This window comes from Bubalus bubalis, chromosome 22 (assembly GCF_019923935.1).
Source record: "Bubalus bubalis isolate 160015118507 breed Murrah chromosome 22, NDDB_SH_1, whole genome shotgun sequence".
In the NCBI taxonomy this organism is placed as follows: domain Eukaryota; kingdom Metazoa; phylum Chordata; class Mammalia; order Artiodactyla; family Bovidae; genus Bubalus; species Bubalus bubalis.
Genome location: NC_059178.1, coordinates 53,324,325 through 53,433,536, shown reverse-complemented (window position 1 = coordinate 53,433,536; position 109,212 = coordinate 53,324,325). Strand labels below are relative to the sequence as shown.

Below are 109,212 nucleotides of genomic sequence, written 5' to 3'. Positions count from 1 at the left end.
CTTTCTTCAGAGGATCTTCCCAACCCAGGGATCAAACCTGTGTTTCCTGTGTCTCCTGCAGTACAAGTGGATTCTTTACCTCTGAGCCACCAGGGAAGTCCTTTGTACAGATATGTGATATAAATTATACAGTAACTACTTCCAAACAATTCTGTAGTCTGTTTTATCAGATTAAAAAGTCAATTTTTATTTTAATACACCACAAAAGTGTCATTTTTGGGAATAAAACTTAACATGTAAGTGTTAAACTTAACATGTAACATGTAAGTGTAACAGAAGTGGCTTAAATTTACCCTTTTTGAGAAAATAGGTGAGTACCATCTAAATACATTTTTGCCATACACTAGTTAATGCCAAGAAAAGGGCCCAGAATTTTTACCGCTGTGTTATTTCAAGTTAAATAGAGACAGGATACAGCCAGGAATCAAAACCAGAGCAATAAGAGAGAGTTCCATGGATTGGAATCAGGTTAGGATGTGCATGGAAATAAGGAAGTTGAAAACTGATTTTTTAAAAGGCTGCAAACAGGAATGAGGTCAGATATAAAGAAGGCTGGACACAGTGCAGTTAAGGAAGTAAATGTTTCATATTCACAGGTGAAACTGGACGGGCTATGTGGAACCTTCGTGACCTGTGGGACCTGGTCTTCTTCATCCAACTCAAGCTCAGATGTTAACATTCAACATAACTAGCTTGGCATTTGTCTTGAAGTTATCAATGATTTATACTTATATGTGCCTCTCCAGATGTCTTACTAGAGTTCTTTTTAAAACAAACTGTATTTTTAGACCTGTATTTTAGACACGTATTTTAAACTGTATTTTTAGAACTGTATTTTAGTTTTAGTTTCACAGCAAAACTGAGTGGTGAGTATGGAGATTTCCTGTCCACCCTCTCCGCCTCACCAGAGCACAGTCTCCCCTGTTATCCACGTTCCCAACCAGAGTGGTACATTTGTTACCAAGTATGAACCTACAGTGACAATCATCCAAAGTCCACAGTTCACCTTCAAGTTCATTCTTCATCTGTACATTCTACGGGGTTGGACGAATAGAAATATCCAAGCATTTCTCCATCACTGTGGGATCACACGGAATATTTTCACTGCCAAAATTCTCTGTGCAGCACCTATTTACTCCTCTCTCCCCATAACTCCTAGCAATCACTGGTTACTTTTCCAGATTGGAATCATACAATATTGTAGTGCTTTCAGATTGGGTCCTTTCACTTGGTAATATGCATGCAAGGTTCCTCCATGACTTTTCATGGCTTGACGACTCAGTTCTTTTTAGCTCTGAATAACATTCTGTTCTCTGGGTGTACCACACTTGATTTATCCATTCACCTTCTGAAGTACATCTTGGTTGCCTCCAGGTTTCGGCAATTAATGAACAAAGCTGCTGAACACACTCATGTGCAGGTTTTTTGTACGCAGGTGTAAGCTTTCACCTCCTTTAGGTAAAAACCAAGGAACATAGCTGCCAGATCATAGGGTAGGAAGTATACTTCATAAGAAACTGTCAAACTGTCTTCCCAAGTGGCTACCCATTTACATTCCCAACAGCAGTTGATACTATTAATCCACATCCTCACGAGCATTTGGTGTTGTCAGTGTTTTGGATTCCACAGTCTAATAGGTGTATAGTTTTCATTTTTAATTGTTTTGGTTTGTGTTTCTCTGATGATATATCATGTTGAGTATGTTTTAAATGCTTATTTGCTATCTGTATATCTTCTTTTGTGAGGTGTCTATTCAGATCATTTGCCCATTTTCAAACTGGGTTGTTTGCTTTCCTACTGTTGAGTTTTAAGAGTGTTTGCATATTTTGGAATCCATTCTTTTATCAGCTATGTCTTTTGCAAATATTTTTTCCCAACCTGTAGCTTGTCTTTTCATTCTATTGGCAGTATCTTTAATGAAGCAGAAGTCTTAATTTTAATAATTCTAACTTATCAATTATTTTTTCATTAATCATGCCTTTGTATCTTAAAAGTCATTGTCATTTCCAAGGTCATGTAGACTTTCTCTTATATTATCTTTTAGGAATTCTATACTTTTGCATTTATATCTGTGGTACATTTTGATTTAATTGTGAATGCTATAACCCAATGAATTTTTAATATACATTTTTGTATTTTATTACATGGAATCATTACAGATTACTGAATAATTTGGTATTAGGAAACTGTTTTTTAGAAAACATGTCACATAAGTAAGAGAGAAAGGTTTAGTTTTCAGTTAATCATAAAGAAAAGTCAAGACCTTGGTATTGGCTTAATTATGTAGTTAATTATCTACTCAGATTTGGTCATTCTAGTTCACTCCTCTTAAGACTAATGTTTTAGAGGAAATTTCCAAAGTTAGGGAACCAGTCAGAGAACTTGCTTTTTGATAAAATTAACAGTTGCTTAAACAATATTCCCAACTCTTATGAACAAGATGTTATTATGCCCCAACTTATAGATGAGGAAATGTGAGTAGACGGATTTTAACCTATTTGTGCAAGATCTCAAAGCTAGAATATGATGGTCACCAAAACTCATTTTCCCTACAGCTTCCCAGTTGCTCTCAGTGTAGCAGAAACTTGAAGCTGTCCATTTTCCTCTATTTCCTTTCTTGGCTGATTACTCCTCAGTTGTCGTTTTCTCAGTGTATGTGATCTTCTCGTCAGTGATTTTTGTTACTGCTTTCTCCTAAAACAAGGTTTCATTTCCATCACAAGAGAGTCCCTGCTTTGTTTGTTTATTTACTCCTCCAATATTTTGTTCCAGAGAGAAACTCTCTTAAAGAAATTGCTCAAATGCTTTAATCACTTTTGAAGAAAAGAGGTAATGAAATGTCAAGTGATAGCCATCAAGTTAAACTCATTTGTTAATCTATTTAGTCATCTGGTTGAAAGAATAAGAAAAAGAACCCATCCATCTCTAAGCAGATTTTACTGAAACGGGTATTTGTTTAGCACTGTACTGGAGAAGGCGATGGCACCCCACTCCAGTGCTCTTGCCTGGAAAATCCCATGGACGGAGGAGCCTGGTAGCCTGCAGTCCATGGGGTCGCTACGAGTCGGACACGACTGAGCGACTTCACTTTCACTTTTCACTTTCATGCATTGGAGAAGGAAATGGCAACCCACTCCAGTATTCTTGCCTGGAGAATTCCAGGGACAGAGGAGTCTAATGGGCTGCCGTGTATGGGGTCGCACAGAGTCGGACACGACTGAAGTGACTTAGCAGTACTCACTACATGTTTTGCAGAAGACAATAAAATTTCTGTACAAATTTTTTAGCATCACTAAGTTTGCCATCTATTCTGGAGGGTAAGACAAAAAAAAATACACTGTGTTATTCAACCGCTAGGTCCTATGCCTAGACCCCAAGTATAATAGTAGCATCTAGACATTTAATGTATTCTTGCCTGGAGAATCCCCATGGACAGAGGAGCCTGGAGGGCTACCGTCCATGAGGTCACAAAGAGCGACACAACTGAACGACTAAGCACAGACATTTAAAAACAATTTACATGTTATATAACTTCTGATGATTACTTGTTTTAAATTATTTCATTATAGAATAACTGTATACTTGAGAAATAGGTATAATTACCATTCAGCTTTACAAATGAGGAATCTGAGGCTAAAGTGAAATAACCAATGTGTCCCATGTTATAGGAGTAAACATTTAAGCCAGGACTCAATTGCAAAGCTTTTCATTATGCTTTCATTGCACACTTCTGAAGAATTTCATGGATTACAACAGTTGGGGTAGGTTTTTGAAGTGAATATTGGATAAGAAATGATTGCTGGGATTTAAATGAGCATTGGTAACAAGGAAAGAAATCCAAGATCATAAAATAAAATAAAGCAGGTCATGAATCAATGTGCTGCTAGTAATACGTGAATTACTGTGCAAACCTGAAGGGTTTATGACTGAGAGTAATGGTGAATAATACTGTATTGTACAAATAGCAATCAACACTGGTTGTTGATTTGCAGTTTCAGCGTATAACACTATGTCGTTTACTGCTTCTGAATTCTTGAGATGTATTGATATATAATCTGAGTATATATAAGCAAATGATGCTGAAAATTGCTAAAGGCAACATGATTCATGGCTGATATATTTCTGAAACTGTGTAATTATTGAAATGTACATTCTATTTATTCAGATTTTTATTCTTTCTTTAGCTGAAGGTGAAATATGATTATCTCAAGGGACCCAGAGTGATGTGATATAAACGAAGAAGAAAAAAAAAGTCATAGACTCTGAAAAATCATCAGTGGATTAGTGATTTACTGACAAATCTGTTTGGCAGAAAGTTGGCTTTAGGAGGTTGGGTAGCCAGCAGTTTCACATGAATAATAATAAATCTAAATTATAGGAAAGGAATGATGACTTAATTCACATTATACTATTTGTTCCAAAGTTTTCCACTTGGTTGACATATTAGTACTCTGAATAAAAACTCTGAAACTAATATTGTTCAAGGACATCCCCTCTGATTCCTTATTTCTCCTCCTTAGTGATATATGTGTGTATTAGTCACTCAGTCGTATCTGACTCTTTGTGACCCCATGGACTATAGCCCATCAGGCTCCTCTATCCATGGGATTCTCCAGGCAAGAATACTGGAGTGGGTTCCCATTCCTTTCTCCAGGGGATCTTTCCGACCCAGGGATCGAACCTGGGTCTTGCATATTGCAGGCAGATTCTTTACCATCTGAGCCACCAGGGAAGACTAGAAGCAACTATAACGTAATAAAGTACATTTGAAATATGGTTACTCTTCAAGAATATGATAGCCTAGAGAATAAAAATTATTTTAAAACCCTTGGCAAATCCAAAGCACTGTAAGAATACCAAGTGGTTAGGCAAAGCTTGCTGGTGGGGAGGAGGAGGGCAGTGACTGTAATTTGCGAAGCAATTCAGAATGTATTTCATTCTTTGAAAGCTAAATGGGCATAAGTAGGTGAATTCAAAGTATATCAGAGGGCTATAAAAAGAGGATGTGGGTTGTGTGTTTGTATGTGTTTGGGCCACGTTGATGAAAATGCATAGAAAAAAATAAACAATTTCAGTTATTTTATAAGTCTATATAATGAATAAGTTGGGTAGATTGAATTCAAGTAGACTTTATCATCCCCTACATATTAAATGCTATATTTGGTATTAAAAATTTTTAAAGATTCAGACATTAGGGGCCTCTCTCAGTTTTGAGGGGGAAACATATGTGGGAAAATTATATAATCAAGGTGGTTAAGACTATAAGGCGATTCTTCAGCTATCGAAGCACAGAAATCAATCCAGTTTCCCTGACCTACACCTGTGCCCACTTGCAGGCGCACGAATGGGGGTTGAAAATTGCTTTGGGGTTTGTTGTTGTTTTCGAGGTACTGTTTTTCATGACCTCTTTAAACTGTTTTTGTTCAAACTGTTGAAATTGTACCTTGGTGATAATTTTGAAGGTAAGAAAATACTTATCACAAATATTAGAACAAATTGTGAAAAGCTTACGTTTACAGATAGACCCAGCACCAAGAAAATCTAGAACTATAAATTATTATAAATTGCTATTATTCTGGTTGCTTGTGTGACTTAGAGGAGACAACTTATTAAAAATGTTTATCAACTAAGCATTTTTAGAGTAGAAAGGGCCTCCCCCCGCCCTCTTTGTGTATACAGCACAGAGGATGCGTCTTGCACTATGACATGGTAGTGTTTTTTCCCTGGTTACCCGTTCTGCATGTCACATAGCTTGTTATTAACCTGGCTATTGAAATAAGATAAATAGAATACTCTTGGCCTTCTGAAGAGGGAAGGAAATGCTTCAAGGTAATTCTTTAATATTTAACTAAAAATCTCCTCATTGGTAATAAATGATAAGTAATTTTTAATAGCTTGCCATATTTTATATTTTTCTCTCTACATCCAGGAGCTGGACCTATAATAAAACAGACTGTTGTTATTTTATAATCTAATTAATAAATATATCATTTAATTGTAGCCTTTTGTCAATAAAAATGATCAAAATTTGATTTCTCTGTCATTGGTCTTAAATCATAAAGAAATGCATTCTAATAACTTCCATTCTTTACTCCTTGCAATTATTTTGGTCTTATCATTTGCCGCTCATTTTGATCCTACTTGAAATTTTAGGATCAGCTGCATCTGATTAATTAAAAATCAGAGGTACAGCTTATGTTATTTTCAAGAGGAAAGGAACTCTCTGGGTGCTCAGAATTTCCTCCTGTTGTTTATACTCATTTTTAAAACTGGAATCCTGGCAGCAAATAATACCACAATCTGTAAGTAAAAACCTGTTGGGATGGCTGGAGGGGCAGCAAATTGATGACAATGATGATAATCAATACTGTGGGAGTTGGTAATGTTATATGAATTATTTAGTTTTATATTTCTTTCTTAGGAAAGAAAAAAGCTCAGTGGTTGAGCAAACAAATGTTCTCATTACATCCTGTCAGTCATCTATAACCACACATTGTTGGGTGGTTATTTAGAGAAAGATTATATCTGGAGGAACAAGTACCAACTCAGTGACTTTCCAATAAAACACAGCAAAACTTTGAAAGAGCAGGTTTCCGGGGACAAATCAGCCCCTGTGGCTCCCCAGTAAAGTTTATTATCTCTGAGCCATGCTGAGCAATATTTCTTAAATAAAAGGGTAGCTCTGCACAGATCCTCTTGAAAGAGTAGATAAGATATCAGGCCAGTGTGCTGACCTATGGTGACCAGCTGTATTTTAAATTATGAATTTGGTTATGAGTGAGCAAACTCCGGGTGGGTTCAGCTACCTTCCAATTCCTCTCCAGCTCTCCAGCCAGCTCAGGGTATTCTACTGAGAATCAAAAGGAAACAGACTATTAAGAAAGACAACTCCTGCTAAGAGGCAAGAGATCTCTCTGGAGGACATTCATGAGGACTCTACCCTTGAGACCTGGGCACCTCCTAAAGGCCCCACATCCTAATGCCCATCAGCTCTAGACTTAGGATTTCAACTCTTGAATTGGGGGTGGGGGAAGGGCACAAACATTCAGCGTGTAGGGCATTCAAAGGCAGGTGAAAGCAGTTCTGGCCTACAGCATCAGTCGGCTCCGTCTGAGGAATGGGAATATAGTAATAAGGCTCAGGGAACGGGACCAGTTGATCCCTTTCCTGCCTTTCAATGAGACCAGCTCTCTGGAACGGTAAAATTTATAGATTACCATATTTCTCCAGATGTGACCAAAACGACATTTTTATTAGGCGTGGAATGGCCTTTTCCAATGAAGTCAGTTCCTGCTGACATTCCTTGTAACAGCATAGTTATTCTGTGATCAAATTAGTAGAACACTGTTTGTTTCACCTAAAAATCAGCCTCAGCTATTAAACACAAATTCTTAGTTAAAAAATCACGGTATTTTTATGTTCCAATGTAATATGGTTGATAGCACATGGATAGGCTATTTGTCTATGACAGTCGGTAGAAAGAATTGTAAAAGCCTTAACTAAAATGCTAAGAAAACTACTTGCACTAATTTTCTATAGAAAGAGCAAATTTCAAGGCTTATCCCCTAATGTAACCAGCTGAATCATTTTCACATGTTTTGTGGTTTTATTTCTCTGGGGCGGGTTGCCATTTCCTTCTCCAAGGGATTTTCCCAACCCAGGGATCGAACCAGCGTCTCTTGCATCTCCTGCACTGGCAGGCAGATTCTTTACCAATAGTGCCATCTGGGAAGCATGTAACTGGTCTTATCCTCTTAACAGGGCCTTTCACTGAGCATAAGTTTCAAATCTTAATTAGATACAGCTTTACAGTTTTTCCTTGCTTATTGTGCTTTGGGTGTCAAGTTGGAGATCTTTTTGCCTAGTCCTAAATCGTGAAGTTTTCTCTATTTTTTTTGTTTTTGAAAGTCTTATAATTTTACATTTGTCCCGGATTTATTTTAAATTAGTTTTAAAATAAAATGTGAGGTGTTGGTTTAGGTAATTTTTTTTTTTTTTTGCCTATGGATGTCCAATTGCAGCAGCACCATTTATTGAAAAGACTATTCTTTGTTGAATTGCTGTTGCATCTTTGTCAAAAATCATGTGGGTGCATTTGGTGGATTTGTCTCTCGATTCTCTATTCTGTTTCATTGATTTCTGAATCTGTCAACACTACACTGTCTTGAGTACTGTAGCTAAACTGTAAACCATGACATTGGGAGCAGAGATTCCTCCCACTTCATTCTTCCATTTCAAGATTGCTTTACTTGTTCTAGAATGTGTGATTTTCCACATAGATTTCTGAATAAGTTTCTGTATTTCTACAAAACAGGGTCACTGATTTTTATTTCCAGCCTGTAGTCTATGTGTGAGAGAGGGGAGGGTACTGGTGCTTTCATTCCTTGTAGCTGCTTTAACTAAAGCTAATAAGTTCAGTTATTCTTTGAAACAGTTTCAGTCATTGTTTCTGCCACTTGCCTTGCTTTTGTCTAATGTAATGAAACGTAAACTAATACTGTGGGTGTAGAGGTTAAGTTGTGTATGTCATCTTCATCCCTACAAATGTTATGACCAGCTGAATTTTCTTGTATTCATTTTAGAATTGATTTCCTTATTTAAATGCCATTTCTCCTCTCTTCCCTTATCTTCTTGAGCCCACTTTAAAGGATTACATGAATAAAGAGTTAGCAATAACAATAATGATAATTATAAATCATAAAATTTTAAAAGGACTATGCAGACACTGAGCCTATTGCTTTAAATGTATTAGATATTCACTCAATAATATTGAGGTAAATATCATTATTATAAATATAATATTCAAGATTTTTATTATGTCTCAGTAACAGACTAAAAGGTTAAATACAAGCTCCCACTGGCTTAATATACTGACTTTTATCTCTTGCTTATAGTACATAAGCAGCTTGGGTCAGCAAATGGAAAGCTCTGCTCTCCATAATAGCTCAGGAGCCCAGACTGTGGGAGACTTCGCTGTCTTGTGCTACGCCATCTTAAACAAGAGGACTCCTTGGTTGCCAAAGCAATTTATGCTCATAGACAACTGGTGAGGAACAGTTCTACAGTCCTGATCTATTTTAGGGTTAGAAAAAAATAATCTGACTACACCCCAAAATGAGAAAAGAATTGGTGTGGCTAACCACTAGACATCTCTACACACTCTATTTCACAGTTTATAAATGTGTTTTAGTGACTAGGTGATTCTCCAAAATCTAAATGTCCAGTGTGTGACCTTCAGTTCTGGTAAGCTAACCACTTGAGCAAACTGAGCTACTGGGACTTGAACACGAGCCTGTCTGTACTTAAGATGTGACTACTTATTATGGTTTAGGAACAACTATGGTATTAATAGAAGAATTTGTAACATGATTTCTACTGAAGAATTTAAGATAAACTTTCTAATACTTCTACATATTCTGAGATGGGGTAATGAGAATTACAAAGATCTCTGTCTAGAAAAACACTGTCAAGTCACTGTATCTGTCCAATGTATACTTCCAATGATAGTATAAATTTTGGTTGCTAGATCACATGTCCTGGCACAAATTCTAGTTCTTTGTAGTCATTTCAATATTGAAATCAATTAAAGGCCACAAATTCAGTGTTTTTGCAAGCACTTGCATACAAAAAATTTAAGGTGCATTCTTAAATTTTTAAGCCACATGCTTAATGTAGCTAACATTTGATAACTCCAGGAAAAAATAATACCTTACTTCTAAAATTTATTTTTATGGCAGGTAACATATAACACATGGTTATAACTTGCAGATTCATGCATTCAATTTATTTATTCAACAACTATTTAGTGAGCTCCAAATATGTCATGGGCACATTGCTAGGATCTGGGAGTATAGTAATAAAAATAAAGTCCTTCTGTCATTGAATGTATGTACTGGTGGGGAAGATAGACAATAAATAAGTAAAATATAGAATGTTAGTGAAAGTTAAAGATAAAAAAGGAAACAGGAAAGAGGGCTGAGAAATATGCGCTCTGATATGTCCAGGAATAGTTTGCCCTTCTCAGGGAGCTGTCTACAAGCCAAACCCCTGAGTCAAGGAATTAGCATGTCATGTTTTTCTTTCGAGTTTACAGGAACATCCTCCAGAGTCAAACTGATGACATAGGAATGGTCATGCATAGAGTCCTTTCCCTGGTTAAGAAAATTCCTAGATGCTTATGTTAAATAAAACTATACTGTTATCATCATGGAAATATTTATTAAAGTTCTAGTCTCTGGTAGTAATAGATTAGGAAAAAAACATATCAATTAGTTTCATGCTCAAGAAGGCAATGGCAACCCACTCCAGTACTCTTGCCTGGAAAATCCCATGGACAGAGGAGCCTGGTAGGCTGCAGTCCATGGGGTCGCGAAGAGTCGGATACGACTGAGCAACTTCACTTTCACGCATTGGAGAAGGAAATGGCAACCCACTCCAGTGTTCTTGCCTGGAGAATCCCAGGGACGGGGGAGCCTGGTGGGCTGCTGTCTATGGGATCGCACAGAGTCGGACACGACTGAGTGACCTAGCAGCAGCAGTTTCATGCTCTACCAGATAATTTTATTGTTGAGTAGTAAACAGTAGGTATAAGTGTCACTGAGAGCAGCAAAATGTCAAAGGGATGATGATAAAAAAGGATAGTCGAGAATGAAGTACGTTTATCATCTCAGACCTGGCTGTCAGTAACAGGTCAACACACCATCATGTAGGGGTTAATGCCGCGGATTCCTTTTCTTTCCTAAAACGTAATCCTTTGGTTCAGCAATGATTGCTTTTTCATGAAAATGGACACTGTAAAAACTGAATAGGTTTCTAGAAGCCCTGAGATTCTTCCTTCACCATTATGTGGTTTTCTTTGGGATGAATAACAAATTTAAGGATAAATATTAACTTCTTTAATGCTGGGCTGGAGGAAGCACAAGCTGGAATCAAGATTGCCAGGAGAAATATCAATGGATAACCTCAGGTATGCAGATGACACCACCCTTATGGCAGAAAGTGAAAAAGAACTAAAGAGCCTCTTGATGAAAGTGAAATAGGAGAGTGAAAAGTTGGCTTAAAGCTCAACATTCAGAAAGCTCAGATCATGGCATCCGGTCCTATCACTTCATAGCAAATGGATGGGGAAACAGTGGAAACAGTGTCTGACTATTTTTTGAGCTCCAAAATCACTGTGGATGGTGATTGCAGCCATGAAATTAAAAGACGCTTGTTCCTTGGAAGGAAAGTTATGACCAACCTAAACAGCATATTAAAAAGCAGAGACATTACTTTGTCAACAAAGGTCCATCTAGTCAAGGCTATGGTTTTTCCAGTAGTCATGTATGGATGTGAGAGTTGGACTGTGAAGAAGGCTGAGTGCCGAAGAATTGATGCTTTTGAACTGTGGTGTTGGAGAAGACTCTTGAGAGTCCCTTGGACTACAAGGAGATCCAACCAGTCCATCCTAAAGGAGATCAGTCCTGAGTGTTCATTGGAAGGACTGATGTTGAAGCTGAAACTCCAATATTTTGGTCACCTGATGCGAAGAGCTGACTCATGTGAAAGGACCCTGATGCTGGGAAAGATTGAGGGCAGGAGGAGAAGGGGATGACAGAGGATGAGATGGCTGGATGGCATCACTGACTCGATGGACGTGAGTCTGAGTGAACTCCGGGAGCTGGTGATGGACAGGGAGGCCTGGCATGCTGCGGTTCATGGGGTCACAAAGAGTTGGACACGACTGAGCGACTGAACTGAACTGAACTGATTAACTTCTTTTAAAAAGTTATTTTTAAAAAATGTGATAAGAACTTTCATATATACAGTTTTAAACTGTAAGTACAAAATTATTTCTCCTGAATTTCCATATGGATCTGAAGGAATAGATGAAATTCAGGAAAATGCTTTATGATAGAAGAGATTATTTTCTAAGCAATTCCTCCCAATTTAAGAACAAAGGCTATGCACAAAATTGGAGGAGGTTAGAGTCAATTAATGACTAGAAACATGTCTACTGTCTCATTATGAAAAATGGGGAAATCAATATACTTCTACTTCCTCCCACATTCAGTCTCCTAAACTATTGATTTTGTTGCATTTTACTTTTTAATAAACTTTATAATTTTTACATTCTGTTCTGTAACCATAGTTGCAAGAGTTGTTTAGTTACGGTTTTATATGTAAATCAATTTAATGCTCACCCCCAATCCATTTACCACAGATTTCCTTTCCTGAGTTTTTTGTTTTATATCTGCTCTGGGTTGACTGGATTTCACCTTAAGATAGATCTTTCTTTTCAAGAAGAGCTCATGGGTCCTATGTTCCCTGAGTTATATGTGCTTGAAAATGAATATCTATTTCCTTAATGCATTTAGAGAAAAAATGAATAGGAATAAAACTGTCTTTTCACACTTTCTTTTACTTCAAAACTTTGTTGACACTGGCAGTTCAGAGGAACAGTCTGAGATACTTGATTTTTTTTCCTTTTCATAAAAATTTTTTTCTACCTGCACCCCAATATCAGTTATGTATATGTACTAGAATGTTATTCTTTACCATTTTTTTCCTCTTTTAAGATGAAAATTTGAAAATTTATTTTAGAAAATGTACTTTTAAAAGTTGAAGTATGGTTTATTTACAATATTTTATTAGTTTCTAATATTTTATTAGAAACACAGTGAGTCAACTTTAAAAATATATATTTATTTATTTAGTTGCGTTGGGTGTGAGTTGCAGCACTCACGATCTTTGTTGTGTGATCTTTACTTGTGGCACACGGGCTCAGTGGTTACCATGCAGATGTAGCTGACCAGCGGCATGTGGCTCTCAGTTCCCTGACCAGGAATGGAAACCAGGTCTCCTGCATTGCAAGGTGGATTCTTAACACCTGGACCACCAGGGAAGTCCCTGATTCAGTAATTTTATAGATTATACTCTATTTAAAGCTTTATAAAATATTGATTATATTCCCTGTGCTGTACAATACATCCTTGTAGCTTATTTTATTTATTTTTTAAAGCTTAATTCTTATTTTATTTTTTTAAATATAAATTTATTTATTTTAATTGGAGGCTAATTACTTTACAATATTGTATTGGTTTTGCCATACATCAACATGAATCCACCACGGTTATACATGTGATCCCCATCTTGAACCCCCCTCCCACCTCCCTCCCTGTACCATCCCTCTGGTCATCCCAGTGCACCAGCCCCAAGCATCCTGTATCATGCATCGAACCTGGATTGGTGATTCGTTTCATATATGATATTATATATGTTTCAATGCCATTCTCCCAAATCATCCCACCCTCTCCCTCTCCCACAGAGTCCAAAAGACTGTTCTATACATCTGTGTCTCTTTTGCTGTCACGCATACAGGGTTATCGTTACCATCTTTCTAAATTCCATATATATGTGTTGTATACTGTATTGGTGTTTTTCTTTCTGGCTTGCTTCACTCTGTATAATAGGCTCCAGTTTCATCCACCTCATTAGAACTGATTCAAATGTATTCTTTTTAATGGCTGAGTAATACTCCATTGTGTATCTGTACCACAACTTTCTTATCCATTCATCTGCTGATGGACATCTAGGTTGCTTCCATGTCCTGGCTATTATAAACAGTGCTGTGATGAACATTGGGGTACACATGTCTCTTTCAATTCTGGTTTCCTCGGTGTGTATGCCCAGTAGTGGGATTGCTGAATCATAAGGCAGTTCTATTTCCAGTTTTTTAAGGAATCTCCACACTGTTCTCCATAGTGGCTGTACTAGTTTGCATTCCCACCAACAGTGTAAGAGGGTTCCCTTTTCTCCACACCCTCTCCAGCATTTATTGCTTGTAGACTTTTGGATAGCATCCATTCTGACTGGCGTGAAATGGTACCTTATTGTGGTTTTGATTTGCATTTCTCTGATAATGAGTGATGTTGAGCATCTTTTCATGTGTTTGTTGGCCATCTATATGTCTTCTTTGGAGAAATGTCTGTTTAGTTTTTTGGCCCATTTTTTTATTGTGTCATTTATTTTTCTGGAATTGAGCTGCAGGAATTGCTTGTATATTTTTGAGATTAGTTGTTTGTCAGTTGCTTCATTTGCTATTATTTTCTCCCATTCTGAAGGCTGTCTTTTCACCTTGCTTATAGTTTCCTTTGTTGTGCAGAAGCTTTTAATTTTAATTAGGTCCCATTTGTTTATTTTTGCTTTTATTTCCAATATTCTGGGAGGTGGGTCATAGAGGATCCTGCTGTGATTTATGTCGGAGAGTGTATTGCCTATGTTCTCCTCTGGGAGTTTTATAGTTTCTGGTCTTACATTTAGATATTTATTTTATAAATAGTAGTTTGTATCTCTTAATCCCATACCCCTATATTTCTCCTTTCTGTTTACTTCTCCCTTCTGCTAATCACTAGTTCTCTGTATCTGAGTTTGTATCTGTTTTCTTGTATTCATTCTTTTTTTTTTTTTGTAAAGATTTCACATATAAGTGATAATACATACTATTTGTCTTTCTGTCTTATTTCAGTTAGCATACTGCCCTCCAAGTTCATCGATGTTGTTGTACATGGCAGAATTTTATTCTTTTTTATGGCTGAGTAATAGTCTATTATACACATGTCCCACATATTTTTTTCCTATCAATCTGTTGATGGACACTCAGTTTGCTTTCATATCTTGGCTACTGTAAATAATGCTTCTATGAACACTGGGTGCATGTATCTTTTTGAGTTAGTGACTTCATTTTCTTCAGTACATGCTCAGGAGTGAAATTGTTGGATCATATGGTAGTTCTATTTTTAGCTTTTTGCAGAACCTCCATAGTTTTCCATAGTGGCCACACCAGTATACATTCCCATCAACTCTACATCCTCTCCAAGTAGTCTTTTTGATGATAGCCATCTTGAGAGAGGTGAGGTGATATCTTATTGTGGCTTCAACTTGCCTTTCTCTAATGATTAGAAATATTGAGTATCTTTTTATGTGTTGTTAACCATCTGTATATTTTCTTTGGAAAAATATCTATTCAGGTCTTCTACCCAGTTTTTGACTAGGTTTTTTGATATTGAATTGTATGAACTGTTTATATATTTTGGCTATTAACCTATTATATCATTTGAAAATATTTCCTCCCATTCAATAGGCTGTCTTTTCATTTTGTTGATGGTTTCCTTAGTTGTGCAAAAGCTTTTAAGTTTAATTAGATCCCATTTGTTTAGTTTTTCCTTTATTTCTTTTGCCTTAGGAGATAGATCCAAAAAAATACTGTGAAGATTTATGCTTGTTCAACATGTGAACTGTAAACAGAGTAGAAAACTCCTCTTTTTCTTTAAATTTTATTTTCTTGTTGGTGTTCTTATCTGTTTTTGTGACTTTGGCTTTATTAACTTCTCTTTTACTTGCTGCTTCTCTATTTCTTATACAGCTCTTTGTATGTCCTGTAAGTTATTCAATCACCTTTCAAGATGAGGTGTTTTTCTGGTGCACTTTTGTATAGAATTTCAATCACACAGTCTAATTTGTGCAGACTGTACGGATGGTTGTCTTCATTAGGGAATCTGGTCTGTGGGTGAAATCAGGTAAGAAAGCAAGACGATTCACATGGTGGGACCCCTCACACCTGCCTTCTCCATGGGAACCAGAGATGGGGTGGCTTTAGAGCCTCACGGATCCCACTAAAAGGGTTACTTTATATACCACGTAAACTTCCCTTTGAAATATTTTACAATCAAACCCTTTTAATTTTGGTTTTTAAATGCTTTGTATGTTTTTTTTTTTTTTTTAATTCTATTTCTGTAAAGACCGACAGAGGGCAGCAAACCCTCTTGAGAGAGGAAACCAGCCCCAAATAGTGCTCTGTCTGCAGTTTATGGGTCTTTTATTTTTTGTCTTGACATTTCAGTTCCTTTCCCATTATTTTTTAAAAATAAGGCATGAATCTTTAAAATGATCAACTTTTTTTTTCTTTTCATACATGCTTACTTTGCCTTTGTAATATTAAAATTTGTGTGCCTGTTTTCGACACAAATTTGGATTTGACAGATTTGGACCTTGGAATCTAATCAGGAAGGAAAGAGTTCAAGTATAAGATAACTAGATAATTTTCTGTCAGATGACCTTTATTTTAGAAAGGAGGCTTTGAATCATAGCTACAATTCTTCTGAAATCATAATGCTTGGATAAAATACAGATTCATGATCTAGGTTTCTACAAGAATATTTTAATTCTGAGGTAGAAAAGATATTTTGGTTAACTTTAAAAAAATGAAGTTAATATTTCATTTTTCCATTAGCATAATTTTGCCACAGGTTTTATTATTTTATGAAAAGGATAAAAAACAGAATGAGAGAGTTAGGGAGCAAGGAGGAGAAAGAGAAAAAGAGAGAAGAAAAACTACTCTTAAAATTACTTAGATACTTAAAAATATCAGATTTGGCAATGTTATTTCATAGGGTTGATATTAAAAGCATTTAAAAGTCCAGAGAGATATTTCATATTGACAGAATATAAAATCTAATAAGAGAGTATAAAATCATCGATGTTTATGTGAATTATAAGTTTGAAATGTCTGAAACAGAAAATGATGAAAATATAAGAATAGGAAAACAATGTGATCAGGCTGGGAAACCTTAAGTAGTTTCTGGGCAATGGATAGACTGAGTCGAGAATTAAGGATACTATGGATTTAAATCATGCAATTAAGAAGTTTAATTTAAGCATCCATAAAAATCAACATCTAAGAGAGACTAAATATCATTTTCAAAAATTGATGGAACAATCACAGAAACTGACTCTGTAATATCACCAACCTTAGATATGCAGATGATACCACTTTAATGGCAGAAAGTGAAGAGGAACTAAAAAGCCTCTTGATGATGGTGAAAAAGAAGAGTGAAAAAGCTGGCTTAAAACTCAACATTCAAAAACATAAGATCATGGCATCTAGTCCTATTCACTTCATGGCAAATAGAAGGGGAAAAAGTAGAGACAGTGACAGATTTTATTTTCTGGGGCTCCAAAATCACTGTGGACAGTGACTATAGCCATGTAAATAAAAGACGCTTGCTCCTTGGAAGGAAAGCTATGACAAAGTTAGACAGCATATTGAAAAGCAGAGACATCACTTTGCCAACAAAGCTATGGTTTTTCCATTAGTCATGTACAGATGTGAGAGTTGGACCATAAAGAAGGCTGAGTGCCAAAGAATTGACGCTTTTGATTAAGGTGCTGGAGAAGACTCTTGAGAGTCCTGTGGCCTGCAAGGAGATCAAACCTAGTCAATCCTAAAGGAAATCAACCCTGAATGAATATTCACTGAAAGAACTGATTGGAGCTGAAGCTCCAATACTTAGGGCACCTGATGAAAAGAATCAACTCACTGGAAAAGACGCTGATGCTGGGAAAGATTGAAGGCAGGAGAACAGGGCGACAGAGGATGAGATGTTTAGATGGCATAACTGACTCAGTGAATGTGATTTTGAGCAAACTCCAGGAGGCAGTGAAGAACAGGGGAGCCTGGTGCAAAGGGTTGGACACAACTGAGCAACTAAGCATGATGTGCTATATTTAAATTGTTTTTCTAAAAATACTGTCTTACAGTTTATCAAATTAAAAACTCCAAGCTATTTAATTACAGACAACAGAGATAGGACTAGAAGAAATTATAGAATATGATCAAACTTATACTGAGAAGAAACTGTCCAGTTTTAAATACAGTTTTTGGAAAGGGAGGATAAAAGTATATAAAGTAAGTATTCAATTTAACAAAGTAACAAATGCACAAGAATAAATCCTAAGAAAGTATAATGTCTAAATTAACAGGGAGAGCAGAAATGAATGAAATGGAAAACAGATAATTACAAAATTCAAATAGTGAACAGAGCCAAAAAGAAAAATAAAGACCTCAAAAATAATTGGTGTTAGGAGAGGAAATGTAATGCTTGGTAAGAGAAAGATGTTAATTAAATATATGGTTATTTGGTGGGGGGAAGGATTGGAGAATCTTATCTTGACTATTATATTAATATATTTGGATTTTACAATTTTAGATCGAATGGATAATTTCTAAGAAAATGCAAAGTACCAAAAACAGAATAAAATATGTCAAGCTTAAGCAGCCAAAAATAGGAAGATACTTTAAAAGTATTCTACTTTAATCTAAAATTATGAAAATTGGTTCTTAACTTAAAGAGAAAGCTTTATCAAACTTTCAAGTAAAGTTAATTGCAGTGTTATTTAGTCTTCTTGATGATAGAAAAAGTTAGAAATTTTCTTAGTCTAGTTTGTTTGCTGGCCTATCTCTAATCCCAAAACTGAACCAATGGCAAAATTAATAGTAAAAAATACAGTCCACAATTAATTCTAAAAAAAGATGTAAATTCAGTTACTCATTTAAAGAATTACATAGTGGCAAAGTAAAGGTTATCCCATTAATGGTTTCCTTTTTGCTTCCTGAAATTTCTTAGCCCTTTTCTTAACCTTAATTATTTTTAAAAACAATTTGTCCAGTTTCTGTGCCACCTGCTCAGTGATGTTCACTTTTCATCATGTAACCCATATACAGGGAGAAGGCAATGGCACCCCACTCCAGTACTCTTGCCTGGAAAATCCCATGGATGGAGGAGCCTGGTAGGTTGCAGTCCATGGGGTCGCTAAGAGTCGGACACAACTGGGCGACTTTACTTTCACTTTTCCCTTTCATCCATTGGAGAAGGAAATGGCAACCCACTCCAGTGTTCTTGCCTGGAGAATCCCAGGGATGGGGGAGCCTGGTGGGCTGCCATCTAAGTGGTCGCACAGAGTCGGACAGGACTGAAGCGACTTAGCAGCAACCCATATACATGATTGCTTTCATATCACTTTGTTTTACCACTGAATAGTAAGTGGGGGAACTTACTATTATTTATTATATTTTAGATGATATATGTGTGTGTTTGTCTTCCTGCAATACTGTATTCCACTTGAGAATAAAGATGTAGTTCTATATGCCTTTGTATTACTTATAATACCTAGCATGGGATCTGGTAATATAGTAGCTATTTAAGTAATGCTTGCTGGGTTTAATTAGGTTGAAAATTAGAAAAGGAAAAGAAGGAAAATATTTAATTAAAAAGGTCATAGAAAAGAAGAGGAGAGAGGATAAGAGTTCATAACGATGTTTCCTAAGGATGTGGCGCATAAGTGCCTGAAACTTCATAAAAGTCCAAATGAGTAAGCGAATATTATGCAGGAGTTAAAGTAAAATTATTTTTCTCTTCCCTCAGTGCTCATGAAGATAACCACAGCTAAAAGCATTGTATCCTTATATAAATATTTTATTAGAAGGTTTTTGCCATTGTTTTCTAACAGTATGAAATGAAGAAGCTGAAACATGTGGAAGTGGCTAGAAAACAAGAGACATTCCCTTCTTTCCTGAGTGTCATTATTGCTGAGGCCTCCTAAATAAAAATGCATAGGAATCTAGGCACAAAACCCAGTTGACATCATTTAATTTCCCACAAAGAACACGACGCTTGTTTTCAGTCCCAGTCTTAAAAAGCATTTCATTACACTATCATAGAGATAGTTACATTGCCTTAAAAATCCCATGCTGTACCTGTTCATCCCCCCAGGCCCCAATTTCCTCAAATCCCTGGCAACCCTTTGATTTTATTTGCCTTCATAGTTTTGCCTTTTTTAGAATGTCATATAAATGAAATCATACAGTACATCGCCTTTTCAGATAGGCTTCTTTCACTTCGCAATGTGCATTTAGGCTTCCTCCATATTTTATGGTTTGTTCTTTCATGGCTGGGCAGATCATTTCTTTTTGTTGTTGAATATCCCGTTGTCTGGATATACCCAAGCTTGTTTACCCACTCACCTTCACCACCGAGATTAAGGACATCTCGGTTGCTTTCAAACTTTGGCAATTACAACTAAAGTTGCTGTAAAATTTCAGTACAGGTTTTCGAGTGGACATAAATTTTCAACCAACATGGGTAATATAAGCCAGTTGCTGGAACATATGGTTAAAGTATATTTAGTTCTGCAAGAAACTATCAAATTGTCTTTCAAACTTAACCTGTAGCAATGAGTTAGCATTTCTATTGTTCCACATCCTTGCCAGCATTTGGTGTTGATGTTTTGGATGTGAGCTGCTCTGACAGATGTAAGTAGTAATTCACTGTTGTTTTAATATGCAAATTGCTAATGACATAATACTGAGGATCTTTTCATATACTTTTTTGCCACCTGTATATCGTCTTTGGTGGGGTCTCTGTTCAAATTTGTCGTTCATTTTTAAATTGAGTTGTTCATTTTCTTGTCATTGAGTTTTATGGTTTCTTTGTATATTTTGGATATTGGTCCTTTATTACAAACATGTTTTGAAAACATTTTCTCCCAGTCTGTGGCTTGTCTTTTCATTCTCCTAACAATATCATTTATATAGCAGAATTGTGTTTTAAAAACACAATTTTAAGATAATTTTTAGAGCAGTTTTAGGTTCAGAGTAAAATGAGAGGAGGGTGCAGATTTCTCATTCACCCCCTGAAACTGTCTATTTTTAAACAATATAATTTATAGGCAAATAGGGTCCAGACCCAAGGTCCTATCTCATAGGGAGGTGATGAGGTCCCTCAAGTCACTTGGGGGCTTGCCAACAGAATCAGTGACCCCACACTAATGCCTATACATGTCTGTCTATGTTTCTTTGGGTTTTTCCTTTGTCAGCAAAAGGAACTAAATTAGGGTATTACTCTAAAACTGGCTTCAAGCCCAAATTTGTAAGAGATTTTTGCTTGCAGTTTTACTGTTTCCCTTTTCTTCTTTCCTTTTGAATAAATTCCAGGTGAACTTTTTGTATTCATTAACTCTAGGTGCGACTGGAAGCAGAAAATACCTAACGGGAAAAGACCTATTAATTTTCTTACCAGTCTGCAGTCAGCAGAAAATGTCATGTCATGTGGCAGACTTGAAAACTCACCTAAGGTACGGGAGGACGCTTACTGAGGCGTATGAGCATCAGTGCACCTGCATCCTGCCTGAGAAGCCAAAGATTAAATCATCTGACTCTTAAGTATTAAAAACATGCAAAATAGAGCCAGCAACATAAGCTAGTCCCTTCCAGCTGAATACATTTGATTTGCAAAGTGTATAAAATGTTTTCACACTCTGAAATCATTTTCAGATATTATATTCGACAATTTCCTGAAATCGTTAGCAGTTCCTTTAAAGAGATAATCACCAGCCCTTGAGCGGTGTGGCATGAAAATATGTATATACAAGGACTATTCCAAAGGGCAGAATACAAATAGATCCGGTTGTGTCCCACACATCATCAAACAATTGCTTCCTCCTAATACATATTCTCCTACTGGGGAAAGGCACACAATCCTTGTCTGCTCTATTATATATTTCAGATGGCCCACTCCAGTCTCCTCTTAGAGCTTCTGAAATGAATAATACATTTAAGGGCAATTACAGGAGTAAATATGTATTTGTACCATTTAATTTTAGTTACAGTGTGTTGAGTCTGTTTAGAAATGGCATGAGAGTCCTTCTTTTGATGCATGTAGTAACTAACTCTGCTTTTTTTTTTCTTCTTAATATGAAGAGAGCAAAATGTAGTTTTATCACTAAATGGTTTCTCTCTGTGTTTCTGCATCTACATCTACTTTTTATAATTACATTATTTTCCATACCTCATTGCCCCTACATGAATCTATAGTTTTATCTTTCATGTAGATGCTGTCCCAAGGTTCCAGGCATTAATGCCATTATTCTGGACATCAATCCTGGCTGTGAAGAAATCACCATTTTGGACTAAGATGTGACTCAGCCCTTGTACTGTTTTGCTAAGGCTGCCATAAGTAAGTGCCACAGACTGGGCGGCTTAAACAACCTAAGTTTATTTTCCCACAGTTCTGGAGGCTATAAATCTAAGATCAAGATGTCAGCAGTGTTGATTCCTTCTGAGGGACATGAGAAACAATTTCTCGCAAGTCTCCTTCTTTGCTTTAGAGGTGGTTGTGCTCTCTCTGTGTTTTCATATCAGCTTCCCTCCATCTGTATCTTTATCCAAATAGTCCTATTCTTATAAGGACACAAATCATATTGGATTAAAGCAAACAAACACCAGTGACCTTATCTTAATTACCTCTACGAAAACCCTATCTTCAAATACTGTCACATTCCAAGGTACCTGGGGTTAGTATTTCAACCTATGAATTTCCTGCTAGGCTATTGTTACGGGGCATTGGTGGGGGTGATCTCTGAATAGGGCCTGGCAGCTTTGACACAGTCTTGGAATGGTTTTTCCTTCCTGGTGGAGCACGGCACTAGTAGGTTAACACTTTTGCTCGTAAGCATGTTTGGTATGATCTTTATGTCTTTCTTAAAACACAATTGCATATAGGCCCTGAGAGTGAATAAAATCTGGAAATTGCTTGTTTAAATTTCCCTTTTTTAGGAATCTGTTTTTGGTTTTTGTGTCTTTAATGACAGATGCTTTTTGCTTTATATTCCAAATAACACAAAATAAAATCCTAGTGGGATTTCAGCATGGGTTCCCAGGGTTTTGTTTTCTTCAAGGAATGAACTATAATATGAATAAACTGTCACTTGTCACACAAATAACCTATAGGAAATTGCAATGGGATGCCTTTATTAATCACTAGAGTTAGGATACAGGATCCTGGCAACCTCCAGTAGTGGCTGAATAGTTTATTTACTGTCATTGGTAGTGATAATAATAATAAAAATAGCTCATGTACTTTAGCATCTTTGATATTTTAATCCCTGCCATCATCATTCTTTCTGATGCTCATCTATTCATCTATCTATCTGTCTATCCAGCTTGATTGAGGTATAACTGACAAGTAAAATGGTAATATATTTACGTATATATAATTATGTCTACAACATAATTATCTGGTACAGAGAAATGTTGTAACAGAAGTACTTCCATGGAATTAACTAACACATCATACATCACGTATTTATCTGTCTTTTTTGGGGGGTGGGCATGGCAAGCAGCATGTGACATCTTTAGTTCCCAACCAGGGATCAAACCTGTGCCCCCTGAACTGGAAGTGCAGAGTCTTAACCACTGGATTGCCACAGAGGTCCCTATCTCCTTTTGTTTTTGGTGTGGACTTTTTGTTGTTGTTGTTGTTGGCAAAATAATGTCTCTGCTTTTTATTTTAATTTTATTTATTTATTTTTGCAAATTAATTTATCTATTCGGAGAAGGCAATGGCGACCCACTCCAGTACTCTTGCCTGGAAAATCCCATGGATGGAGGGGCCTGGTAGGCTGCAGTCCATGGGGGTCTCTATGAGTCGGACACGACTCAGCGACTTTACTTTCAGTATTCTTGCCTGGAGAATCCCAGGGATGGGGGAGCCTGATGGGCTGCCGTCTATGCGGTCGCACAGAGTCGGACACAACTGAAGCGACTTGGCAGCAATTTATCTATTTTAATTGGAGGCTAATTACTTTACAATATTTATTGGTTTTGCCATACATTGACATGAATCAGCCATGGGTGTACATGTGTTCCCCATCCTGAACCCCCCCTCCCACCTCCCTCCCCATCCCATCCCTCAGGGTCATCCCAGCGCACCAGCCCTGAGCACCCTGTCTCATGCATCAAACCTGGGCTGGCGATCTATTTCACATATGATAATATACATGTTTCAATGCTATTCTCTCAGATCATCCCACCCTTGCCTTCTCCCACAGAGTCCAAAAGTCTGTTCTTTACATCTGTGTCTCTTTTGCTGTCTTGCATATAGGGTCATTATTACCATCTTTCTAAATTCCATATATATGTGCTATTATACTCTATTGGACCCACTCCAGTATTCTTGCCTGGAGAATCCCAGGGATGGAGGGGCCTGGTGGGCTCCTGTCTATGGGGTCGCACAGAGTTGGACATGACAGAAGCAACTTAGCAGCAGCAACACCAGCATACTGTATTGGTGTTTTTCTTTCTGACTTACTTCACTCTGTATAATAGGCTCCAGTTTCATCCACCACATTAGAACTGATTCAAATGCATTCTTTTTAATAGCTAAGTGATATTCCATTGCATATATGTACCACATCCTTTTTTAAAAATTTATTTATTTATTTATTTATTGGAGGTTAATTACTTTACAATATTGTATTGGTTTTGCAATACATTGACATGAATCAGCCATGGCTGTACATGTGTTCCCCACCCTGAACCCCTCTCCCACCTCCCTCCCCGTCCCATTCTTCTGGGTCATCCCAGTGCACCAGCCCCAAGCACCCTGTATCATGCATCGAACCTAGACTGGCGGTTCGTTTCACATATGATATTATACATGTTTCAATGCCATTCTCCCAAATCATCCCACCCTCTCCCTCTCCCACAGAGTCCAAAAGACTGTTCTATACATCTATGTCTCTTTTGCTGTCACTCATATAGGGTTATCGTTACCATCTTTCTAAATTCCATATATATGCGTTAGTATACTGTATTGGTATTTTTCTTTCTGGCTTACTTCACTCTGTATAATAGGCTCCAGTTTCATCCACCTCATTAGAACTAGTACTACTACTACTACTAAGTTGCTTCAGTCGTGTCCGACTCTGTGCGACCCCATAGACGGCAGCCCACCAGGCTCCCCCATCCCTGGGATTCTCCAGGCAAGAATACTGGAGTGGGTTGCCATTTCCTTCTCCATCATTAGAACTGATTCAAATGTATTCTTTTTAATGGCTGAGTAATATTCCATTGTGTGTATGTACCACGGCTTTCTTATCCATTCGTCTGTTGATGGACATCTAGGTTGCTTCCATGTCCTGGCTATTATAAACAGTGCTGCGATGAACATTGGGGTACACGTGTCTCTTTCAATTCTGGTTTCCTCGGTGTGTATGCCCAGTAGTGGGATTGCTGAGTCATAAGGCAGTTCTATTTCCAGTTTTTTAAGGAATCTCCACACTGTTCTCCATAGTGGCTGTACTAGTCTGCATTCCCACCAACAGTGTAAGAGGGTTCCCTTTTCTCCACACCCTCTCCAGCATGTATTGCTTGTAGACTTTTGGATAGCAGCCATTCTGACTGGCATGAGATGGTACCTCATTGTGGTTTTGATTTGCATTTCTCTGATAATGAGTGAAGTTGAGCATGAGCATCTTTTCATGTGTTTGTTAGCCATCTGTATGTCTTCTTTGGAGAAATGTCTGTTTAGTTCTTTGGCCCATTTTTTGATTGTGTCATTTATTTTTCTGGAATTGAGCTGCAGGAGTTGCTTGTATATTTTTGAGATTATTTGTTTGTCAGTTGCTTCGATTGCTCTTATTTTCTCCCATTCTGAAGGCTGTCTTTTCACCTTGCTTAGAGTTTCCTTTGTTGTGCAGAAGCTTTTAATTTTAATTAGGTCCCATTTGTTTATTTTTGCTTTTATTTCCAATATTCTAGGAGGTGGGTCATAGAGGATCCTGCTGTGATTTATGTCAGAGAGTGTTTTGCCTACGTTCTCCTCTAGGAGGTTTATAGTTTCTGGCCTTACATTTATTTATTTTTTTTTATTTTTTTATTTTTTGCCTTACATTTAGATCTTTAATCCATTTTGAGTTTATTTTTGTGTATGGTGTTAGAAAGTGTTCTAGTTTCATTCTTTTACAAGTGGTTGACCAGTTTTCCCAGCACCACTTGTTAAAGAGATTGTCTTTTCTCCATTGTATATTCTTGCCTCCTTTGCTGAAGATAAGGTGTCCATATGTGCATGGATTTATCTCTGGGCTTTCTATTTTGTTCCATTGATCTATATTTCTGTCTTTGTGCCAGTACCATACTGTCTTGATGACTGTGGCTTTGTAGTAGAGCCTGAAGTCAGGCAGGTTGATTCCTCCAGTTCCATTCTTCTTTCTCAAGATTGCTTTGGCTATTCGAGGTTTTTTGTATTTCCATACAAATTGTGAAATTATTTGATCTAGTTCTGTGAAAAATACTGTTGGTAGCTTGATGGGGATTGCATTGAATCTATAGATTGCTTTGGGTAGTATACTCATTTTCACTATATTGATTCTTCTGATCCATGAACATGGTATATTTCTCCATCTGTTAGTGTCCTCTTTGATTTCTTTCACCAGTGTTTTATAGTTTTCTATATATAGGTCTTTTATTTCTTTAGGTAGATATAGTCCTAAGTATTTTATTCTTTCCGTTGCAATGGTGAATGGAATTGTCTCCTTAATTTCTCTTTCTGTTTTCTCATTGTTAGTGTATAGGAATGCAAGAGATTTATGTGTGTTGATTTTATATTCTGAAACTTTAATATATTCATTAATTAGCTCTAGTAATTTTCTGGTGGAGTCTTTAGGGTTTTCTAGGTAGAGGATCATGTCATCTGCAAACAGTGAGAGTTTTACTTCTTCTTTTCCAATCTGGATTCCTTTTATTTCTTTTTCTGCTCTGATTGCTGTGGCCAAAACTTCCAAAACTATGCTGAATAGTAGTTGTGAGAGTGGGCACCCTTGTCTTGTTCCTGACTTTAGGGGAAATGCTTTCAATTTTTCACCATTGAGGATAATGTTTGCTGAGGGTTTGTCATATATAGCTTTTATTATGTTGAGGTATATTCCTTCTATTCCTGCTTTCTGGAGGGTTTTTATCATATGTGGATGTTGAATTTTCTCAAAGGCTTTTTCTGCATCTATTGGGATAATCATGGTTTTTCTTTTTCAATTTGTTAATGTGGTGTATTACATTGATTTATTTGCAGATATTGAAGAATCCTTGCATCCCTGGGATAAAGCACACTTGGTCATGATGTATGATCTTTTTAATTTGTTGTTGGATTCTGTTTGCTAGAATTTTGTTAAGGATTTTTGCATCTATGTTCATCAGTGATATTGACCTGTAGTTTTCTTTTTTTTGTGTGTGTGGCATCTTTGTCAGGTTTTGGTATTAGGGTGATGGTGGCCTCATAGAATGAGTTTGGAAGTTTACCATCCTCTGTAATTTTCTGGAAGAGTTTGAGTAGAATAGGTGTTAGCTCTTCTCTAAATTTTTGGTAGAATTCAGCTGTGAAGCCATCTGGTCCTGGGCTTTTGTTTTCTGGAAGATTTCTGATTACAGTTTCAATTTCTGTGCTTGTGATGGGTCTGTTAAGATTTTCTATTTTTTCCTGGTTCAGTTTTGGAAAGTTGTACTTTTTTTAAGAATTTGTCCATTTCTTCCAAGTTGTCCATTTTATTTGCATATAGTGCTGATAGCAGTCTTTTATGATCCTTTGTATTTCTGTGTTGTCTGTTGTGATCTCTCCATTTTCATTTTCAATTTTGTTGATTTGATTTTTCTCCCTTTGTTTCTTGATGAGTCTGGCTAATGGTTTGTCAATTTTATTTAACTTCTCAAAGAACCAGCTTTTGGCTTTGTTGATTTTTGCTTTGGTCTCTTTTGTTTCTTTTGCATTTATTTCTGCCCTAATTTTTAAGATTTCTTTCCTTCTACTAACCCTGGGGTTTTTCATTTCTTCCTTTTCTAGTTGCTTTAGGTGTAGAGTTAGGTTATTTATTTGGCTGTTTTCTTGTATCTTGAGGTAAGCCTGTAATGCTATGAACCTTCTGCTTAGCACTGCTTTTACAGTGTCCGGCAGGTTTTGGGTTGTTGTGTTTTCATTTTCATTCATTTCCATGCATATTTTGATTTCTTTTTTGATTTCTTCTGTGATTTGTTGGTTATTCAGCAGTGTGTTGTTCAGCCTCCATATGTTGGAATTTTTAATAGTTTTTCTCCTGTAATTGACATTTAATCTTACTGCATTATGTGTACCACAGCTTTCTTATCCATTCATCTGCCAATGGACATCTAGGTTGCTTCCATGTCCTAGCTATTGTAAATAGTGTTGTGATGAACATTCGGGTACACATGTCTCTTTCAATTCTGGTTTCCTTGGTTTTGTGTGTGAATTTTTAAGGCCTACTCTCTCAGCAAATTTAAGTTAAACAATACCATTTTATCTGCTATAGTCACCATGTTGCACATCAGACGCTCAGAACTTACTCATCTTATAAACAAAAGTCTGTACCCATTTACCAACTTCTTCCTTTACCCATGTCCCCTCACAACCAGTTTTCTAGTCTCTGTTTTTGTGAGTTGACTTTTTTTTAGATTCCAAGATAAGTGATACCATTTAGATTATATTAAAATTTAAGAAATAAATAATAATGCCTTATTCTCAGAAGAGAAAAGACTGGACCACAGAAAAGTTAGTTGACTCAGCCTATTGCACACAGAGTTGAGACTTGAATTTGGTGCACCTCCCTCCAAAGCCCGTGCCCTAACATATTAATATATTGGCTTCCAGAGTTCTGTTTAGTTGGGAGTCAAAAGATATGCATTTAAATAGCAATTATGTAATTATTTCACTATAAACCATAAGCCACAATACAAATGCAATGTATCACAAACCAGACTGTCATATAAGGTTGCCACATGAATTTTTACCAGCTTGTCATCTTTCAACTTTGTCTGTATCACTTGTTGCTATGTGCAGATTTTTTTTTTTAATTATGTGACCATATTAGTCTATCTTTTTTCTCATTGTTTCTGGTATGGTGGTACTGTGATGTGTGCTGACTTCCACATGGAAAAACAAATTTTTCTGAACATGATGTTATAATACTTAAAACCTGAAATCAAATTGAAAACAACATAAATAGGGACTAAAGCTGAGTAGAGTTAGCAAAAACAAGTGCAAAAGCCCACAAAGAGAGTTACTTACTTCTAAGATGAGAACGACATGACGAAAATAGTTTGGGAGTGAAACTTCCTTGTTGTGCTCATGAGGGAAAAATGAAGTGAAAAATACCAGCAACTGTACCTTTGGGGCCCGGTAAAGTTAACTAACTGCAGAATATGTTAAAATGATAAATCACTCTGCAAACACAGGGTGTTATAACTCACAGTGTCAGATGAAAGTGCTATCTTGAGAAATATCTGCTAATGTTTCCACATGGTGCCGATCATTTCCTCTAAAGGGACAGAAAACAGAGATAGAGGTAAGTTGTACTCCTTCTTCGGCATGTTTTCTTTGCATCAGTCAAAATCTATCAAACAGCCGAGTGCAGTGAGAGGCCACGTGCACCGGAACAAAGGAGGACTTGCTAGAACTCTTTTATCTGGACTCCACTTAGAGGGAGAGTTTGTTTTGTGACTTCATGGTAATCCCAAAACAGCTGTACTCAACATGTTTGCATGCTTTCTCTCCAGCTTTGGCCTTGAATAAATTTTCGTCATCTTCAGAAATCACATCCATTTTTAAAAGATGAGAATGCCTCCGTTTCACAAATGCAAAAAAAAAAAAAAGTTACACAGATTGTGAAGAAACTCCACTGAGAGTTTGAAAAATAAACAGCATTGGAATACTTGAAATACACAAAGGACTTTCTGAGACTCCCTTGAATTGAATATTTATCTAGAGACAAAACTTTACTCTTTACTCTTTTATTTATTAAAGATGTATGGAGCTTTCAGTTAAGCACAGAGAATGCAAAAACAATAATTCAGAGTTGCAAATTTGGTGCAGTTTGTTCTGGTATGTTTATGAAAATCCTTGCATGTATATTGAAAAATCTCTTGCTACATTATGGTCAGTACCTGGGCAGTAAAGTGAAGACAAGTGGATCTGACATCAACCCTGTTACTTGCCTTTCTAAGCCTTAAATTTGATCCCTATAAATTTATTCACAGATTGGTTTTGAAAGGTACATAAGGTGATATCAAATTCATCAGCCTAGTGCCAGGCATACAGTGCCCTCAATAAAAAACCAGCATGAGAGCTATTCATTAGTCTTTTTAGATTTTTTAATAACAACATTTTTTATCCACTCATATTTTTGTGTTCTATTTAGTTTTTGGAAGCAACGATTGACATACTTGTTTTAATGAAGTCTCTTGTTTTAATGAAGGTGATATATATACATATATATCACCTTCATAATTTCAAACAGATCAAAAGATTCATTCTTTCAGTAATGTTTAATTCCTTTAGTAATGTTTACTTTCTCAGTGTAAGTAAATTTTGGATATATTACATTAGTTAAGCCTCTCCAGAAACCTCAGAAGTAGATAGTAATGACTTCATTTCACAGGTGAATAAAGTAGCCACAGAGAAGTTAATTGACTTATAGCCTGTTTCACAGAGAGTTGAGACTTGAATTAGGTGCATCCAACTCCAAGATTCATGCTATACTTAGTACAACATCAGTTCAGTCCCTCAGTTGTGTCCAACTCTTTGCAATCCCGTGGACTGCAGCACACCAGGCTTCCCTTTCTGTCATCAACTCCCAGAGTTTGCTCAAACTTATGTCATTGAGTTGGTGATGCCATCCAGCCATCTTATCCTGTGTTGTTCCCTGCTCTTCCTGCCTTCAATCTTTCCCAGCATCAGGGTCTTTTCCAATGAGTCAGTTCTTGACTCAGGTGGCCAAAGTATTGGAGCTTCAGCTTCAGCATCAGTCTTTCCAATGAATATTCAAGACTGATTTCCTTTAGGATTTACTGGTTTGATCTTGCAGCCCAAGGGACTCTCAAGAGTCTTCTCCAACACCACAGTTCAAAAGCATCAATTCTTCAGCATTCAGCTTTCTTTATGGTCCAACTCTCACATCCATACATGACTACTGGAAAAACCATAGCTTTGATTAGATGGACCTTTGTTGGCAAAGTAATGTCTCTGCTTTTTAATATGCTCTCTAGGTTGGTCATAGCTTTTCTTCCAAGGAGCAAGTGTCTTTTCATTTCATGGCTGTAGTCACCATCTGCAGTGATTTTGAAGCCCAAGAAAATAGTCTGTCACTCTTTCCATTGTTTCTCCATCTATTTTCCATAAAGTGATGGGACTGGATGCCATGATCTTCGTTTTCTGAATGTTGAGTTTTAAGCTAACTTTTTCACTCTCCTATTTCACTTTCATCAAGAGGCTCCTTAGTTCCTCTTTGCTTTCTGCCATAAGGGTGAAATACTTAGTATAATATGTTGTTTTCCACATAGTTTCTGTTTAGTTGGAGGAGGTCACATCAAAAGATATGGATTTGAATAGCTATTATATCATTGTTCTTTTATTTTCCATTAAAGCCATAGTTCCAAGAAGGCAAGAATGTTTTATGGACACTATATGGGCCCTAGTAACTCCTCAATACATACATGTTTAATAAATAACTGAAATAGACTAGGAAGTTATATATGATCCCCAACTTTTTGTGAAGTTGATATAAAAATTTGTACTATAAAGAATTAAGAGAAGGTAGGGCTTCCCTTGTAGCTTGGCAAGGTAAAGAATCTGCCTGCAGGAGACTACAGTTGGATTCCTGGTTTGGAAAGATCCCCTGGAGAAGGGATAGGCTAGCCACTGAAACTCCAATACTTTGGCCACTTGATGTGAAGAACCGACTCATTGGAAGAGACCCTGGTGTTGAGAAAGATTGAAGATGGCAGGAGAAGGGGAGGACAGAGAATGAGATGGTTGGATGGCATCACTGACATGAACATGAATTTGAGTAGGCTCTGGGAGTTGGTGATGGACTAGGAAGCCTGGCATGCTGCAGTCCATGGGGTCACAAAGAGTTGGACATGACTGAGCCACTGAACTGAACTGAACCCACTCCAGTATTCTTGGGCTTTCCTGGTGGCTCAGACAGTAAAGAATTTGCCTGCAGTACAGGAGACCTGGGTTCAATCCCTGGTTTGGGAAGATCCCCTGGAGGAGGGCATGGCAACCCACTCTAGCGTTCTTGCTTGGATAATCCCCATGGACAAAGGAACCTGGTGGGCTACAGTCCATGTGGTCACAAAGAGCTGGACATGACTGAGCAACTTAGTATAGCACAGCACAGGGAGGAGAATGATGCTGGATGGAGTGTTAAGAGAAGAGAGTATGAGTTAGCTTGTGGGACCTGTTGGTTTGGGAGGATAGAACAAGGAGAATGGAGGGCACTTTCCATGAATGCATGTTGAAGATAGACCAGATGGCTTGAGTAATTCCTCCACGTGGCTAGAGAAAATAATACCAGATGGTAATCTGCAGCCTGATTTCTTGAACATGAGGCAAAGTGGGTTGACATTACCCTGTAGAGATGGAAGGTGGAACTCAAAAGGGAGTCCATGGAATTCTCCAGGCAAGAATACTGGAATAGGTAGCTGTTTCTTCTCCAGGGTATTTTCCTGATCCAGGGATCAAACCTGGGTCTCCTGCATTGCAGGCAGATTCTTTATCATCTGAGCTACGAGGGAGTGCAGGAATCAAATGCTTATTCAGAACCTTTAGAGCAAGCTTCTTTCTTTGACCTAACGTGCTCTGGTATTGTGTCAGTATAATCTAGGGATGCTCGCTATTAGTTCTATTGATACAGATGCCTAGTACTATCTATAAATACTAAGACATGAAATGATGCAACTGTCTTCAAAGAAAAGGAAAGGCAATGGTTTCCTTACCCCTTGCAGAGCTTTCTTTCTGTCCAAGGAAAGGATTCCTTGTAGTTATTTGTGATGCAGTTTTTCTGAGGAAGGATGGGCTGGGAGATCAAACTGCTCATATTTTGTTGGGCAAAGCACTGCCCACAGGGGCTATGCTGGCCCTCAGGGCTTCTTTCACATTCGCAGAGGTCAGGGCTCTTTGTTTTCAGGAGTGTGGCACTGCTTCTGCAGAAGCACAGCAATGCTCCTTGGCAAGCACCTGTTCTGAGCAGGAAATCTGGATGGAGAAGGAGAATTATCTTTGTGAAAATACAGTCAGTTACACCAGTCATTGCCCTCTCCACATGTGAAAGACAAGGGGTGTAAAATCCTGAACACTAATTCATTCTGATCTGCCTGATTGTATGTTTCTTAGAGTGTGTTTAGTGCCTTGTGGCTAGAGTATTCTGGGCTACTTCGTGATTACAAAATGTGCTGTTATATTTACTGAAGTTATTTGCTTGTCTCTCTTATCTTAATGAAAATATGCATTTGTCCATCTAGACCTCACTCACACCTGCCTTCACCGTCAAGTTCATGGACATGGAGTCTTTTGTAACTCGGGAATGCTCCTTGTTAACACACTGCAGTCACCAGCCACAGGGAGGTTCAGTTAGTTTCCCAGGATGGCTAGCAATCTCTTTTTCTCCGCTCTGCATCCCAAAGATAATTTCCATACCTTTCTTATTGGTCACTTATAGTAGTTTTTGACTTTTTTAAAAAAATTATATTTCTTCCTCACCTTCTCTGCTGCCACATTCTCCATGTGTCCCACATTCTGGCTACTCTTGTCCAGACTCTGCAGCTGCTTTTTTTTTTATCTCTACCCCTTAAATGCTGGTATTCTTTAGGGTTCCCTCTCTGGTTCTCTGACTCCTCATAGGGAACCCCATTTGCCTCTGTATGCTACTAATTTCTAAATCCCTGCTTAGACTTTTGATTTATCTCCTAAAGACCCATAGACAAAGGAGCACAGTATTTCTAATTTTAGCTCACTTTTTTTTCTTTAATCTAATTGATATTTCTATTTCTCTAACTCATGGATATAATTTTCCTAGCTGTACTAAACAGATCCAGAGAATCTTTTTACCCTTTCAATCTCTTCATCCACACACCCATTCCCTCCATATACCATCACGAGCTCAGCTAGGTAGAATACCTTTCCAAGATATTTTTATACTATAGCTATACTTATCTTCCTTTTTTACTATTATCCTTTAGCTTTCAAATCTTTAGTAGCTTCCTTTTGCTTCATGATAAGTCCTGACTTCTTAAAATTCCTTTCTATGCCTATCCTCACACTTATGATCTCACACTCTACATTCTGGCCACACTCAACATCTCTTAACATGTTACTCTTAATTCAGATACCTCCACCTCCCACCATAACCATTCAGGTTTGTGTGAGCAGCCTGTGGTTGACATCATGGTGTTCTCCTTCCTGAAATCTTGCTATCATTCTCCAATGCTATGCAGTTTGGGAAACTGTACCTAACTCTAGGGTTGGACCCTGATAGATCTAAGCTCTTGTAGCTCACTCCTCAGGGAATCCTCCATTGGTCAGTCACAAAACAAATTTAGTTTGTGGTGACCAGAATGTTCTAAAAAGGAGATAGAATTGAAAATATGTGTTCTATTATCACCAATACACTAATTCCCTTATAGTCTTTATTATACTGTGATAAGTATTCTTATGTTTGTCTGTGATGTCCACCAGCTACAATACAGTGGTTGGTACACAAAAGATTCTCAAAAAATACTACCACACACAAAAATGAGGATCCAGTGTGGAAAACAGAGAATAAATAAACTCACTTTAAAAGGCACCAAATATTGATTGTTTAGGGATAAAACGCTGGGTACACAGAAGAGTGCTAAAAGAGAATCTGATAGCTTTAATGTATACATTAAAAAAGAAAGACCTTAAATCAACAAACTAACTTTCAACTCAAGAAACCAGAAAAAGAACAAACTAAACTCAAAGCTAACAGAAAGAAGGAAATAAAGATTATAGCAGAAATAAATCAAATAGAGAATAGAAAAAAATCAATGAAACTGAGTTGATTTGTTGAAAAGTTCAACAAAATTGAAAAACTCTTAGCTAGACTACCTAATAAAACAGGGAGAAGACTCAAGTAACTAAAATCAGAAAATAATTTATATAATGAACAATTGTACGCCAACGAATTGGACAATTGAGAGGAAATGAATAAATTCCTAAGAACACACAATCTATCTAGATACTCATGAAGAAATAGAAAACTGGAATATACCAATAACAAATAAAGAAACTGAATTGGTAATCAAAAACTTCCCAGCACAGTAAAGTTCTGGGTCAGTTTGACCTCCCTAGAGAAGACTATGACATTTAAAGAAGATTTAATACCAATCCTCCTGAAACTCTTCAAAAATAATAGTGGAGAGGAGGGAATAATTCCAAGCTCATTCTGCAAGACCAGCATTACCCTGGTACTAAAGTCAGACAGAGACACAGCAACAAAGGAAAAAAAAAAAAAAACCCCTACAGACTAATAGCCTTGATTATAATGATGCAAAAGTCCTCAACAAAATACTATCAAACTAATTCTGACAGCATGTTAAAAGATTATATACCATAACCAAGTTGGATTAATTCATGTAGCCTGGTGGCAGTTACACATTTTAAAATGCAATTACTGTTGTAGGATAAGTTATAAAGCTATTAGCTACCATTTATTGAATAGTGTGTTCAGATTTAATGGATGGTTAATATATTCTAAATAACATTTTTATGATTGTAAATGTAGAGTATGCTCATAGTTGAAAGCTAAAGAAATGTAGTGAGCTTTAGAGAAGAAAATATGACTTCCCTTCCTCTGAAATGTAGGCTAGATTACAGTGTTGATTTTCCTCAAATGAACAAGAATGCTTTCTATTCCATCAGGCAGAAAAGGTAATGGAAATTAAAACCGAGGGAAGAAAGGTCCCACTCTTCCTCTGGGGGTCAAATTTGATGTTGGTGAAGATTCAAATGCCAGCAGATGCTAGTCGATTCCTGTCAGAAACTGAGACTAGCTTTTGTCCTGCCTTAAGTTATGTAGGGCTTCTTCCTGGATTTGCTCTTTTAAGCCCCCCAAAGTAGTAGCTCCTTATAATGATAGTATTCAGGAAGGGGGGGGGGCTTCCCAGGTGGTGCTAGAGGCAAAGAACCTGCCTACCAATGCAAGAAACATGGGTTTGATCTCTGAGTTGGGATGATCGCCTGGAGGAGGACATGGTGACCCACTCCAATATTCTTGCCCAGAGAATCCCATGGACAAAGAAGCCTGGTGGGCTACAGTCATGGGGTCACAAAGAGTCAGACACGACAGAGTGCATTCACATACCTGAATGTGCTTGCTGGGTTGTCGGTTAAGTTGTGTCCAACTCTTTGTGACCCTATGGACTGTAGCCCGCCAGGCTCCTCTGTCCATGGGATTCTCTGGGCAAGAATACTGGAGTGGGTTGCCATTTCCTTCTCCAGGGGATACTACTGACCCAGGGATTGAACCTGCGTCTATTGCATCTCCTGCAATAGCTCATAGTGGTTAATGTTTATTTTCCAAAACATAAATATAAATCAATAAAATATAATATATAAATATTCATCTACATATGTAGATATGAGGGATACCTGATAGAAAAACAAGCTTCTGAACAGAAGGATGAAAACTTAGCCAGGTTTTGTTTCTCAGTTATCCAAGTAACCAGGTTGTATATGATTATTAATTTTTCACACTTTATGTATGATTGTAACAATCCCAAGTTTAGAAAGAAAAAACTGCAAGAATAGCAAATAGAACTTATTTTAAAGTAGATGGCTATATGTGTGTGTGTGTGTATTACTATCTATATTGTTTTTAGCATAACAATGTATTATCACAATCAATGTTAGAGTGTTGAGCATATCATTAGTATTGATTTTTACCTGTAATTCTCATTTTAAAGCAGGCATGTTTTTAATTTTAATATTTTTGTGTAAAGTGATGTAGTTGCATAAAGACACTAAAATATAATTAATGGATTGTAAAACGAGGCTTCTAAGGATTGTTAAAGGAAGCTTCAAAAGTTATTAGATGTATGAAACACTGTAGATGAATAAAATCAATTTGCCTTCACAGTATATCCTCCAAAATATTAGGAAAATCCAATTAGAAAAAAATAAGGGATACATTATTAGTCTAAAGAAAAAGGTTTTCATGGTCATTATTACAAACGCTTTATTGACATCTTACAGTTATGCCAATGTACGGGAGTTTTGTAGGCTAAGGTTACGTGATGGGGAAATCTCATGTGCAGGCTTGTCATCAGCAGAATCAGAAAGCAATTCTACGCACCCATCGCTCAGCGTTATTGCACTAACTTACAACACTTCTGGGAGCTTTGCATCTCCTCGCTGGGACCACTGCTGAGTTATTAGCTGTTGCCACAGGCCACACACTAAATGAAATGGTTTTATGTCAGAGGGTAACTATAGAAAATTTTAGAAACAACGAGGGTTGCAGAATTTTCTTTATGTAAATCACTGTGCACTTAGAAGTTTTTTGTCTGAAATAACAAAGGAGTACATGAAAATTGGGCATTTCATTAAGAGATGTAAAGGTTTATGTACGAAAATAGCATTCAGTTTATGTTAATAGAGAAACAGTATAAAGGAGAAGAATAATAAGATTACCATTTTTAACCTTTGGAATGTCAATTTTAAATATTAAGTATTCCTTTTATAAATAATACCTTCATACTTTTTTCTTAAAAGTAACATACACATTTTAAAACCAGGGCATTTCTATGTGAAATAATATAGCATGCAATGATTTTTTTGTGTGTAAAAGGAAGAGGTGCAATGAAAGGACCTGTTTAGAGTGTTATCCTTAGTTTGTATTGTATTTTTAAGTATTTGATTATTCAAACTTTCTAAACCAGATATTTATTTTTCCTTATAAATGAAATAAAGATTTTCTAAACTATAATATTAGGGCTTTAATGTTAGATCTTGTTCTGAAATATAGAAACCTGTCTGTTTTAATTGCTGGTTATCACTTTTAGGAGAACTCTACAGTTAAAAATCAAATTAATCTAGATTTGGGTATATCCTGAATTAAACTACAGTTCCCAGCTCACTAAATATATATGTATATATTTTCAATTTATATAATTTTATTATCCTTGTAGGACTTTTGTTAAACTTACAGACTTTTTTTGTGAAATATAAATTTCCTTTTAAAAGGCCATCATTAATTTCAGCTGATCATAAATATTTGAAGTTAATTCAAAGTTATGAGCCATTGGACTATAAATAATACACAGGTCCTAGTCTTCTCTCTGTACTAATTAACACATTTTTGAATAAATAATCTTCTTTTCTCATATCTCTGGTTGATGTAGTGTCTGAAAAGCACAATTAGCAAGAGAAATATACAATTACCATTCAATCTCATTTGCTTGAGGTAAAAATATTTGAGAATTCAGTCTTAAATTTCCTTAACAATGGGAAAGAATAATTGTGGTAGAGAAATTTCTGCTCCTATGTTAATCAAATAGGTGGCTCCTACAACACATTCTTGGTCTTCCCAGGTGCTGCAGCGGTAAAAAAATCTGCCTGCCAATGCAGGAGATGCAAGCGACACCAGTACGAGCCCTGGGTGGGGAAGATCCCCAGGAGGAGGGCAGGGCAACCCACTCCAGTGTTCTTGCTTGGAGAATGCCATGGACAGAGGAGCCTGGTGCCCTATGGTCCATAGTGTTGCAAAGAGTCAGATACAACCGAAGCGGCTTAGCACAGCATAGCACAGTACAGGTAACTGCTCAGGATAGAGACTAATTTCTGCATATGAGATGATATGGTCAGTTTCAGGTCTGGCCTTTTAGGGTATCTCTTACAGCAGCCACAGCCATATCCCAACTAATAATAATATACACAATATGTATCATTCATAAATTAACACTAAATGCCAGAGTAGAGTGTTAGATGCTACACACACTATCTTTAAGCGTCAGAAGATCATAAAGTTTGGTATCATTATTTCCATTTTTCAAACAATCAGATAGGTTTATAGGTGTTGGATAATTTGCTCAAGGTCACTGTATAGAATGAATATATTCCAGGGACTTCCCTGGTGGTTCAGTGGTTAAGATTGCATCCCAACACACAGGGTGCAGGTTCAATCCCTGTCCAGGGGGCTAAGATCCCACATGCCTCACAGCCAAAAATGAAAAACATAAAACAAATTCAATAAAGACTTTTAAAATGGTTCAAAAAATCTTTAAAAAAAGAATAAGCATATTCCAATATGGTATGGGACATCCTTATACTGCTATAGCACTACTCTTTTTTTTTAGCCCTATCTTCTAGTATAATTTTTCCATCTAGTTTTATTGAGATATAATTGACATACAGCACTGGATAAGTTTAAGATGTACAACATAATAATTTGGCAAACCAACATCATGAAATGTTTACCAGAGCAAGCTTAGTGAAATTCATCATCTCATATAGACACATATTTTTTCCTTGCGATGACAGCTCTTAGGATTTACTCTTAACAACTTTCATATATTGCATATAAATAACAGTGTTATTTACAATTATCATGTGCATTATATCCCTAGTACTTACTAATCTTATAACTGGAAGTTTGTACCTTTTAATGACTTTCATTCAATCCTCGCTTCACTCACCCTCCACCACTGGTAGTCACAAATCTGATCTCTTTTTCTATGAATGTTTGTTTATTCACTTTTGAAGCACGATTGACTTTGAACACTATGTTAGTTCCTGGTAAACAAGAAATGTATTTCTATACATCACCAAATGATCACCACATTAAGTCTAGTTACCCTCTGTCACCATACAAAAGTATCATATGATTACTGACTACACTTCCAGACACTACATTTCATACCTGTGACTCAGTGACTTTGTAACTGAAAGTTTGGACCTCTTAGTCCCCCTTTGACCTATTTCTTTCCTCTTCCTACCCCTTACCCTCTGACAACTACCATTTGCTCTCTGTCTCTATGACTGTTTAAAGTTTTGTTAAATTTGTTTTATTTTTCAGAGTTCACATATAAGTGATAACAGAATATGTGTCTTTCTCTCTCTGGTTTATTTCACTTTAGCATAATACCCTCCAGGTCAATCCATGTTGTCATAAATACAGGATTTCATTCTTTGCATGGCTGAATAATATTCCATATATATAATAGATATGTAGACAAACATTTCATGCAAAGATGGGCTCGATAAAGGACAGAAATGGTATGGACCTAACAAAAGCAGAAGATACTAAGACACAGAAGAACTGTACAAAAAAGATCTTCACGACCCAGATAATCAAGATGGTGTGATCACTCACCTAGAGCCAGACATCCTGGAATGTGAAGTCAAGTGGGGCTTAGGAAGCATCACTATGAACAAAGCTAGTGGAGATGACGGAATTCCAGTTGAGCTATTTCAAATCCTAAAAGATGATGCTGTGAAAGTGCTGCACTCAATATGCCAGCAAATTTGGAAAACTCAGCAGTGGCCACAGGACTGGAAAAGGTCCATTTTTATTCCAATCCCAAAGAAAGGCAATGCCAAAAAATGCTCAAACTACTGCACAATTGCACTCATCTCACATGCTAGTAAAGTAATGCTCAAAATTCTCCAAGCCAGGCTTCAGCAATATGTGAACCGTGAACTTCCTGATGTTCAAGCTGGTTTTAGAATAGGCAGAGAGGAACCAGAGATGAAATTGCCAACATCAGCTGGATCATGGAAAAAGCAAGAGAGTTCCAGAAAAAACATCTATTTCTGCTTTCTTGACTATGCCAAAGCCTTTGACTGTGTGGATCACAATAAACTGTAGAAAATTCTTCAAGAGATGGGAATACCAGACCACCTGATCTGTCTCTTGAGAAATTTGTATGCAGGTCAGGAAGCAACAGTTAGAACTGGACATGGAACAACAGACTGGTTCCAAATAGGAAAAGGAGTTCGTCAAGGCTGTATATTGTCACCCTGTTTATTTAACTTCTATGCAGAGTACATCATGAGAATCGCTGGACTGGAAGAAACACAAGCTGGAATCAAGATTGCTGGGAGAAATATCAATAACCTCAGATATGCAGATGACACCACCCTTATGGCAGAAAGTGAAGAGGAACTAAAAAGCCTCTTGATGAAAGTGAAAGTGGAGAGTGAAAAAGTTGGCTTAAAGCTCAACATTCAGAAAACGAAGATCATGGTATCCAGTCCCATCACTTCATGTGAAATAGATGGGGAAACAGTGGAAACAGTGTCAGACTTTATTTTTCTGGGCTCCAAAATCACTGCAGATGGTGACTGCAGCCATAAAATTAAAAGACGCTTACTCCTTGGAAGGAAAGTTATGACCAACCTAGATAGCATATTCAAAAGCAGAGACATTACTTTGCCAACAAAGGTCCGTCTAGTCAAGGCTATGGTTTTTCCTGTGGTCATGTATGGATGTGAGAGTTGGACTGTGAAGAAGGCTGAGTGCTGAAGAATTGATGCTTTTGAAGTGTGGTGTTGGAGAAGACTCTTGAGAGTCCCTTGGACTGCAAGGAGGTCCAACCAGTCCATTCTGAAGGAGGTCAGCCCTGGGATTTCTTTGGAAGGAATGATGCTAAAGCTGAAACTCCAGTAGTTTGGCCACCTGATGTGAAGAGTTGACTCATTGGAAAAGACTCTGATGCTGGGAGCTATTGAGGGCAAGAGGAGAAGGGGACGACAAAGGATGAGATGGCTGAATGGCATCACTGACTCGATGGACGTGAGTCTGAGTGAACTCCTGGAGTTGGTGATGGACAGGGAGGCCTGGCGTGCTGCAATTCATGGGGTCGCACAGAGTCGGACACGACTGAGCAACTGATCTGATCTATCTGATCTGAGACAGACAAATGCCAAATCTTCTTTATTCATTCATCTGTTGATGGACACTCAAGTTGCTTCCTATCTTGGCTGTCGTAAATAATGCTGGAAGAAACATAAGGGTGCATATACACTTTTTTCAAATTAGTGTTTTCCTTTTCTTCAGATAAATACCCAGGAGTGAAGTGCTTGATCATATGGTTGTCCTATTTTTAATTTTTTGAGGATCTATACTCCTTTCCATAGAGGCTGCATCAACTTACACCCCACTCTTTAATCAATTCTTAGGGCTGGTTATTTTATTTTATTTATTTATTTTTTCCAGTCCATCTTTTAATTTTTTTGAAAAATTACTGACATTACAGAACTAAACTGAAATGTATTAATATTCCACTCTTACATTTCCATGACAAACAAAAAAAAATTCATGAGCCAAAAAAAAAAAAAAAAAAGGGAGAAGCTTATAAAACTAAATATGGATCTCAGCATTAACAGCTGAACAGAGAAAGGAATTAAAATGCTTTAATTAAAAAATCATGAGTGGACGATAAAAGTGTGTAGAAACTGAAAATTTACAAACTATTTAAAACCTGGAATCGCTGACTGTTCAGAAACTACACAGATGGATCATGGGTGGTGGTGAACAGCAGAAAGGATTATGGATGAATCTGCATTGTTCTAGCTGCTCCCCATGCCACCCGTCTCCGAGGAAAGCCTGACATTGATTAGATATTGAGCCAGGCTAATGCTGGCAGCACATCCAGTGATGGTAACCTGCCTGTCAGTAGATCCTTCCACTGGGTTCGCAATTTTAATCTGCGCCCCAGACATCTGACGGATCTCATTGATTTTGGCGCCTTGACGCCCGATTATGCAGCCAATCAAATCGTTTGGAATGGTGAGTTCATGAGAAGTAGTCTGAACAGATGCATCCAAACCTGCCCAATAGCCTTTCACCTCTGGAGAGCTGGATTCAATGCCACTGAATCCCGTGTTGCCATGCGTCATGGGAAAAATGAGACTGTTGCATTGCCAACTGGTGCAGCTTGGTCAAATCTGGCTGTGGAATGGCATACTGTCCTTGAATGGTATAGGCCTCTAGAGGTGGTCCCTCCAGGTCAGGGTTGAGGCACATGGACTGGGTGGTGTGGGGAAAGCTCGCACTGTCGCTGCCTGTGCTGTACCTGTCCTGACCACCTGCAAAGATGACCGGAGAACTGGATGGCTTGGGCCGGTGCGGGATGATCACGCCCTTCGGGAGGGACTGGGAGAGAGTCTCCAACATAACCACTCAGATCTGTTTCACACACTCAATGATGGATTGTGGAATGCCAGCAATAGTGATGGGCTGCTCAGTTGAGTTGGGGAGCATATCCCCTGCCACTTGGACCTGAGCCCCTGTACTCTCTCGTATTTCCTTGATCTTGCAACCACCTTTCCCAATGAGAGAGCCACACTGACTAGCAGGGACCACCAGCCTCAGGGTGACTGGGGGTCTACTGACAGATGTGCTATTGGTCATAGAGCTGCTGATGTCCTCTTCCAGTTTATCAGTGATCATAGCAAAGGCTTTGAAAATGGCATTAGTGGGTCCAGCCAAAGTGATAATCCTTTCAGGACAATTCCCTTCTGAGACGTTTATACATGCACCACTCTCCTCGCGCATCTTCTTAACTGATTCTCCTTTCTTTCCGATGATACTGCCAACTTCCTTTCCATGCATAAGTAGCCGGATGGTGAGAGTGACATTTAATCCACCTTCAATCACTCTGGTGTCCATGTCGAGCAGTGTTCTGAGGAGCTGGACTTTGAGTGGTCAAGTCTTTGGTCACTGGTGGGGGTCAAGCCAAAAACTGCAGGCGCGAGGCGACTGAGGGGAAAAGGGGAGCGGGCGGGAAGGGGAAGGGCGGGAGGCCGGGGGCGGAACAATAGGGGCGGGCGGGAAGGCGAGGGGGGCCCCGCGGGCGGGCGGAGGAGGAAGGGGGGGGTGGAGGAGGAGGAGGAGGAAGGGGGAAAGAGACCCCGGGGCGGGTGGAGGGCGGCGGAGGGCCGGCGGGAGAGGACGCAGGCTGCGGCTGCTCCGGCTGCTGCCTCTGCTGGTCTGGAGGGCTGGTTATTTTAGAGGAATTCTTCTTTCAGCTTCTTTCCACTACCCAACCAGTATAAAGTCTTATAAATTCCATCTCTAAAAAAGCACTGGATTCTACACTTCTCTCTCGTAACCAATTGCCACTTCTTGAGTTGTCCTTCTCCCTTTCTTCTACTATTTCTGTTACCAGCATCTTCATCCTCATCGCCCTCAGTGGGGTCTCTGAATGAGCTCTTCTTTCTGCCTGAAATGACTACTTTTCTACCTTGCTAATTCTCTTCTTTTGTTTTTTCATTCTTGTCCCAAATGTTTCCTCCTGGGACACCTCCTTTAACACTGGCTATAGAAGGAAAGTTATGTCCAACCTAGATAGCATATTCAGAAGCAGAGACATTCCTTTGCCAACAAAGGTGCATCTAGTCAAGGCTATGGTTTTTCCTGTGGTCATGTATGGATGTGAGAGTTGGACTGTGAAGAAAGCTGAGCACCGAAGAATTGATGCTTTTGAACTGTGGTGTTGGAGAAGACTCTTGAGAGTCCCTTGGACTGCAAGGAGATCCAAGCAGTCCATTCTGAAGGAGATCAGCCCTGGGATTTCTTTGGAAGGAATGATGCTAAAGCTGAAACTCCAGTACTTTGGCCACCTCATGTGAAGGGTTGACTCATTGGAAAAGACTCTGATGCTGGGAGGGACTGGGGGCAGGAGGAGAAGGGGACGACAGAGGATGAGATGGCTGGATGGCGTCACTGACTCGATGGACGTGAGTCTGAGTGAACTCAGGGAGTTGGTGATGGACAGGGAGGCCTGGCGTGCTGCAATTCATGGGGTCGCAAAGAGTCGGACACGACTGAACGACTGAACTGAACTGAACTAATACCATACAAATTTATACCACAGATCTTTTCTCAGTATCTTTCCAGTTTTGTTTAGTTACTATGAACAAATAAAAATGTGTATGCTTAACGTTTAACATGTGAAATTTTTTATAAGTCTACATTGTGAAATGATTAACTCAATCATATTAACATATCTGTCACCTCACATAGTTACTATTTTTGGTGGTGGTGGTGGTGAAAACACTTAAGATCTACTCTCTTAGTGAATTTCAAGTATACAATACAGTATTATTAACTAGAGTCACCATACTGGACATTAGCTCTCCAGATTCTATTCATTCTGCCTAACTGAAACTTGATACCCTTTGACTAACATCTCCCCATTTCCCCGATCCTCCAGCCCCTAGCCACTGTCGTTCAATTTTCTGCTCTCATGAGTTTGACTGTTAGATCATTCAGTGTTTAAATTTTGGCTTCAGTTTATTCTGCTTACATAATGTCCTTCAGGTTCATAGCTTTATTAACGTTATTGTAAATAACAAGGTTTCCTTCTTTTCTGTCCATTTTTCAATTGGGTTGTTTGTTGTTTGGTTTGATATTGAGTTGTATGAGCTGTTTGTATATTTTGGATGTTAAACTCTTGTCAGTCATATTATTTGCAAATATTTTCTCTCATTCAGTAGGTTTTTATTTTGTTGATGGTTTCTATTGCTGTGCAAAAGCTTAAGTTTAATTAGGATCCATTTACTTATTTTTGCTTTTATTTCTTTTGTCTTAGGAGACAGATTCAAAAAATCATTTCTACAATTTGTATCAAAGAGTGCTCTGCTTATATTCTCTACTAGGAGTTTTATAGTTTCAGCTCTTACATTTACATCTTTAATCCATTTGAGTTTGTTTTTATATATGATGTGAGAAAATGTAATCTCATTTTTTCACATTTAAGTGTCTGATTCTCCCAGAACCACTTATTGAAGAGAATGCTTTTCCCCATTGTATATTTTTGTCTCCTTTGTCATAGATTAATAAGTGTGTGGGTTTATTTCTAGGTTCTCTATTGATTCCATTGATCTGTGTCTCTGTTTTTACACCAGTACCAAACTGTTGATTACTGTAGCTTTATAGTACACTCTGAAGTCAGGGAGTATGAGGTCTTCAGCTTTTTTTTTCCCCCTCAATATTGCTTTGGCAATTCAGGATCAAGTGTTAGCATTTTTAGCAATGTTATTTCTTTATATCCATGAACATAGGATATCTTTCCATTTATTTGCATAGTATTTAATTTCTTTTATCAATGTTTAATAGCTTTCAGCATATAGCTCTTTCATCTCCTTGGTTAAATGTATTCCTGAGTGTTTTATTCTATTTGATTCTGCTGTAAATGGGATGGTTTTCTTAATTTCTTTTTTTGGCCAGTTTGTTGTTGGTGTACAGAAGTGCAACTGATTCATATACGTTGATTTTGTATCCTGCAACTTTATTGAGATCATTTGTTAATTCTAACAAATGAGTGCTGAAAATATCTATTCTGTCGTCTTGCTGACATCATTCTTCTCTGCTTACCCCAAAATAATTTTGAGTTTTATGTCTGTATCTATGTAGACAGTATATTTCTCTAGAGAATGGAGAGTGTGCCTGCTTCTTAACCTTGGGGCTGAGCACAAGTCCTTAAATCATTGTTAAATCAAGATTTCAGAAACTAAAATTCCCTATTTCTGTCCTTATAAATTATGTTGTGAAAAAGACTGCTTTTATAATCTCTAATAACATCTAATTCACTGACCCTAAGAATATATGATTGGTGTGTGTGTGAATGTGTGTGTGTTCAGTTGTGTCTCACTCGTTTGACCCTATGGACCATAGCCAGCCAGGCTCCACTGCCCATGGGATTTTCCCAGCAAGAATACTGGAGTGGGTTGCCATTTACTCTTCCAGGGGATCTTCTCGACCCAGGGGTAGAACCTGTGTCTCCTGCATCTCCTGCTTTGCAGGTGGATACTTTTACTGCTGAGCCACTGGGGAAGCCTGTATAATTGGTACCACTGGATAATTATTTTCAGGAGCAGACAGTAATTTCATAGTGAGATGAATAAAGCTGATGATATACAATTTGGAAGCTTACATTTTACAAGTTAAATTTTTAGGAAGATTTATTTATTTTTAATGGAAAGGGGTGATATTCCCATCTCATTTTGTTAGACTTTCCTGGTTATAGTATCTTTTGAATGGTTTAATCAATTTTTTTCTTTATTTCATGAAAGAGTGAGTTAACATTTTGGTTTTTTAATTCCATGAATGTTCTGTGATTATAAATAGGCTTCTAACATCCTTACATCACAGCAAGTGGATGTGCAAGTAACCTCAAAGTAAGTATGATTTGTGATATCAAAGCAACATTAAATTCAACTGACGTCTACTGACAGTGCTTAAATAGGGCTGAAAAAAAATGTTGGACTAGAATTACCAACCAATAGTTGAGACACCTTTTTTCCCCCTAGATTTGAAGGTACAAAGACATGAAGGAAAGACATCCTTCACTCTAGTTAGTAAAGTATACAGGAACAAACTGGAATGAAGTTTCTTGATTTTTTCTTTTTAACTCCATAGTTGATATTCAAAACACAATGCCTCTAAGTCCAAATCAGGGCAACATTCTCTGGTATTAAATGACTACCACTGCAGTTGCCCCATCCTATACTTATTAATACAAAATATTAAATGAGGAAGTGAAAAAAACCTCAGATCTACACATTTTCATGGAAAACGTTTGCCTCTTGCACTATATGTTTTTTCAAAAATAACTGTGTAACTCATACCTATTTGAGGAAAATACTGTCTTAAAGTACATACTAGAGTGTGAATTAAACTCCCCAAGCAATCCCAAGTTTTTAATTCTCATTCTCCTTTAAGCACAACACTTGGTTGTCTGCAAGTTAATATTTAAATCTTACTTCACTATGTTTAATTAATGCTCCATCTTTAATATTTTAAAGTGACATTGAAATAAAGTTAAAAGCCCCAGGGTTCTTTTGTAATCAAGTGTCTTTACTTCCAGGGGCAACATTTATTTTATTTAATGAAATGCAAGTCTCTGTAGCAACAAAATGTCACAAGAATTCTATTAATTTTGCACAAAATTTTTCCTGTTCTAGATAGAGATTTTATTAACAGGCATGGAATTTTTTTTTTTATCATGTACTGTAAATATTCATTCATATGGTTTTTCTTCTCTAATATGTTGCTATGGTAAAATGTCCTAAACAGTTTCCCAAATTGAAAAAATCCTGCAGACCTGATAAGGCACTGCATATGTATTTTTGTAATTCTTGTATGTTTCCACTAATTTTTTGGTTATAGCTACGTATCTACTCTATATCATATTAGTCTTTGGCATTATTTTTGTCAGGTTTGTGGTATGTTATAATCATAAAATAAATTAGGAGTTTTTAGTTTAGTTTTTCCCATGGTCTGGAATATTGTAAACAATATTGGAATTATCTGTTCTTTAGGAGACAGAAACTCATTTGTGAATCCATTTGTTCCTAGTGCCCTTTTCAATGGAAAAGCTCTAAAAACTCACAATTTTGGTAGTTGTAACTGGCTTATTCAGTTTCTCCTATTTTTTAGACTTGACTCTGGTAACTCGTATTTCGCTAAGATATATTTTTTTCTCAATTTTCAAACTGACTACCATATATAGTGCACAGTATTTGTCTCTAACCCCCTACTTTCTTCTATATGTACTCTTCTGATTCCTAGTTCATTACTGATCTTGCCCTTCAAGCTCACTATCTTTTTGCCTTGTTAAATCTTCATGGAGTTAATCTCTTATTAATCTTTTCAAAGCATCATATTTCAGATTTATTTAGTTTTTTGAATAGTTTTTGTTTTATATTTTGGTTTACATTAGCTTAATCTTTGAAAATTTTCTATTCTTAGTTTCACTTATTTGTTAAAATTAATTTATTTAAAAATTTTTAATTAATTTACTCTTTGGCCACTCCATATAGCATATGGGATCTTAATTCCCCAACCAGAGATTGAACTTTTGCCCCCTGCACTGAGGGCAGAGAGTCTTAACCACTGGACCACTGGGGAAGTCCTTCGTTTTTTCAAAATTGTTCTTCTAATTTATCAAGATAAAAATTAACTTCCTTACTTTTCATCTTTAGGCTTTATAAACTAAAGCATGTGGGATATATAACTTATTTTACATTCATTTTTCTCTGTGTATTATAGGTTATGGTATTAATCATCCTCTTTTATTTTTTCTTAATATGTTCAGTCAGCTATTAGGATTAACTAATATATTTTGAGTCTGCATTAAATATTCAAGGTAGTTGCTAGGCTTATTATTAGTAACTAATTTAGAAAAATGTATAGTTTCATTTCATTCCTACATAGTTTTTCATGTTATTTATACTTTTTCCGACTGTTTTTCAATACAGTTAAGTATTATTGTTGATTGCTGCAGTTGCTGTTTAGTCACCGAGTTGTGTCTGACTCTTTTGTGACCCCATGGACTGTAGCCCACCAGGCTCCTCTGTCCATGGGATTTGCAAGGCAAGAGTGCTGGAGTGGGTTGCCATTTCCTGCCAGGGGATCTTCACAACCTGTGTTTCCTGCACTGCAGGCGGATTCTTTACCACTGAACCATCTGGAAAGCCTAGAGTTAAGCATATGCCTTAGTAAATATTATTGTTACATTTGGCCTCTTTGTTCCCCTCCTTTGACGTATCTATGCTCTAATCACAGATCTATGGTTGTTTGCTCTTGAATCTATCCCATTTGTATATAGTAGAGTTGCTAGCATGTGGTATTTAGGATATTCTGGGTTCTCTTTTAACTCATATCATTGCAGGGAAGTTGTTCTGGAGCCTCAGGTTCAGGGCATACCTGGAACTGTTGCACAGTTTCCATTCAGATCCACACACGTCGCCAGGTCTCTACTATGGGCATTAGGAGCCTTGGTGGCTCAAAAGTGGGACTCTAAATGTTGAGAAGGGGGATGTAGGAAGACGTAGGTCAGACTGAAAACTGGGAACCCTCCCAAATCTTAAATCTTCCTTGCTGGAGAAAACCACCTACCACATCCCTCCACCACTTTCACCCTTGACTTCCATCTAAAAAACAAGAGCTCACCTTGTCAAAATTCTCAATGATTACATTTGAAGACCAATTTCGTAAAAGGATAGATATTGTTTCAGGGCTAAATCCTCTCCACTTCACATTACATTGCTACCATGGATAATTATCCTCATCTATAGGATCTTATAAGAAAGGAGATAGCTTATACACTGAAATGGTTGCAAGACCCTGACAATTTGGACTCTAGAGCACTATCTTAATGAGGGTCGATTCTAAAGGTATTAAGTAATGTGAACTCTCAGACTAAAACAACTGAATTTATTGACATGGGTCTACTTTCCTGGGATGCAAGATTCAGTAGTTTATTTCTGAGAACCTGCCAGTATCTTAACAGTTTTGCATGGATAATTTATTGAAGACATGTCTCAGAAGGATTTCTAATTTCCTTTCTCCTTTATTTAAATGTTGTTCCAGATTCCTTGTATCTCAAGGGGATGCCTACCACTGATAGAGACTTTGGTATGTATACTAAAAGTTAAAGTGAAATACGAGGTACAGTACTAAGTTTTTCTTTATATAGCATAAGTTGTATTTTTTTGAAATATTTTGCCTGTATGTTATTAAGATTACATGATTATTCTCTTGAGAAGAGGGCAGACTATTTCCTAATCAGTTTTGTTTTCTCTTTCTTAATTTTTAAATTATGGAATTATGATAACACATTTACATATGACTTGGGAGATACAGACCAAAGTTAAACATAGTTCCAGAGTATATTACAATTATTTTTTAAGTAGATAAATTAAGATTTTTAGTTGGAGTTTCAATATCAAACTCTCAAAAATTAATAGGATGAATACACAGAAAAGTAGAAGACTATAGTAGACCCAAAAAACACCATGAACCAATTCAACATAATTAAGACATACAATTTTCACACAACAGTATATTTCCTACCCATTAAAAAAATCCCTGCAATCTAACATCTTCCATAAATAAAAGTGTCAAAACTAAATAAATGTCAGTCAGGTAATCGTTTGATTATTTTGAATCGATCTCCAAATTATTTGTATCCTTGCATGAGTCACCTTAATTGTTCTAACAATTGACATAAATTTATTGGGAGTTGTCTCTACCCTTAACAAAGTTATATCTCCAAAGAGAACAATAAATTTCTATAAAAATCTGTATTATGAGATAGCGTTAGTACAAGCCAAACAAGCAAGACAGATGATAAGTGAACAGGGGGTTTGACAACAGAGACATCACTAAACTGCGTGGTCCTAATGTTCATCACAGGCTTCCCTGGTGGCTCAGATGGTAAAGAATCTGCCTGCAATGCAGGAGACCTGGGTTTGATCTCCAGGTCAGGACGATCCCCTGGAAAAGGGGATGGATACTGACTCCAGCATTCTTGCCTAAAGAATTCCATGGACAGAAGAGCCTAGGGGACTACTGTCCATGGGCTCACAGAGTCAGACAGGACTGAGAAACTAACACTTTCACTTTTTCAACCTTCATCACCATGTGGGGATGGTTGGAAGGAAAGGTAGGCGTAGATGAGGAGAATGGTTATTTACGCAAGAAAATCTTGAGGGCCTGGAAAAATATTTTCAATGTTTGCTAAAAGACCAGTTCAGAAGCATGAAGATTTCTTATAGGAGACTAGTAGAAATAGTTTAGCAAACAATTTGTTAACATCTTGTTTTGACAGAGCTGTATTTTATAGATAATAATAAAGCATGAAGTACTAGACCTGAAAATCAGCCTCAATGGAGGGTATTTTAGGAAGACCTCTGTGACAATAGTGTTGAGGATGAGTTGAAGAATGATGAGCTTGGAGACAGAGAGATGAGGAAGCTGCAGAAATGTGGGCAAGAGATGAGAGAGGCCAGGACTAGCCTGGTGAGAATGCACTTTCCCTTCTGGGCTACCTTCTCATCACCTGTGTGATGGTGACAGATATTATTTGTTTGTCTTCAGAATAAAATATATTTTGGCATATATACCACTGTACTTTCAAAGTTTTAGACAGTAAGAGGAATTAAATCTAGATTGACAAATTTAACATCTATGAAATGTCAGAATTGTCAGAACTCCATGTGATCATCAAGAGTTCTCTAATTTTGTGGTTGAAGATGCACATGGCATCAGCTGCAGAAAGGGGCTTACTATTATCATCCAGGTGGCTGGAGGCCCATGAAGAGGGGTTAGTCAGAATGAAGTAGTTAATTAAAGGAAGGATTGAGGAGTTGGAAAGATACAGGGAGCCTTCAACAGATTTGTTCTTGCATGGTAAGTAGGAGAGTATGGGAAGTTTCAAAAAAGTTAAAAATGAGAGACTACAATATAGTGGGAACAGAGGTAGCAGGAAGGAGCGGGTGGAGACTGACAGGCTTCTCTTGGCTTTATGCTGTGAGCTAATCACATCTCAACTGTTGCCATTCAATTTCCTTCAACAAATTTTAATTGGTAAGCAACCCCCTCAGTCCCATTTTCTAAAGCGTTGGTTTTTAGTTATGTTAAATGTCTAATATATGAAATGCTTATCATCTTAAAATAGCCAACTTAATGTGTGTAGCACAAGGTTAAGAATGTATTTTTTAATTTTGTAAAAAACAAAAACAAAACAAAACCAAACAAACCCTTGGAGGTTACAGAGATTAAAAATAGTAGCAGTCTTATTTTTTTTAGAAAAGTAAATGCTTTAGCTTTTTGCTTCTTTCCACTCTTATCTATGATCCACCACCAAATATAATATAGTGGACCAAAATGTCATTTATTTAAGCATTTTCCATTAACTGGAAGAAAAAAAATATTGAATTTCACAATTTGATGAGCAGAACTCATACTGCACAACACTTAGAAGCAAATAAAATTCAATATAATATGTCAGGTTTCAAGTTTAAAGATATGTGGCATTCAGTTTATTCCTTCTGTGTAAATATACCACACATTTCAAAAAACCAAAATGAAAAGAGCAAACCTAAGATAAGAAATTTTAATGCATAGTCTAGCAAGAGACATTTTATTTTGTATTTTTCTTTGTACTTTTCATTATAACATAAGTGAGGGTTCATAATAACTTGTGCTTTCTAACAATCATCTTTTCTCTAATTTCTTTATAATTTTAAAATTAAAAAAATGTGATTTTAAAGCTGTTAGCATAGAATGTTGGAAACAGCACAAGCTTTAGTGTGCTGATCCTATCTCTAACTATATATATGCTACATCATAAATTATATATTATTACAACTATATAAAATATATTGATGTTATATATGATGTACTAATGTCTAAACATGTATTCATATCATTATAATATGTTGTATAATAAACATACAATGTATAATAATTATATTGACTTTAAATTATACTTTGTATATTGTATACATGGAGCAGAGACATCACTTTGCCAACATAGGTCCATCTAGTCAAAGCTATGGTTTTTCTAGGAGTCAAGTATGGATGTGAGAGTTGGAACATAAAGAAGGCTGAGTATCAAAGACCTGATGCTTTCAAATTGTGATGCTGGACATAACTCTCGAGAGTCCCTTGGACAGCATGGAGATCAAACCAGTCAATCCTAAAGGAAATAAATCCTGAATATTCACTGGAAGGACTGATGCTGAAGCTGAATCTCCAATATTTTGGCCACCTGATGCAAAGAGCTGACTCATTGGAAAAGACCCTGATGCTGGGAAAGATTGAGGGCAGGAGGAGAAGGGGACAACAGAGGATGAGATGGTTAGATAGGATCACTGACAGGAGTTTGAGCAACCTCAGGGAGATAGGGAAGGAAAGGGAAGCCTGGCATGCTGCAGCTCATGAGGTTGCAAAGAGTTGGACACAACTTAGTGACTGAACAACAACAATAATTATATATATATATATATTTTAATTTTATTTTTTAATTTTACAATATTGTATTGGTTTTGCCAAATATTGAAATGAATCCACCACAGGTATACATGTGTTCCCCATCCTGAACCCTGCTCCCTCCTCCCTCCCCATACCATCCCTCTGGGTCATCCCAGTGCACCAGCCCCAAGCATCCAGTATCGTGCATCGAACCTGGACTGGCGACTTGTTTCATACATGATATTATACATGTTTCAATGTCATTCTCCCAAATCTTCCCACTCTCTCCCTCTCCCACAGAGTCCAAAAGACTGTTCTATATATCAGTGTCTCTTTTGCTGTCTCGTATACAGGGTTATTGTTACCATCTTTCTAAATTCCATATATATGTGTTAGTATACTGTATTGGTATAATTATTATATATATAAAATCTTGAGAAATTTAATTCCAATACTTTTGAACTTAATCTGTCTCCTTTCCAAATGAAGTCCTCATAGCAATGTGAGAGAATTTTTGTAAAGATACAAGAGTGTAGGAAAGCATCCAAAGCAAAGCACTGGCAAATACTAGGACCATGATGAGTGTAATTTGAAGATACTTTTTTTACTTCTTGTTCTCCTTAAATCTCACAGTGTTGCAAATAATTTCTCCCCACAGTCAACACAGTAGCAAATTAAAATGCCCTCAGGACTCTATTGATAAGGTCAAAGCTTGAAGACATTGCTACAATGAAAACATCATGAATTGGTTGGTACTTGTTTATTCACCTCAAATCCACAGACCCATAGGTGATAATAATTGGGAGCACTGGGAGTCATATTCTATCTACTTTCATTTTTAGGTCTGTAAGATGTGGTCCAGGGTGAAAGTGACTTCTCCAGTTTCACACAACTACATATACTTTAGTTTGCTGTTTGTTTTTAATAGCTATACAGATTTTCAAATATATTTGTACAATAATGCAGTGCAAAGATATTATAGTATTTTCAGAAAATTAGGGTTGCAAATTCAGTCTTAAATTCTCAGAGAGGTGACTACTTAGTCAATTCGTACATACAGACAGGTAATTCTGTTAGTAAAATCTGGCTTTGTTAGAATTATAGAATTTTTATAATTATAATTCAGTATATTAATTATTCTAGTGAATGTGCAGGATGTAGAATACATGGGGTTTACAAAACTAAGTGTATTTCTTCTCATCCAAAAATTTTATCCTAATATCTGTGACAAGATAGCTATAAAAATAGATATAGTGCTCTAGAGTTAGGCAAAAATGAATTCTATATATGGTGCTGGAAGGGATGCAAGTGATATCTCATTTTGGATCAATGTATTAGTCAAGTCAGGTTGCCAAAACAAAATACCATAGAATAGGTGGCTTAAACAACAGAAATGCATTTTCTCACAATTTTGGGGGCTGAAAATCCAAGATGAAGTTTATGTGGAATTGGCTTTCTGATGAGAGTTCTTCTTTTTTGCAGGCCTCCTCTTTGAACTCACATGGCTTTTTCTCTGAGTGCTTGCAGAAATCTCTCTCTCTTCCTTTACTTATAAGCCCAGCATGGATAAGTTTGGATAGGGACCCTGTCTTTATGATCACATTTAACCTTAATAACCTCCTAAAGACCCTATTAGGGGCTTCCCAGAAGGCACTAGCAGTAAAGAATCTGCCTGCCAATGCAGGAGATGTAAGAGATGTGGATTCAATCCCTGGGTTGGGAAGATCCCCTGGAGGAGGGTACGACAACCCACTCCAGTATTCTTGCCTGGAGAATCTCACAGACAGAGGAGCCTGGAGGGCTATGGTCCATAGGTTCGCAAAGAGTCAGATACAACTGAAGTGACCTAGCACGCATGCAAGCAAAGACCCTATTACCTCCAAATACACCAGAGATTAGGGCTTCAACATATGAATTTGGGGGGAACATAGTCTGCAGCAATCAGGAAAGGTTAGATAAAGAATGCACCACTTGGGAAAGAGTGGAAGCATACATAAGAATGTAGAACATGGATGTGGAAGTCTTACTCAAAACTAAGGGGAAGAAAGACCAGGAATGAATAGTAACTTGAAAGTTCGGGGTTATTTGCAGAATAACATATATTACAACTCCGGTGTAGCACAGAATATGTGTTGGGGAGCAGCAGAGAATAAATGGGAAATCATACTATTTATGTTATATGTTGAAGGACCATAAAGCTGAGTGTGAAGAATTTGTATAATTTAAACCACACAATGAAGTTGTCAATATGTTTGAAAAAGGAAGTTACTATTTGATATTCATATTGGAAATAGTCCTAAGATGAGGTGTTTAGGATAGATTCAAATGAGAAGAGTCTTGGGTATAGGAAACAGATTTGGAAAAGTATTGCAATAGACTTTATTGAGATTAAATACATCATGGCTGGGATAATTGTTTTATTTCCTTTTCACTACCAAAATGCCTGACAACATGACTCACACCTTTCTTTACTGTTTAAGCAATTTAATTTCCACCTATACCTCTCCATAGAAATCTCTCCTTTAAATTTCATGGTTGGGTTCTTAGTCCCCAAATGTAAAGGTCTTTTCTAACTTATGCTTGGCTTTTCTTCAGTCTCAGTGAGTTATTTTGTCCCAAACTCACTTTCACTTTCATCAAGAGGCTCTTTAGTTCTTTGCTTTCTGCCATAAGGGTGGTGTCATCTGCGTATCTGAGGTTACTGATATTTCTTCCGGCAATCTTGATTCCAGCTTGTGCTTCAGTGAAAGAGGAGAGTGAAAAAGTTGGCTTAAAACTTGACATTCAGAAAACGAAGATCATGCATCCGGCCCCATCACTTCATGGCAAATAGATGGGGAAACAGTGGAAACACTGACAGACTTTATTTTTGGGGGCTCCAAAACCACTGCAGATGGCGACTGCAACTGTGAAATTAAAAGACGCTTGCTCCTTGGAAGAAAAGTTATGACCAACCTAGACAGCATATTAAAAAGCAGAGATATTACTTTGCCAACAAAGGTCTGTCTAGTCAAAGCTATTTTTTTTCCAGTAGTCATGTATGGATGTGAGAGTTGGACTGTGAAGGAAGCTGAGCACTGAAGAATTGATGCTTTTGAACTGTGGTGTTGGAGAAGACTCTTGATAGTCCTTTGGACTGCAAGTAGTTCCAACCAGTCAATCCTAAAGGAAATCAGTCCTGAATATTCATTGGAAGGACTGATGCTGAAGCTGAAGCTCCAATACTTTGGCCACCTGATTGGAAGAACTGACGCACTGGAAAAGACTCTGATGCTGGGAAAGATTGAAGGTGGGAGGGGAAGGGGACAACAGAGGATGAAATCGTTGGATGGCATCACCAACTCGATGGACATAAGTTTGAGTAAGTTCTGGGAGTTGATGATGGACAGGGAAGACTGGCGTGCTGCAGTCCATGGAATTGCAAAGGGTTGGACACAACTGAGCAAATGAACTGAACTGAAACTCACTTCGGGAGCTTCTCTCTCCTTCCTTGCTCCCTATACCATTGTCACCATCACTTGTTTTTTTTTTTTCAGACTCACAGAATGCCTGTTTGTCTAGGGTTTTCATTTGGGCTTTGTTACCTTCCATCCATTGGTAAAACCACCCGTACTCTACTTTGAGAGTTACCACAAAATTAACTTCATCCATAATTATCTGCCATATGAATTGCACCTGTATCTCAAGCCAGGAGTTTTAGCCAGATATCTGAGTAGAGTAGAATTCAGGATCCAGTTCAATTTGTGGATACATAACAAAACCTCAAAGACAATGAACAGACTAGAATGGACTAGAATCTGGCATCCACAGGTAGTTTTTACAATTTTCTATTGAAACATAGTTTTTTTTTCCTCAGTCTAATCACCCTCATTTTAATCAAATATGATCACAGTAAGACTAATTTGTTTGAAGACCAAATTGAATCTCATTAAACTTGGCCTAATTATTTATATAAGTGCAGCAAGAGTACTGATTGACCATATAAGGCTTTATAAAAATCAACCTTGCAGAACTTCTCACAGTGAATCTTAGATTGAACTTTTAAGACACACATAATATCATACATCCATAATATACATGCATAGACATCAGAAACGTACAGACAGAAAGCAGAGATCTTACAGCTTTCATTTAAAAATTTTAGCCATAAGATGGACACAATAATGCAAAGCTGACTAGTTTATAAAAGAGCAGTGGAATATAGATTGTGTTCTGGCAGATGGCATAACTTGCATATAACTGCTTAGATGCCTTTAATGTTTTACAATATTTGTGGAGCTTTTTAATATTTTCCATTCACATAGTTTTCAAATAGCTTTTCCTTTTTCTCTTTTTCTTCTGATAACGGATGGCTCTCAGTTCCTAAAGAAATTTGGGTAAAACATTTACATCTCAAAAGCACTGGGACGGAATGTGAGTTCCCCCAAGGACCTTTGTTACCTAAATTCAGAATTTTAATAGTACCTACAAGCTTTTTAAGATGACAGGGTTGGGGATTGGTTAAAAAAAGAAGGGCTTTGAACTGTTTCTAAAGCTGCATTTCTGTTCCTGTAAAAACTTGATTCTTTTTTTTTTAAATTTTATTTTATTTAACTTTACAATATTGTATTGGTTTTGCCATATATCAAAATGAATCTGCCACAGGTATACATGTGTTCCCCATCCTGAACCCTCCTCCCTCCTCCCTCCCCATACCATCCCTCTGGGTCATCCCAGTGCACCAGCCCCAAGCATCCAGTATCATGCATCGAACCTGGACTGGCAACTCGTTTCATATATGATATTACACATATTTCAATGCCATTCTCCTAAATCATCCCACCCTCTCCCTCTCCCACAGAGTCCAAAAGACTGTTCTATACATCAGTGTCTCTTTTGCTGTCTCGTATACAGGGTTATTGTTACCATCTTTCTAAATTTCATATATATGCGTTAGTATACTGTATTGGTGTTTTTCTTTCTGGCTTACTTCACTCTGTATAATAGGCTCCAGTTTCATCCACCTCATTAGAACTGATACAAATGTATTCTTTTTAATGGCTGAGTAATACTCCATTGTGTATATGTACCACAACTTTCTTATCCATTCATCTGATGATGAACATCTAGGTTGCTTCCATGTCTAAGAAGAGTGCAGGTGGCGCTAGTGGTAAAGGACTTGCCTGCCAGTGCAGGAGATGTAACAGACTACAGTTCAATCCCTGGGTCAAGGAAAGATCTCCTGGAGGACATGGCAATCCTCTCCAGTATTCTTGCCTGGAGAATTCCATGGACAGAGCAGCCTGGCTGGCTATAATCCATTGGATTGGAATGTGTCCAACACAACTGAAGTGACAGCACCCATGCATGCAAGAACAGTGCAGTTATTATTATTATTATTTTTTAATTTCTCAAGGAATTGAGTTGCAACCTGAAAGCTACCTAGGCTGATCTGCCATTTAGCTACTTACTCTTCAGTTTGCTTCTTTACATCAGGGAGAAAATCTTCAACTATGCTAGAAGTCTAAGCTGGGAAGATTCCTAATTCCTATGTTCTAGATTTAGATATATTTGCCTTCAGAAAGTTTTTCTTTCTCTCTGGGTGCCTAGTTTTATTTTAGCTCAGGGGAGAACGCAAAAAAAAAAAAAAAAAAAAAAAATCCTATCAGGCTGTTGAATATCAGCTTGTAAGTTTGCCAACTTCTGATGTCAGCACTACGATAAATAAATAAATAAATAAATAAATAAATAAATAAATAAATAAAATCTTGTCAAGTGTCAGCCAGGAGAAACAGGAAATATTCCTAGCAATATTAAACAACTCCATGGACACAGGAAGGGTCCCAAAGAGGGTGAAAAGATTCCACCCTCCCAAGATTCAGAAATGCTTTTACAAATTACTGAAAGAAAGAAAAACTCAGACGATTCCCGAGAGCTGATGAAAGTTGGTAGGATTCTAGCTGCAAACGGGGTATAAACCATACTTCTTTCCAGCCATATTCAGGGGGCCCCCAATCTGACAGTTGCTAAAGCCAAGTTCTCAGGACACAAAACAAGTTCGACCAGAAGGTAACAACTGTTTCTGAGAGAGAAAGAAGACAACCAATGGGTACCCAAATGGAAATCCATAAATCACAATTCAAAGATCTAATTCTTAGAAATGCCTTTTGCCAGACAATCTGAATTTGGAAAGGAAGGAACAACATAAAAATTTACCTTCTTCTCTCAATTAGTCACCCAGACAGAGGTTAAGGAGGGCAGGCCTTGGTGAGACTTCTTACCTTTCGTGGGCTTCGCCAGTTTGCCCGGGATGCAGTCTGCAGAGTGAATGAGATGTCCCAGCCACTCTCTTGGGCCCCAGAAATGCAGGGAAGGAAAACTAACCTTCCCTCTACCCTTCACAGAAATGCTTGAACTATCCCTTTTCCTGAGGGGCTGCTCCTAAATGGACACCGTTATGAGTTTTCTCGGTTACAAGGTCTCCGCTGTGACCACTGTGATCCAAGATCATCTTTGGTAGTCACCTACTGTTCAGGCTTAAAATCAAATTTTAGTCCCCTGAGGTCTCACGCGGGCCCAGCCCACTTTTAGTCAGACCTGGTCTGAGGCCGGAACCAGTCTAACCCAGACCCCGTCAGAACCAGAACCCGGACTACTTTCTAAATTGGACCAGGTCCGACCTGGAACTAGTCCGGTTTCTAAGTTAGACCTAAGCCAACTCCAGCCAGTTTCAAGCCCCAGTTTTCAGAAAAAGTTCAGACTTTTGTAGAAGTGTGAATGCTCCCGACACAAAGCTGCTAAACGAGGACAGGAATCCGAAGGGAGGGGAAGTTCCCACGACCTCCGCAAGCCACGAGGAGGCACCAGTTCCGCAGGTAACTCCGCCTAATTGCTCGGGGTTCCTGGGGGCCCTTGGGGTCCCTTTGGCTTGTTTTTCTGGTGATAGAACTTTTAAAATATAAACGGAAGCATATTCAAACTTTTAAGAGTTTATTTGATCAAAAATCCATTCCAGTAAGGTAGCAGCACCTGGAAGAGGTTAGGACCGCTCCACTGAATGAGCGTAGTCACGTCGGCCTCTTTGAGACCCCATGAATTACAGCACTCCAGGCCTCCCTGTCCATAACTAACTCCCGGAGTTCACTCAAACTCATGTCCATCGAATCCGTGATGCCATCCAGCCATCTCATCTCATCCTCTATCGTCCCCTTCTCCTCCTGCCCCCAATCTCTCCCAGCATTAGAGTCTTTTCCAATGAGTCAACTCTTCGCATCAGGTGGCCAAATTAATGGAGTTTCAGCATTAGCATAAGTCCTTCCAAAGAACACCCAGGACTGATCTCCTTTAGAATGGACTGGTTGGATTTCCTTGTAGTCCAAGGGACTCAAGAGTCTTCTCCAACACCACAGTTCAAAAGCATCAATTCTTCGGCGCTCAGCTTTCTTCACAGTCCAACTCTCACATCCATACATGACCACTGAAAAAACCATAGCCTTGACTAGAGGACCTTTGTTGGCAAAGTAATGTCTCTGCTTTTGAATATGCTCTGCAGGTTGGTCATAACTTTCTTTCCAAGGAGTAAGCGTCTTTTAATTTCATGGCTGCAGTCACCATCTACAGTGATTTTGGAGCCCCCCAAAATAAAGTCTGCCAGTGTTTCCACTGTTTCCCCATCTGTTTCCCTCCCATGAAGCAATGGGACCAGATGTCATGATCTTAGTTTTCTGAATGTTGAGCAGGTTCAAAAAGCTGGTACAATTTTGGTGCAGTCTTTAAGGAAAATAATGCATAGTTTTGAATACATAAAGGGCGTGTGTAATGGGTTCCTGGTCTTCATGGAGCTTCAAGGGATTTCTGAAGTATAACATGACTTACAAATGTGGAACAATCTTGGGTAATGGTTCAGCTTATTGAAGTATTCAAACTCGGAGAGCCGCAGACTCTCAGTTTCGGTTAGGGTATACTGAAGTGGGTTGCCATTCCCTTCTCCAGGGCATCTTCCTGACTAGGGATCAAACCATTGCAGGTAGATTCTTTACCGTCTGAGCTACCAGGGAAGCCTTTCCAGTGCAAAGCCTGACTCTTTTTGAGCCTCTGGGAACTTTGAGCAAGTACAGATGAAGCGAGGGTTATGGATAAAGCGAGTGCCGGCCCTGGCAGTTTACTGGGTGGTCGCCACTACTACCCCAGTCCACTTTTCATTGTCTCTTAAAGTATTTCTCAAGTGTTATGATCCTTTAACTTGAAGAAATCCAGTTGTTGCGGTTCCGCAGTATAGATTCCAGAAGACTCTTTTCTTATAACCAATTTACATATAATGACAGTTTGTATTGAAAGGTTTTTATTCTTATGTTTTGCATGAAAAAAAATAGTGTGGTTCAAATTGATAAAGACTTAAGAAATGCTAGCATATTATATCTTACTGGAACTTATCTTGTTATTGATGTCTGGACTTCCTGCTGCTCTGCTTCTTGCTTTGATGATCTGGTATTATTTTGTTTTGATGTTTTCATCCTCCTATTTGGGGCAAGTTTGGCAGTCAAGCTATGATTAAGTAGATGCTTTTCATATGCAAATATCCATGTGGTTATTACATTAAACTATTATATTTATTCTGGAAGGAAGTGAAAAATTCAAAAGTTTGGAGAAAATAGCAAGATTTCAAAATCTTTCTCTCTGTGTAAATGAATTTTTTAATATAAAGATACCAATAGATAAGTCCCTTTTTTTTTTTTTTTTCCAGATGATTCCAGTTCACACTCCCCTGTTGAGGTTCTGTGTTAAAAGTAATAAAAATGCAAGGGACATTCACTATGCAATTATGTTTCTGAGTAAATATGTATTATACTGTTGGTACCCACAAAAGAAAATATTATTCTGTGATATTTTGTGTACCGAATTTATAAACAAGGCTTAGATTAGATGAAAGGTTAAAGAAGAAAGAGTTAAATTAAAACAAATTATTTTAGGGGCTTGATTAATCTTGGAATATGATTCCATCTTTTTCTTTATTTTTGTTTCTGTTCTCCCCCTGGAAAAATGGCATCTTCAGGTGTTAGTATCATTTCAAATGACAGTGAAATATGATCTATTTTCCCTGTTTCCATATTCCTGTTTCTCCTGTCCCATGGCAAACAATTATATAGTGTTTCATCTGTATCCTTATTTTGCATGAGTCCTTGAGAAACATGGTAGCATTCTGGGTGTCTGTTTTTAAAATTTGTTACATTTATTTGTAAAATTTGCAAAGCTATAGAAATGTTGAAAGGTGAATAAAATGAAGAATTTAGATTAGCAGTTGTTAGCATGTCCTCTTTGGTCTATCATCTTCTTAGTCTGTCTCTTGGTAGTTGCAAAGTAATTATTTTCTAACTGTTTTCCTAGCATTCATCTGTAAAGAAGAGTTTTTCATCATTTTTTTTTAAAGTATAGTTGATGTAAAATATTGTGTTAGTTTCAGATGTACAGAAAAGTGGTATATATATATATATATATATATATTCTGTTTCAGATACCCCCCTCCTCTTTTGATCCATTCATTTTTTAAGATTCAATGTGTCAACATCCCTTGCTATGATTTTTCTTCTTAATGTTCAAGTTGACCTAAATTTGGAATGTGGAATCCATTCAGGTGGCTTCTAGGTGATTTTGATATGACCCTGTCATCTCTTTAAGTGTTTTCTGGTTCAACAAGTTACTTATTCATCAAGTACTTATTCATCAGTACCTTCTCTGTCCTGGAGAAATTACTCCAAGGAGCCACGGTTTATTTTGTTGAGAAGTGGGCATAGGCACCAAGATCTGGGTTTGTTAATTGCCATTAAGGTCTTGTTGCTCCTGGGCTATTTCTGTGGACAACACTAAAATATACACATATTTTAGAAAATATGAGTTCATGTTAATACCAGTAATTAAAATTCAATGCTAAATTCTTTCTCACCATTTTCCCTTCTACATTTATATCTCCCATCTTTCCCAATGAAAATGCTCACACCCAACAATATATATTATTCATTTGCTCAATAATATAGTATATAAATGTAATTTGAGAAATACAACCATGGTATCACTAACAGTGCTTAGTAAATTCAGTATTTTTTTGCAATTTGTGTTGTCACATCCAAATATATATATGTGTGTGTGTGTATGTGTGTGCATAGTGTGTGTGTGTGTATATATATATATATATATATATATATATATGTATATAGTTCATGCTTCTTTAGTCTTTATGTGTATAAGTTTTCCTTATGTAAATGTTGATGGGCATGTATTTGTAATTAAAATATGTTATTGTGGTATAGGTCTCATTTTGTTTCTCACTTGTTCCAATCATGTTTATATTAAAATCATATGATCTAGTCATATGGCTGGCTTCATCTAGTCCATTGTCTAACTCTTCCATGGCATCCCAAACCCTGCTCACGTGTCCTTTTGCTTAGCCTTTCCCCCCAGAGATGGGTGAGTAGTTGCCTCAGTCCTTCTGATACTGCATACAAAACTGCAGTCAACAGGCCCAAAGTATCTCCTTATGAACCTTTTGAGGATTTCTCTAGAGTATATATAGCAACAGGTTTAGAAAGTTATTAAATGCAGGTGTATTTACTTTGGCAATCAGATTATTCTCTAGAATTGATGTTATTAGCTTGACTTATTAGGTTGCTACTCTAAAATATTTTAATTTCACTAAAATTTGCAATGGTGTATGAATTTCTAAAATTGTTAAAAATTGGCATTTCAGGGAAAACACAACAAATACTATAATTATATATATATTAGACTTTTAAAATATATTAAAAAATCTGATTCTATGTCAAAATACTTGACAAAGGGAGTCTTTTATTTACATATTTGATGCATCCAAAAAAAGTAATAGAAATCTTTTGTGAATCTTGTTTACTCAATGTCTTTTTCAGTTTCTTTGTTTTTAAAGTGGTTTGTTTTACTGGTTAAATAATAGAGGGCAATAATAGAAAATTGCTGGTAGGACTATATCAGTGGCATTTTTAGAGAGCCTTAGTTCCTAATCCAGTGTTGAGAATAAGATACCTCATAATCCCTAGATATAAGGTATGGTTTCTTCTTCAAACTGGCCTTGGAAAAGAGGAAGATACCTCATATGAGAGAGTATTTACAAAGTCATTCATATAAAGAATGAACGTGGTGATTTTATTGTAAACAAAGTCATATTTAGAGAAGACAAATTAACCTAAAATAATCTCAGTAGTAATATTTGATACCTTATAAAGGTTACCTGAAATAACCAGGAAAAGTGTGTTAAAGAAATTGAGCACAGGTTTAGTGATTATTATTGGGAATTTGTTCTAAGGATAAAAGAGCTTGGACGTGATGTGAATGTGTCTTTAGAAAATGGCTGTGTGTTGTACAGGGGAGATTTTGGCTTTGGGTAAAGCTCCTAGTAGCAGGATCCATGCCTCTGTTCAAAAGGTTGTCCTGACAACTTAGGTGGAAATCGTCGTGCTGTGCTCTGGAAAGCTGGTTAGATAACTCACATATTTATCTTTAGAGGATGATAAAGAGTTGATGTGAAAGCCATGTGGGAGGCCTGTGCTGCTGCCTGGGGTGCTTTGTGGGCTCTGTGGGGCTCTGGGGACCCTGGGGCCCTGTGCCACCCCACGTTGCACAGCTGGCCCTGTTCCTCCTCCCTTTGACCACCGCTTTCAGGTGCCAGGAGCAGGCTCAGACCACTGACTGGAGGGCCACCTTGAAGACCATCTGGAAGAGTATTTGCAAGATAGACACATCCTTGAATGCCACCTTGGATCTCTCTTGGGAAGCGAGATCGGGCTCTGCCAGTAGAAGTGCAGCAACTGAAGTCTTTCCTGTGTTATGGTTATAAACCTCCCCGCCCGCCCTCTCCCCCCTCAAATGGATGTTTCTGTCCACTGTTTGATGTTCATCTTGACATGAGCATCTCTTCCCTGACAAAGTGTTGCAACCACCATAACAGGGGCTACGAGACCTGGAGCAAAAGAGACATGACTGTGGTGAGGAGTTCCATCATTGACTCTCCAAGATCCTCTTAGATGTGTAGAGAACATGAGGACCAGCTCAGGTGTTCAGGCATGTGATACCACTGTGGAGCTTGGTTCTCTAAACCTACCTGGACAACCAACGAGTGGCATGTAGATGTTGGGAGAAAAAAGCTGATCTTTAAAGGAGGGGCTGATGGGTGGTGACTGCAGAAGAGAACAGAAGAATATAACCTTTGACAAAGAACTAATATTATTACAACATCAGTCAGTTTTGTATTTGTGAAAGGATCATTTTAAGACCTTATTTTGATATTAAAACTTCAGATTAAAGGTAAGAATGGGGGAGGTTATCCTTCTGAACATTGCTGCCTCAGTGTGCCAAATTGTCTAGACTGATCTTAGAAAGAGGTACATGGTAAGGGGATAATTGTTAAAAAGGAAGAATCTGTAACTCAATTTTCACAACTGCATTTACTGAAAAAATAAGGTCAGATATAAAGTTCATTCATAAATTATGTTCAGCATTTTCTAGAAATATGGGTAAATCTTCATTTGAGGTATATTTGCTTACTGTAAAATTTTTTGACCATTCTTTTATTGAAGTATAGTTAATTTGTAATGTAAAACTTTAAATATGCACTTACACCTGGGAAAAGCTAACTTTATTTTTTTTCTCTATTTTAATTAACACATGAAAAGAAACAAGTGAAAGTGTTGGTTGCTCAGTAGTGTCTGAGTCTTTGTGGCTGCATGTACTGAAGTCCACTAGGTTCCTCTGTCCATAGAATTCTCCAGGTAAGAATACTGGAGTGGTTAGTCATTCCCTTCTCCAGGGATCTTCCTGACCCAGGAATCGAACCCTGTCTCCTACATTGCAGGCAGATTCTTTACTGTCTGAGCTACCAGGGAAGCCCCATATAATGTAGTGTTTTTTCCCATAACCCACTGAGCCTTTGTATAAGTCAAAGTTCTAGTCATGACACGACTAGTTACAAGGACAACGTTTCCATGTCTGTTTCTTTTGTAAAATTGGAATCATCTGCTTGGAACTCTTAGGAAACAAAACTAGGATGTGTGTTGCTCAGTCATGTCCGACTCTTTATGACCCCATGGACTATAGCCCACCCACCAGTTTCTTCTGTCCATGGAATTTTTCAGGCAAGAATACTGGAGTGGGTGGCCATTTTCTACTCCAGGAGATCTTCCCGACCCAGGGATCGAACCTGAGTCTCCTGCATTGCTAGATGGATTCTTTACTGCTGTGCCACCTGGGAGGCCCCCAAACTAGGATATCTAGGTATTAAGGTAATGTGCCTGGAAGGTGAGGTGAACATAATTCAGAAGCATAGCCACTCCCACTTTATGAGCCACTCATGACAAATGTCATATTTTGCTATAACCTTTAGCCTAAATTGGAGAAATGATAGATTTAACGAGAGAAAAGTTGTTTAACATACACATCAGAGCATTATATACGGTTATGCTTTGGTATTTATTCCCTAGTACTTGCTCCTCATAGTGGTTTCTGGGATATTTTTAAAAGAATGTAAACTGAGTGGTCTTAATAAAAAATTGTTCATGATAAAAAGAGAAATATTCAATTGAAGGGTTTAAGTAAATTATCACACAGATAAAAGTTAACATTTCATATTTCTGTATTGTTTTACACTGTAGGTATATATTACTAAAATAGTGTAGTAAACAGTGTGAGGGGGCATTATACTTCATCTACATCCCTAAAATTTAATCTCTTCAAATTGATCCAAAAATTGCATTAGGAAAAGAACAGATCATATAATATTCAGATTCCCATTATTTTTAGCCATTTAATGGAGGTGAAAATAATAGACTGATTAAAACTTAAAAAAAATTATCTTTATGAGTTTTATATTTGTTGAAAATCACAATTAATTGGAGGTATGATCATATATATATATGTATTTTTTTTTTGTTTCAAATAATTTTTTCAAATAATGTATTCCAGGGGTTCATCTTCTTCTCATCACTTGATATTGTCCAGGGAGTGTGTAATTTCCTTGGTTCTGTCTCACCACAGCAAAGATTTGAAACAGCAGACCAGCGTTACACCTCAGTTACAGCTCAGTTTTATTTGGCAAGCAAAGGAAAATAAATCCTCAAGGTATGAGGATGGGCTGACCAAAAGAAGAGAGGGGCTCAATTTTGGCCCCTCTTTATATATGTTTTTTTCTTCTCTCCCTAAGCCTGCCCTATGCAAATTGGGCTAGCCAGGAAGGCTGTTTGTTTCACCTGAGTTTCTCATTCTCGTCCTCAGATTTTCTTTTGTTCCATTTTCGCAGGCTTTTCTTGCCGGGGTCCAGCCCCAGCTGATCCAGGGTATTCGAAGGAGAGACGGCGTAGGCGAGGGTCAGGAAACAACTGCTTAATTAAACGTTAATTAAGGATATAAAGAGTAATAGAATGAGGATAGCTCAGTAGGAAAATTCAGTGGAGAAAAGAGGCTGAGTAGCTTGGTTTACGCGGGAGACCAATAAAACTTCAAGACAAGAAGTTTGCACCACTTACGAAGGCCACAGGCGTCCTTCCGTTCTCCCGAAGGAGAGGAGACATGGAGGCCTCCCTGGTCGGATCTTAGAAGCCCAGGCATAATTAGTAAGCATGGTGGGTTCTGCGCTCCAGATGGAGACTCAGCCAGAGTGAGAGAGAGACATGGGGAGACCAGTCCTTCGAGGAACTGATCCCAATTCTTTATTTTCCATGGTCTACTTTTATACACTGAGATGTTATGCAAAAGTCACGTGGGGTCAGCAGTCCTGACTTTTATCAAAGTCAGGTGCTTCATACAAATGTATACAGAGGTCTTAGGGATGTTACATCATCTTCTGGCCAGGGGGCCTGCTGACAATTTATGACCCTCTCCTTGTGACAGCGGTCAGTCAACCAGAACACTTATTTCTCCAGGGGTGATTATTCTTAAAACAGATGCCACCCAAATAAAGTTACATTCCTATAGGGAGAGGGTGTAGTGGGTTTTAGTTAAGGAAAGAATTTACTTAGCCTACGGTTTAACGTGATTAATATCAAAGGTTAATACTTATTTCTTCTATATATTCATTAATGTGTGTAAGGGCAGGGGATATGGAGACTTAGCAACAAGCATTGGCTCAACAAATGAAAAACCCTTCACAATACAATTTCTAATCAGCCCATTATACTTATGGTTTTCTAACTTTTCTAAGGAACCTGTTTTTAGAAGGTTTAAAGCATCTCGTGCCTCTCACAGTTGGGAGGCTGTGAGCAATCACATGTGGCCGGACAAGCCTGTCAGGCAGGCTAGAGAACCTTCAGAGGAGTTTGTAGGTTGAAACACTCCTATCACGCCCAGGAATTATTATTAACTGGAGCTCTAAGTTAACTCCTTCTCCGAAAGAGGTGGTGGGGGACAGCCCCCCGTAAAGTCAGAGGTGTAGGGGAGAGCGCAAAGTAGTAAAGTAGGCAGGCTCTGGTTATGGGGGTAGATGCTTGAGGATTTCCAGGGGGACTCCTGAGGCTCGATCCTGCCTTTGCATATGTCGAGCCTCCTTCCTCATGACCTTTGCCATGGGCGGAGTGCCTCACGCCGGCCCCCCAACATTTTCCTTTCTTTGTCTTTTAGCCACTGCCATTTTGGACTCCTTTTTCCTATTCTACCTACCTAGCAATATCATTTTAGGGCAAATTCCAGAATATTCCAGTAATTTTTGCTTGTTTCCAGTCTAGTTTGAAATTTCTGTCTCATACTTTTCCAAGTTCCTTCTCTCTACTATATTAAAGTAGGCTTCAGTTTGAACTCTTGTTTAAGGTTGAAGAGTGTGTTTATGAGAGAGAGCGGAGAGAACATATATGTTTTTCTAAGTGAAAGAAGTTTAGAAGTTCTCTGCATTATCATATCCCACGTGGAATGTTGTTTGTGGCCTGGAGAATAAAAGATGGAATATTCAAATTCAAGGATACTACAGGGTCAAGTAAACAGAAATATACCTGGTAGGGTGAATAATTAAAACAACTGTCAATGTTTTACACCCCCCAAAGATGTCTTTTTCATTATAGGGGACTTGAATGCAAAAGTAGGAAATCAAGCGATACCTGGAGTAACAGGCAAATATGGCCTTGGAGTACAAAAATGAAGCAGGGGAAAGGCTAACAGGGTTTTCCAAGACAACGCACTGGCCATAGCAAACACTCTATTCCAATAAAACAAGAGAAGACTCTACACATGGACATCACCAGATGGTCTGTACTGAAATCGGATTGATAATATTCTTTGCAGACAAAGATGGAGAAGCTCTATACAGTCAGCAAAAACAAGACTTTGAGCTTACTTTGGCTCAGATCATGAACTCCTTATTGCCGAATTCAGACTTAAATTGAAGACAGTAGGGAAAACCACTAGGCCATTCAGATATGACCTAAATCAAATCCCTTAGGATTATACAGTGGAAGTGACAAATAGATTCAAGGGATTAGATCTGATCAACAGAGTGCCTGATGAACAAGAGATAGAGGTTCATGACATTGTATAGGAGGCAGTGATCAAGACCATCCCCAAGAAAAAGAAATGCAAAAAGGCAAAATGATTGTCTGAGGAGGCCTTAATAATAGCTGAGAAAAGAGAAGTGAAAGGCAAAGGAGAAATGGAAAGATATACCCATTTGAATGCAGAGTTCCAAAGAATAGCAAGGAGAGATGAGAAAGCCTTCCCTCAGTGATCAATGCAAAGAAATAGAGGAAAACAATAGAATGGGAAAAACTAGAGATCTCTTCAAGAAAATCAGAGCTACCAAGGGAACATTTCATGCAAAAATGGGCTCAATAAAGGACAGAAATGGCATGGATCTAACAGAAACAGAAGATATTAAGAAGAGATGGCAAGAATACACAGAACTATACAAAAAAGATCTTTATGACCCAGATAATCATGATGATGTGATCACTCACTTAGAGCCAGACATCCTGGAATGTGAAGTCAAGTGGGCCTTAAGAAGCATCACTACCAAGAAAGCTAGTGGAGGTGATGGAATTCCAGTTGAGCCATTTCAAATCCTAAAAGATGATGCTGTGAAAGTGCTGCACTCAATATGCCAGCAAATCTGGAAAACTCAGCAGTGGCCACAGGACTGGAAAAGGTCAGTTTCATTCCAATCCCAAAGAAAGGAAATGCCAAAGAATGTTCAAACTACCACACAGTTGCACTCATCTGTCATGCTAGCAAAGTAATGCTCAAAATTCTCTAAACCAGGCTTCAATAGTACATGAATCGTGAACTTCCAGATGTTCAAGCTGGATTTAGAAAAGGCAGAGGAACCAGAGATCAAATTGCCAACATCTGTTGGATCATTGAAAAAGTGAGAGGGTTCCAGAAAATCATCTACTTCTGCTTTATTGACTATGCCAAAGCCTTTGTGTGGATCACAACAAACTGTGGAAAATTTTTAAAGTGAAGGGAATACCAGACCACCTGACCTACCTCCTGAGAAAGCTGTATGCAGGTCAAGAAACAACAGTTAGAACTGGACATGGAACAACAGACTGGTTCCAAATTGGGAAAGGAGTATGTCAAGGCTGTATATCGTCACCCTGCTTATTTAACTTCTATGCAGAGTGCATCATGCGAAATCCTGGGCTCGATGAAGCACAAGCTGGAATCAAGATTGCTAAGAGAAATATCAATAATGTCAGATATGCAGATGACACCACCCTTATGGCAGAAAGTGAAGCAGAACTAAAGAGCCTCTTGATGAAAGTGAAAGTGGAGAGTGAAAATGTTGGCTTAAACTCAGCATTCAGAAAACTAAGATCATAGCATCCAGTCCCATCACTTCATGGCAAATAGATGGGGAAACAGTGGAAACAGTGACAGACTTTATTTTTGGGGTGCTCCCAAATCACTGCAGATTGTGATTGCAGCCATGAAATTAAAAGCCACTTGCTCCTTGGAAGAAAAGTTATGGCCAACCTAGACAGCATATTAGAAAGCAGAAACATTACTTTACCAACAAAACCCACCTAGTCAAGGCTGTGGTTTCTTCAGTGGTCATGTATGGATGTGAGAGTTGGACTATAAAGAAAGCTGAGCAGTGAAGAATTGATGCTTTTGAACTGTGGTATTGGAGAAGACTCTTGAGAGTCCCTTGGCCAGCAAGGAGATCCAACCAGTCAATCCTAAAAGAAATCTCTCCTGAATACTCATTGGAAACTCAAACTCCAATGCTTTAGCCATGTGGTGCAAAGAACTGTCTTTGGAAAATACCCTGGTGCTGGGAAAGATTGAAGGTGGTAAGCGAAGGGAAAGAGAGAGGATGAGATGTTTGGATGGCATCACTGACTCGATGGACATGAGTTTGCATAAGCTCCATGAGTTGGTGATGGACAGGGAAGCCTGGTGTGCTGCCGTCCATGGGGTCGCAAAGAGTTGGACATGACTGAGCAATGGAAATTAACTGGACAATGTTTTACAGCTCATATTAGGAAAAAGAAGCATCTCAATGTAGATTTTGCTTGTGTTATATTTTTAAGATGTGAAGAACCAGAATTTTAAAACTTAAAAATAATTGCAGACATATTTTTCTAGGCCTGTATTAATAAAAAGTACTCTTCTAATGCATTTTACTTTAATCATCTTTAAAAGTCTTGAGGAGAGACCATCTTATTTTCTTGTATTGTTTCAGATTGGTTTGTCTGTGAAGTTTCTGGATGAGTTTACCATCTGAATCAATAGACTGAGTAGGGCAGGTTGCTCTTCCCAATGTGAGTGTGCCTCCCTGAGGAAGAGAATCTTTCTGCCTGATTGTCTGGAGCTGGGAGACTTGTTGTTTTTCACAGCCTTTGGATGCAAAGGGAAACATCTGCTCCTCTAGGGTCTGAAATCTGCTGGCTTTCATACTGGAGCTTGTATTGTGGGGTTTCTTGCTTCTCAGGCCTTTGAACTTGGCCTAGAACTAAAACATAAACACCCCCGGGTCTCCAGATTGCTGACTGCAGATCTTGGGACTTCTTAACTTCTCTAATTGCCAATTACTTTTAATAAGTTTTCGTTCTATACAATATATACGTCCTGTGGACTCTGTTAGATGCCAGGAATGGGTTCAGTTAGATGCCAGGAAAAGACCAAATGGCCAAATCCTAAGCACTTCCAAGGTAGTGAGCATTATTACCAAATAACTTCATAAATTCAAAAATATTTTAAATTTGTCCCAGATATCTAAAGGAAATTAATTCTTTTTTTTCTAGTTTTTTTTTAAATTTTATTTTATTTTTAAACTTTACATAATTGTATTAGTTTTGCCAGATAGAAGGAGATAATGTTTTAGAGAAAGGCATTTTTCTGACTGATACCGAGATTTCAGTAATACGAGTTCCCAAGTATTCTTTACCATATGCTTTCCATATTAGCTATTTAATCCTGATAATTTAATTTGAACTTCCCCAGGTTTAAATTTGATTAAATTTAAATTTAATCTTTGCATTGATACAATAATTCTCTATCCTAATGAAAATTCAGATTTGATGCTATTTTAAAAATGAAAATATTTTAAATTTACATTTTGGAGAGATATGGCCCTAGAATGAGCAAAACCATAAAAGAGTTGGAAAACATTTCCGGCTTCTGTATAACAAAAAATAAGTCTATAGTTCACATTCTATTGCTGATGTTGGCCAACTCAGTAACCTTTAATGTTTCACTTTGTTTCTGAATTTATAATAATGAGGCTTTACTCTTTTCTGGAACTCTTTTTTTCCTGCCTCAAGAAGGTAGACTTATTTCCTTCTTGGTGTATTTCTGTACCACTATTGGCCTATATACCTGTACTTGCTGTGCTTAGTTTCTCAGTCGTGTCTGACTTTGCAACCCCATGGATTGTGTAGCCTGCCAGGCTCCTCTGTCCATGGGGATTCTCCAGGCAAGAATACTGGAGTGGGTTGCCATTTCCTTCTCCAGGGGATCGTCCCAAACTAGGGATCAAACCCAGGTTTCCCACATTTCAGGCAGATTCTTTACCATCTGAGCGACCAGGGAAGCCCTTTATAGTTAGATGTCTTTAAGTGTTTTGTGTCCTGTGTGCCTCAGAGGAGCTGGGGTTTCTCAAGGCAGCCAGCATTCACGCTTTCTCTGTTTCCTACCTCCAGAGACCAGCAGAGCTGGGCCCACATTAGATGTGCCAGACGTGCTGCTGGCACTAACCTGAATGGGAAAGATCCCTTCAAGTCCTGACCGTGGGGTTAGGACCTACAAGACACTTCAGATTTAGCAGCAGCATCTCCCACTACTCTGGAGCCTGAACTCCTTTGAATTTCTTATGAATGTTGTATGTTCTTTCTGACCCTTTTCTTGTTTTGATTATTTTTTTCATGAAGGTGGAACAGTCAGAATATAATTACCTAGATGCTTTTCATATGTAAATATCACAGTGATTACAATACCAAACTTCCCTGGGTGTCAGAGAGAATGACTCTTTTATACACAGAAATTCAAAGATTAGATAAAGTTGCTGTGACTTTCAGATTTCTTTTATCCTTTCCTTCAGGAAAATCCTGTCTCCTCTCACCCCCCACCCCTACTATTTTTTTTTCTTTTTCCTCTTTTGAACACACATACTACTTTGTAAGGAATCTCTTCCCAGTCTCCTGGCTCTTCACATACTCCCTTCCTCTGCTTTCTGAGGGGCCGTCTGCCAAGCTGGAGTCTGTTCCTGAGGGATCTCATGCTCAAAACAAATATCCTGACACAAAATAATAGTTGGGGAAGGTTCAAGAATAAAGAAGGGTGACAAATTTTATGAGTAGCTGCTGATTCTGTCACCCCCCACCAGGTCAGCTTTTTAGCATAACCAGTGCTGACTTCCTGAAGTAAAATGAACCATGGAAATAGAATTGACCCTGCAAGTGCTCACCACTATTTTAGGTATGCTTCTTGTTGTTGTTGAGTCTCTAAGTAGTGTCCGGTACTTTGTGACCCCGCCAGGCTCCTCTGTCCATGGGATTTTCCAGGCAAGAATACTTGAGTGGGTTGCCGTTTCCTTCTCCAGGAACCAAACCAGGGATCAAACCCCAGTCTCCTGCATTGGCAGGGAGACGCTTTACTGCTGAGCCACATGGGAAGCTCTCTGGGGATGCTCCAGGTATTAACTCATTTCATCTTCAAGGCAAACTTATCTCTAAAAATAATGTCAGTAGCTGCACATTAGGAAATGAAGGCGAAGTGAGCAAGCCTTCCAAGGTGAGACCCCCCCCCACCCCCCCCAGCAAGGAGCCTGACACCTTCAAATCCCGCCTAAGAGGCCATAACTGATCTATACAATCAACGCAAATGCTAAGAAACCCACTTTCTCCATGCCCCCCGTGTTGTAAGCCCGTCGTTCCTTAGCAGCTGCTTTATTCCCCTCAGTCTGGCTGAAGACATGTCCTCAGCTCTCAAGGCAGAGGGAAGAGGGGGTCCTGGCAGAGAGCTGTCTCCCAGAGCTCCTGCTGGAAGTGACACGCAGCACTTCTGTTTACTTGTCATTTTCCACAGCAAGTCACGTGGCCACTCCTAAAGCCAAGGATCTGATCATACATCATTGTCCCTTAGCGTGAGACATTGTCCCTTAGCGTGTCCCTCTTTGTCCCAGCTTCCCATGGCTAAGCCTGACGTCAGGGAGAGACTCATTAAGCCACATATCAGTTCGTGTCACATACCAAGCCCAGCATCAATGGAATAAATATGCTCCTCTGTTAGCAGGAGGGGAGCATATTTTGAGCAGAGTATAATCTATTATTCTTATGACATTCATACCTATGAAATGGTATCTCATTGGGTGTCTTTTTATATGTTTAGTGGCTATTGAAATTTTGTCTTTTGTGAGTGTCATGGGTGTAGCATTTGTCTGTTTTCCTATTGGTTTGGTTGCTTATTGAAGATCTAGATTTTCTTTTTTTGTATTTTATACAAAGTAAAAAGGGCTGTATTTTTAAAATGGGGATAATAGTGAACTTAATTATGTCTGTAGTAAGGAATACATGATAAGTGGAAGAATCTGATCATACCTGGCAAATGGTAAATGAGTTATTTTATTTCTATTGTTAAAACCCATTATTATTCTCAATAAATGAGTTATTTAAAAAAAAATACTGTCCGGTTTCAGGTCACCAAACCACAACCTGTGCCCAATTCTGGCTTTTGTATATTTTTGTAAATAAAGTTTTATTGGAGCACAGTCACACTCATTTGTTCAGGTATTGTCTTTGGCTGCTTTGGGTTACAAAGGCAGAGTTGAATGGTTATGGCAGAGACTGAAGTATTTACTAATCTGTTCCTTTAGAGGAAAACTTTGCCAACTTCTGGTGTACATCAGTGCATTAAATGGAGGAATAATGGAGTGCATCACTTCAGTAAGCCTTAGGTCCTAAAGGTTGGTGTAGATCCCTAACCTAGACCCAGGATGCAATCTAATGTTTGGCTTCTTGGCAGAAGAGGGTGGGAGTGGTTTTGAAAGCTTCCACCTGGTCTTTCCCACTATGAGAAGATAACGCAGCAAACCAAGCTAAGTCCTAATATATCCAGTCCACTAGCAGAGTGCATTGTCCCAGTGGACACAATATGAGTTGGACTTAGGCTCGGTGTCCATTTATTACCTGGCCCACATATTCCTTCTACTGTCTCATAAAGGGACTTGATGATGCTTTGTGTTCCCAAGTCTCAGTGACAATGCAGGTCCTCTGCCCAATTGACCTCACAGTGTATGAGCTTTTCCTTTTAGGAATATGTGGTTACCTGAGTAAGTGGCCGAAGGTCTTCTAGGGATGAACTGGAGGGATTATTACCTTATACACATAACATAAGGGGCTTCCCAGATGGCTCAGTAGTAACAAATCTGTCACCTGCCAATGCAGGAGATGCAGGTTAAATCCCTGGGTCAGGAAGATCCCCTGGAGGAGGAAATGTCAATCTGCTCCAGTATTCTTGCCTGGGAAATCCCATGGACAGAGGAGCGTTGGCGGGCTGCAGTCCATGGGGTTGCCGAGTTGGGCATGACTGAGCACACAGACTTAACCATGGTATTTCAGGGGCCATCCTGCTTGAGACTCCGCCTCTCCTTCAGAAAAGGGGCTCCAGACTTGAAAACTGGCTCATGTCTAACAACTAGGCAAGAGATTGTGGCTTCTCACAGAAGTGGTCAACCACAGCCTCCACAGCATCCTTGCGTTAATAGTTGTCATTGTATAAACTGAGAGTATCCTTTTCTGATGCCCATGTATCTGGAAAAGTCATCTGCTGTTAACGGTTCAAATACTCCTGCAACTCAGGTGGCTGTCACATCATTTTTGTCTGCTCATTATAATAGTCCCACTTGTGGAGGTTGATCTGTCCACCTACTTTGAAATCCTATTATTCCCATTGCTATCAGGGAGCTTAGTACTGTTATTATTCCCATTGCTATCAGGGAGCTTAGTTCTGTAACAGCCTCTTCTACCATCATCCCTACTTTAAGAAGACAGGCACCAGTACTTAGTGATGCTGGTAAGATATCGTATATTCCTCGTTACTCTGATAAACTGAGATAAACATCCTTACTGCCTGGATATGGGGAGCATCAGGCAGGTCCTTCCCATCACAGAGTCATTTGGTAGGTATTTGGGTCTCATTGAGCAGAGCCAGTTCAGCAAGCTTTCTTCAACAAGCCTTTTGATTGCATCCTGCAGAGTTTGCTACTGCAGTTCTACCATTTTAACTCCATTTAATATGAGCTGTCACTTTTTCTAAGCCTCCAATTGTCACTATTAAAAATGTCTCCTGAGACCTCTTCTATGGAGCTAAATTCCATCCCTTGAGAATGCTCCCATATTGAAACATTCCCTTATCTGGCTGTCAATTCTTCTCCTATTGATCCACCATTCTAAGATTTACTCCAGGCACACACAAGTTCCTATGGTTTGTCTTAACCATGTCCTGCAGCTCTTCTGGTAGGTGGCCCTGTCTTAGCAGATCCCACAGTCCCTTTGTTGGTTATTGATCTGGTGTCTAGGAGAGAGAAGGGACTTAACTGAGGATAGAGTTGCTGAAGAAATACAGTGAAAACCAAAATTTCCTTCCAGCCCAGCAAACCTCTCTGCAAAGATAGAGGGGAAAGAAACAATTTTATTACCGAGTAAGCATTGTAACAGAATGTAATGTGCATCAGAGGAAATCCATTAAGAAATTGCCAAGATGGGAAATCACACCCTTTTATAGAGCCAAGCAAATATAAACCATTACACATGTTACTAAGATAAACTATAACTAGATCAAGTCAGAGGACATGACAGACCATTTGTCACACACAGTTCATCTCAGATTCACCTGGTAATTGGAACCATCATCTGGGTTTGCTGGTTGACTTTATCCAAAGGGACAAAGAAGCTCCTTATATCTTTGAAACTAGAGGTAGTTTTGCAGCTTGGAGTGGGGGCCTCTGAAGTTAGATTCCTTCTCTTTTACAGAAACTGGGAGATAAGGGAGGTATATTCCTTGAAGATTACATTTCAAAGAGATGGTTCTGGGGGTTCTTAAAAAAGACATTACTGGGTTGTAAAGCTGACAAGAGGCTTATTTAGTTTTTAAGAAGATTTACATACATTTCAAAGAGATAGAGAAAGAATTTACAAGACTCCTTAAAGTCAATGCTCTAAGAAAAGGAAGTAGAGGAAACTTTCCTATTTTAGCGGGCAGAATGAAGTCTTATTTTTCACCTGTGTTTGTCCCTACATTGCCACCTATTTACCTGCAAGGCAGAGTCCATCTTGTGTTCAAGCAGTGGTCAATGTGGCAGGACTAAAGGGTTCAAGGGCATCTGGAAATTTGTGTTTTTTGAATGCCTCAACGCAGATGCCCTGGCTTTTAACCCATGCTGCCAGTCCTCATTTGGGATTCTGACCTTGGTACAGAAACCTTCCAGAGCTGAGAATCCAAAATTTTCTTCAATTATGCTACTCCTATGATGAAGTCCTGGGATCAGCCTTTTCTGTTTTCAAATGCTGCCATCATTTCTGACTTTCACCATGAACCTTAGTTGCTAACCTCAGGCTTTCTCAAGACATCTATTACTCCCAGCAACAGTTACTCAAGTCCACCATCTTCTGAATTACTCTTTACTCCTCTGACTTCCCAGATGCCTGATAACTTTCTCCACCCTGTGCATCTTCTTACACACGTTTGCCATCTCAGTTTACTACTGGTGAACATATTAACCATTATACAACTACTGTGTGCAGAGGTCTGTCAGTACCCACCTACCACCAGGACATGGCTGTCACCGTCAGTCACCAGAGTGTGATTCTGTTCTGAAATGTCATGTTAGAGTCTGTTGCTCAAACCACACCTGGCACCAACTTTTATAGTCAGATTTTCTTGGACTCTGACTCAGATGGAAATTTACGTGTTCAGGAGCTTTGTTGGAGAATAATGGCATCAGCATAGAGCAGAGGCAGGAGTGTTGGGCTACTGGGAAGTCACATTAAGGATCTCACCTGTGCATGAGCTGGGGCACTGGGTTACTTCTGCATATTGTCTCTAAGAAGATGAAGAATTGAAAGCAGAAGTGTTAGCCACTTCAGTTGTGTCTGACTTTGAAACCCCAGGAACTATAGCTTGCCTGGCTCCTCTGCCCAATGCAACTCTCCAGGCAAGAATACTGGAGTGGGTAGCCATTCTCTTCTCCAGGGGATCTTCCCAACCCAGAGATGGAACCTGGGTTACCCTTAACGCAGGCAGATTCTTTACTGTCTGAGCCACCAGAGAAGCCCAAAATAAGGTGAAGGAGGTGCATTATCAGTTCAGTTCAGTTGCTCAGTTGTGTCCGATTCTGCAACCCCATGGACTGCAGCACACCAGGCTTCCCTGTCCATCACCAACTCCTGGAGCTTACTTAAACTCATGTCCATCAAGTCTGTCACGGTCTTTGGAGACCGGGACCTGGGGACTGGAGTCGATGAGAAGAACCACAGAGGGGACCCAAGTCTCGAGTGAAACAAGGGTACTTTATTTGCAGAAACACATGCTTATATATCTTCAATAAGATGATTACTCAGCCATTAAAAAGAATGAAATTCCACCAGTTCCAACAAACTGGATAGTCCTTTAAGTAAAGGGTCACTGAAGAGAGTCACTGAAGGGAATCCAAGCAGATGCTCTTTCCCATGATCTCAGTCCTGACAGCTGCCTGCAGCTCTGCTCATTCCTATTTTCCAGGAACTGATAAGGAACAGAGTCCTTGAGAAATGGCACACAAAGGAAGAAAACAGATCGAATCCCTTAAAGTTGAATGTCCCCTGACACGAGTCGGTGATGCCGTCCAACCATTTCATCCTCTGTCGTGACCAAAATATTGGAGTTTCAGCTTCAGCATCAGTCCTTCCAATGAACATTTCAGGACTGATTTCCTTTAGGATGGACTGGTTGGATCTCCTTGCAGGCCAAGGGAATCTCAAGAGTCTTCTCCAACACCAGAGTTGAAAAGTATCAATTCTTCTGCACTCAGCTTTCTTTATAGTTCAACTCGCACATCCATACATGACTACTGGGAAAACCATAACTTTAACTAAACAGACCGTTGTTGGCAAAATAACATCTCTGCTTTTAAATATGCTGTCTAGGTTCACCATAGCTTTTCTTTCAAGGAATATGCGGCTTTTAATTTCATGGCTACAGTCACCATCTGCAGTGATTTTGGAGGCCCTAAAAATTTTGGGTGCATGACCAGTTGGATGCAGGATTCTTTTAGAAAGAGGACATGACCTTGACTAAGGTAGTTTGTTAATTATGGGTAGAGGGGCTCAGCTGTGAGCTGTTATGGCTGAACACTCTCAGCTTCAATCCTGAAAGGGAGTGGGTTTCTACTGCTCATCACTTGGCTTTGGGTTGATTTCTTTTCTCTGAAGTTTTTGAATGTGAGTAGACACTGATTTTTTTTTAAAAAATAATACAGTGCAACTAATATTTATATAGCTCTTGTCATGTGCTTCAGTTCAGTTCAGTTCAGTCACTCAATCGTGTCCAACTCTTTGCGATCCCATGAATCATAGCACGCCAGGCCTCCCTGTCCATCACAAACTCCCGGAGTTCACTCAGACTCATGTCCATCGAGTCAGTGATGCCATCCAGACATCTCATCCTCTGTCATCCCCTTCTCATCCTGCCCCCAATCCCTCCCAGCATCAGAGTCTTTTCCAATGAGTCAGCTCTTCGCATGAGGTGGCCAGAGTACTGGAGTTTCAGCTTCAGCATCATTCCCTCCAAAGAAATCACAGGGCTGATCTCCTTCAGAATGGACTGGTTGGATCTCCTTGCAGTCCAAGGGACTCTCAAGAGTCTTCTCCAACACCACAGTTCAAAAGCATCAATTCTTCGGCACTCAGCCTTCTTCACAGTCCAACTGTCACATCCATACATGACCACAGGAAAAATCATAGCCTTGACTAGCCAGACCTTTGTTGACAAAGTAATGTCTCTGCTTTTGAATATGCTATCTAGGTTGGACATAACTTTCCTTCCAAGGAGTAAGTGTCTTTTAATTTCATGGCTGCAATCACCATCTGTGGTGATTTTGGAGCCCCAAAAAATAAAGTCTGACACTGTTTCCACTGTTTCCCCATCTATTTCCCATAAAGTGATGGGACCACATGCCATGATCTTCGTTTTCTGAAAGTTGAGCTTTAAGCCAACTTTTTCATTCTCCACTTTCACTTTCATCAAGAGGCTTTTTAATTACTCTTCACTTTCTGCCATAAGGGTGGTGTCATCTGCATATCTGAGGTTATTGATATTTCTCCCGGCAATCTTGATTCCAGCTTGTGTTTCTTCCAGTCCAGCGTTTCTCATGATGTACTCTGCATATAAGTTAAATAAGCAGGGTGACAATATACAGCCTTGATGTACTCCTTTTCCTATTTGGAACCAGTCTGTTGTTCTATGTCCAGTTCTAACTGTTGCTTCCTGACCTGTATACAGATTTCTCAAGAGGCAGATCAGGTGTTCTGGTATTCCCATCTCTTTCAGAATTTTCCACAGTTTATTGTGATCCACACAGTCAAAGGCTTTGGCATAGTCATGAAAGCAGAAATAGATGTTTTTCTGGAACTCTCTTGCTTTTTCCATGATCCAGCAGATGTTGGCAATTTGATCTCTGGTTCCTCTGCCTTTTCTAAAGCCAGCTTGAACATCAGGAAGTTCACGGTTCACGTATTGCTGAAGCCTAGCTTGGAGAATTTTGAGCATTACTTTACTAGTGTGTCATGTGCTTGGAATTGTGCAAATTCTTTATTATGATTACTCAAGGGTACAACAACCCTAAATGTTAGATGGTATTATTATCATTATTGTATTGTTATTATTATTATTATTTTTAAATTTTATTTTATTTTTAAACTTTACATTATTTTAAGAAGTTTTTGCATAAGTATGAGCCAGTCACCATTCAAGGCATTTGGGATCTATCAGTGAAAAAATGAGACAGTAAAAATTTTAAGCTTTCATTCTGATGGAGAAAGAAAGTGAATAGACAATAACAGTAATTAGAATACTAGTTGTACTGGGATGAGCCAAGATGGCGGAGGAGTAGGACGGGGAGAACACTTTCTCCCCCACAAATGCATCAAAAGAACATTTAAACGCAGAGTAAATTCCACAAAACAACTTCTGAAGGCCGGCAGAGGACATCAGCCACCCAGAAAAGCAACCCAAGTCTTCGAAAGGAGGTAGGAAAAAATAGAAAAGACAAAAAAAGAGACAAAAGAGGGAAGGACAGAGTTCCGTCCCGGGAAGGGAGTCCCGTCCCGGGAAAGGAGTCTTAAAAAGAGAGAAGTTTCCAAACACCAGGAAACCTTCTCACTGCCAAATCTGTGCCGAGCTTTGGAAGCACAGAGGGCAACATAACAGGGAGGAAAAATAAATAAACAATTAAAACCCGCAGATTGTGAGCCCTATGGTAACTCCCCCAGTGGAAAAGCAGCGCAGATGCCTGCATCCACCATTAGCAAGCGGGGGCTGGGCAGGGAGGCATGCGCGGACTGCATCGCTTAGGGTAAGGACCTGACCTGAATACCCTGAGCGTTCTCTGAGCGAAATAATCTGGGCTAGTAAACCAGACTGTGGGATATCTACCAAGCGAAAAGCCAGCCCTAACTTAAGACACCGCCAGGCCCGTGCACGGAACAAAGGACTGAACAGAGATAGCCGGCTGCAGACCTTCCCCCTCCAGTGACAGGCAGCCAGAACCGGAAGGGGACAATCACAGCCCCAGAGAGACATTATCTATAAAACTGTAAGCAGGCTTCTTTGCTAACTAAAACTTCTTGGCGGTCTGGATGGTCAACATCTGCCTGAGAAGGTGCGCCGGTTGTACACCTAGATAAATGAGCGGCAGGGAGGCGATAAGTCACAGCAATCGCGCTCGCCAAACACCTCATCACCTGAGCTGCTCGGACCTGGGAAGGGCACAAAACGCAGGCCCAACTGAGTCTGCGCCTCTGAGGACTACCAGAGTGCCTGAACCTGAGCCGCTTGGACCTGGGAGGTACAGACAGGCCAGGGCCGGCCACGGATGGTTCCCCGCGGAGCAACCTAGAGCCTGAGAAGTGTGGGCAGGGAGGCTACACGCGCCGTGAGCGGGGGCAGACCCAGTGTGGCTGAGGCACTGTGAGCACATGCCAGTGTTATTTGCAGCATCCCTCCCTCCCTCCCAACAGCACGACTGAACAAGTGAGCCTAAAAAAAAAAAAAAAAGTATCCTCCACCATCCCCTTTGTGTCAGGGCAGAAACCAGACACTGAAGAGACCAGCAAACAGTAGAAGCTATAACAGAGGGAACCGCCTTGGAAGCTACAGGCAATAGATTAAATCCCTGTGGTTACTACCGACTACATAGGAAGGGGCCTATAGATCTTGAGAAATATAAGTCGGACCAAGGAACTAGCCAAAAATGAACTGAACCCACAATACTCACAACAAAACCAGAAAAAGTCCTAGATATATTTTTACTATTTTTACGATCATTCTTTCTTTCTTTTTTTAAAAAATTTTTAAAAAAAAAATTTTAAGTCCTCTATTATTCCTTTAATTTTCACTTTTATAATCTGTTACTTTGCAAAAGCAAAACAAAACAAAACAAAAAAAGGCCCTTTTTTTTTTTTTACAGCAAACTTCATATATATATTTTTATAACTTTTTGACCCTGTGTTTTTTTTTCTTCTTCTTCTTCTTTTCTTTAACATTGTGTTTTTGAAATTCCAAACTGTACTCTAGATTTTTAATTTTAGCTTTTTGGTATTTGTTATCAATTTTGTACCTATAGTTTGTTTTTTATACTTTCTGTGACTTTTTTTTTTTTCTTTCTGTTTCTCTTCTTCTTTTATATAACATTGTATATCTGAAATTCCAAACTCTACTCTAGATTTTTAACTTTTGCTTTTTGGTATTGGTCATCAGTTTTGTACCTATATTCTCTTTATAATTTTCGCGACCTTGTTTGTTTTTGTTTGTTTGTTTTTTCTCTCTTTCTTTTCCTTCTTCTTTTCTTTAACATCGTATTTTTGAAATTCCAAACTCTACTCTAGATTTTTAATTTTTGCTTTTATGTATTTGATACCAATTTTGTACCTTTAAGAACCCAATCTTCAGTACCCATTTTTCACTAGGGAGCGAGATTACTGGCTTGACTGCTCTCTCTCCCTTTGGACTCTCCTTTTTCTCCACCAGGTCACCCGTGTCTCCTCCCTAACCCCTCTCTACTCTACCCAACTCTGTAAATTTCTGTGTGTTCCAGACGGGGAGAACACTTAGGGAACAGATTACTGGCTGGATCTGTCTCCCTCCTTTTCATTCCCCCCTTTTATCCTCCTGGCCACCTCTGTCTCCTCCCTCCTTCTTCTCTTTTCTGTATAACTCTGTGAACATCTCTGAGCGGTCCAGTTGTGGAGTGCACATAAGGAAGTGGCTACTGGCTAGCCCACTCTCTCCACTATTGATTCTACCTCATCTCATTTGGGTCACCTCTAAATCCCTCCTCCCTCTTCCCTTCTCCATGTAACACTGTGAACCTCTCTGGGTGACCCTCACGGTAGAGAAACTTTTCATCTTTAACGTAGATGTTTTATCAATGGTGCTGTATAGAAGGAGAAGTCTTGAAACTACTGTAAAAATAAGACCAATAACTGGAAGCAGGAGGCTTAAGTCCAAACCCGGACTCCAGGGAACTCCTGACTCCAAGGAACATTAATTGACAGGAGCTTATCAAACGCCTCCATACCCACACTGAAACCAAGCACCACACAAGGGCCAACAAGTCCCAGGGCAAGACATACCAAGCAAATTCTCCAGCAACAAAGGCACACAGCCCTGAGCTCCAAGATACAGGCTGCCCAAAGTCACCCCAAAGCCATAGACATCTCATAACTCATTATTGGACACTTCATTGCACTCCAGAGAGAAGAAATCTAGCTCCACCCACCAGAACACCGACACAAGCTTCCCTAACCAGGAAACCTTGACAAACCACCTGTACAAACCCACACACAGTGAGGAAATGCCACAATAAAGAGAACTCCACAAACTGCCAGAATGCAGAAAGAACACCCCAAAATCAGCAATTTAAACAAGATGAAGAGACAGAGGAATAGCCAGCAGATAAAGGAACAGGATAAATGCCCACCAAACCAAACAAAAGAGGAAGAGATAGGGAATCTACCTGATAAAGAATTCCGAATAATGATAGTGAAATTGATCCAAAATCTTGAAATCAAAATGGAATCACAGATAAATAGCCTGGAGACAAGGATTGAGAAGATGCAAGAAAGGTTTAACAAGGACCTAGAAGAAATAAAAAAGAGTCAATATATAATGAATAATGCAATAAATGAAATTAAAAACACTCTGGAGGCAACAAATAGTAGAATAACAAGGCAGAATATAGGATTAGTGAATTAGAAGATAGAATGATAGAAATAAATGAATCAGAGAGGAAAAAAGAAAAACGAATTAAAAGAAATGAGGACAATCTCAGAGACCTCCAGGACAATATTAAACGCTACAACATTCGAATCATAGGGGTCCCAGAAGAAGAAGACAAAAAGAAAGACCATGAGAAAATACTTGAGGAGATAATAGTTGAAAACTTCCTTAAAATGGGGAAGGAAATAATCACTCAAGTCCAAGAAACCCAGAGAGTCCCAAACAGGATAAACCCAAGGCAAAACACCCCAAGACACATATTAATCAAATTAACAAAGATCAAACACAAAGAACAAATATTAAAAACAGCAAGGGAAAAACAACAAATAACACACAAGGGAATACCCATAAGGATAACAGCTGATCTTTCAATAGAAACTCTTCAAGCCAGGAGGGAATGGCAAGACATACTTAAAATGATGAAAGAAAATAACCTACAGCCCAGATTATTGTACCCAGCAAGGATCTCATTCAAATATGAAGGAGAAATCAAAAGCTTTTCAGACAAGCAAAAGCTGAGAGAATTCTGCACCACCAAACCAGCTCTCCAACAAATACTAAAGAATATTCTCTAGACAGGAAACACAAAAACGGTGTATAAATTCGAACCCAAAGCAATAAAGTAAATGGCAATGGGATCATACTTATAGGTAATTACCTTAAACATAAATGGTTTGAATGCCCCAACCAAAAGACAAAGACTGGCTGAATGGATACAAAAACAAGACCCCTACATATGTTGTCTACAAGAGACCCACCTCAAAACAGGGGACACATACAGACTGAAAGTGAAGGGCTGGAAAAAGATTTTCCATGCAAATAGGGACCAAAAGAAAGCAGGAGTAGCAATACTTATATCAGATAAAATAGACTTTAAAACAAAGGCTGTGAAAAGAGACAAAGGTGGTTACTACATAATGATCAAAGGATCAATCCAAGAAGATATAGCAATTATAAATATATATGCAGCCAACACGGGAGCACCACAATATGTAAGACAAACACTAACAATTATGAAAGGAGAAATTAACAATAGCACAATAATAGTGGGAGACTTTAATACCCCACTCACACCTATGGATAGATCAACTAAACAGAAAATTAACAAGGAAACACAAACTTTAAATGATACAATAGACCAGTTAGACCTAATTGATATCTATAGGACATTTCATCCCAAAATAATGAATTTCACCTTTTTCTCAAGCGCACAGGGAACCTTCTCCAGGATAGATCACATCCTGGGCCATAAATCTAGCCTTGGTAAATTCAAAAAAATAGAAGTCATTCCAAGCATCTTTTCCGACCACAATGCAGTAAGATTAGATCTCAATTACAGGAGAAAAACTATTAAAAATTCCAACATATGGAGGCTGAACAACACGCTGCTGAATAACCAACAAATCACAGAAGAAATAAAAAAAAAAAAATCAAAATTTGCATAGAAACGAATGAAAATGAAAACACAACAACCCAAAACCTGTGGGACACTGTAAAAGCAGTGCTAAGGGGAAAGTTCATAGCAATACAGGCATACCTCAAGAAACAAGAAAAAAGTCAAATCAATAACCTAACTCTACACCTAAAGCAACTAGAAAAGGAAGAAATGAAGAACACCAGGGTTAGTAGAAGGAAAGAAATCTTAAAAATTAGAGCAGAAATAAATTCAAAAGAAACAAAAGAGACCAATCAAAAATCAACAAAGCCAAAAGCTGGTCCTTTGAAAGGATAAATAAAATTGACAAACCATTAGCCAGACTCATCAAGAAACAAAGGGAGAAAAATCAAATCAATAAAATTAGAAATGAAAATGGAGAGATCACAACAGACAACACAGAAATACAAAGGATCATAAGAGACTACTATCAACAATTATATGCCGATAAAATGGACAACGTGGAAGAAATGGACAAATTCTTAGAAAAGTACAACTTTCCAAAACTGGACCAGGAAGAAATAGAAAATCTTAACAGACCCATCACAAGCACGGAAATTGAAACGGTAATAAAAAATCTTCCAGCAAACAAAAGCACAGGTCCAGACGGTTTCACAGCTGAATTCTACCAAAAATTTAGAGAAGAGCTAACACCTATCCTGCTCAAACTCTTCCAGAAAACTGCAGAGGAAGGTAAACTTCCAAACTCATTCTATGAGGCCACCATCACCCTAATACCAAAACCTGACAAAGATGCCACAAAAAAAGAAAACTACAGGCCAATATCACTGATGAACATAGATGCAAAAATCCTTAACAAAATTCTAGCAATCAGAATCCAACAACACATTAAAAAGATCATACACCATGACTAAGTGGGCTTTATCCCAGGGATGCAAGGATTCTTCAATATCCACAAATCAATCAATGTAATACACCACATTAACAAATTGAAAAGTAAAAACCATATGATTATCTCAATAGATGCAGAGAAAGCCTTTGACAAAATTTAACATCCATTTATGATAAAAACTCTCCAGAAAGCAGGAATAGAAGGAACATACCTCAACATAATGAAAGCTATATATGACAAACCCACAGCAAACATTATCCTCAATGGTGAAAAATTGAAAGCATTTCCTCTAAAGTCAGGAACAAGACAAGGGTGCCCACTTTCACCGTTACTATTCAACATAGTTTTGGAAGTTTTGGCCATAGCAATCAGAGCAGAAAAATAAATAAAGGGAATCCAAATTGGAAAAGAAGAAGTAAAACTCTCACTGTTTGCAGATGACATGATCCTCTACATAGAAAACCCTAAAGACTCCACCAGAAAATTACTAGAACTAATCAATGACTATAGTAAAGTTGTAGGATATAAAATCAACACCCAGAAATCCCTTGCATTCCTATACACTAATAATGAGAAAACAGAAAGAGAAATTAAGGAAACAATTCCATTCACCATTGCAACGGAAAGAATAAAATACTTAGGAATATATCTACCTAAAGAAACTAAAGACCTATATATAGAAAACTATAAAACACTGGTGAAAGAAACCAAAGAGGACACTAACAGAGGGAGAAATATACCATGTTCATTGATTGGAAGAATCAATATAGTGAAAATGAGTATACTACCCAAAGCAATCTATAGATTCAATGCAATCCCTATCAAGCTACCAACAGTATTCTTCACAGAGCTAGAACAAATAATTTCACAATTTGTATGGAAATACAAAAAACCTCGAATAGCCAAAGCGATCTTGAGAAAGAAGAATGGAACTGGAGGAATCAACCTACCTGACTTCAGGCTCTACTACAAAGCCACAGTTATCAAGACAGTATGGTACTGGCACAAAGACAGAAATATAGATCAATGGAAAAAAATAGAAAGCCCAGAAATAAATCCACGCACATATGGACACCTTATCTTTGATAAAGGAGGCAAGAATATACAATGGATTAAAGACAATCTCCTTAACAAGTGGTGCTGGGAAATCTGGTCAACCACTTGTAAAAGAATGAAACTAGAACACTTTCTAACACCATACACAAAAATAAACTCAAAATGGATTAAAGATCTAAACGTAAGACCAGAAACTATAAAACTCCTAGAGGAGAACATAGGCAAAACACTCTCTGACATAAATCACAGCAGGATCCTCTATGACCCACCTCCCAGAATATTGGAAATAAAAGCAAAAATAAACAAATGGGACCTAATTAAACTTAAAAACTTCTGCACATCAAAGGAAACTATTAGCAAGGTGAAAAGGCAGCCTTCAGAATGGGAGAAGATAATAGCAAATGAAGCAACTGACAGATAACTAATCTCGAGAATATACAAGCAACTCCTACAGCTCAACTCCAGAAAAATAAATGACCCAATCAAAAAATGGGCCAAAGAACTAAATAGACATTTCTCCAAAGAAGACATACAGATGGCTAACAAACACATGAAAAGATGCTCAACATCACTCATTATCAGAGAAATGCAAATCAAAACCACTATGAGGTACCATTTCACACCAGTCAGAATGGCTGCGATCCAAAAGTCTATAAGCAATAAATGCTGGAGAGGGTGTGGAGAAAAGGGAACCCTCTTACACTGTTGGTGGGAATGCAAACTAGTACAGCCACTATGGAGAACAGTGTGGAGATTCCTTAAAAAACTGGAAATAGAACTGCCTTATGATCCAGCAATCCCACTGCTGGGCATACACACTGAGGAAACCAGAAGGGAAAGAGACACGTGTACCCCAATGTTCATCGCAGGACTGCTTATAATAGCCAGGACATGGAAGCAACCTAGATGTCCATCAGCAGATGAATGGATAAGAAAGCAGTGGTACATACACACAATGGAGTATTACTCAGCCATTAAAAAGAACACATTTGAATCAGTTCTAATGAGGTGGATGAAACTGGAGCCTATTATACAGAGTGAAGTAAGCCAGAAAGAAAAACACCAATACAGTATACTAACGCATATATATGGAATTTAGAAAGATGGTAACAATAACCCTGTGTACAAGACAGCAAAAGATACACTGAAGTATAGAACAGTCTTATGGACTCTGTGGGAGAGGGAGAGGGTGGGAAGATTTGGGAGAATGGCATTGAAACATGTGTAAAATCATGTATGAAACGAGTTGCCAGTCCAGGTTCGATGCATGATACTGGATGCTTGGGGCTGGTGCACTGGGACGACCTAGGGGATGGTGTGGGGAGGGAGGAGGGAGGTGGGTTCAGGATGGGGAGCACATGTATAACTGTGGCGGATTTGCTTTGATCTTTGGCAAAACTAATACAGTGTTTGGGGTTTAAAAATAAAATAAAAGAATACTAATTATACTAATTAGTATATATATATATACTAATCTATACTGTTTATATAGTGATGAATAGCACTGTGGATAAATACAGGAAGTCATACACAGTGCACGGGTCTGGAGTGATGGGGAATTGGGACTTCTGAGCAAAAACTTAATGGAGGTGAGAGAAAGGACAATGCAAATATTCCAAAAGAAGTGACATCTAAGCTGGAACTTACAGAGAGGTTAGAGAAGAAAGGACAAGTGAAAATTTGCAGAAGTTCGTTCAAAGGGCAGAAGGTATTGGTGGCTTCTCGACAGAGCAGGATGTATGGAGCACCGTGTGACTTCTTGAGAGGACTCCGTGTAGTTGTGAGTGAGGAAGACGAGAGAGAAGTGACCAGGGAGATAAACGAGGGTGAGACCACGTGGCACCTTATTCTAAGGCAAATGGGGGATCATTGATCCATTTCATGGGAGAAAGAAAACACGTTCCCACTAAAGTTACAGAAAGTTTTCTGATTGTAGAGGATGGAAAACAGTAACTATTTTTTAAATATCCCACAACACCTGGCACAGTACTATGTACCTAAAAAGATGCTAATTATGCTCATATAAATCTATATATTCATCTATATACGTGTCTATTTCTAGATTTACAAAAGAGCCTCTTGATGAAAGTGAAAGAGGAGAGTGGAAAAAGTTGGCTTAAAACTCCAATATTTGCAAAACTAAGATCATGGCATTTGCTCCCATCACTTCATGGGAAATAGATGGGGAAACAGTGACAGACTTTATTTTTTTGGTCTCAAAAATCACTGCAGATGGTGACTGCAGCCATGAAATTAAAAGACACTTGCTTCTTGGAAGAAAAGTTATGACCAACCTAGACAGTATATTAAAAAGCAGAGACAATTACTTCGTCAACAAAGGTCTGTGTAGTCAAGGCTATGGTTTTTCCTGTGGTCATGCATGGATGTGAGAGTTGGACTATAAAGAAAGCTGAATGCTGAAGAACTGATGCTGTTGAACTGTGGTGTTGGACAAGACTCTTGAGAGTCCCTTGGACTGCAAGAAGATCCAACCAGTCCATCCTAAAGGAAGTCAGTTCTGAATATCCATTGGAAGGACTGATGCTGAAGCTGAAACTCCAATACTTTGGCCACCTGATGAAAAGAACTGACTCATTTGAAAAGACCCTGATGCTGGGAAAGATTGAAGGTGGGAGGAGAAGGGGATGACAGAGGATGAGATGGTTGGATGGCATCACTGACTCAATGGACATAAGTTTGGGTAAGCTCCAGGAGTTGGTGATGGACAGGGAGGCTGGCATGCTGCAGTCCATGGGGTCACAAAGAGTTGGACATGACTGAGCAACTGAACTGAACGGAACTAAGCTAATTTGATGAATAAAATGCTGTCAGAAAATTGCTCTGGTTCCCGCCCCCCCTCCCCCCCTTTTTTCTTACTAGCTGCTCGTCGTTGCATTGCGTGCATGTTCAGTCGTGTTGGACTCTGTGACCCCATGGATTGTAGCCATCAAGGCTCTCCATGGGGATTTTCAAGGCAAGAATACTGGAGTTGGTTGCCATTTCCTACTCCAGAGCCCCACATCAGCAATGCCACACCCTTTTGTAAGACCTGGATACTCTTCTAAGGTCAATTCATTACAAGAAATTTATTCCTATAATTGCATTTATACCTTAGATTAATATAATAATTTTCTTCTAAGGAGATTCTTCACACTTTTGAAATATTACCTCATTTAGCTTTCCAACTACTCTAGAAGGACAGAGTTAATCTTATTGCTTTCCTATATGTGTAGAAACTGGCTCACAAAGTAGAGAAAGAATTTTCTGGAGTCATAGAACATCAACAGGTGAGGTAGATTTATAGTTCCAGTTAGCAAATTGTCTTCAACCCAACATGAAGGAATTTTTTTGTATATTGAAATAGAGTTTATCTTTGTTATTATTTCTGCCCTTTCCAGGTGTTTAGCTGTGTGTTCAAATCTTTCCTAAAAGGATTCAGCCTCTGACTCTGTCCACACTCCCTTCCCTCATAGCTTAAATTTGCTCTCTGTCTTCTGAAATAAAAATCAATGGTGGAACAAAGGTTGTCTCTTTGGGCACTAAATATCAGTACGCAGACAAAGAAAGAGCTGTCACTCTACAGGGCCTCATTTTAGTTCAAGTATTCTTTGTCAATGCTGGGATAACTCCATCAAGCTTAAAACAACATGTGACCAATACCTGGGACCTAGAAGAGAAAAAAATCAGCAAAGTAATTAGAAATATTATAGAGGTTTATACCAACAGGTCTTTCTATGCACCTGTTTCCTTGTTACCAAACTAGCCTCTCAAACCCTAGATCCTGCTCCATAGAAAGGGCTGCCCTAAATGCAGTAACTAGCACTCACTGCATCGCCTTCTGTATTATCTTTGAATTTTCCACTTGGCCACCCTCAGATCCTCTATGCACTTGTGCTAAGTTGCTTCAGTTGTGTCTGACTCTCTGCCACTCTATGGACTGCAGACTGCCAGGCTCCTCTATCAATCGGATTCTCCAGGCCTTAAGAGTCCTGGAGTGGGTTGCTATGCCCTCCTCCAGGGGATCTTCCCAACCCAGGGATCAAACCTGAATCTCTTGCATTTTCTCCTACATTGCAAGCAGATTCTTTACCACTGAGCCGCCACCAGGGAAGCCCAAGATCCTCAAAGAGAATGAACAAATGTTGGTAAATGCTGAAGCTATGAAGTCAGAGACCATTTTTAAATGTCTTGAGGAGTGAAAAATAGGAACAGATGATTTGAGAGAATAGCATTGAAACATGTATATTATCGTATTCACATACACAGATCGCCAGTCCAGGTTCGATGCATGAGACAGGGTGCTCAGGGCTGGTGCATTGGGTTGACCCTGAGGGATGGGACGGGGAGGGAGGTGGGAGGGGGGTTCAGGATGGGGAACACATGCATACCCATGGGTGATTCATATTAATATATGGCAAAAACCACTACAATATTGTAAAGTAATTAGCCTCCAATTAAAATAACAATTTTAAAAAAGAAAAAAAAAAAGAAAAATAGGGACAGGCAACCTTCTGAAGACTTGCGGCAAAGGAAAAATGAAAGAGAGAGAGAGAAGGATAGCTGGAGGAACCAGTAGGATTCAGGATCCCTTTTTGTTTTTAACATGGAAATGACTGGAGACTGTGAAAATGTGGGTGAAACACAGCAGTTCCAGAGAAGGGGTGAAGATATACCCTGACATCTAATCCATAGTATTCACATGAAAAAGTAAGTTTTTGAGAATCCAAACAGTTAACCAAGTTGTTGATGGACTCATTGATATATTTATCAGCCATGCGGGTAGTTGCTAACTAATTTACACAAGTGGTTCTGACCCAGGGATCTGTAACAGAATGACACTGGGGATTGTGAAGCCCACGCATACATACATATTGGGAAAGTGTTTCTAGTAGCTGCTGACCGACTGATGCCCTACGATTACAGCTAAGACCAGGTTCTACACAAATTTGAAGTTTTTGATCCTCACAAGTCTCTATTTAACATGACAACTTTGGTTTAAAAAGGAAAAAAAAAATAATAACATCAAAACAAAAACCTTAATTGAGGGAAGTGAAAAATTCAGAATAAAGTCAGTTGATCATTTGATATATTTGTAAACATTAGATTGCAGTTACTTTTCTCTGTAAAAGCAAGCTGATTCATTTTCTGTTGTTCTATTGGATTTAAATGTAGCTGTCAGCTGTTCCTCTCTTGAGAGTTTTGATTTTAAAGGAAGAAAGCATGGGGCAGGGTAAGCATTTAATTAGTAAGAAGCTTTTGCTGATGGAACTCGTGGGCCTTGCTGCGAAGTTAATTAGAAACTTTCTCACTAATGTCAATTATACATATTTCTTGGTTTGCTTTTCTGTCTTGGCCCAGATTGAAAAGGTTGGCAGACTACTTAGTGTTTTCTTACTCTGGCCTCAGAAGGTAAGTTCTTCCTACTCGCTGTGGACTGAGCCTAGGCGGGTTTGCATGCTGTGTGTATACCTTATATTTACAAATACACTTGACCCTTGAGAAATGCATGGATTAGTGCTGGGGATCCTTCCCACAATCAAAACTCTGCCTATCTTTACAGTTGCCTCTCCATATCCATGGTTTCTCTGTTTCTGTGGTTCCACCTCTAATAGTTCAACCAACCTCAGAATGTGTTGTACTGTAGTATTTACTTTTAAATAAAATTTATGCATATGTGGTCACATGCAGTTCAAACTCATATTGCTCAAGGGTCAACTGTGTATAAAACTGTGTATGTGTGTGCTCAGTTGCTCAGTTGTGTCTGACTCTTTTGTGACCCCCATGAACTGTAGCCTGCCATGCTCCTCTGTCCATGGAATTTGCAGGCAAGAATACTGGAGTGGGTTGCCATTTCCTATTCCCGGTATATAAAACTCTTCAATGTTAATTTTGCAAGGAATAAATTGGAATGATAATATTATGAGCAAAGCCCGATTCTGTCTTTCAAAAAAAGGAAAAAGTAACTTTCCTATAAGTCTTAGAGAAAAAAAAATATTTTTTAAGGGGCATGTGCTCTAAAATCCAAACTTCTAAGATAATAAGCAATAACACTCTCCTTAAGTTTATTCTTCTTTAAGGAGAGAAAAATGCTATTTCTAAAATGAACACTGTGGGTGTTATTTCTATTTTTCAGGTAATAAGTAGATTCTAAGGTTATGCATTTTCAAATCTAAGAAGATTATGTAATAGTAAAAGTTTACTATTTTAGTTAACTATAATATACAATATGAACTGCTTATAACATTCCATTTTTCTAGTGTTGATTATCTTCAACTATTTCAAACTATTTTCTAAATTAGATTCTTATTTTTCTGTTTGTTTTTGTAAGTTAGTAGAGTTAATTTTACATAAACAACAAAGAAATTGAAATTGTAGAAATTGGACTTATAACTCTTACTGCATTTGATTATTTCTTATCTTCCTAGTGGGACTGTAAATTTGTAGCAGACAGATATTATGTATTGTACCTGGTTTCCCTCCTTTTACTTGATGGTAAATATACAGAGTTCATTTTCTATCTCTTGGTTACTACACTTAAAAGTCTTTTAGAGATCTTTGATCATTTTTTTCCTCTCGTAGACATTGGGCATTGAATACTATTTCTTTTTTAGACTTTCTTTTAACTTCCCCAATGCTATATTATCCTTCTATCTCTTTGAAATCTTCTATCTTCTTCTTTGGCTCCCTTTTCTGTTTCCATTCCCTAAATTTCGGTGCTCTAGTTCTCAAACTCATCACACATCTAAGAAGGGTATCTCCTTTGTGTGGTACTTTATTGATGCTGTAGTGAAAACAAAATGAAGAAGACATGACTTTGACTCCTGGAGTTTATGACATGGTGAGGAAGTAGTTCATGTCCTTGTACAAAGTCAAATTCAAACAACCTAGTATTGCCCCATATGGACCCTTTTCTAGCTAAAATTTTAGCACTTAATTACTCTTTAGTGAAATGGTTTTGTTTATGCTGTTGGCTTTTTATTTGCCTAGATGGATGCTCAGTCTTGTCTATCTTTTCAAACACTGTCTCTAGAGTTTATTTGATCTATCCATAGAAAACAGATAGTCATGAAGGTGGAGAGTCTTCTAACTAGATCCAGGGCACCAGGAGGCATTGATCTGGGGGTAGATGCCCAAGAGAGGGAACAGAGTCTGGAAACCCTGGTGACCAGTCCACTCCTGGTCACTGAATGGATTTAACCAACTTATTTATCTTCACCAGAAATAATTCTCAATTCAAATAGTTGTGAGAGTGAAGTGAGATAATATACATTCTTTTTCCAACTTGAGTCATATTTTTGTTCAGTTCTGAAAAATTCTCAAATACTATTTTATTTTATTTGAAATTTCTTTTAGAGAAATATTAAGGGTTTTTTATTTAATATTTTTCTAATATTCAAAATTTTTATGATTTTATTTATTTTTAAATTTATTTATTTTAATTGAAGGCCAATTTACAATATTGTATTGGTTTTGCCATACATCAACATGAATCCACCACAGGTGCACACGTGTTCCCCATCCTGAACCCCCCTCCCACCTCCCTCCCCATACCATCCCTCTGGGTCATCCCAGTGCACCAGCCCCAAGCATCCTGTATCCTGCATCGAACCTGAACTGGTGATTCGTTTCTTATATGATATTATCCATGTTTCAATGCCATTCTCCTAAATCATCCCACCCTCTCCCTCTCCCACACAGTCCAAAAGACTGTTCTATACATCTGTGTCTCTTTTGCTGTCTTGCATACAGGGTTATCATTACCATCTTTCTAAATTCCATATATATGCATTAGTATACTGTATTGGTCCATTCTGAAGGATATCAGCCCTGGGATTTCTTTGGAAGGAATGATGCTAAAGCTGAAACTCCAGTACTTTGGCCACCTCATGTGAAGAGTTGACTCATTGGAAAAGACTCTGATGCTGGGAGGGATTGGGGGCAGGAGGAGAAGGGGACGACAGAGGATGAGATGGCTGGATGGCATCACTGACTCGATGGACGTGAGTGTGGGTGAACTCTGGGAGTTGGTGATGGACAGGGAGGCCTGGTGTGCTGCGATTCATGGGGTCGCAGAGAGTCGGACACGACTGAACGACTGAACTGAACTGAACTGATACTGTATTGGTGTTTTTCTTTCTGGCTTACTTCACTCTGTATAATAGGCTCCAGTTTCATCCACCTCATTAGAACTGATTCAAATGTATTCTTTTTTTTTTTTCATGACCAACTGAAGTTTATCCCAGAAATGCAGGCATTAATATCAGTTTAACAGTCAATTAATTTCATTAACACATTCACAGAATAAGAGAGAAAAATCATGTGATGATAAATAGATGAGAAAAGATATTTGACAAAATTTAACACCAATTCTTAATAGAAAAAAGGGGGAAACTGAAGACAAATGAAATTTTCTCAATCTGATTATGTGGAGATAAACACTAAGTTCATGGATCCAAAAGGCAATAGAGTCAGGTATCCATACCTTCAAGTTGATATATAAACAAAAAGCTATCCCAGTCAAAATTCTAGCTAACAAGTTGATTCTAAAATGTATATGAAAAGCAAAAGTCCTACAATGACCAAAATAAACAATCTCAAAAAAAAGGAAGAAAAGTTGAAATATTTACACTACCTGAATTAAAGACTCACTAAAAAGCCACTTTAATCAAAACAAGGCAGTATTGACATCAGACAAATAGATCAATGAAACAAAATAGAGAGCTCAGTAATAGATTCATACATATAGAACCAACTCATTTTTTACTCATTTTTACTAGGTATCAACCAAGTCAATTCAATGAGAAAAGTTTTTTCAACAAATGGTGCTGAAACACTGGAAATCCGTGGGGGCGGGGTGGGGTGGGGGGGGGGGTGGGGAATGAGTATATAAAGAACCCTTACAAATTAACAAAACACACAAACAACCCAAATAAGCTGGGCAAAAGACTTGAATAAATATTCCATAAAAGTAAATATACAAATGTGAAATAAGTGGGAAAAAAAGCTTAATAGCATTTTTCATAAGAGAAATATAAAATTAAAGCCACACTAGGACCCTGACAGCCTTCACAAAAATCAACTTGAAAGGTTGTTGAATCATGCGAATACACCAGGATTCTTGGCCCCCGGAGGAGAAGAATTCAATCCGGGGCCAGAGACCCTGGATTGATCGCTTGATCGCTTAGAGCTTTTGTGTAATAAAGTTTTATTAAAGCATAAAAGACATAGAGAAAGCTTCTGACATAGGCATCAGAAGGGGGCAGAAAGAGTACCCACTTGCTAGTGTTAACAATGAAGTTATATATTCCAAAGACTGTCTGGAGGTTGTAAAGACCTCATCAGACCTACAAATGTATTCTTTTTAATGGCTGAGTAATACTCCATTGTGTATATGTACCACAGCTTTTTTATCCCATTCATCTGCTGATGGACATTTTTAATATCTTTTCATATATCTATGGAAAGATATCTATATATCTTTTCATATATCTATGGAAAGATATCTATATATCTTTTCATATATCATATTCTACCAGAATGTGTGGCATTCTGGTAATTTCTTCCTATCAACCTAATTTAGACCCTACTCCTCTCTTTAACTATGTGTGGTCTATCTACAAGCTATCTGTTGTCATTTTTGTTTCAATGACTATATTTTTACTTTCAGGATTTTTAGTTGGTCCTTTCATTATCTCCCACTTCTGTCTTATGGTTCAATTGTTCGTTTTATATCTTTAGACATTTTAAACCTCTTTCATTTAAAATCTCTATCAACACAGTTTAGCTGTGAGAGTCAGATCATTTCACAAATATCAGGGGCTGCTTTTTTTAAATCTTAGTCAAAAATTATAGTAGAATTTAAGCTGAGACTGCTACTGTTACACTGATCCTTTTATAAAACCAGAGTTATAACTTCAGTGGTGAGAAAATGATTCTTTGTAATCTCATGTATTTTTAGGTGAATAAATAATAACAATAAAATGCTCATGGTTTTTTGTTTAGCTACACCAGTTACAGAATATACTTTGCCATGACAAAATAAATAATTCTTAATACTTTCTTGTAAGGGATTGCCAGGCCTTTATAAGTATTTATTACTTGGGGATTCAAGTACCTTAGCATATTCAAAAGCAGAGACATTACTTTGCCAACAAAGGTTCGTCTAGTCAAGGCTATGGTTTTTCCTGTGGTCATGTATGGATGTGAGAGTTGGACTGTGAAGAAGGCTGAGCACCGAAGAATTGATGCTTTTGAACTGTGGTGCTGGAGAAGACTCTTGAGAGTCCCTTGGACTGCAAGGAGATCCAACCGGTCCATTCTGAAGGAGATTAACCCTGGGATTTCTTTGGAAGGACTGATGCTGAAGCTGAAACTCCAGTATTTGGCCACCTGATGCGAAGAGTTGACTCATTGGAAAAGACTCGGATGCTGGGAGGGACTGGGGGCAGGAGGAGAAGGGGACGACAGAGGATGAGATGGCTGGATGGCATCACTGACTCAATGGACGTGAGTCTGAGTAAACTCTGGGAGTTGGTGATGGACAGGGAGGCCTGGCGTGTTGCAATTCATGGGGTCGCAGAGAGTCGGACACAACTGAGCAACTGATCTGATCTGATCTGACTCTATTTTACAATCAAATTAAGTGACTCCTACCACAAACTGATGGGAAGATAAATCTTAACATTTTATGTGATCTAAGGCAATGGCACCCCACTCCAGTACTCTTGCCTGGAAAATCCCATGGATGGAGGAGCCTGGAAGGCTGCAGTCCATGGGGTCGCTGAGGGTCAGACACGACTGAGTGACTTCATTTTCACTTTCATGCATTGGAGAAGGAAATGGCAACCCACTCCAGTGTTCTTGCCTGGAGAATCCCAGAGATGGGGGAGCCTGGTGGGCTGCCATCTATGGGATTGCACAGAGTTGGGCACAACTGAAGCAACTTAGCAGCAGCAGTCCTAAAATAGTCTTGCTAACAAGTAACACATATTACCAGCTCCTGAGTGGTGTGTGTGTATTAGTTTATAACTTTTTCCAGGAATTAAGAAAGTGTTGAATTCAGTTTAGTCACTTCTACTACTTACCTGGTGGAAATCATTACCTTTGAAAGGCAATATTACACCAAAGAAGGCTCAAGCATAATTTATTATTCTCACATCATCTTGTAACAAAAATAAAGACAGGAAAACTATCATTATCTTCATTTTTCTAGGTAGTAATTTATAATTGTATGTGTTGAAAGAATAAATTTTCCTTTATCCAATATAACCAATTATCTGTGATTAATAAAATTTTAATATATATCATGCTATCTATGGATAAATGATTTGTGAAAATATAAAATAAAATGCAGAAAATAGTAAAATGGCCTTTAACATGATTTCTTCTTTCTCTGGATATTTAGAAGGTATTTTTTGGTAATGCAAGATGTCATTGGCATCCTCAAGAAAAATAATTTTTACTGAATATGTGTTGTAGAAGCAAGGTGGATAGATTTTTGATGGTTAGGCTAACAGATAGCCCTACTTTAATTTTGTCACAATAATTTCTTATATTTCATTATTTCTTCATCTCTGCAGAAAGCTCACAATTACTGTAAAGAAATTTCCAGGGAAGAATGTTCCTTCCAGGAAGTCAGTATTTTCATGGGGAAGAAAGTAGCCACACTGTGCAGTGTTGTTGGTAGGTTGGAGTGCAGACCACTCTCTGTGCCGACTCCACTCCAGGGATGTGCTTGATGGAGTTTTTCATACATAGGATGGATCCAGTTAAATGATACACTCATAAAAATCTTATATGGAAGCAAATTCTAGCCAATGCAGTACTGGTAAATGTCTAAAGGCCACCAGAAGGGGGAAAAACAAGGTTCTGATTGGTAGGTTTGATGACTGTTTATGTGTGTGCATGCTGAGTTGTGTTTGACTGTTTGTGACCTTATGGACTGTAGCCCTCCTGGCTCTGCTGTCCATGGAATTTTCCAGGCAAGAATACTAAAGTGGATCCTACTCAAGGGGATCTTCTCAACCCAGGGATTGAACCTGCATCTCCTGGACTGGTAGGTGGATTCATAACCATCTGGGAACTGTGGTGGAAATTCTCTCACAACAGCTAGTTTCAGCCACCAATGCTTTAACAATCAGTTTTCAAAATTCCTGAAAATTTAGTATTTGACTCTAGCAAGTCAGTACAAGCCAGCTCCAACACTCCCCTGAAATTATTCCCTGTGTAAGTGTAGTACAGAAAAAAAATAAAACAACTTGATTTTGAATGATTCCTTCAATTAACAGGAAATCACTTGAAAATAAAGACTAAATTTTGTACCCAGAAAGCTATATCCTCACAAAAGGACAAAGATGAAAGAAAAAAAAGAAATCAGCAACAAGGATATGGGTCTTCCTTGGTTCATAGTGGCTTATGTGGTTTGTTTTATTGCTTTTATTGGACTTTATTTTGAGAGAGTATGAGTGTTTGTTTGTTGTGAATCAGTCTTTTTTTTTTTTTTTTTAATACCTAAAAGAAAATTCTGTCTGCTTCAACAGGGGTAAATCAACAGAAGTCAAGAGAATCACTATCATTCCTTTCTATCTCCTTAACTCTAATGGCTCGGAGACTGACAAAAAGATGTTTCTGCCAATAATTAATTGACCTAAAAATATAAAGAAGTTTAAAAAAATTATATGACACTGTTTGAATTATGACAATTAAATTTATTTTTGTCAGCAACATGTTCTGTGCTGGCCGGGTGCCAGAGGAGGATCTGAAGAGGACAGTGATGGCTTGTGCAGGCTCCATCCAGACCACTGTGAACGCGCTGTCATCAGATGTTCTGGGCCGCTGCCAGGTCTTTGAAGAGACTCAGATCAGAGGCGAAAGGTACAATTTCTTCACTGGCTGCCCCAAGGCCAAGACATGCACTATCATCCTCCATGGTGGTGCAGAGCAATTTATGGAGGAGACAGAGCAGTCCCTGCACGATGCCATCATGATTGTCAGGAGGGCCATCGAGAATGATTCAGTGGTGGCTGGTGGTAGCGCCATCGAGACGGAGCTCTCCAAGTACCTGCGAGATTACTCAAGAACCATTCCAGGAAAACAGCAGCTCCTGGTTGGGGCCTATGCCAAGGCCTTGGAAATTGTTCCACGCCAGCTCTGTGACAATGCTGGCTTTGATGCCACAAACATCCTCAACAAGCTCTGGGCTTGGCACGCCCAGCGTGGCATGTGGTACGGGGTGGACAGCAACACTGAGGACATTGCTGACAACTTTGAGGCCTCTGTGTGGCAGCCAGCGATGGTGCGGATCAACGCCCCGACTGCCGCCTCCGAGGCTGCGTACCTCATCGTGTCTGTCGATGAGACCATCAAGAACCCTCGCTCAACAGTGTGTGCTTCCCCAGCCGCTGGCCGGGGGCCGAGGTCGCGGCCGCCTTCACTGAGAGGTTCCCAGCCCTCACACGAGTGCCCGGCAGGCTATGCTTACTCTGTCTTGGTCAGATATTAAAAGGAAGGGGTGGTATTTGGCCCACTCTGTTCTCACTGGAGGTTATTTAAATAAAGCTTAAAAAAACCTAAAAAATAAATAAATAAAATAAATTTATTTTTAAAAAATATCAGAGAATGTAAGAAATCCACTTCCTATTTGTATGGCATTCTATCTCTCGTTTAAATTCTTGCAAGTTCAATTACAGAATAGTTCTAATAGTTCTATAATTTTACCAATATTTCTATTGTTAGGAACACTATTTTAGTAGCATTCATTAAAGTGTCAAGACAATGATTTACTCATAATTTTACCATTGTAGTGACATAGTACATATTTCTTTCTTGATGTTCTAAATACATATTTTTATATTGCTAAATATCATTAGTGTTAGATCACTGAACTTTTTTTCTTATTGTTAGTTTTCATAATATTATCAAGGCTCACAGCTATAAATGACATTGAGCCAATATGTATTATTTGGTCACTTATGATTTAGTTTTACTATTATAGATATACTGTAATGAATATTTTCCCAGATGGTATAGATTTTTAAGTAATTTATTTTAATTTACCAAATGGGATTATTTAGACTAGAGCTTGAACTCCTTATTGCCAAATTCAGACTTAAATTGAAGAAAGTAGGGAAAACCACTAGACCATTCAGGTATGATCTAAATCAAATCCCTTATGATTATACAGTGGAAGTGAGAAATAGATTTAAGGGCCCAGATCTGATAGATAGAGTGCCTGATGAACTATGGACTGAGGTTCATGACATTGTACAGGAGACAGGGATCAAGACCATCCCCATGGAAAAGAAATGCAAAAAAGCAAAATGACTGTCTGGGGAGGCCTTACAAATAGCTGTGAAAAGAAGAGAAGCAAAAAGCAAAGGAGAAAAGGAAAGATATAAGCATCTGAATGCAGAGTTCCAAAGAATAGCAAGAAGAGATAAGAAGGCCTTCCCTCAGTGATCAATGCAAAGAAATAGAGGAAAACAACAGAATGGGAAAGACTAGAGATCTCTTCAAGAAAATCAGAGATACCAAGGGATCATTTCATGCAAAGATGGGCTCGATAAAGGACAGAAATGGTATGGACCTAACAGAAACAGAAGATATTAAGAAGAGATGGCAAGAATACACAGAACTGTACAAAAAAGATCTTCATGACCCATATAATCATGATGGTGTGATCACTGACCTAAAGGCAGACATCCTGGAATGTGAAGTCAAGTGGGCCTTAGAAAGCATCACTACGAACAAAGCTAGTGGAGGTGATGGAATTCCAGTTGAGCTATTCTAAACCCTGAAAGATGATGCTGTGAAAGTGCTGCACTCAATATGCCAGCAAATTTGGAAAACTCAGCAGTGGCCACAGGACTGGAAAAGGTCCATTTTCATTCCAATCCCAAAGAAAGGCAATGCCAAAGAATGCTCAAACTACCACACAATTGCACTCATCTCACACTCTAGTAAAGTAATGCTCAAAATTCTCCAAACCAGGCTTCAGCAATATGTGAACTGTGAACTTCCAGATGTTCAAGCTGGTTTTAGAAAAGGCAGAGGAACCAGAGATCAAATTGCCAACATCAGCTGGATCATGGAAAAAGCAAGAGAGTTCCAGAAAAACATCTATTTCTGCTTTATTGACTATGCCAAAGCCTTTGACTGTGAGGATCACAATCACCTGTGGAAAATTCTGAAAGAGATGGGAATACCAGACCACCTGATCTGCCTCTTGAGAAATCTGTATGCAGGTCAGGAAGCAACAGTTAGAACTGGACATAGAACAACAGACTGGTTCCAAATAGGAAAAGGAGTACGTTAAGGCTGTATATTGTCACACTGCTTATTTAACTTCTATGCAGAGTACATCATGAGAAAGGCTGGGCTGGAAGAAACACAAGCTGGAATCAAGATTGCCAGGAGAAATATCAATAACCTCAGATATGCAGATGACACCACCCTTATGGCAGAAAGTGAAGAGGAACTCAAAAGCCTCTTGATGAAAGTGAAAGTGGAGAGTGAAAAAGTTGGCTTAAAGCTCAACATTCAGAAAACGAAGATCATGGCATCTGGTCCCATCACTTCATGTGAAATAGATGGGGAAACAGTGGAAACAGTGTCAGACTTTATTTTTTTGGGCTCCCAAATCACTGCAGATGGTGACTGCAGCCATGAAATTAAAAGACGCTTACTCCTTGGAAGGAAAGTTATGACCAACCTAGATAGCATATTCAAAAGCAGAGACATTACTTTACCAACAAAGGTTCGTCTAGTCAAGGCTATGGTTTTTCCTGTGGTCATGTATGGATATGACAGTTGGACTGTGAAGAAGGCTGAGCACCAAAGATTTGATGCTTTTGAACTGTGGTGTTGGAAATGACTCTTGAGAGTCCCTTGGACTACAAGGAGATCCAACCAGTCCATTCTAAAGGAGATCAGCCCTGGGATTTCTTTGGAAGGAATGATGCTAAAGCTGAAACTCCAGTACTTTGGCCACCTCATGTGAAGAGTTGACTCATTGGAAAAGACTCTGATGCTGGGAGGGATTGGGGGCAGGAGGAGAAGGGTACGACAGAGGATGAGATGGCTGGATGGCATCACTGACTCGATGGACGTGAGTCTGAGTGAACTCCAGGAGTTTGTGATGGACAGGGAGGCCTGGCGTGCTGCGATTCATGGGGTCGCAAAGAGTCGGACACGACTGAGCGACTGAACTGAACTGAACTTGTCATCGTATGATGAAATCATTCAATGGCATCTGTTTGTCAGCACTTAGGTAACAGTACAGATAGTTTTATCAAGTTCTCAGAATCATATTTCTCTGGAAAAATAAAATAAATATTTTTTTCAAGAGGCATTATCCCTTATGTAAGTTTCTTCCTCAAAAGCAATATTCTTCTATAGTTCATGGAAACTTATAATCTTAGTTAAAATGTTAAACATTTAAATTAAAATAATACCCCAATAAAAATTTCAGAAATGTCTCTGAACATTTTTCCATTTTGAATAACATTAATAATGTTAGCAATGTGTATAAAAACTTAATATATTAGCCCTTTCCCTTTAATTTTCACCATATTAGATGAGTAGTAATATTAGCCTGCAATTTCAGATGAGAAGTATGAGGCACAGAGCAGTTTGTTAACACAGTCCAGTGTTCCTGCTAGCTGCTGACAGAAATAAGATTTCATCAGGGTCCTCCCTTACACGAGGGCTTTACCAATCCATGTCATTTAACCCCATAGCTATATAATGAAACAATCTCAGGAAATTTACTGCTAGACTTTGGCTGTATTTTCAAAAAGCTCTACGTCAAAGATCATAAATGTGAGTGATATGTGGAGATGTTATTCTTTGTAAAATTTTTGTTGATGGGCTTATTATTGTTTTATACTTAGGAACGTTTGGGAAGTCCTAGCTGTGTCCTGTTCTACTAGAATGCCAGCAAAACACTGCTATAGATGAGTGTTATGACAGTGGTATCATAACTGTGATATGTGAACAGGGATCATAACTATGGTCCCTGGGTGGTATCCCAGGGGATCACAGCTCGTGGGTGTGTTAGCAAAGATCTTTCTGTTTGAAGGATTCTAGTTTCACCTAGTAAGCATCTACCCTCTAAATAATTTACTAGATTTCTCTTCTGAACAGTCCCAATGTCGCCTGTGTAAAGACATGAAAGATACAATGAGTCATTCCTAAGAACTAAGCTTGGGGAAACACTGCTTTATTCAAAATCGATATTGGACAATGGCACAATTGTCTTTTTATGACTGCATCCACATCTCTTTAGAAATTTCATGAAGGAGGTGATTTCCTTAAAAATACAGTTTTTACCATTTAAAGAACGTAGATTAGTTTCTATATAAAATCTTTGGAGCATATGTTGACTTTATATTAATAACTAAGTCTTTGCTTAGTTTCATTGAGTTAGACAAGCCTGTGGTCCATGTGATCAGATTGGTTAGTTTTCTGTGATTATGGTTTCAGTGTGTCTGCTCTCTGATGCCCTCTCGCAACACCTACCATCTTACTTGGGTTTCTCTTACCCTGGACGTGGGGTATCTCTTCGCGGCTGCTCCAGCAAAGCACAGCCACTGCTCCTTACCTTGGATGAGGGGTATCTCCTCATGGGCGCCCCTCCTGACCTTGAACATGGAGTAGCTCCTCTCTGCCCCTTGCACCCATGCAGCCGCCGCTTCTTGGACATGGGGTAGCTCCTCTTGGCCGCCGCCCCTGACCTCGGACCTGGGGTAGCTCCTCTCCGCTGCTCCTGCGCCATCACAGCCTGGCGCACTTCTCAAACTATGGCACAATTGCACTCTTCTCACACGCTAGTAAAGTAATGCTCAAAATTCTTCAAGCCAGGCTTCAGCAATACGTGAACCGTGAATTTCCAGATGTTCAAGCTGATTTTAGAAAAGGCAGAGGAACCAGATATCAAATTGCCAATATCCGCTGGATCATGGAAAAAGCAAGAGAGTTCCAGAAAAGCATCTATTTCTGCTTTATTGACTATGCCAAAGCCTTTGACTGTGTGGATCACAATAAACTGTGGAAAATTCTGAAAGAGATGGGAATACCAGACCACCTGACCTGCCTCCTGAGAAACCTATATGCAGGTCAGGAAGCAACAGTTAGAACTGGACATGGAACAACAGACTGGTTCCAAATAGGAAAAGGAGTACGTTAAGGCTGTATATCGTCATGCTGCTTATTTAACTTATATGCAGAGTACATCATAGGAAACGCTGGGCTGGAAGAAGCACAAGCTGGAATCAAGATTGCTGGGAGAAATATCAATAACCTCAGATATGCAGATGACACCACTCTTATGGCAGAAAGTGAAGAGGAACTCAAAAGCCTCTTGATGAAAGTGACAGAGGAGAGTGAAAAAGTCGGCTTAAAGCTCAACATTCAGAAAATGAAGATCATGGCAACTGGCCCCATCACTTAATGGGAAATAGATGGGGAAACAGTGGAAACAGTGGCTGACTTTATTTTTGGGGGGGCTCCAAAATCACTGCAGATGGTGATTGCAGCCATGAAATTAAAAGACGCTTACTCCTTGGAAGGAAAGTTATGACCAACCTAGAGAGCATATTCAAAAGCAGAGACATTACTTTGCCAACAAAGGTCCATCTGGTCAAGGCTATGGTTTTTCCAGTGGTCATGTATGGATGTGAGAGTTGGACTGTGAAGAAAGCTGAGCACTGAAGAGTTGATGCTTTTGAACTGCAGTCTTGGAATAGACTCTTGAGAGTCCCTTGGACTGCAAGGAGATCCAACCAGTCCATCCTGAAGGAAATCAGTCCTGAATATGTATTGCAATGACTGATGCTGAAGCTGAAAGTCCAATACTTTGGCCACCTGATGTGAAGAACTGACTCGTTTGGAAAGACCCCGATGTTGGGAAAGATTGAAGATGGGAGGGGAAGGGCCTGACATAGGATGAGATGGTTGGATGACATCACTGACTCGATGGATATGGGTTTGGGTAAACTCCAGGAGTTGGTGATTGACAGGGAAGCCTGGCTTGCTGCAGTCCACGGGGTTGCAAAGAGATGGGCACAACTGAGTAACTGAACTGAACTGAATTGAAGGTTAAACCAAAAATGACGCATCTTATATCATGATATTCTCTTCTTATATCAACCTACTGCAAAGCCAGTTGTCCTTGTGTGGCACCTGTTGAGATATTTTTGTCTGTACTATACAGACTGTATAATGCATACACATAGTTCTTTGTTCTGTGTAATGCTCTATAGTATATATATGTAGAAATTTTATTTCTTATTGCATAAAAGTTAAAAATGAGACACTTTTTGTTGTGTTTTTAGAAGACAGTGAAGTTAATTTGTCTTCTGAGGCATCTTGAAAAGTAAAGTTTGTGAACTAATTTTAGATGGTTTAATAATAATGAAGCAATGCAAAAATATAATAGATAATAAAGGTTGCATAGAAATCTGACAAGGGAAAATTCCTTTTTGCAACTTTAGAAGGAGGAAAAAGGACAAAGCAAAGTTAAAAATAAGCCAAACATAAGAGACAAGATGAAGATTTAAAGAAGGTAGATTCAACGTATAATAATTTTGAATACAATGTCATTCCCAAATTACTTCATTGTATATTTTTAAAAGCACGTTTATTAAAATCTAACTTCCATATTATTCTATTGATTCTTTTGGGTACCAATGATTGAAGAATAATATATGGAGTATTAGAATACAGTTCACTACACTAACAGTGTTTACAACTGAGCTATTTGTTCCCGTGTCTGGATCCCTCTTGTTTCCCCCCACCCTCCACATGGGCTCCTTTTGTACGTTAAAAAAAGTGGTTTACTTAGCTAAATATCTGTTAAATATTTTGGTTAATGTATAGTAGGTTTTCAGTAAATATTTTGATGATGAATGTTCATATCAATAAAAACTTTCTGAAAAAATGACAATTGTGAATTAGATGGTAAAGAATCCACCTACAATCACGAGTCCTGGATTCGATCCCTAGGTTGGGACGATCTCCTGGAGGAGGGAACTGCTACCCACTCCAGTATTCTTGCCTGGAGAATTCCATGGACAGAGGAACCCGGTAGGCTACAGTCCTTGGGGTTGCAAAGAATTGGACACAACTGAGCGACTTTCACTTTTACTTTCAGATAAAACAGAAGAGGTATACTAAGACATTTTCCAAAATGTGGGCAAGCTTTCCTGGATCAGTAGTTTTGATGCTGTACAACTTCCCAAGAGACAGTCGTCAGCTAGCCATAAATCCCTTTAGAATCCTTTAGAGTTCCTTCAGAAGATAACCCCTTTTTGAATAGAGAAAAACTTAAAATCTTTGGAAAACTATTCATCCTAGTTTTAGATCCCACTTACTTGAGCTGCTGATTTTTATGTACACATTTCAATTATGTCTTACTGTATTACTTGTTAATGTTCACATCTGTGAGAGTGTTATTCTATATGTATGTATGTGGTGGTCATTGTAAACAGATTATCTCAAATTCTGTTTGAAATTGGGTGAAGTAATTTCTAAAAAATAAGCATATGTTATAAAGCGTACTGAGATTTATAAGAATCCATATTTTCCATCAGGTTAATGGCAATTGTAGTACCATATTATTTTAAAGACTAAAAGATTCTTCTCTATTTTGAAAGGATTCAATGCCAAAAATGTGTGCTGCAGTCCATGGGGTCACAAA

At 38.4% G+C, this 109,212-nt stretch overlaps 1 protein-coding gene and 1 pseudogene across 2 annotated transcripts; one reads left to right on the top strand and one right to left on the bottom strand.

The window, feature by feature from the left end:
• Positions 1-41,707: 41,707 nt before the first annotated feature.
• LOC102399847 lies at positions 41,708-43,395 on the bottom strand (annotated as a pseudogene).
• Positions 43,396-59,852: 16,457 nt separating this feature from the next.
• LOC102401271 (T-complex protein 1 subunit eta-like) lies at positions 59,853-102,082 on the top strand. 2 transcript variants are annotated; one of them, XM_044934437.2, is made up of 3 exons: positions 59,853-60,077; positions 93,876-93,926; positions 101,238-102,082. In XM_044934437.2, the coding sequence occupies exon 3, from the start codon at positions 101,242-101,244 to the stop codon at positions 102,016-102,018; it is 777 nt and encodes a 258-aa protein (XP_044790372.2). In that variant the 5' UTR covers positions 59,853-60,077; positions 93,876-93,926; positions 101,238-101,241; the 3' UTR covers positions 102,019-102,082. The 2 variants fall into 2 exon arrangements, with proteins under 2 accessions (XP_044790372.2, XP_044790373.2); XM_044934438.2 differs by lacking the exon at positions 93,876-93,926.
• The last annotated feature ends 7,130 nt before the right edge of the window (positions 102,083-109,212 follow it).

Bases quoted from the DNA above. Each gene is read 5' to 3' on its own strand.
- LOC102401271 (XM_044934438.2), top strand. From the start codon at position 101,242: ATGTTCTGTGCTGGCCGGGTGCCAGAGGAGGATCTGAAGAGGACAGTG.